The sequence below is a fragment of the Megalops cyprinoides genome, chromosome 22 (genome assembly GCF_013368585.1).
Source record: "Megalops cyprinoides isolate fMegCyp1 chromosome 22, fMegCyp1.pri, whole genome shotgun sequence".
Lineage (NCBI taxonomy): Eukaryota > Metazoa > Chordata > Actinopteri > Elopiformes > Megalopidae > Megalops > Megalops cyprinoides.
The window spans coordinates 5,440,014-5,583,834 of NC_050604.1; the positions used below are offsets into that span (position 1 = coordinate 5,440,014).

Sequence of the window (143,821 nt, forward strand, 5' to 3'; positions counted from 1 at the left end):
GAATTAAGGTATTATGAAAATGCAAATCGTAAAACCCACGCCATGGCTCAATCAGAACTGTAAAAAAAAAAAAGACGGCGACGCTCACAGAATATGAAAGCAGAACGGTCGCCTGAAGCTCATGATCGCCACCTTCTGGATGCGAGGTGGTTGAGAGAAACGCGAAGTGAGCAATCACTTTGGAAGACTCCATCATGCCAAACAATGTACAATACAGTTGTACATAATTACAAATTAGTCTTGCATAATTCCACATTTCACTGTAGGCATATTAGCCGTCGCCATTCTGAAAAAAAAATCACTATACAGATTAGTAGTGACATTTACATTTGGGAACCTGTCAAAATTACATGCACAAATTGGTTGCAGTAATGTTAGGACAAGCCCACAATAATTTCATAGATCACAGTACCCTATAATACATATGTTACTTAAATGCCCACTGTTCTCTCAATATCAACCCTGATTTTTTAAAAATAATACTGGGCATAACTCAGATATTATGAGGTAAAATCTGGTTTTCTGAAGCCTGGATCTAATTCCTCCTTCTCTCCCAGCATTGCTGTTTCGCACAAAAGATGACTCAATGGTGGAAAGAGGCCGCTGGGATCTTTACTGATGGGTGAGAGTGCTGGCCATATGCGTTAATGCTTAAATACATGTACGAGCTGCCTCTAAGCCCGGTAAACAGAGTGCTCTCCGCAGATCAGCGGAACAGACAGCCAGTGTGTGTGACCCGGAGGATCAGTGCAAAGCCTTTGAGTGGGTAGCTAATGCTCTGTTTGGTTGTTTTGGGCCTGCTCCGTGCACTCTGAGGGCAAAACCCGTGACTCAAGGCCAACTGTTCCAGTTGGGCTGGGGGGGAGGCGTAAGAAAAAAGATACGGTAACCTTGAGTAGGTGGATTATCTTCTTTAATCCCTCCATCTTCATGTATTGCTGAACAGCTGAGCTGAAAACACTGCCGCGCTCTGCGAAGCCCTTAAAAACACTAATTGTCTGCTTTTGGTTTTTGGGGGTGGGGTGCGGGCTAAAAAAATCTATGATGAGTGTCCTGCACATCTTGAGGTGTGCAGATGGACCATCTCTGACATAATGCTTCCTTGCGCTTTTGCCATTCTCCAGGGCTGTTTTAAGTGTCAAAGTTGATCTTCCACAATAAGCTCATTTAAATACATGTTTTCAGTGCAGTTGCTCTGAAGGAGGATGAATTGGCTTTTTAAACAGACTCTTATTTTGACAACCCAGCCTTGCCATCATGAGACCCCCCAAATACACAGATTTCATTTGAGGAATATTGTCAGGTTTTGTCGGGGCACAATTGTCCGTGTGCCCACTAGAGATCTAACGCGCCCACCTATTTTGTGCACATAATGATGTAGAGGTCATTTATGATTCACTATGTGTCTCTCACACTGCTTGGCTGGTGCTGCATTACACCCTGTGTCTACATCCACAGAGACATTCTTCTGGTACAGAAAGTAAAGCATAAATGACAATGTATTAGTCCATGCCTGTAGAACAGAAGATTCATCTTCTGTTCTTCATGCCATCTGTAGCAAAACTTTAAACTGTGACACACAGGTATCCCTCCTAAGCTGGAAATATGAATGCTAAGTTGTTTGCCTCCTGATTTATCTTTGTCATCTGCGGATTTAGCCTCAGGCGTCAGTTGTCCGTAAGTGCTGATCTAAAACCAGTATTGGTTAAGCTTATCATGGTTTAGGGAAAATCTGGACCTATATTGGCACTTACGGGCAACTTCTGCCTTAAGTATGAATTTATACACATTTCAAAATCACCTAAAGCAACGAAAAAATTTACACACCTGACTGAAACCCTGCAGATGAAACAGATATCATTTTTTGCCTTAATGTAATGGCAAGTTTTGGACAAGAATTGTCTTGGTGGATTTCTCCATATACACTGAACCATTTCAAGTGTCATCATATTTTTTTACATGCAAAGATACATACAAACACCCAAGTATGCACACACAAACGACCGTGATCAGTTGACATACAATCAGTTATGGAACATTACTGACCTCTAGTGACCGTTTCAGAGCTCAACAGTTTTCCAACGGTAGTGCTGAGTGAAAGTCGCTGATTCCACGGCGATGTCTTTCAGACATGCTGAGGCAAATTGTGAATAAACAGCGCTGAAATGAACAGCAGCAGCAGCAAAAACATCAAATAAAAAATATATAAAAATATATACTTGAGGTCATAAGATAAGCGCGCTACTTTCCTCTGAGAAAATTCAGAGCAGTGAACTGTATGATGCTTTAAATTACAGTTTGTTTCGTTTTAGTGACAGATATTCAGTCTTAGAAGCCGGATATTTTCAGGCATTTTTTCAGAAAAAGAGACATTTTTTTCCAAGCGGCGACAGTGTGCTGTAAACAAATGGACTTCTTACGAGAGTAGGTTGCCGATTTTATCCCCATGGGGAAAACTGCATTTTCACCGTTGAGCAACGTACACGACCACTACATATCCTGCTGAATAAATACATAATATGTCAAAAATTACCCTAGATAAAATATTTTTTTCTGCTTGGAAGTTAATATGCGGGAGAGTGTTTGCTTGCACATTAACGGAGGTGAAACACTGATCTGTTACGGATCTATTGACAGTAGATCTTCAGGTTTTTGTGTAATACCTACTATTTCCCAGCAGGTGGAGGTAATATTTATCACGTTCTCGTGTCTGTTTTCTGTTTTATGCCGTGTATTTGCGTTAAATTTTCTGAAAGAATACATTGTTGTAGTATTAGTATGCTAGTATATCTTAATTGGATTATTAAAAAGTAAAACGTATTTTTTCAATTTGAAAGATGTATATTATCATAGGATATCCTACAAAAAGCGACAATACTACTTTAAATAAAAGCAATTCGACAATAATTAAGTATCGCTCTGTTTGAATTTTTAAAATGGATTTGGTGTGTAACAATGCAAGGACTGATTTTTATAGCCTTCTCTTCGCTTCGCTTCTCTTCGCTTGTGTCACAGTCGAAACTGTGTTTTGAGCATTGGAATGCGAATCCAAATGAATCATTTGGCCTCTCTGGTAGTGTGACACTACGGTCTGTCTGCCTGGCAATTGCTGCCTAGACTGATGTCTGGACCCGGTTACAATAACAGAAGCAGATATCCACAGCCTGAAACAAATCAATTTTTAAATCACATATCTGACTACAGACACTGCAAATGCAGGCCTGTACATTGGTGATCTCTTATATATTTCGAAGCTACTATGCTATTGTTGCATTTCGTTCATCAGGTTCTTCAGGTAAATTCTTACATCAAACCAATGATTGTAAACCCTAAAGGGTTTCAGCCAGGGGCTGACTGCAGCCCTGAAGTTAACCCTGAGCTCAGCTGTTCTAATGTTCTTCATATTGCCATTTGCTCTGGTCCTTCCACTACCACTGAAATTCTCTTTTTCCTGTACAGACTGCGGGAGCTAAGGCCACGCTACACTGTTGCGCTACTATGCTACACTGCACAAACAAGATATTTTCAGCATTGTGCTACTAACCTCTTAAAAGGAGCTCTCTCTTTATGTTTGTAAGGCACAGAGAATAGTGCTCTTTTGAATTTAATTTATTAAAGGTAGCTATCAACAAACTTTTCAAAATAACTATTCAAAATAACTTTTAATGGAATTGCATAAAATAGGGACATATTAATAATATTAATAAAGAATAATGTCATTAATATAACAAGACAAACAAGAAATGTTTTCAATAGCAAAATTTGTTCTAAAACTGTAAGGTTTTATTGTGTGGTAACAAACCAGGGTATGTATGAATGTGACTGATTTTCTACAGCAGTTTAAGAGAGAGTCCCTGAGTTGAGCATTTTTAACATGTCTGATGAAAGCCAGCATTATTGTTGTTTCTAATTATAGTGGTAAGATGTGGAGTGTGTCGTTAGCCCAGGGGATTGAGGACCAGTTTAAAAACGTGATTCTTAAGCTCTGTGAAAGCCTTGCGTGATGTCAAGGGGGTAATCCCATCAGAAAAGGTGAAAATGACAGGGATCACTCCATCCTGACAGGCCTGTGGGTGGGGCATTCCCTGGAGCGCTGAGGGTGAAATCCCAACGCTGAAGACCACCCTCCCCCTTAGATCCTGAAGCTCTGGCTTCAGGTACACCTGACCCAGGATCAGCAACTAACGACAGAGAATGCCTGCACTGACCCCGTCAGATGATACTGGAGTATGCTAAAGCTCTGTGCTAGAGATAATGTCCTATCTTTTTTGGTAACCAATTGCACCGTATCATGACTGAAGATAACTAATGCCTGTTAAACTGACTGACAGCACTGGTGCACTGGTCGAGTCATGTGCTGCACATGCGCTGTGTTAATAACTTAATTTTAATCTCACGGCGTTATGTGGTTGGAGATATACGTGTGTGTGTGCGCGCTGCTCTCTTGTAAAGGTGAATTTCTTAACGTGATACCTGGAGAAAACACTAAAACCTTGCAAGTCTGATTCCCCATCCATGGATTTTCTGGCAAAGGACAGATCTGAATGTGTCTGAATTATTTCAATGAAAGACAATTTTCGGTTTTCTTTTCTTTGGAAAAAAACTTGGTTCACGGCCAATATAATCTAAAAAACTCACTAGCCCTATAACAGAAACGGTCCTTTATAACAGCGGACGGGTTGATGACATGCCGTCCACACCAATGGACAATTTCTGCAGGGTTTTAAAAATGCATTCCATTGTGGTCATCTTCACTGTGGTATTTTCTGCAAGGATGCTGCTAGACCATCCCTTATCCTTGCAGAACAACACATCACATGCTACCTGTAAATCATGGTCTAGGGTCAAATTCTCTAACCCTGGTTCTGATCTTAACCGTAAGACTGAAAAAGATAAACTGATCCTAGACCAGCACACAGGGGCAACGTTTGCCTGGTGCCAGATGAAACCATGGATCTGGCCGACATTGCGTGAGCTTCCCATTTCTGGTGTGTAAGTTCATCATGACAGTAGTGGCTATCACAGACAAATTGAGCGCGCTTCTGATACAGGGATGTGCAATGCACTACCACAGCAAACACACTCATGCTTCTCTCTGCCTTCCATTTAGCCTACACCAACCAACAAACCACAACAGATACCAGAGACAGTCCTGGTTTTTCTTATAGCGGAACACTTAATTATGTAATTGGATCAATTATAAGGCTAAATTCAAGCAGCTGTGTACTCGTAAGGGTTATGATGATATGCCGTTTCTGGATATCGTGCATGACTACATATGGTTGTAGCTTTATTTTTGTTGCATTGCGTGAGGGGTTTTTGGCAAAGATTGTTTTTTTTTTTGTTGCTGTTGTGTGCGCCTTTGCATAACGTAAAACGTATTACTTAAACGTATTAATCTTCCAGAAACTCCTACATTCCTGTACAGGTTTCCGTTGCTCTTGTGTTTGTGTTGTATTTTTACCATTTTTAGTTGCTCTATGTGTGTGATGCATCTGTATTCAGAGACAAAAACTTTCTGTGACAGCATGGAATAAGGGCATTTTACACGTCTGACGTAGTTAGATAGCTGCTATCAAAGGTGGGTACTAGGACATGAGCAGGATTTCACAGCTCTAACAACAATTTTTGTCCCCGCACTTGATCACAAGCAGTCTGCCAGTGGTAAGCACTGTATAATGTACTGCATATTATTCAAAGTCACACATGCACTCACTCGTTCACTCACACATGAACACACATTTAATTTATCTTGAGAGTGTTTCCTTTTCCAAATGCATACAATTATTTCACAGAAAAGCCCTCTTATAAGAACACTTGATTCAGGATATTTGGGAACAGTAAAACCACACAAATATAGAGAAATGCAAAATAAAAGGTGGTTACTTTCTTGTAGTGCGATCCCCAAATGCTGGTGTAGATGTACAGGTAGGCGTGACAGCAAAAATGCAAATCTCTCTTCTCCCCTCCTTCGAAGTCTTTCGGTAGAAGAGGAGACAGGAGAGATTTGCATATTTACAGTCTGGTGGCTGCCATTCACTACTCTGCATATCAACTTCATCAGTAACGTTGAATCGTTTGGACCCATAAAAGGGTATGAAAAACAAGGCTGTAAAAACAAGGGTTTAATGAGCATTATAAATCTGGACATTCTGTGACTCACACGAGCACACACATTCGAGTATGCATGCTAAATGCAGCGTGTGACACAAGCACAACAACAATGACACACATGGGAACCAGGGACATAAACTTACATTGAGATTGCATGCATCTCTTTACAATGTTTGGATTTACAAAATCGAGTTGAATAATTGTCAACTTGGGCTGACCCTACTAGGATTAGAATTATGGCTATACAAAACACAGGTGTTTATCTGGTTCTACATTGTGGATGACCAGCGAACAAAAGCATTTTTAGAAGGCGGGGCATAAACGTTCAGCATAGCATCTGCATCAATACATTACAGCCAAACAACTCAAGTGGCACTTCAATGTTTCAGGTGAACCTGGCGATGAACCACCTTTCAATTCCCCTTAAAAGAGATGAGTTCATTCAATTTTCACAGTTACTCCAGCAGGGCTGAACTCATAATATGTTGTTACCTATTTAATGAAATTATTGTCATGGTTTCTGTTAAGTTTCATCCATGGCAGTCAACTGCATCAAGGAAATCATATCTTATCATGTGACTCTGCTGTTATGTCTGACATATATGTAATGCTGCATTTCAGAACATCAATGTTCACCAGTATACGGAAATGCCCATGTCTGTTTTAAATTAAAAGAAAGTGGCCCTTACCATTTTCCACAATAATCAAACATTTAACAAAACAGATTCAAAATCTGATCAATAATAATAATGATAATCATAATAGAAGATAAGGCAACAATCAACTTGAAGCATAAAAGTGTGTGAAGTTATCAAATTATCATGACCCATACATGATTAGTGTACTGCAGGATAGTCACTTGGACAATCACTGAAAGTGTGACACCTCTTCCTTAAACAGTCCCGAGTGCCTCTCTGTCTCAGAGGCAGCCTGCTAGCACAAATACTCCGATCTGGAGCTGTCACTCTTGTAGGTCATCTGGGAGTCGATACTGGACCTGGAGAACAGCAACATTCTCTCCGACTCCTGGGTCTGTCTCCTGGCCCACAGGTCATTGCCCTGACTACCCATGGTCCTCTGCTTCAGAGACAGCGTCTCGAATTTGACATAGGTATCCTGGTCATGGTCGGCGGAGCTGCCTGCCTTGTGGCGGTACAGGCAGGTGATCTTGTAGATGAGCAGGCCGATGAGCGGCACGGCCACAGTGCATGCCACGCCACTGACGATCAGCAGTGCCAGGCTCAGGCTCTCCTCCCCGGCGACATCCGCCGTGGAGAATGTCACGCACTGGTCCTTCCGCGACTGCCCCCCTTTGGCGATCAGGCACGCCATGTACTTCATCCTGGGCCTTAGCCCCTGCAGGACCAGCCTGCCCACCCCTGTCTCCGTGGTTACCGTCAGCTTCTCTTTCTCCTCGTATGGGGAGTACACAACAGTGAGAGGGGTGTCGCCTGCTAGCCCATCTGCTGTCCACAGGAGCGCCACGCTGTCCGCCACCACCTCTGCCACCCGGATGTCTCGGATGGGGGGTTTCTGAGCGCTGCTACTCCCGGTGGCCTTGCCCCTGGCGTCCGCCGCCGTCCTCTTGCTGCCCTGCCCCTGCTGTTCCCCGATGGGGAGGGCCCTCTGCTGGCCCGTCTTAGTGGACACTGATGGGGGGGTGGAGGCAGGGGGTGTGGTGGTCTGTGCAGGGGGTGGCGCGGGGGGCTTGGCGGTCGCCCCGCCGGTGCCCGTCACCAGGACGGAGTCTGTCGACGCCTGGCTGGCCGCACCTGGCTTGGAGATCCTCCCCTGTGCCGGAGTCGTGGTGACCACGCCCACCACAGACAGGGTGATGTAGGCCTCTGACGTGCCCGCCACGTTTTTGGCCCGGCAGCGGTACTCCCCCGCGTCCTTGTACAGGACCCCGTTCAGGCTCATGATGGACCACCGTGTGCCCTCTCCTGGGGTCTCCTCCACAACTTTTCACAGGGGAAAAACACACACATTCAAAGAAGAAATCAGACTTCCTGCTTTGCTAAATACACTTCAGATTTTTAATCAAAACAGCTGTGATCTGTCCCAGCACAATGACATAAGACATGAACTCAGTCAATTAGTCCAAATTCCCTTGTATGTTTGGACTAAAGTGTAGGAGGACTTTGTTGTTGTTTTTGAGTTCCTTAGACCCAAAGAGATTTTCAAATGGATGGTAATTGATGGTCAGGGTTTGTTGAAATGGTGGCAAAAATAACCACTTTTTTGTAAACCATTCAGCTTAGTGAGCTCTGTAGACTACGGTCACTGATTCACCTGTAACATGTTGGTTTTTCAAGTCAGGTTTGCTTGCGATTATGATTAGGCCCAAAACAGTTCAACAAAATTCTTTCCCCACTTGGTCCCTTGCACAGCTGTTTCTTTGCCATTGCAAAACCCTTACCTTGGAGGTTCTGAAGTGATTTTTTCTTCCACCTTTTCCCCCATATCACCAATAGAAATTACCCAGATCCTTAAACATAACTGTATTCCCCAATTAAGCGTAAGCAATGAATCCACTGAAGCTTGGTTTGAGGTAGGGGATCTGGTAAAAGTTAGAACCTGGTTAAGTGATTCATATTCATGTTTGGTGGGAAACAAAATTCTTAAGACTCAAAAGAACAAAGAAATAATCTGTGAACCCAAATTATTACTCTGAATATGTTCAGGAGGGTTTGCAATTCAAACATAAAATTAGTTGCCTTAGAACCAGCTGCATATCACCGAGTACAAGACCTTAGCATATGATCAGTGTGTGGCAGCAAGAACCAGTCCTCTCTACCTCATGTTCAATTGTTTACCAGGAATATCACTTCATATCAGTAAATATGAAGAAGTCATACAACAGCTCATCTAACATATGAGATACATGCATTAGGGCGACATCTGTACATCTAACAAGCAAAAGTCACATTTTGTAGAGCTACTCTACTGTGGTCCTAAAAGGCCACAGCATCTGCAGGGCTGCTCTGCCCTGGTCCTGGAGGGTCACAGCATCTGCAGGCTTCCAATCCATTTCAACATCTCACCAATTAATGGTCTTGACTGAACCAATTTACCATCCTTCTCCAGTTCTGAGAGTGCTTGCGGTTTCAGTAGAACTGATTAACCTGCTGTGTTGTGGCCCTCTGTTCCCGGCAATGAATAGCCATGATGTAAAGGGTTGTTTCTGGTCATGTGACTTCTGTGGGTGGTCTGTGACTCTCTGAGATCAGGCAGGCCAAAGCCAAAATATTAGCATCAAACTGCCAGCGGAACTACACTAAGACATAGAAAAATGAGCAAGCATTATAATGCTCAATAATCAATGAAGCTTTCTTGATTATTGTCCAGGGTCACTTGAAAGGACATACCACTTCAAAGGATTGGGGGGAATTTCTCAATAAACAAAAAAGTAACATAATTTGAGTTCCATAGCAATCACTGTCCACGGCACTTTGCAGGTTAAAATATAAGGTGACATTTGTAGATATAAATATTTTATGAAACAATCTTGCAGATTGAAATATATGCTCTATGAAACTTTTTTCCAAATGTCTAATGAGACAGTGACCAGGCAGCATCCAAAAATGTTAGAGACAATCAAAGAGGACTAGGGAATGTTCAGAATGGTGAGACCTGAGTTTAAACATCTTACAAGCCCAATCACATTATACCCACATGTTCTAAAACAGTAACAAACTGAATTGATATTGAGAATGAAAAAATACCAATGCTATCAGATACATCCAGTTTGTTCATCTCATTAATCTTACTGTAATGCACTGCATAGGATAAAAATGTATTTCATGATTGCAAGTTAGCTGTTGCTACCTACAGCATAACAATATGTGGTTTCCCTTGCCTGCATGCTTTGGTAGCTAGCTGCATCCAGTGTGATTTCTGTTTGCTTATACTAACTAGCTAATTCAACTAGCTAAATCACCTAGCCGCTATGGACCTGTTGAAGCCTTGCTGTTCCTTCTGCTTCCTGATACATCTGTGTTTTATTGTTAGCTAGGTAGCTAGCTTAAACAGTGTGGTATTGAACATAATTTCCATTTAGTTTAAATAACCTCAGTGACAATAAGAACGCCAATGTAGCTAGTTAGCTGTTTAATAACCGTTATAGCCGAATAGCTAGCTTTCTACAACTCCACCATCGCTGGATGTATGATACAGCAGCTGACTAGCTAGCTTAGTGGCTAGGTAGCAAGGTGCTGAAACAAAGAAACAAAAAAAAAAGTAGTTTTCTAGCCAGGATAGCTGAGGGAGGACTAGTTGTTACATTTTTTTCAGCAGGAAACCATAACTATCATGAAACTAACTTTGTCTTAACCACAGTCTAGAAAATATTTCATCTGCAGGCTATTGTCAACCTCACAGGTTAACACTGTGCAACACCGTATGACACTTTACAAGATGTTTTGTGAAAACACACAAAATATAGATCACAGTAATGTTACAGTTCTCTCTTGCACAAAATATTTCTGAAACACTTTCCCCCCATCAAGGGTTACTAGTATAAAGAGATGATGTCATGGAAATACAAATTAGTAATATCACAGCAGTAAGTGGTATTGTCCCATTATCATGAAGTGATGATGTCACATTTGCATGAAGCAGTGATGTCACAAGAATATCAAGAGAATTCTTGGAAAAGCTTGGAGCAGTTTTGAAAGCCTGTATGCAGCATTAATGTAACAGAACACCACGGGACATTCTGGAATCTTCAGCCAGATCATAGATTTGAGGGTCCTAATCCCCAAATACAATAACTGGAAATGATCGGTCCAAGCAACTGTGGCCTCAGCTGTGTCTGAGAACCAGTGGTGTTCTGGTCATCTCCTTTATATGTGTAGCAGCTTTTTAAAATGCACTTACAGTTGGTTAATCTTCTTGGTAGTTTTTCAGAGTTTGATGACCTATCTAATTGTCGGCAGCACGCTATGGGTCAGACAAATTTTGACAAGATTAAAAGAAAAAGCATGCATGGGAAAATTGCACAGCAAATAATATATATTCCCACATGAGACCATGTCCACATTTAAAATGCCATCCTCATGCATAAGGAAGCATGTTGTGGAAGGCCTGGAGAAAACTGACTACAACTTTTGTGATTCTGTTTTGAAAGAACATGCAAAACCAGGTGGAGCTGAAGTCCAGCAAAACCATTACTTTATCCATAGACATCAAATTAAGTTTAAAAAATGTTTTTTTTCTCTTTACTGAAACTTTTGAATATGTACTACAGCACTGAGCATTGAAACCAAAGGTTGCCAGTATGAATCTCAGGAGGGCCAGTCCTGTTGCACCCTTGGACAATATACTGGATTTGCTTCAGTGAATATCAAGTAGGGATGCAACGGTACACAGAATGTTATTGAACTTTTCGGTACACCCCCTACGTTTCAATACGCACACGTGAACTGCAGTATTACAATATGCCTGTCATTTTCCTATAATTTCCAAAACTTGCTTGTTGCGCTGCAGACTACACACACAGTGTACATTCAGATCCACAGAACATCTGTGGAGCCTATCAGAATTTCCCTGGAGCCTATCAGCGCTCTGTATGCAAATACCAGCTGGAGAGGAGAGGGGAAACTAAAAACAAATATTCTCTCAGCTTCAGCGTAAAAATGGTGAGTGCTAGCGAGACAGAGAGAAGCAAATTTGAAGAGGCACTTCCGTCTTTCAAATCCGCTGTGTGAGAACATTTTGGATTCAGCGTTCAGTATGATGACGAGGGTAAGAAGACCATAAAGAAAAGTACAGTCTGCAAGCATTGCTTTGCCACTGTCAGCTACTCGAGTGGAAACACTTCTAACATGAGGTCTCATTTACGTCGCCATCACCCGACCATATCCCTTGCACTTTGTTATTTTTACATTTAATATTGCCTATACAAGTATGTACCCTGTTTATTTAATATAGCAAAGGCAAAGCACCTACAGGTTGTCAAAGCTAAGAAGCATTTTTAATTTTAATGTTTTTCTCCCCTTGATTTCATATAGTAGAGACAGAAACCAGTCCTAGTCAGTCAAACTGCCATTTTTCTGAATGGGAAGTTTTATTTGTCTATAGGCAAAATAAAGAGTTCATTGTTTAAAGAGTGATGTGTTTTTATTCTTTTCTTTAATACAAAGATACCGAAACCGTACCATTACCGTGGCTCAAAAACCGTGATACATACCGAACCGTGAGCCCATTGTACTGTTGCATCCCTAATATCAAGCTGTATAAATGGATAACAGGTAAAACTCTGGATAAGACTGTCTGCTAACCAAAGCTAATGTAATGCACGACAAAATGAAATCAAGGAGAAATGTTTAGCTTAAGGGATCACTGACACATCGATCAAATAGGCGTTAACAGGCTGGTATGAAAAGGATGGATACTTCCTACAAAGTAGTCTTCTTGGTTCCTATACAATGAATCTTAGGGGCCATCAAAGAAGAAATTACTCGATTTATATGTGAGATATAAGCCCCACCCCCTGTGACAATCACCCCGACCCAATTTTGGTACCTGTGTTGTTGACGGGCGGGCCGTTGGATTTAGTCCAGACGAGGGTGGGGGTGGGGTACCCTGTGGCGTCACAGCGCAGCAGCACATTGCTGCCCAGGGGGGAGGTGATCTTGGTGGCGGAGGTCATGACGGAGGGTTTGAGGCACTGGTCCAGCTCGGCCAGCTGAAAGGGCACCCCCACCAGGTTCTCCGGCCCGCTGCACACCAGGAATGGATCCAGCAGCACCACTGCCGTCTCAGCCATCTTGGACAGCTCCAGCAGTTTGGAGATCCGACAGTCGCAGAACCAGGGGTTATCCTGAAGGCCTAGGGGGAGGTACGAAAGCATGAGCTACGATGGAATCATGAAGACTCACCCAAAGAGCGGGCGTAAAAACAGGCTCTTGCTTCAGTATTGACTTTTCTTGCACCTCCCTCATATTAAAGGACCCCCACAACGGTTCTCTAAAAAAAAATAAAAAATGTGTAACAGATTAAATATGCCTTGAATTAGACACACATGACCAGTGAAAAACAGTTGGTTATTAAAAATTATCTGTGTCAAAACCATGAATGGACTGAATGGAAAAGAGGCATGAAAGAGCAGGACTTAACACACAGGGGGACATACAGGGAGCTTTGCTGATGAGAACATGGACTTCCTCTAGCTGTATTGAAACTATGTACTAAAAAGCCACGGTTTGTGGTCACTTCCAGTAATAATCAGTTTGTAAGGTATCAGTGGCACATTTATGTGGCCTGCGAGCAGTCTAGGACCATCTTCCACACGTCATGCCCTCAAAACATGGACGTTAATCTGGCAGAAATTGAAGAGACAGCAGGGCCCCCAGCTGGACTTTGCTTGGAAGAAGGTGTGTTGGGGACAGCGTATTCCTAGCAAGGTAAATCCGGATAATCTGAGCATGCAACTAGTCACCACCAGAACATGCTTCCATAACAACATACCACAAAATAATAATAAATACAGGGGTGTTGGACAGCTGGGGCTGAGGGAGATATTATGAAGGAACACACAAACAGTGATCATTTCGTGGCTGTTTCTTGACCTAAGGTATTCTGTGGTACAAAGGTCAGTTATAAATTCTTAGGACGGAAGGATGCAGACAATTTTGACAATGATGCGTTAATGTTGGTTAAGGGTTAAAAATCCGCAAAAGTTGCAGGGACAGAAATCCTGAGGCCTTTTTTTTTTAAATGAAAGCCTCGGGATATCTACGCATGAGACATGCAATGTCACCACCCACCAACACAAAATTTCCTCCTAAAGAAATGGGTTCAACCATAAAGAGTGTGACATTGATCTCAATCCACCAAATGAAGCAAACATGGTTTTGCTGCACTGACCTTACGATGCACTCTAACCATGGCCAAATTACTCTCCTGTCCTATCACATAAAATACCCTTATTTTAAAATACTGATCCCCACTACACGACACTGTATAGCCAGCATAAATATCAAACATTCAAATTTAAGAACCAGATACAGTACCACCTATCGTTTATCACTAGAGAGACTACGAATCCTTTCTTATCAAACTCAAAGCTGCAATTGTAATTTTAAAGCATTCAAATAAGGAGCCGTAGTGAGGGAACTTTCTGTTCAACAATGCGAGTCCAGAATTTTGAATGTGAAGTGCAGAGTCTGCTGTCTTGGTCACAGTTAATACAGTATCTTTGATAAAACTGCCTCATATGCACCAACCCTCTTGATATCTGTTAGTAGGAGAGCCGATTACAAAACGATATTATCTAACCAAATACCATTTGTCAGGTCAGGCTAAAGCTTAATGTTTATTCTGGCACAGCTGTGGCTACCTGCACAATGCAAGCATGCAAAATAACCATTTTACACTGGATCCTGTGGCTGCTTTCCTCTGCTTAAGCTGATAATAATGGATAATACTGTTTGAATCTGCTGCAGTTTGCTCAGCTGTGTTATTTACAAAAACAGGTGGTGTGGACTTTCTGTTAAAATTAAAAAATTGCCACTAGGAAACTGCTGGGGAAGTTTACAGTTGTTTCCAGACAAAGGTGTTTTTGTTCTTTTTTTGGTTTTCTCTCCTCCGAAGAGGACATTGTCAATGTATCTCTAAGTAACCATACATACCCTATGTAATCATAAAGTGTTCAGTCAGAGCATCTGTCATCACCTTTGGTTTTATCCAGTATAACTGTACTTTAAACGGTACAGTACTGTACTACTGCTAATACTGTAATTTAAACAGTTTCTAAAAAAGGACTGTGTGAAATATTCAGTAATGTGTTTTGTTGAAGAGACTATATCAAAAAAAATATGACTGGTTGAGCAAGAAGACTCTTTAGGATGACCTTCAACCCAAATCACCAGATTCTTGCTCCTAATGATCAAGATGAAGACTTTCAAACAGGGTCTGAAAAATACTTCACACTTTGCAGCAGTCAACATAAACCTCTCTAATCTGTCCTGCTTTTTATTAGTTTAATCAATTCCCTCAGACATAGCCTGGCACTCTGTTTACCTGATCCTTGACAGTGCTTTAATGTGTTAATCAATTCCTTAATGACTTAATTGACCCCATTCGCTAAAGGCCAATTTAACAGGGCAGGACAAGCTTAAACAAAGATTGCACATTCAGTGAACAACAGTCTGGCTCTACTTTTTTTTCCAAGGGCCAAGGGCTCAGCGGATGTTTTTAATTCAAATGGTTCCTGTGTTGATATTTCCCAAAGTGTACAATACCATGACAAAGTCAATACTTTGATAACACCCGCAATTGTTAGATATGGGGCCAGGATCAAAGACTGGATTAAGGAGTCTGATTATCTAGATAAGGGGTAACTATCGCACTGATGTATTTGTCTACAGTTGGGCACCAAGACTTCCTCCTTCCTCACAAAGGGGTTCACTGGGTTTTCCTCCCTGTGGTGGTCAAAGTTGGACTCCTACCCACTTTTACTATATCTGCGGCAGGTACACCAGACAGGAGAAAATCCCCATTCAAATACATGGTGCCAGACCCATATCATGGACACTGTGTACCTGACTAATACACTTCTCAACAGAAAGCTGTGGCATGGTATTCTCGAAACGCTCCACATCCAAACGCAAGCTCCCTAACCAGATTACCAGGGGGGACCGCTTAACCCAGGAAAGCCACAGGTGCTAAGCCTGCGTCCGGCTTTAGTCCATCAGCGGCTGATGGTCTCTCAGTTACAGCAGAAGCACGGTATGCCCCCCTTCTACTGCCCACACCACTGCCACCTACTGGTGCACCAGAGAAAGGATTCGCCATTCCACTTTTGGATGAATATCACACTATTTTCACATGCCCTGTGGTGTAGACTTGCCCTCAACCGGATCACACAGCTTTCCATCACAGAGCAGCTGCCCTGAGCATTTCTCAAATCTTTCTCCATGACCTGTCACTGGATTGAGAACATCCCTCCAACAGTCAATGATTACATCTTAGCTTTCATGGCTACATAAATTTATTTTGAGCAAAACAAATGTGTATATATGAATTGTTAATTTACTGCCCAACACATCTTGGGAAAATTAATTAAATGTTAATTAAATTAATCCTAACCCTTATTTAAAAAATGCAATTCAATTCACAAAAGTCACTTACATAAATATTAAAATTGTATGTGCTTTCATGGTGCAGAAGAGGGTTGCATTTACACCTACACCTAATATAATTCTTAATATAATTCTTCAAAGTATAATATTACTGAGCTTGGGGATAACAACCCAATTTGTTACAATTGATCAATGACCTATTTCAAATATTTAATGAAGCAATTATAATTCTGTACAAAGAAATTATGAAAAATGAAAAAAAATCCAATCAATCACATCAGCTAATGCACCTTGCTGAAAACTGGATTAGTGATTATTTTGCACCATTCTGCTGTGGCAATTAACAAAGGTAGTGTTTTTTTCTAAACTCTGAGTTTTTGTATCAGAGCAGGTGTCCAAGACAATCTATGCACAGCTACTGTTTATCACCATACTCACGTAGTAACTGAAAGCAATAAATGTATTAAATGGAATATTGGTTGTAATGACAGCACCTACAAGACAGAAAACGCAAGTCTTGACGGAGGTTAGAGGAGCTTGACGGTACGGTGGGGGAAGGGTTTCCCATGATCCTTCGGGTCTCGTGCTAATCTATCACTCTGTGACCCCACCGCTTCTTTTTTAGTTCCAAAATCCCCTGCTAATCTGTTCAGAATGCATTTCACCATCAGGCCACTAGCCATTGACATCATGTTCCCCATGAGAACTTCATCATGGAATGGCCAAGAGTGACATTGATGGGCTGGGAAATCCAACACGGAACTTCCAGAGGAACAGAGGGGCGGATCAGACCCTAAATACCAGTTGGATGGGAGTAAGCTGTGACACCACTGTACCTCAGGAAAAAATAGGGAATAATAATAATTTTAAAAAAACGACTCCTGCCACCATTTAACTGGGCCTCTGCTGCCAGGAAAGGAACAGCCTTTTCATTGGCTTGCTAATTTAAAGCATTCAATTAATGAGGCCCTTCTCAGTTTTATTGCGTAACTTGGTCTTTATCAAAGTCAAAAGGTGCTATTTGAAGAGGTTTTGATGTTTGCAGTGCCAGGCTGAAGACTGAGAGTTTTAAATGCAGTGAGGCCATTACAACACACTCCTGAAGGCTATGGCTGTAGAAACATGCCTTGATTTCACAATTTAATCATTTATACATGCATGAACATTGATACATTCATTAACTATTTTGGACTGACATGTTCAATACAGTTGAGTTAGGAAAGTACTACATCACATCAAACTACACTACATCAAACTTCTCAATATAATCAGCCAACATCACTCAACTTCACAATTCATGTTAAACATGCATATCTAATTGGACTTCATTTGTAATTAGTTTTCTGGAAAAAGTCAATGCACTTTTGAAAAAGAATGCAGAAAAGAGCATTCAGCTGGGATGTGCCAAACTCCCACTAAGTCAACAGGCCTTCAAAAAGGCATGGTGGATCCAACTACATACTTCCCCAGGCTTTTCATTTTTCATAGGACCATCCTCTGTGCCTTTTAAACCAGCTCAGCCAGGGATTGCCTGCCCCATTTTCACTAGATTTTTAAAGCATCTAGTTTGCCTCATAATGTATTGTTGACAGGTTCTATCCTGCCTGAACTCTTATGCTGTTGTGTGCTGTTGGAATGCAACTGACACAAATGAGATCCATTTAGACATTCCATCCATGGCGGTAATCATCCACACATAAGTAAGCTACAGGTGCACTGACCAACATGATAACCTCTGAGATTCTGAAGAACACCCCATCAATTAACTAAGATTAATTCACCTGTAAAAGTTGGTTCCCAATGCTCTCAAGTATCATTTATAGAGAAAATACTGTGTATGCTAGAGGGTGAAAAAATACTCTAATCACAATGCTGTGCATATTTTTAAAAACTAGAGACTAAAAACTAGAGAGAAGCTGTGTTTCTGAATTGGACAACAAAAGCAGAACATCAGAAAGGGTGCCGATGGTGCACTGCCATAAGCTAAATGCATTGCAACGAGTGCCGAGGATGCAATAGGAGTTTACCAACCATCTCCCCCCCCCGGGGCTGTGCCCCCCAGCCTGTCTCCCACACATACCCAGCACCACTTTCTGCGAGCCGTCGCCGCTCCGCACCGGCCCGGAGAAGGGCGGCCAGATGTCCATGAGGTCGGAGGGCAGGGTGGTCAACTTGTTGCTGGAGACATCCAGGTAGGTGACATTGCCGAGGTAGCGGGCGGCCTCGGCGGGGATGCTGGTGAGCCGGTTGTTGTGCAGGTCGAGTGTGCGGAGCGCCGGCGTCTCCCGCAGTGACTCCCAGGGGAAGACGGACAGCAGGTTGCCGTCCAGACGCAGCTCCCGCAGTGCCTTGAGGTTGTAGAAGCTGCCGGCGTCCACAGCGGTCACCGCGTTGTAGGTGACCCACAGGTAGCGCAGCTCTGGCAGGTAGTAGAAGGCCTCCGTCGGGATCCGGCGGACCACTGTCTTCTCCACCCGCAGCTTGACCGTGTCCACTGGGACATTTGTGGGGATGTCAGACATATCCGGGTCATTGCAGAGCACGGATCTGTTAGCAGTGTGTGGGACAAAGTGCATTAGGTAAAGTGTGCTGGACAAAGACTGTGGAACAAATTGCGTGGGACATGCAGACGTCCATTACAGTAAGCAAAGTTACGCATCAGACTGTCCTATAATGGCCGTGTATAAAGTGATTTAAAGAAACATCCCCGGGAAACTTCTAGATGCAAAGACCAAGGTGTTATTGCAGAAGGTAGGAGTAGTTTGCAATGGAAGACGAGCATATGTAGTCAGTTTTAAAAGAAGCTGACAGTAATTTTAACTGAACTAAGTCCATCCAGCAGCTGTATTGAATATCATCGCAATATGCTGCATATACTCAGGATGGAAGGTCTGAATTCCTGGAAAGACCCTTTAAAATCACTGGGCAGATACTTTTCAGTTTATTTGAATGGTCAGTGTCCTGCTCCCTATTACCTGCAAACTGTCTAAAAATCTGTAACACTAGCTAATTACCTTCAAAACACACAGGTTATTAGTTAGTCTTGTTAGTCGATGATGATTTGTAAACTGACTGGAGTATTCGTGGCATCCAGGTCCAGCTAATCTGCAGCATGATGAAAAGTATGGCATTGTAGAGATACATGCCTAAGCATCAGACTCCCAGCTGTTTATTTCTCAAACGATTTATTGTATTTAAGGCTCTGACATGTAAAAAACAAGCATGTAAATATTCCCTCTTGTGGTGTCCTGTAATTCAGTCATGTCAGATTTAAACTTTCACCAAAATGATCTCACCTGAAGTGAATTTTATGTCATCAAAACTGATTTCAACAAGCATTACTTCCAACGAGCGGTTTTGTCTGAGCAACACAACCTTAATTGTTCCTTTACAACATGAACTATGTTAGTAAACACATGACTGTCCATTCTAATTGGGGAAAACGTAAACATTGTCCTGCTGTAACTAGAAAAATTACGGAAAACGCAATGACGATAACTACGATGGTTATCGAATCCATTTTAACCTATACTGTAAACTATCGACTGCTGTGGTCAAAGTGACAATAATTCAGGCAGCCACAATTTAAGAGGACAAGGGTCAACAATCACAAAGCTTTTTAAATGGATGGAGACATTGTAGGGAATAACATACCTGGTTCCAGTTCCATCGCTTCGGCCGTGGTATATGCAGGTGCACAGGGCGGGGCAGAAGCAGTGCACGGCACGAATAGAGCAAAGGAAGATGTGAATGTAAAAAAGACGATGCATCGTTCAGAATACAGGTCAATAACGACCACAGCTCCTTAGGCGCAGATAAAAATTAATTAGAAAAAAATCTGAAGAAAGCGACAGCCCTTGCGGACAGAGTTCCGCCATTGGGACTAGATGATGCGGCGCAGATTAGCCGGGATTAGGGGGTTGAGACAGGCCATACATGCAGTGTTGGGAATTAGCCCTGTGGTTTTCGGTAAGAGGCTAGAGCGGTCCCGCCAGGCTGCTGATCTCCGTCCCACTCCAACGGTCGCTGCACACAATTTCGTTGTACCCCCACCGTGCAATGACAATAAAGTCGATTCTGATTCTGGGCACTCACGTACTGCTCTTTCCACATCCTCCAGCCAACAGTTCGCAGTCTCTGAGGGTTACCTTGGTACACGTTTTTGAGAATGTTACGTGTTCACTGAGGTGAATAGGTGGCGCGTCGTTTTATGGTATACTACTTTTTCACCCAAGTATTACGTCTGATCTGAAGACTTAAACTATACTTTTCGTTCTTGAAACACTTGGGTCATAATTCTCGTAACACATGCAAAAGGTGTTTGCGAATTTGAGATAGTAATGTTATCACTTACACAGACATGTAGCCTATCTGCATCTAAATCTCTGGCAGCTTTCAAGGCCACTCTCATATCGTATGTTTAAAACACCACTTTCAGAACAGCACAGTAGAGACACACACACGTCATCCTCAGTGTTTCTGCTATAGCAGAATATGACCGTTTCTTCTGTCTGTAGAGAAGCAGCCGACACTTCTCAATAAACAAGCCAGAAACAAAAGGTTTAAAAAAAACAATTTATGTTAAAATCCAAACAATGAAACCAGCCTATGCATGCCAACAGCAGGGACAAAGTGAGCCTCCCCTGCCGCCGCCGACGCCCTCCCCCCCGCCGCCGCCGCCGCCGCCTTATGCCAATATCTATGCCGCTGAGGCCTATCTGTCCAGCACCACAGGAAAGGTTTTTTTTTTTTTTTTTAATTTTGTATTCTTCTCTATGAATTTATCAACAGATTCAACAAAAATGTCTGAATTTGTCTGCCTGAAATGAATGAAGAAGGCATCTGGGTGTGGGTGAATGGCACAGTACCAGCCATAAACACAAAGTAAGAGCAGATACAACACTGTAACATTACCCCTACAAATCATAAGACATAACACTGTTGTTACACCCATTACATTTTAGGCTCCATGTCATGAATCCAGCACCCTAACACACACTCCCCACTACTGTAGCACTATTGTTATACTCCTCCTATACAGCCTTCAAGTCCAGCACTCTAACCCATACTCCACACTGTGTACACTCCACTACAGCTGTAACACTATTGAATCTGTTATTCTGTACTGTGCTTCTGTGTGATTCCACTCTGAACAGGTACCCTCTGGGTTCTGTGAATGTGTTTTATTGCACCATGGAGTGATTTTGCCGTATTTTGTTTACACTGTTAATTTCCAATTCTTTATGCTTTCATCTATGCTTTTAATTTCACCACTTTAAGATCCTGCTATCCAGGTGTGAAAACACTCCTGTTGATGGGAATTCTCAAAATAAAACTTAGTAAGATCATGTCATTGTCCAGAAGACAATTTTATACACCTGAAATAATCTTACAAAAGGAAAATATAAAGGTGTAGTCTATTAGAGGTCTCAAAATTGCTCTGTGCCCACTGTGTTCAGCTGCAGCTCCCTGTCGCCCTCTACAGGACAATGGGGTGACTGTGTTGGATCGATGTGAGTACTACACAGCTCAGTGTGTCCCTCAGACCCTCAATTTAACCTTAGTTTCATACTATTTTAGAATAATTTGTGTTATTTTTTCCTGGATATACTTTATTTTTGTTGCTGATTCTTTTTTCCTTGTTGTTTGTTTGCTTTATTGTGTCTAATATGGTAGCATAACTTTACTGAATTTCTTTTCTGAATTTTTATGCTGTGAGAGGTAGACAAATACAAATTTTTCCCCTTTCTGCACCAGGAATGTAAGGCATTTTACCCAGAAATCCCTCGTACTTCCAATGAGGGGTAAAGCAAAACAAACACACCTAATGTCCTATTTGGTAACTATGCCTTCAGCACATCTATAACAAGAGAGCTTTTGGAAATATTTATGATATGAACAAGAGGCTTAGTGTAAGGTATATGTGAACATAATATCCAAGTATCCATATTTCTATTTGTCTATCATATTGGCATCCTTTGTATTATGTTATCATGCACAGAGAATTTTTTATTACTTTCAAGTAATTAGTGAATTAGCCATGATCATTTCATGTCATTAACATAAGACATCACTGGTGCCTGTTCACCTTAGTTCCCAACTGAAAAGAGCCATTTTCTCTCCTGCTTGGCTAAAATCATTTATTTCTGTGTTCAATGTAGATTATCCTTTTTTGTGTTCAAAGGACTTTTCCAAAAGCTGCATGATATTATTGAGGACAGACATTTTTCTCCGTCTTACTTGCAACTAGTAATAAATCTATAATTTAAAAAGTACTGCCTTGTAAGTTGTTCATATTCAGACCTTGTTTAGGATTAAACTGATTTTGGGTAACACTTTATATTTAGTTGACATTATACCAGTGTGACAATATTGTTATTATTTCAGCAGTGTGCAGTAGCATACATAAAGTAACATAACATACATACATACATATGTTATGCAGTAACATACAGCAACAGCATAGTAACAAATGTGGGACAGAGTTTTGTGGGTTGTGCCATTGCATTTTCCCTCTCCCTCTTCTTGACCCCTAAGTCCAACCTCAACTCTACCCCCCAGTCTAAGTTAAACCCTTAACCTTACCCCACCTCAGCTAACCTGACCTCACCCACAAACAACAACAGTGTAAAGGTTATCAACACGCAAAGTAATGTTCATTTGCAGTTACTGTTTTACTTTCTTTTTGCCTTTTCATTTCTGTGCAAGTCAGCTGTCATGCTTTGTTCAGCATGAGCCACACAATTATTACATTAGGATAATCAATAATGCAGATGCCCATGCATTTGTGCATAATAGAGAGGTTTTTTTTCTGGGAAGTGATGTGCTCTGTAGAGGATTCCCTGGTCGGTGTGCTACAGTGGAGAAAATGCCTCCTGACTTGCAAACAGGCACACCCCATAAGACAGCCACTCTGCTAGATGGATCTCTGTAGATGGAAGCCTGAAATGAAAGTACTGGGGTTAAAATAAGATGCAGTCCATTAGAATCCTTGTCCAGTGAACACACTGTCACCTTCTGAGCTCACAATAAGGACTCTTTCATTTTATTTTTATTTATGTAAAATAGAAGCAGAAATTAATGTTCTTTCTTGGTTAAAGTGATTAATTCACATACAAAAAAAAAAAAAAACAAACAAACGCTGGTTTTTATATTCTGAGGATGTCTTTCTAACTGAATTCCCCAGTGCCCTCTTCTCATAAAGCTCAATATGGGAGAGACAAGTGACAGCCACCACCATATACCACACAGGCAATCGCTGAAAGCATGACAGGGCCATAACAGTCTGGCAGTGCACTAAGTACAGTAGAACTGTAAGGATTGGTACTGACATAATTTATTCATTTGATACTAAAAGAAATCAATTACTTAATATAAAAATCCAAAGCAGTTACACACATCCTTCATTGGAACCCCCTCATACTGACCATGTGAGTCTTATTAGTGGAATGTGCAGCCTTAATGCTGTGTGGACGTGATTAATAGCATCACTCAACCTTCTTCCACATCACCTTGAATGCTCATCTGGTAGACCTGAAATTGTCTGTTGATGTTGCCTCCTTATCCTGTGCCTGGTCTTCCTGATCCAGCCTTTAGCAATATGGAGAGCACATGGGCTTCAGGCTTCCACTGCACAAGTAAACTGCCCAGACATGTTGCTTTTAAATCTGAGGGGCAGCATGTCCCATAATTACACTGGACACATTGCAGATTTTTTGCCTCGCTTTGGGGTTAGAGCCATTTAAAACACTACAATATAAACGCAGGTTATAGCATGCCAATTCACTTATCATAAGGTATCATGTATTCTTTTTTTTAATTGTGATGTGCTAAAGCAATGATTGTTGAATAAAATTATACTGTGGTATTGACAGCTGTTTTATTGTCTATTTCAATAAAATTCCAGACTAAGCTCCTTTTGAGCCTCCTTAGCCCATGTCTCCCCACATATCACTCCCTCAACAAGCACATTAGCCCTGCGTTCAGTGTGAATTCTCCATCCGCTTTTCTTTCCCCTCCCCCATGTTCCATCATTCCTCCTGCTTGGAAGAGCTGGACTGGCCATACTGTGGGGAAGCATAGCACACCAGTCCCCAAAGTCTTCACAATGCTGCCCCCATATATATCCTTACATACAATATAAATAGGTAGGTCTGATTTAAGATACAAACAAAATGTGCATGTATCTTGCATTTGTGTCTGGCATTTTTTTTTACCTAAACACTTGGAAAAACATGGAAAAGGAAATCGTTGAGATCCACAAAACTAAAATATAACCTATATTGTATAATTTTATTGACGGAGACGATGGGGACCTTCGGCGTAAAAATGACTATTATGGGGAGACATCCATACGCAATACAATCCCTCAAATATTCTTCAGCCAATATTGTGGTAGTGTTCCGCAACGGAAACCACATAATAATATTATGTGGGGTCTTTAACTTGGTGAATTCCAGTTCTCCAAAGCTGCATCACGATGGAAGATCGTCAACCTATTCAAATGCTGAAAATGTTGTTTCTGCGCATTGATCCCATTCCCCCAGGGGATCGCCTCTAAACAGTAGGCGTTCACCTGTTCTCATTTGGCACTCAGAGGCTATTTTGCTGCCCCGCTGTGACAGTCTAAGCTCCTCCTCCTTTTACGTCAGATCACAGAGTATCACAGAACTAAATCCGCCGCGGGTATGCAGGCAGGAAGCAATACTATCTTTGGGGGTCTTATTTTAAACATCCGAACGACGCCTTGCGAAAAGGACTCTTTAAGACCCGGAACCACTCCGTAAATAAATAAAATGGCTACCATATATCCAGCGGTGAGTGACCCATCGGTATTGCATCGACGTGATTGTAAAGAATTGGAAAACACACGGAGAGGACGCCACTCGCAGTATGCGGCGAAACACACTCCGGGACGCTCAGGGCAGGTACGCTGTGAATTCTGGGTGCCGATCGATGGTGTCATTCACGACATGTCAACAAAGTACCCAGTCTGGTTTCTAGTGTGACACGCCTAGAAGACTTAATAGTAAATGGTAACTTGTCTACAAGAACCAGTCTCGCAAGCATAGCGTCTCATCCTTGTTTACCATAGCTTGCAATTTAGTCATCGCTAGTAATTACCAAGCAATACTCTTTCTTCATGTTGCAGTCATATTGACCCATGCCCGTCACTCACATACATAATAGGGTACACATCGACCACGGTGTTAAGTCTGTGATTAGACGGCGGAGAAAAACTTCATTATTTATTCTAGCTGTTTGAGTGTCCACATGTGATTGTAATCGCTGCATTGGTTAAGTATGTTCACACGTGCGAAACTGTGCCTATTTATACTAGCTCCTGGTGTAAATAAATGAACACATACTATTACATTAAACTGCACGCCGAAAATGTATGGAATGTACAGCGACAGATCCGAGGGGCAGTATTCTAATAAAACCCTTTATTTCGTGGTGCTGTTGTGAATTCAATAGACAGAACATTGCTGAACTTTTGTGGTGGTGTTAACCGGAGCTCAGATTCTTATAATATGAGGGGTTATTACAATGCGCAAAGGTTTAGCAACCTTCGCGCTTCGCAGCAATAGGTGCCCAAAGCTACGTTGGGAACAATGCTGAATAAGCTGTTACACTAGATATGGACCTACTGTCGACAGTGCCTCTGAAACGCTGTAGAGCGTTTTTTTTTTTTTTTTTTTTTTTTATACTGAGCCTCGCATGTAGTGTTGCAACCAGCAAGCTAACATTAATATTTCAATTATGGTCACAGGACGTTTTTAGTTAGTACTCTTAAGACTCAAATCACCGTACTTGCCAACATTTCTATTTTTGTCCATCACGTATGTTTCTGATGAAAATATGATCCAATGAAACGTATATCTTGCAGTCAAAAGGAAAAATACATGCACTTTTCTGGGAGACTTTTCTTCTCGTAACTGCCAAAACATGATGCTGCCATCACTCAAAAGAAACATGTGTGCACACATTGATACCTTCGTAAATAAATTCGTTTTCCTTACACCTCACACTTTTTAAAGTGTTTGTTTCAACACTTTCCGTTGCATATAATAGACAAAAGATCCTCTCACCCATTAGAACAAACCGTTGCTGTTCTTTCAGGATCTCCGCACGAACCCACCTGTGTCGGGCCCGCAGCCGGGCCCGGAGCCGCCCCCGGTGGACGACTGCGAGAGACTGGGGACTCTATTTGGCGAACTGAACAAGTGCCTTCGGAATATCGGCTTCACGCAGATGTACTTCGGGGAGAAGATCGTGGAGCCAGTGGTCGTTGTGTTTTTCTGGGTGATGCTGTGGTTTCTGGGGATTCAGGCCCTGGGCCTGGTGGGCGCGCTCTGCGTCGTTATTATCTACATCCAGAAATGACGCCATGGAGCGAAACGAAGAATGAGAACCGGGGACAAAGGAAAGAGGCACGTCGGTGTCTCGCACCGTGATTCGATATCTGAGATAGAGCTTTTTTCATTTTTTACGGTTTTGACCTTGGAACGCTTCAGGGAGTTGAACTATCAGGTAGTGCGAAGTGCCATGCAGAATGTTCTTTATAATGAAGAAATAACTAAATATATGTGAGCTTTGGGTTTGGTGGTGAGAGTTTGCTGTATAATTTATCATGTTTTTAAATATAAAATTGAAAATGTGCATTTTATAACATATTGAGAGTAATATATCTTTCCAGCTATAAGACAAAGTGCATATATTTGCAAGTTGCATGGAGGGCTTGGTCTTTAAACTGCACTTTTAAAAGCCAGTTGTACTTTTCTACTGCAAGTGTATCAGATCATTTAGTAAAGGAACATGCATGTCTTGTCGTGGACATTTTCCATGAATAGATTTCGAGGACAAGATTCAGTCTAGACTCGTTATCCTGAACTAGCACCCCGTAGTCCAAAATCTGCATCTCCTCCTTTATACACATAAGTTTCCTGCAAGAGCCGTCTTTGATTGAAGGGAAGAGGTTTATTGTGGAGAACGACTAGTTGTCATCCATTACCCTCGTTAAACTACCTGACTACAGTTCTCCAAGCAAATAAAAACATTACTGTGGATCTAGTGGTCGTTCATGTCACATCGTTACAGCAAATCAGTAGCCGGATACACGCATGCTGTGTGTTTTTCGTGTATTTTAGACTTGGAGTTTTTTATCCAGAAGGTATATTAGCAGAGTTCGACCACTTATAAGAACATAGCTGTGGTGCAGGTGACAAAAAAGTGCCATGGTCAGTAAGAACGAGCTAACATGGATACGAAAGCTCTCATGACAAAAAGTGAAACCCGATATTGTGAAAAGCGCGGCTGAGGTTTTGCAACGTCGAAACAGTTTAACGGAAGAATAGGTGCCCAACGCTACTGCTGTAGGTCGAATTGTGTTCCTCACTAGTGCAATGAAGTGTAATTTAAGATGTTTATCATTTCGAGGAGAAATGGTTGCGACAGGATTTGTCTTTCTAGTTATTCTGCATGCTGCAATGCTGAGTGTTTTTAACTACGGGTCTGCAGGTTGCATGAACAGTGTACTCTCTCACCCCCATTTCAGATGTTAGGGGAAACGTGTAAGACTAGTTGTGATGATGTACCTTTCAGTTTGAAATGTCTTGCAATAACATGTCCCCTTAGAGTTACACTGACATTGTGAATCTGTTTGTAGCTCTCTATATGGCTACAATGGCAGAATAAAGGGGGTATTTGTAAGACAACCACTCACATAGGGTTCTTTAAAATATCAGCATTTGAAACATTGCTTGGGTTTAGACCAACATCATTAGATCCAAACCCCCAAGTAAACATACGAAACACCTCAAATCTAGTATGGTTATATGTGTAGTCTGTGTGCCACCATGCAGGAAGAAACAGGCAATTTAACAATGTAGTACATGCTGTGGGTTAGTCTCTGGAGGCCATCCACCCTGTTGAAGCTGTGAAGATGAAGTTTATAGAAAATGAGGGGGGGGGGGGGGGGGGGGGGGGAGTGGTGGAGCACCTAGTCATGAAAAGCATGCTGAAGGACAATCTGCATTTAAGGTCTTAACACAGTAACATGCTTAATACATGTGTGTCATAACACAAAAGTTTGTGTAGCCTAGAGCCTGGGCTAGAGGGCTAGAGCCTGTTGCATCAGGGTTGAAAAAGGTTCCTATTTTCAAAAAAGTTCCACATGATGTTCTTCCGGACCTAAGAAGCCTCCAAGTTTGCAGCAAACAAAGAAGAGAAGTGTTAGTCAGCAAGCAGGCCTTTAGCTTTTAGCATGTGACAACAAACACATAAGTTACACATTCACTCAAATGTGGACATCCATGGAAACTTTGCTACCACTTTGCTATCACTATACAAGGTCTGAAGTAAATTAATTCCTTTGGAGGGCGGGGCTTTTTTTTTTTTTAAGGAAAGTTTTGGCAGAAAGTCATTCCCAGGACTGCTGATCACCTTTTGTGCCATATCATCTGATTGTTTTTCAAAATATGAACCCCTGTGTCATGCTGTATTTTTTGCAATCTTGTGTTCTGTTCAGTTTTGTTGAAGAAATACTAATTTCTCTGCTTGAAAGGGGATCCTGATCATATTTTATATGAAATAAAGACACTATGCATATCAGCAGGAAAACTAAATTTAAACATAGAAAAATCTGAATAAAGGTTTAATAAATCGTTTGAATCCCATTTTCTTGGTTGCTTTGGCTGTATAGTTCATTGTCAGTTTCCAGACAAGTCCAGAATGCACTAAGGAAATGGGTCTTGATGAAACACATAAGCATGAAATCAGCTTACAGCCCAGTTTTTACTTCCTGTCCAGGGCAGAAACTGAACAAAACTAGAGGAACCTGTTTGGAAAATTCCATCAAGCTCAAGCTGTTTCTTTTCCTCTTCCTTTTATTTTGTGGCATAATTCAAAATGTCACAGAACGTTGAACAAAGCACACAGATCAAGTCTCGTTTCATCCTAAAGATTAAGAAAAAAAAGAGTTGTCCTGAAGGAAACTTCAAGTAGAGTACAGGCAAGTATTGTGTCCGTGAGGTTAATAAAAGTTCATAAAAAGAACACACAGGGTGCTGCACTTCTACATCACACACACACAACATCGCTGATCTGCAGAGACGCTCACATCGATCGCCTCAAAAGAGCAGCACCCGCTAAATGTCACTGCTTGGCTATCCACAGCGCTAACACGCTTCTATAAAGCATACGAAATGCAGTCTCGCACCTGTGTCTGTGTTTAGTCTACTCTGTCCCCATGCAAATTGACTGCCGCAGCCACTCTGATACAGGCCCGACTGGCCTGTCTTGAATTGGTCGGCTATTCAAATAGAGGTATTCAAATCAAACTTTCATAAAATGCGTATTGCCTTCTTGCATAAAATCCACTGTACTTTTCAAAAGATCTGGGAACCAATGTGGAGGGTTTATGTACTACAGAAGCAGTAGTACCTAGTTTGTCATCTTTGGTCAACTGGTACATAGTTTGATGCATAGGCCATATTCCAAAGAAAGTGATCCTATTTTGGGATGTGACTGAAAAAAGCAGCATTACAAAAAGAGGCATCCCTCGCTGACTGTCTGACTGACTACCTAGCAGCTCCCGCAATACACTTTTACCACTTCAGGCACTAGAAGGTGAAAAGGCCAGCAAAGTTGGCCTCCCAAAGTTGGGCTCCCGATGTTTTACCACTAGAGGTGCTAGAGTTTGAGAAGGCCAGCAAAGGGGTTTCAGCTGATAAGAAGAGCGCCTATTCAGGTCAAGTTACTGGAGATTCTATATGCGAGCAGTTCTGAAGACCTATGTTTTGCCAGTATGCTCATGTGCTGAAGATGGCTAACAGAGCTGTAGCCCCATCAACACTGCAGGCACAGTTTCCCAGTAACTCAACCATTTACAATCACACTGCATTCGTAGCAAGTACGGAATGATAGTACCACTGGAAAGAATCTCAGAAATGCATCATTCAGTGACAAAATTCAATGTGTTGTAACTTTGGATCACAACAAGAGATTCAGCAAAACAGGTTGGGGGGGGGTGGCGCAGTGTCAGAGTAAGAGCTAAAAAAAAAAAAGTGCAGTGTCCAACGTGAACCAAACAGTGTCTAAAGTAGGCACTGTAGAGAACGCACATTCAGCTCACATAAAGCTACACATTACAATGTGAAGTGAAGGTGTGCAGTTCTCCAGCATGAGAGAACTGCACACATGAATGCGCAACACTAGTTGCGACGTGGCCTTTGATTGGCTGATACTGTGACAGGAAGTGAGGGGTCCAAAAACAGGCCTGTGTTGACCCGGGGGGGGGAAAGAAATGCAATCCTTCAATGGTCATTCACCGAGGCCAACCTCTGCTTAGGAACTGCACTGGACACTCGCTTCCTTTGAGATGTGGACAGAAACTAATGATAGCTGAATTGCAGCCACTCAATCCTGGGTAAATGGTTTTAATAACAGGGGCACCACTCAGGTCCATGGAGGAGTCAAGCACTGTCACAAAGGTTTGCATACCTGCTGTCACTTCAGATATCACCTACATTTGTGCTAATCTACCACTTTAGAAATAACAGTAAAAACGCTTGTTCAAAACTACATCCCTACTTCCCTTAAAGGCTTCTCCAGGAATGTTTAAGTTGTGGCAGAGGACTGTAGAGGCACGCAAAAATTTCCACTAGGTGCCCTAATTGATGGCAAGCATTCTATGACATTCTATGACAGTTGCCTTAGTGGATTAATCTGCTAGCCACTTTGAAGGTGGTAAACCAATACATTCACATGAAATGGCCCACCCAAAAGCTTGCAGAGCCATAGGGATCAAATCACTCACATACTGACATTGATAAACCTACATATGGAAGCCTGGAGGCATCTTTGGGGGACCAGATGTGTTTGATCACACCTCCAGTGTTTAATACATCAAAACCCTGGAATGTTGATATTTAAAAGTAACCTCTCGGCTGATCCAATACTATAGCATAGTGTATGTATCTACTAGGATAAAAACAAAACAAATCCACGATGGACAAATAGAAGAAAGCATTACAACGGTTAAAAAGATCACCAATTGCAGACATACGAAACAGTAAATATCCCTGAATTAACTAAAGTGGAAGTATCAGATCTTCAGCACAGAAAATAAGTGATTTTCTGCTGTGGTTTCTGTACTCTGAGCAGTGTGGTTTAGCTCTTGAAGGAGGGCTCAAGCATGCATATACACACTCACTTATGCACTCTCACTGACATGGGCTTACATACATGCACTCATTCACAGTCAACAATGAAACTGTTTGCAAAAAGACGCACACACTCACATTCCTGCATACAGACATGGCTGAACAGAGCGCCTGTAAATTGCACTTGATTCAGTGATGCCTAGAAAGGAAAGAATTCCCCATGTTAAAACAGCGAAGGCAGCCACATCCATACAACATAAGGCTAAATCCAAAGACAATTTAAAAAGAAGAAAACTCTTTGTGTGGAAGGCCAGTGGTCAAAGGATTGGACAAAATATGAACTCTGACCTTCTGAACCGCCAGTCATTCAAAAAGATACATGTGCAGGTGTTTGCCCCTTGTATTCTAACACAACTATAAATAATGACAGGGCTTGGATTAAATACAATCTGTGATCCCTCCCTCTCCCACCATCCACAAAGAACATATAACTGGCAAAAAGAATGATTTCTTTCTGATTAGAATTTGCAATCAGAATCACCCTCAGAAAAGTACCAAGAACTCAAAAGGCATAACTTCTGATAAGCACATTGGCGAATGTTCAGATTGATCTCCAGACCAGTCTCGTAACTCAGTTTCGGTCCGAATTTGTTCTGACCGCAGCACCCCCTTGCAGGAACTATCTGCCCTGCTCGTCAGAGATGGAGGTTTCCGTGGTGGCCTCAGAGGGTGTGTCCAGGAGGGGGTTGACGAAGCCGCCGTCGACGTCAGAGTCGCCGGTGTCGTCGGCGTGGGCGCTTACGAAGTCGTTCTCCCACTCCAGGGCGTTGGAGTCCTCTGAGGCAGAGGTGGGGCCGCTCTCCGTCCGCCTCCCGGCTGCCGCCCGCAGGATGTCCTCCTCCGTCTTGGACCGCTCCGGCACCAGGACCGCCGCCGTCATTCCTACAGAACCATGGGGGCGAGGACACAGAGGCCCAATCAGAATACAACACAGACCTGACCGGGCGCTCACATGCTGTTTTTGTGAAATACAAGTATGCACGACAGTGTACAATAATTAATGAAAAAATAAAAAATAAAAAATGAGTATGACTGTGCTCCACAACTATGCATGCATGTGTGTGTTAAGGTGCTTACACTGCTCACAGATTTCATCAGTAAAAGAAACACTTTCAAGAAAAACAGTTTCCTTTTCACTTTGAGGAAGTGCAAAATGGTCAGCACTGTCTCCACGCCAAATTCCTCAATCTGTGTGTCTGATTGCAGCGCCACCAGATTTCCTAACGCTATTCATACATACATAACCAGGAAGGAGTCTGAAGTATCATTGGTCAAAGGCTTTAGATTCTGAAAATTGACTTTGTCATTGGTGAAGTGAAGAGAAACTGTCTCATCAAAAGGAAGCTCAACAATTCAAAGCTTATGGGGGGGTACCAACAACCCTTCTTTAAGCCAGAGACTGGGCAAAAAAGCAAAAAAAAAAAAATTGTGGTTCTGACTGTTTCACATCTTCCTTTCATTCACGTGTGCTGTACACTTGCTGTCATCTGGAATTCATCAGGTAAGACAGTCTTGCTGTCTAACGAGCCTTAGTAAAGAGATTTGCACTACATGACATTTAGGAATATAGTATATGCACCATCAGTTAATCTCCAATTGCTTTACTTTTTTGTAGTTTGTAAGTTACCTTAACCCCTGGAACAAAGCCAACTGTGTTCTGCCACGGCAGAAGCCCAGTTATGGCCGGCAAATTTCTCAAACTCAAACTGAGGTCTGAGCTGAAGGCCTTAGCCACTTAGTAGCCAACAGTGTAAGACACTTTTAAATAAACGAAAAAACTTGCTCACCATCTGTAAAAAGGTTGTTACCTACCAAAAACATAATTACATTACTGTGACACTGGTGTTAAGGTCAATTTAATTATAAAAAATGAACAACAATAATGAGGACATCAATAATTATAGAGGAGGAAGACTCACCCTCCTCATCCTCCCACTCCAGGTCGAGCGAGGTCCCATCCTCATTGGTCGAGCGGGTCTTGCTGGTGACGTCGCAGCTGCTCTCCGTGTTGGGTGTGGCGGCCGTGACCTCAGACGGCACCCCTGCCGGGAGAAGGCACAGTTAGCGACCTGCGGCGTGACCTCGCTGCGGATGCACACGGTTCCCCAAAGTCGCCACATCACACAACGAGAGCACCTCGGCGCCTTGCCCATCCCCCCCCCCACGCCCGCTGTGGTTTCCTACAACTGCCTCTCAACGGCATCCAGCCCAGCTGCATGTCATTGTGAAACAGCGCTTGCCATAAAAACCCCGTTCTCTGCAACTGTAATACCTTTGCTTATGAAATGTGTTTTAAATGAAAGGAGCTGAGGAAAGGCCTTTCTTTTGAGTTTCTATTAGAAATATAACGATACCAAAGCAAAGATACAGCTGTGTCAACGTAACATGAGAACAGATTCATACCATTTATTTATTCATTCATTTTTGTTCACATTATTGCAACCATTTGGGTGAAAACTAGAGTGTTTGTGACATTTCTGGTTGTCTTTGAACATTCTGTGTCATTTCAAAGGCATATAATGAACCAACACTTAGATGATCTACATTCTTTAAAAGTACAGCATATTTTTTAACTGCATCAAATTGTGTTGACGGAAATACACAAATTACATCATTGCTTAGGTATCGATACTGTATTTTACCATTGTTCAGTTTATATCCTTCATTTTTATCATGGTTGATAAAGTGAACTCCCATTTCCCTCATCCCTGAGCAATACTGTGCAACGAGCTTTCATGAAAACAGAACATGACTAACTACAGATTTTCTGCTCTGTGTTTTTTTCTCTCTCAGCTCCTCCACAGCAACCAGCCGTGAGCTCTGAACATGCTTTCTTGAGGCGCCATTTGCTTTGGCATTCCGAGGAGAATTTGCATCAGCACGCAGGTGTCCTCGCTTTAGCCAGAGGTTCCACTACCGTGTCCCTGCTGTAATGACCCGGTAGTAGCAAATCACCATGGGAATGCCACATGGGCCGGAATGACATTCATCAGCTTCAAATCTGTTTCTCTTCCCTCCCCTTATGGTCTTAGACTTCAGCTGCAGAAATGCAACTCTTGCTTAAAAGGCTTCCTTCTACGGACAAAAAAGAAACCCAAACAAAGTGTTTATTTGGATGACCCAGCTCTTTATAAATAACAACTGTAGAAGCCGTTGACTTAGTGGGTGCTTGGTACATCCAAACAAACACTTCACCAAGGTTACATTTTCCAGTACTTATTAAATTAAAAATTCATTTTAACCCCTAGCTGGCATATAAATGTGATTTAACAGCTGTGATAAGAAACATCACAAATATCACAGTTCATCAAGGCCGTCTCTCCCCTCACGGCATCATGCTATTCCACAACCCTCCTCGCACCAACTCTCCCTCAGGGCAGCATTTTCCCGACAAAAGAGGGTTTGTGCTTAGAGGAAGTGCTGCCACAGGAAGCGGGGCTGTGGAGAGCTACAGGAAAGGCGCCACGCTTCCTCAAGAAAATGCAGGGTTTCCCGTTCTGCCCACCCACACGGGACATCTGCCGGCTGATGTCAAGAATCCAGAATGGTAATTTGGAAACAGAATTTTTGCACATTAAACCATGACTTCACACCCCCAAAACTGACCAACCCATCCCACAACTATGAGAGACTCACGGCTGCTCCTCGGGGCCGCCCCTGTCTGGGCCGTCACGCTGGGGAGGTGTGTCTCGAAGTCCTCTCCAGCAGCCAGTCTGTGGGAGCACAGGGGTCAGGGGTCAGGAGCGTGGTAAACACGCCTCATCTGAGCTGTGCTTTTAGGCTTCAGGTCTACCAGTGCAAACAACTACAGCAGTCCCAGTACTGGTGTTCAAAAAGGCTTCAGAGCATTGTGTTTTCAAAATGATTTTCCTCCTACTTTCTTGCACTCTAAAGAGCTGTGAATGAAATACAGAAGACTTGTTTTTCAGTATAGAAGTACAAAAATCACTCACGTTTTCTGATGGCCTCCACTGCGTCCAGCTTCTGCCCTGGTCTGTGCTGCCTGCTGTTTTCAGAGAAAACAACCTCTCAGAAAACTTCCACAGAGACCACACTCTCACAGAAAACACACCCCAACATCTAATCCTCTTAGAAAACACACTCAGAGACCACACTCTCACAGAAAACACACATGAAGACAACTCCCTCTCCAAAAACATACAAAGACCACCCGCTCCCAAAAAACACAGGCAGGGACCACAGCCTCACAGACCATACACAGAGACCACATCCTCTCAGAACACAAATCCAGACACGAAACCCTCTCAGGAAACATATCCCAAAACCACACCTTCTCAGAACACACGTGGGGATCACACCCTCTCAGTAGACACACCCAGACACCACACCCTCTCAAAGAACATGCCCACCTTTTACAGAACATATTCTTGAAAACACAATGCAAGCCATTCAAAGACTTAACCCCTCCAAGCAATACTCTCAGAAAACACACTCAGAGTGTGTGTGTCTTTCAGAGGCCACACCTCCTCCGCAACCAACAACCACACCCTCTCAGAAAGCACAGCCAGAGACCACATACTCTCAGAAAATACAGCCGGAGACCACACCCTGCCAGGAAATATGCCTAGTCTTTCAGAGACTACGCCCTCTCAGAAAACATGCCCAGTCTTTCAGAGACCACACCCTTTTTAGAAAACACACCCAGTCTCTCAGAGACCACACCCTTTTTAGAAAACACACCTAGTCTTTCAGAGACCACACCCTTTTTCGAAAACACACCCAGTCTTTCAGACACCACACCCTCTCAGAAAACATGACGTGTTTGGAAGCTGCCACCAGAGCACAGACTATGTGCTTAACACAGTGCAACCTGTACCATAGTTACTATCACTAACAAAAATGTGACAAAGAAAGTTTCTCCACTTTCATTCACTTCAATACTGAGAGATTTACTCCTGACATTCCAACAGAAATGGATACGTGACATCAAGGAGCCAAAATGGGCTAAATGTAAGAGTTAAACGCAGGGAAAAGTAAGGTCAAACAAACACAGAAGTAAAAGAAAAAGTAGAAAAGTTGTGGTCAGCAGAGCAGCAAATGAAAGTGAAACAAGGGAAAAATTTGAAAGGTAAATGGAGGTTTGATAGCATCAGATTACTGTGGTTTAATTGAAGCAAGGCCTTGAAAGGAGGCAAGGCGGGATTAAGAGGATGAGTCAGTCACAGATATGCATCTATGAAATATTCAACATTGCACCTACTGAGTACAGAGGAGCATGCTTCTGCTAGCCCCGTTCAATCAGTCAGCTCTTTAAAGGGCCGCTGCCTCGATTGAATGGGCGGCTTAGCCGAGTGGCCCCATGGGGGAAGACCTGGCATGACAGTGTGCCGAGAAACACAGCAGGGACAGCCACTACAGAGGGTCAGAGCTCTGCTTCAGGTTAAATCAGCTGGACTCAAAGCACCTCAAGTTCGTGACCTCAGTAAACTGGCACACAATTCGGAAAATGCGCCTTTACCCGCGGGGGTGTCAGACTCAATTCCCGTAAAGACGGCATGAACTGTCATTTTTGTTCCAATCGATTGCTTAACTCCAACTAGATATTTAGGTGTGTATATTTATACTGACGCTCTCCCAAAATATACCATTTACATTAGCAATCATCAGCTGCAATGCCTGCAAGTGAACTGCTGGGTTAATGGATTGTGGGGTTAATTAAGTAACAGGAAATTGAGTTTGACAATCCCAGTCTAACAAAAGCAGCCCTCAGATATCCAGCCTATTTAATAGACAGGTTCTCTCTGACTCTGTAGGGGTGGTCCTCGATAGCGGGTGGGCGTGGCCCCGTGGGCTGAAAGGGGTGGGGCAATGCGCTCGGTGCCGCCTCACCTCCGCCCGCATTCGCTCACGGGCCGCCCGGGCGGCCTCGCGCTGGGCGGCGTGCTCCGCCTCCTCTTCCTTCCTCAGCGCCTCCTCTTGAGCCGCCAGCTGGGCGGGAACGACAACGGGGAGAGGGGGTTAGCCCACCCGCCATAAACTCCGGCGGGATGGGGTGGGGTGGGGGGGGGTGGCAAACTGAAAACCGCAAAGACACTGAGAACTGCAGAGAGAAATCAAATCATAAACAAACTATAAAAACATACAGAAATAAAGAGAAACAAAGCTGAAACCGAACATGACTGGAGAAGAAACAAAAAATCCAAATGGTCATGAAGAGAAAGGATTGGTCTACCCAGCATCTCCACTACATCTCCCACCTCACTGGGCACCTCATTCAGCAAAGACCAATTAAAAGCCTGTGTGTAAACTACCTGGAAATCTGTGGCAAGATGGCTTCCACTGCCACAGTTCAGTCCAACTACACTGATGTTTCACTGTCAAACCAAGTTACCAAGCACATAGTTCTCACCTAGGTCTGTGGTAAAGGGATGGCTTATCTGACAGACAAAGTGTAGCAGCAAAGTGAACTTTCACTTCTACAGATTCAGACAGTAAGTATGAACAAGGCCTGCTGGCCAATCAGCACTGCTGTGAAGGACGGCTCCCTTGATGTGGGCTAGGCTCCGCAGTGGCTGGGACAGTGCTGGGGGTACCTCAGCTTGCAGCTTCTCATCGATCAGCGTCTGCTTGTCAGATATGGCGGCGTAGCGCTGCTCCTTCAGGTGGGTGATCTCATCCTCACTGATCGGTCTGTAGATGGGCAACAGTACCCCACCCCCCTCACGGTCAGGTATGACTGATCTCAAACCAGCACAGTGCTCCCAAAAACTGTGGCTGCAATTCAGAGACCTTGATTATCCCTGATCCGAGAATAAGTCAGTCGTTTTGCCAGGGACGGTGTCCCCATCTGTGAGTAAGGTCGGAAGAAGGTCTAAACAGGACCCGTACCCTGATCTGGCCCTGTAAGCCTCATGGGATTTTCCGTTAAGGCTGAGGCCAGCATGCCAGTGTATGGACAAAGGTCAGACCGAAATCCTGTCTGAGACCATCTCCTTTAGTTGCATATAATTGTAGAGCCAGTTTCCTCTGCTTAAAAAAACTATTCTCACTTTAGCAGGACACTCTGAACTGAAGCACCAAAGTTCAATAAATATACATATATACTCTGGTCTCAATTCAAATTCCTGTGGCACATTTAATTGTGTATAATATGAGCAGCCCTCAGCATAATGCTAATATGATTATAGAGGAATCTGACTTATTTAGGCACCTGTTTAGGAATCAGCAGATACTGTATGCATGCTGACTGAATGTGACATGGAACCAAATGGTCCCTGCCTTTATTCCCAACAACCAATCAGCCATCTACTTAGACATATATAATTCAAGTGTTACTCTCAGTTTCACTGTGGCCATGCAAAGGTAGAGTGTACTAAAATGCACTTATTTATATCATGTATTATGCATATGTAAAAGTTCACATGTCTAATCAAACATAAAACGCTGAAGCGATGAGATGCTTCTTTTTCACCAAGTCGAAAGACCACAGTGCATATTGCTCGAGGGCAACCTCTTGTGGCCATTCTGCATACAGTGAATACAAATGAATGTTTTACTTTTTAAAGGGAACAGTAATGGAGAGTTAGCTGAGGCATAACGTTCTTGACAAGAAAATTATGTTTATATTACATTGTTATAATTATGGTAGTGATTATTTCAGTGAAAAGTCACTGATTGTTTCGTTTTACAGAAATTTTCCCACTGCCTTTCTTCCTCAGGTCTTCACAGGTCAGTTTTCAAAAGGTTTTGTGCTTCTAGATGCTGCATACAAAGGGATATCATATGGAGCACAAACCTAGGGCTGCTTCCTGGACTCTCCACCTGAAAATAAAAGGAAGAGAAAGTGTTAATAAAATGTGAACACATAACAGAGCGGATCAAATAACCGTGACTACAACCATGACTGCTGACAGCAGCTTCTCACTGCACGCTCATCGCAGAGACGCTTTAAATAAACCAGCTTGAAAATGCAAAGCTCAATCCCCCTGCCCCTGGACCCACTTACCTCATCACTCTCCACCAGGTTTTCAAACTGGAAGAAGAAAAGAACCATCAGAGTGCAAGCCACTGCTCAGCAATCAACATGTTGTTGGATTCGGTGAAAAACAGCTCAGCAAAGAAGTAAAACCTTTCAGCCTACAACAATCATGCATACTTACTTCCAATTTTTACCTTAACGTAGTGCACTATGAAAAGAGATTTCCAAAAGGTTCACAAAGAAATTTGAAGCCATTGCTGGCATACCTCTATGGTGTAATGCTCTCCGGTGGTACTGCTTCTGAAGTACTTGGACCTGTATGAACAGTGGGGGAAGGGAAGCACAGATAGTGAAAGTCCTTTTTTCCTAGCTGGAAGTGTAGAACTTGATAATATCTCCACTAGATGCCTTTCCCAAACTTAAAATAAGCAAACAGTGCTGTGTTGTACAAAGTAACAGTAGTCTCTGTGCATTAAAGGCAACCACTCCCAAAAGGACTCTTGCTGGGACCTGACATTGCATAAAATTACTGTCATTTAGTAGATGCTCTTATCCAGATATTTGGCCCCAGTGTTATTCTGGCAGAATCACCCCGAAGAAAGTCTTGATATTAGCAGCAATAATGTTTGCCTTTGGCAGCCACACAAAAATGAAAAGAAGCCTCCATGAACTAGTTTTAAAAGTGATTCCTGAATCACCCCATGCCAAATGATCTCAGAAGAGTTTTCACACCAACTACCTCAGATTTTGCCACGCCTTTGGAAGGATCAAACTGTGAAAATGTTAAATGGTTGCATGGATAAAAGTAAATTCATTTTGACCAAGTCAGCCATCTTTGTTTATGGTGTTTCCTGTAAAAATCAATAACTTCAAAACTATGACTAAGATTTGAACTTGTCTCAGTACAGTAATATTTAAGGGTCCAAAGAACGCAAATCAATACTCCCATTCTTTAAAAAAAATCCACGCATTGTAAAAACAGGTTAGTCCGGCAGATGGCGCTATTCAGAGTTGGTTAAAATTAATTTACGTTTATCTATGCAACCATTAAAAATTTTCCGCTAAAAAACCTAATGACATCTCTCTCACCAGTTTGCAAGCCCGACAGAGTGGCAGCACGTACAGAGGTGGTATCGGGCCCAAGTCTTTTCAGAATGAATGACCATCCTACTGTTCGGGAGTGTTCATTTTGTTCATGTTCAGACTCAGTGGAAGAGTGTGTGTCAGAGCTGTGCAGGCAGATGTAAAACAGCAGTCCTGAACGATAATGAAATATTAATTTGTACCGACAAAAGGAACGATGGCTAATTTCGTCAGGAGTCATATGTTTAATGTAGCGGCACTCATATCCTCACCCTCCCTGATTAGCTCTGACCGTGTCAGAATGGGAATCTAAGACCAATCAGACGAGAGTGTGCGTCGGTATGACAAAGGCAACACGCCCTATGCAACAGGGCAACACCTTCTCTGCAGGGGACACACGTGTATTATTCTCGACAAATACTAAACACATTTACATTGTACTGTGTCACTTAGACGCTGTTTTCCAAGGCGACGTGCACAGCAAGGATTCAAAAGTGAATTCGCTAAAGTTGAATGAACAATAGTACGCACGGAACACGGCAGACCGTGTAAGAACACCCACCACACAGTGCAGTTATAACAGTTAATTCTCAAGTTCAACACAAGACACACTACAGCAATACACAGAACACAAATCAGATCGCTCAAAACGCAACCGTGTACATTGTGCTATCAAGCCCTTAAAGTGATGTCACCTGGTTCCAGAGTAGCCTATCGTCGCCAACAATCTACATTCTCTGGGGGAAGGTGGGTTCGGGTGATTGCAGCATAGTGTTGCAATGTTTCTACATTATTGCCACAGTAATGCTGAATGAATCATGAGCTAGTAGGTGCCACCTTGCTGACTAGCTAGCTAACTGTCATGAATTCATGACTTCTTGAATGTTGCACGACACAGCTACAGTACATCTAGCTAGCAGCCAGCTCTAACATATCAGATAACCTAGCTAGCCAGCTAGCAAGTTAGCTAACTCTTATGGACGCTAAAAAAAAAAAAAAAAAGTTAGTTGTTAACATCTAGTTCTTACCTACTGCCAACCAGCTGTGTATGGCAGGATTAAAAAATCAGAGTAGCTGTTTGACGTTAGGTAGCATAAGATGTGGAGGCTCTTCGACTGCACTCCAAGAAGAGTATCAGTTTACTTACCCCCCTCCTCGCTGGATCCTGTTTGCCTCCCGTCTGAACACCCCGCAGCACTGAGCCCAGCAGTTGCCCATTGCATTCTGTTGAAAATCGCACTGCAGACCCCCAACAGTTAGCTAGCTAGCCGTCCAGTTAACCTTAGCAGGGTAACGTGTTGCCACCACCCCTGTCACTCCATACTCATCACACCGTGTTCGTAAACATGAAGGTGACACTGAAACCGGACACTTTTTGGGTAAAATAATTCAGCTCGGCCTGGTATAGATAAATACATTTGCGTCTTAATTATATAGCTAGCCAACTCAGCTATATGGCTGAGTACTTCATTCACTACACAAATCGTCTACCTAGCGGACTAGCCATTTTGTTTCACAGGAAGACCCTCATTGTTTCAAGTTGTTCCTGATACACCCACGTGATTATTGCTGTACTACGGGATGCCATTAGGATCAAATCTACACGCCGCTCAAATAAGAAGTCGTTGAACTCAAACTACTCAGACTTTCAAAACCGCGAGCGCAGGTGTACGTATGATTTGAAAATGGTTAAATGAAGACAGTGTAAATTACCGTCTGTGTTTCTCTAGAAAAATACACAATGAAACATAGGATTAAAGCCTATTACTTATAATTTTAAACGATTTTCTTTCGGTTTATAAATTACCGCGTATGAATCAGTACTTACACAAACTTAAAGATCGTTGGGTAAGTAAATACACATCTAAAAACAGGTTATTCAAAAACGTTTAGATTTTCTTAATGCGATGTTTATGCCTACAGTGTTACCGTTGACCCATTTTGATACCTGGTTATAGCTCCAATGTAGATAACAGTTTCTGTTAATTATTAAGTGGATCATTGTTGCATTATGGGACTTGCGCTTGTCTTACAAAACCGTCATATTCATTCTGTTGATTGAGAAAGAAGGCATGGGGACGCAAGGCAAGGTATTGTACATTTTTTCCTATTGTGGTCAAATGTTTAAAATGGCCCTTGTATATAGGCTATCCTTCAAACCTAAGATGTAAGCAAAAGACAGTGGGAAAATTGATAAAACAACGATTGTACGTGAGAACGTTGCAGTGCATTAGTCGAGGAATAACAGGAGAAAAGCGACTTGCACAAATTAGACAAGGAGGTCAGCCAGTCTTTGCCTTATAATCATAATCAATCTTTTCACCTAAATACAATGTTATACAACACTTCCATGTTGGGAAAAGTAAATAAACCATACCTCTACATTTCCTTCACCGTTCCATACATGTCATGTATACATTTCCCAGCATGCACTGTACCACATGTTTGTTTCTTTAGCACATCCTCAGCTACGCACCGTGTATTACAGATTATCAAGTGCAAGGCAGCAGTGGCGTGGGAGGCGGGGAAACCCCTTTCCGTCGAGGTGGTGGAGGTGGCCCCGCCCCAGGCCCACGAAGTCCGCATCAAGGTACAGTAAATTTGCAGCCATATCATGTATGATGTTAGGCAGCTCATTGCTTACACCGCAGGTAAGCAATGGAACCCAGAGCTGGATCTGTGTTTGGCTTTCTAGAGGATGGTATTTAATTCCAGATTCATTTAGTCCATTGCATGGCAACTTTTGCATGGCATACAATGGCGAATTTGATTTGGAAAGAGATGCTAATATCATTTATTTTGTCAAGTTATTAAATTGGTACAAGTTGACATGACCATAAACGGAAGTGAGCTGGAAAGCGTATGGAATTTTTATATGATTTATGATTTAAAACTGTCCACATTGAATAACATAGCAAAATGCATTTAAAAATAGGTTTTGAGGTTGGTACTGTTTTCCGAACATGATTGGATTCTGCTATTAGAACACGGTACTTTTCTGTGCATGTGCTCTTTTTATAAAAGTTCTTATGCTTTTACTCAATATTATGATGTAGTTAAGTGTAGAATCATTGGGCTGGTGTGGTCAATGGGGGAGGTGTAGTAGTAGGCTGGATGGAGGTGCGTGTGTCAAGCTGTGGTGTTTTTGGACAGATTGTTGCTACCGGAGTATGCCACACTGACCTGACATACCTGAACGAGAGCAAGGAAAAACACCGAAGCTCTTTCCCTATGGTCCTGGGGCATGAGGGTGCTGGCATCGTGGAAAGTGTAGGACCTGAAGTCTCCAAATTCTCCCCAGGTGAATATCAGTAACAGTTCCAAGAGTATGTCATGCCAAAAGTACACAAAATTATGCCCACCATTTGATTTTAGAAAGCAGTTATGCTTTGTCCTACAGCTAAGCTATATGCAGTGCTGATTTTAGCAACATTTTCCTACAGCTTATCTGTACACAAGTCTGTTCTGTGATGTGTGTTTTTCACAGGAGATAAAGTTATTCCTCTGCTTTTGCCTCAGTGTGGAGAATGTGAATACTGCCTGAGTCCAAGGACTAATTTTTGCACCCATAATTGGTATCCATCTTGTCATCCTCTTATATCCTCTCACATCTTCATTACACATTATACATTTTCTTATCCTTTTCATATCCTGTCACATTACTTAATACCTTTTCAGGCAGTCTCACATCATCTCAAGCCCTCTGAAATCCTGTCACATCTTCTCACATGGTCTCAAATCCTCTGACGTTTTCTTAAACTCTCTCATATCCTTTTACATCTCCTCATATCCCCTCACATTATCACATCCTCTGACATCCTTTCGTATTACCTTTTTGCATGAGTATTTCCTTCATAATGCACTGCATGCCACTATATGTGTCACAAGTGACACCGTTTGTCAAGATACACAGCTGCTCACTAGACAGCGACACATTCTGCTGCAGGTTATTGTGTGATGGCCACAAGACTTTCCAAGCCTTTTCCACACATGTAAACCCTCTGTGCTGCCAATAGGGTAGGCATAATGAAGGGAACCATGGCAGATGGCACCAGCCGGATCTCCTGCAAAGGGAAGCAGATCAACCAGTTCATGTGCCTGGCGTCCTTCTCAGAATACACCGTCGTCGCCGATGTTTCGTTGGCCAAGATCCAGGAGGATGCCCCCCTGGAGAAGGTCTGCCTCCTGGGATGTGGGGTGTCCACGGGATACGGAGCCGCCCTCAACTCTGCCAACGTGAGCCTTTCTCTGAGAACAGCCCTCAGCCGTCCACAGCCATCAACTCCCAACACCCTTTGCATGGAAAAGTAGTTCATGATATGTGGCTATAGAGATTCGTTCTCAAAAATATCACAGTGCTGATGTAAATGATTGCAGCTTTCAGCAGTTTTCTTTTAAATATATAGTATTTGCCCATAATGCGTGGGTGGAGTCTTTAGCTGTTTCTCCATCCTCTTCCCCAGGTCCAGCCTGGCTCAACGTGTGCAGTATTTGGTTTGGGGGGTGTGGGTCTGGCGACGGTGATGGGGTGCAAGGCGGCAGGGGCATCCAGGATCATCGCTGTGGACGTCAACAAGGACAAGTTCCCCAAGGCCAAAGTGTTTGGGGCCACCGACTTTGTCAACCCCAAGGACCATGACAAACCCATCAGTCAGGTGCTGGCAGAGATGACCAATGGAGGGGTGGACTTCTCATTTGAGTGTATCGGCAACGTGGAGGTCATGGTGAGTTTGTTTAGTGGACTCTCTCTGTGACTCAGTCAGTGCATTGAATAGCTGAAGCACCTGGCCTGTGCTGTTAATGGGAATGTGTGCCTCTAACTGAAGGCCAACAAGCACTTCTGGCAGATATCTAAGGTTGACAGAGGCCCAGATGTGTTCTGTATATGAACCTTATCAATAAAGGCAGGTAAACTTAAAAGCTTTTACAAGCTTGTTAAGAAATGATGAAATGCTAGTTGTACACAGTGTGTTGTCATTTCTTTATTGTGATGAGGAAGTGATGGATGCAGTTCATGGTGATCAAAGATTGTTGATCATGGTTACAGGGAACTGTTCAATTCTGTTGGTTCAGGGGCGCCTGCAGGATTTCATCTTAGGGTACGCACAGAAACTTGACCACGCACGCACATACACATCGAGAGAGAGCTGAGAGAGAGAAACGACTGATTAATGAATAATTAAATCTGGCCTACCTATTCGAAGTTTACTCTCCTTCTCCCGGTCGCATCGAATTGTTTGAGCACTTCCTCACAGACCTTTGATCACATAGCCTAAAATATTTCGGGACATTTTAAAACATTTAACGTGGCTTAATGTTCCAAAACTGCAATGAAAGATCACCAAATTTCTCTCGGACATCTCTTGTCAGAAACACTTCCTCCTGTCAAAAAATCAAAGCCGAAATCCTAGGAGTATGGTCGTTATCTCACGTTAAGCGTTTTCCTCTCCATTAACGCCCATAGTAAGGAAAAAGCTTAACGTGGCGTAATGTCCCAAAACGGCGATCAATGATCACCAAATTTTTCTGACATCTCACATGTCATAAACACTATCTCCTATCAAAAAAGCAAAACTGAAACCCAATGAAAGGGGTAACTATCTTGCGTTAATCCGTTTCTTCTCCATTGACACCCATTATAAGGAAAAAGCTTAACATAGCATTATGGACCAAAACAGCGACGTATCAGGACTACACTCCTCTAACAGGTTTCTGATCATGACCACATTCAAGAACCAATATGACGACCCCACGGGTTTAATATAAATACTGAAGTCTTCCCCATAGGAACCCATTATAAAGACACTGCTTGAGGCTGGCCTACAGTTGGCCTATTGGGAATAGCTTAACGCAAATTTTCATGTTTAACCTGTTAGGACGTCACTTGAGCTACAGCCTACACTGGGGTGGTGATCAGCAATGTGTAGGCCTACTGTTGCAATAAGGAACATTAAGGCTTTTCTGCCATTATAAGAAACAAGCTTAACGTGGCTTAAAGTACCTATAAACATTGATCAAAGAAGACCAAAATTCTCTCACACATCTCTTGTCATAAACACTTTCACATATCAAAAAAATCAAAACCGAAATCCAAGGAACATGGTCATTATCTTACGTTAAGCCTTTTTCTTATGCCCGGTACTTAATAAAATCGGTCTATGACAGTTTGTTGTTTGTTTTATAGCTAGGCTACTTTTTCAGTGTGCCGCAAGCTAACTTTAGCTTGCAAGCTAGCTAGCTAGTTGATACACCTATCTAGTATCTACCTAGATACACCTAGCAAGCTAATTTCTACTTCGATAGAAATTGAAAAAAGCACAATAAATTCCAAATGTTAATAAATGCTCACGCTATTACGATCATACAATCCAAAAATGGTCTATACTTTAATTCTGTCAGACACAATTGTGTCGTCTTTTACATATAATATATAATACATATATTTTTTTATATTTGGCGGAAAAGTTGGCACAATAATTTGCCGATCTCCATCAGATGCATTATATAGGACATTAGCTTGGTACCTAATATTAAGTAGCCTACTCATTGTGTAGATTTGCCCCGTTTGTGTGCTGCGTAGCTATAATTGTGACAGTAGAGTGGGCTGTGGGCGTTCATTTTTCACCATAAGAATATGATAGGCCTGCCTTTTTCTGGGTTCCGCCTTTACCAACAAAGCGATTGGCCATTTGGTGTAAAAGCGGGACTTCCGTTAATGCAACCGACACACGGACCGTTACGGCCAATGCCATTCATATTTCAAGGAGTGGTCTGTCTTCTCCTTTTTAATGTCTCTGACACACCTCTCTCCCTCAATTTTCAATTTCAAATTTCAGTTCCAAAGAGCTTTATTGGCATGACAAATATACACATAGGTACACATCTCTGTTTGTCGTGGAGCGCTCACAAATCGGAAATCTCATGGTACGCACTGTGCGTACAGCTGTACAGCTGCAGGCTCCCATGTGTTGGATCACAGGGTCAGAGCCTATTCTGGTTTCTGCGATGTGCACCACAAGTCCACCTCCAGGGCAGAATGCTTCTTTAGCAGGGCATTACCCACAATTCATCTCTTTTATTGCTAAGTGCGAAGCAGAATTTGTACCTTTTTTAATCTATAGTATGCGTCTCCCAGTGAATGAGTACACAACATTTTTGGTTTAGGGCTGGGCCACTGCCCACGAAGCCAGCTGAACTGGACTCTCTGATTGCGGTGAATCTGTGTGACTGTGTGTTCTCCTTAAAGAGGGCTGCTCTGGAGTCATGCCGCATGGCATTCGGAACCTGCGTGGTTGTGGGGTACACCGAGGCTCAGGAAATTGCTGTAGCCCCCATCCACCTCCTCATGGGGCGCACCCTGAAGGGTACCTATCTTGGAGGTGAGCACCTCATGCTGGGGGGGTGGTAGAATAGCAGATGAGTGGCTAGCATCATTTACCTATAACTATAGTTCAAAAATGCTGCATCTATGTGTTACATTGTGTTACTGATCTTCACACCAACTGGACATTGCATGAATTTATTTGAATGACATAGGATGTCTGTCACCTATTCAAAACAATCAGTTTGGAGCTAAACTGCTAGTAAACTGCAAGGTGTGTTATGTGAATGACACACAGGTCCAGGTGCAATTAAAGTGCAAGTGACAAAAATGTACTACTTTTTGAAGTTATTTTCACAAATGATGTGGAAGTTTGGACACTTTTGTCTATGTACAGCATTATTTCCACTCTGATTGGATGAGCAGTGTTGTTTTTTCTCACCAAGTTGAGCACCATGGTTTGTGTAATATGCAACTATACTTCAGGCTGGAAGAGTGTTGTTTTTCTCATCGAGCTTGAACACCGTTGTCTGTGTGATGCGTTACTGCCCCTCAGGCTGGAAGAGTGTGGAGAGCGTGCCCAGGTTGGTCAGTGACTACATGAACAAGAAGCTGAAGCTGGACGAATTTGTGACCCACACGCTGCCCCTGGACAAAATCAATGAGGCCTTTGACCTCATGACCAGCGGGAAAAGGTAAGAATATCACGACCAAACACTCTGTGAGCAATGGTGCCATCATACATGTCTTACATCATGGGCATATAGCTACTGAGTAATGGCTGCTTGCTGTGTAACTGTTACTTATGCATTGCCAATAAGATTCTTCAGCAGTCAGACTGAGTATTGGACTGACTGACAGCCTTCAAAGACAGGTGTATTTATCCATTGGTCCACATTTGGAAAGGCGTGGGTGTAGCTTTCTGGACAGTGTTAAATGGTGTCCCACATTGAGCCTACAGTGCTTGTGATTCATGGATGTCTTGTTGTCTTGCACACATGTGAACTCTGGCTGACCCCCCCCCCCCCAAAGGAATTGTAGAATTTATATTGGCACATGACACAAGTAGAATTACTTTTGCCTGTTTATTCTGGAACTGTGCAGCTGCTTGTGGACCACTTCCAAATGAGTGTTTTCTCCTTACAACAATGTGGTATATTCATGAGCTTGTTATGGAAAACTCCTCACTTAGTGTAACAGAACTCATAAAAATTGCTTTAGTTAAGTGGTCATGTTCATCATATCTCGCCATTTATATATTTTTTACGATATAAAATTGTTTTCAAGAAGGTTGACAACAGCTTATATTTTGCCAAAGTGTTTTTATATTCCTTATGACTACAATTTAAATTTGGTCTTCCATAGATCAGACATATAACAGCTGGATATTTCTGTAAATGTATATTTTCACCTGTTTGGTCACATTTTTTCTGACTGACACTCTAAGAGAACTGTGTGGCTGCTTCACTAACAGACACAATAACTGACAAGTTAAGTCCATGCTAAATGTAAACCTCTGTTTTCACTTATCATACTTTAAAAACATAGAATACAGAAAGGCAGTGGCAGTGCTGAAAAAATGTAAAAATTCGCGCTGCTAATAGTGTATATATTTTTGTTTTCAGCATCCGAACTGTCATCAAAATGGCTGAATAAGGGAGGCTGCTGCTGGCTGAAGACTGGCTGAAGAACTTTGTCTCGTACACCTTGTTGCTTCACAGATCTTACACTTATAAAGAAGACAGCAGTTGGATTAAACCAAACTGACACTCCAGCTTTATGACTGCTTGCTGATGAACATCAGTCAGCTTTTAAAAATTTGCATGTTTCCTTGTGTCCAGATTCTGTGATCTGTGTTGTCTCACCTTTATGATTAAATAAATAAATACCTTGTGTCATGACCATAGGGAAGGTGGGCAACGCTTCTCACAAAAAACACAGAAGGGGTAAACTTACCAAAAGTTTTACATTAATAATCAACAGACAAGAAACCAGCCTGAGTGCACAGCCATACAGCTCAAACAATTGCTCAGTCCTACACCTGTGTTTAACAATACCCATTATTAGGCAGATGAGGCTTGCTAACCAATAGCTGGGCTACTACAATTAAATTACACAGGCAATTAGAAACTGACACCAATTCAACAACTGACCTGCTTGAAATGCATTTGGTTGAAATGAGCTTGGTTATTGACAAAGCTGGAAGTTTTAAGACAATTGCGTAATAACATGATAATATAGTGTAATAATATGGTAATATGGTATAATAATATGGTAAAAACTGGATATAATGTGCTCCTCTGTCTTCAGATCAGTGTAGAAAAAAAGCCTTCTGTGTAAGGCTGTTCTCTTAAGTATTGTTGCTCTGGGGAGATGTGTTCCTGGTACTAGTTCTAAAACATAGAGCATCTTTGGGCACAGCTGGTCGGTCCCAGTGAGAGCAACCCCATCTGGCCTCAGTTCTGTGGGTGGCAACTGTAAACCTTGTTTGTTCTCCACAATTAAGATTCAGGTGAAAAGTTGTAGGCTGATATAGTTAGGATTAAACACTGACCTGAAGTGAATTATTAACAGGGCAATGCAGACTTTACACTCTGTCTTGTCAGTTGTTATTTGATCCAGGTTAATTGCTCCCTGCTAAGGAAAGCAAGTTTGAGGAAAAGGAGAGCAGTTTACAAATGTCTCCTGAATTACACTATATGGACAAAAGTACTCAGACGCCTGACCATTACAGCAACACGGACTGTAATGACATTGTATTCAAACACATATACTTTAATATGGAGTTGGTCCCCCTTTTGCAGCTATAACAGCTTCCACTCTTCTTGGAAGGCTTTCCACAAGATTTTGAAGTGTTTCTGTGGGAATTTGTGCCCATTCTTTCTGTAGAGCATTTATGAGGTCAGGCACTGATGTTGAATGAGACGGCCTGGCTCGCAATCTCCGTTCCGGTTCATCCCAAAGGTGCTCGATGGGGTTGAGGTCAGGGCTCTGTGCGGGCCAGTCAAGTTCTTCCACACCCAACTCATCAAACCATGTCTTTATAGTCCTTGCTTTGTGCACTGGGGCGCAGTAAGGTTGGAATAGAAAAGGGCCTCCCCCAAACTGTTGCCACAAAGTTGGAAGCATAGCATTGTCCAAAATGTCTTGGTATGCTGAAGCATTAAGATTGCCCTTCACTGGAGATAAGGGGCCTAGCCCAAACCCTGAAAAACAGGTGTGGCCAAATACTTTTGTCCATATAGTGTATATTTGTAGCCTTTTAGGAGTGTTTTTGAATGTGCAATCAGGTCTCCTTTTTTAAACATCAGTTGTATCTATGGGTCTCATTAAATTTGGTGTGGTTCCAGTTATCAAATATATAAGAAAGAAGAGAAGAGAAGAGAAATCCAAAACACTCGATCTCTTTAGCCTCAGCAAAATGACAGTCGTGTAATTTGTATTTGATTTTTACACATTTAAAAGGGGTTAATAAAACAGACTACACAAGCTGTTTTAAGCACTGGCAACAGAACAAGACCAAACAGGGTAAATTTCACATTGACACTAGAAGGTTTTTTTGCACTCAGAGTTGTAAACACATTAATAGGGTACCATGATTTGTAATGGATTCAATGACCCTTAGAGTGTTCAAGACCAGACTTGCCAAAGTGCTAAATACACTCAAGATATTAAGCAGAATGAGGAGCCAAGATAGGCTGAATGGGTTGTTCTCATCAGCTAGCCTGTCATGTTTTCATGTTCACAGCCCAGCGTACTGATACATCCTATTTTACAAAATGGCTGGTGTAGATGGGGGAGTGCCCCTGCACAAAGTGGTCCAGCGAATGTGAAGGGAGAAGGCGTGGTTAAGGCTCTCTCTTTGTTTCTCTGACCCCCGTCTGACTGATGCAATGGCTGGAGTTGGTCCATGCGACCGCGGGGACATTGACGCTTGAACTTTTAGAAATGGTGTCTCCCAGCACCACGGTGCCCTCTGAGACCAATGCACAGGAGTCCTGTCACTCAGCTTTCTCAATTCTGATATATCCCACCATAAAATTACATTCCCTAATCCCTACTGGTTCATCATGTCAGCCTTAAATCTCCATCCGTGGTATGGCTTGAGGGAGAAGGACTATGCATGAAACTGCCTTTCTTCTCTTTGCAAACCCTTTAACTGTTACTTGACAGTTTGGCAAGAGACCTGCTTTTTGGGAATTGAACTTTGGCAAGAACTACCAAATGTAAACACCCACAAATTCACATTTAGGAGAGAGGGTTTTAAGTTACTGGATAATGTGCCCAGCAATGCAGGGACAGCAACAAAGTTCAAGGTATCAGAAGCTCTCATTTTTATCCGCTAAAGAGAGGGAGACAAAGCTATATGTTTCAAATAACTTTTGTTCTTGCAACCACAAATGGTCTTGATGACCATGACTTTCTTACAAAAGTGGGTGGCGTGGATGCTTAGCGCTCCCCTTAGTGCTCCCCTGATCTCCAGAGTGATGCCAAACAGTAATACAAAGAAAAGCCTGAAATGCAATGTTATCTTATCACAGTTTTGCTGCAGTACAAACAGATGTCTTTGCTGGAAAGGAGGAGTGCAAGCACACTGGTAAATAGTGATATCCTATTTCAGCCCATAATATGCCAGACCCAGCCCACTTTAGCTGCTCCCGTTCCTTCCCATGCAAAGCTGTAGTATTTAGAGGAAACTCAGAGCATCTCTCAGTCTCAGTATTTGCTGACAGGTCTCTTGGAGTCATGGCAACAGCGGGGAAGGTATGTGAATCTACTCCATGTTTATGCTTTTACATTTTGCATTGCAATGCAGAAATTATTCAATAAACCTGCTGGATACAATCATTTTCACTTTAATTAATTAATAGCCCTTTTCATATCATAGGATTAATAGCATTAATAGTTTTTTTCATATCATAATTATGCATAAAATAGTGGTCATTCCAATATTATTTTAAATTTGGCTTCTCTAATTGTATTTCCATCTTAAACTTTAGCAATCAATAAGAGGAAGTCCCTCCCTACAAATATTATTGAGTGCATTGATATTTAATTTTGAAATATAATTTTGCAGACCAAATTTGTGAAGAACTATACTTTTGGTTCAGTAAATGACTGATACCAGGGTTCACATATATTCTGGAGATCTAAAGTGTTGTACTTTATTTGTTATTTGTTTAGTGTTATACTTATTTTGCAAATAGACAAATGGAGGAAAGTCAGTTTGTGAAATGCATCCTCTGTGCTGTTGGAGATACGATTATTACACTTGTATAGTTTCTGCTATAATTTCGGTGAATTGAACAGAAAAGCATGAGTGATTCCTTGACTTTGTAATGGTGTAATTTCCCTTAACATTTTTGAATGTTAGCATATTGTGATTCATGATGTAAAAATTGGCACTACTTAAAATTGGCTCTACTTAATCTGTAGACAATTCTTTTCCATAGTAAGGATTCTGGCAACTGTAGACACTTTATCTACTGTACTGACGAACTGGAATACAGTTTAATCATTCTTGAAACCCATTCCATTCTGGGAAAAATGATCTAACACAGAGCCACGAAACAGAGTTAAACAAAGACAGACATAACTGGCTAAGGAATTGAAGGGGCTAGACAAACACAACCACCCGATTGCAAAAGAGCCAGAGTCGTCTGCCAAACCACATTGTGAAATACAGCACTCCTTCAGTCCTGGCCCCTTAGCTGCTCCAAAAGATATAAAACTCCATGTCAGAGCGACTGTACTTTGAAACCACTGCTGGTCATAACTATAGTAACAGACATAAGAATCCATAAGTGTCCCACTCCTCCCTAACCTTCCTTCTAAGAAACAGTAACACACAGGCCAGAAAACAATAAAATATTATGAAGCAGCCTGGTTTATCTATTCATGCTTTTTTTTCAGAGATCCGACAGTATTCCTGGCAAGATAGCTGAAATACAACAAGGGGGCCACAGATTGTTGAGATGTTGAGAATCGTTTATGTTGGAATGGACTGGTGGATCCAATCCATATTTTTTCTGTTGTATTCTATTTACATTTTTTTAAAATCATAGTTGCCAGACCTATTGCAAAATGCAACCATATGTTTAAAACCATGAATGGTCTGGTTTTAGGGAGACGGCTGTGTAACATTGATGTCCCATCGTACAATACTGACCAGCTGCCTAACTTGTCTCAGACCTGCCTAATAGCTCTACCACATGACAGTACTATATGAATCAAAGAGAACATGTATATTGCATTTGCTTACCCAGAAGAACTTACATAGCTTATGATTTTTAGATGTTTTCCATTTATACAGTTGGATATCTACTGATGGACGTGTACAACAGGAATGGCCCACCAAGGATTTGAACCGGCAACCTCTGAGCCCTAATCCTTACCACTGCACCACACTGCTACCCTAGAATATCAACATGTAAACAGCACCCAGCTCTAAAGATATATTCGACAAAGTGACAAAACAGCAGTGATGTCTGAACCTTTCGCCCACTGGAAATGGTATGGCAAGGCCCACCTTAGCATTATGAAAGCCATCTTTTGTTCATATGTGACAGGTGATCAAGTGCAGGGCGGCGGTGGCCTGGGAGCCCAACAAGCCTTTGGTCATAGAAGAAATTGAGGTGGCCCCGCCTGAGGCTCACGAAATTCGCATCAAGGTGAGGGGCATGGGACGTCCCCTAAGCAGAGCAGCGAAGCTCATTGTGTGCTGGCTCTAATATGTGTGATGTCTCCCCTTCGAGATAGAGTCTGTCTATTCACCCACAGAAGAACTTAGTAATGGGGAAACAGTGGATATTACATATCCACTGCCACATATTGCACATCAACAACCATGGTGAACATTTATACTTACTTTATTGCTTTTTGGACTTTTTAAAATTTCTCACTTTTTTCCCCCTGTATGCAATGCTATTGTGAGAATCACTAGAAACAGCCCCCATGGTCCATTCTAAGACTGGTGTCACGAGGGCTTTTTTGTCCTGTTGAATTCAGGTTGTTGCGACGGGGGTTTGCCACTCAGACCTGTACCACCTGTTTGAGGGGAAGAAGAAGGAGGGGTTCCCTGTGGTGCTTGGGCATGAGGGGGCGGGGATTGTAGAGAGTGTTGGACCAGGAGTGACAAAGTTCAAGCCAGGTCAGAAATGACACCCACAGACACATATGACGATACCTCACCATACACATGATACCCCGTGATACACTGATAACTCAACTCCCCTTGTTACCTCAAATTACATAAATGCTTTAGCATGATTATCTTATCATACACTAGCTAGCCCCCATAGTAGCATAATATAACTGCAGTCTAGGATTGTCTACAATGGTGGAGTCACGTGACATCACTCCTGAGAGACCAAGACATGAAGACCAACTAAGACGAACCCATGTCAGCTGTAACTCTAGATCTTCCCTTTAGGTTCTGTCAGATACAGCATTATGCCAAGGAGCACAAATGATTTTGACCCTGTTTTCTTCGGTCTTGTGTAGGGGACAAGGTAATTCCACTCTTCATCTCTCAGTGTGGGGAGTGCAGGTTTTGCAAGCATCCCAAGACTAACCTGTGTGAAAGAAGCTGGTGAGAGCATTATTTTATATTAGAGCATTCATGTATATTTGATTTATGAAAAACACATAAGTGTGAATCCAAAGATTTGCACTGCAGATGGAAGGAAATGTCATAATGATGTGGGATAAAGAACATAAAGATTATAAAGCTAAATGAATGGCCAAATGAATTGTTCTGTAAGTTTTCCCTCTGTGCTGTGAGTTTTACCTGTGTTCTGTGAGTCTTACCTCTGCTCTACAAGCCTGAATGAATGAACAAATGAATGAGTTAGCTTTGGTCTGTGAGTCTTTCTTCTGTACTGTAAGCCTTCCCTGTGTGTCCTGTCAGTCTTGCCTCTGTTCTCCAAGCCTCCCAGTGGCAGTAAGTCTGGGCCTGTTGTGTTGACAGGTCCAACGAGAGGTATGACATCATGTCGGACACCATCTCCCGTTTCACCTGCAAGGGGAAGACCATCCTGCAGTTCATGGGCACCAGCACCTTCTCCGAGTACACCGTGCTGAACGAGATCGCCGTGGCCAAGATCCATGACTCCGCCCCCCTGGACAAGGTCTGCCTGCTGGGCTGCGGCATCACCACGGGATACGGAGCCGCTGTCAATACTGCCAAGGTAGGTCAGGCCTACGACTTGCACCTATCAGGTTCGTCGGGATACCTGTAAGCCAAGAGAGCACTGAAATGTCCTTGTGACAGGTCTAGAATGTTGCAATGGAGAGTTATTTTGCAGCTTCTGTCATGACAGAGTTAATCATCCCTTAGGATAGCCTGGAAAATCAGACCATGCACATGTGTAATGAATGTGGAAGAGGTTGGCATCTCTACGAGTGAGATCCCAACCCCTGTTCTCATTGCACAGCTAAACTCTAATGGCGTTGTATCCAGTTGAGCTAAAGGCACTTTGCCACTAGCTCTATCAGCAACAACACTAGCAAGCCAAGTCTCAGGGAGTGATGTCACTGCTGCACCACTCTGCTACCTGCTACCACACTGGCTTTACACACACAAGCTCACACAAGCTACTCATTTCAATTCTCCTACACATGGAACCATATATTCTTATTCTTCTACCTGTATAGTCAATAGTAGCACTACAAGGGTGTGGTGTAGCAGTCAGACAACTAACATTTGCAACATAGGGTTTGCAACCAGGTTGTACTCTTAACCTGAGCTGGAAGAGGGCATCCGCTTAATAAATAATTCAATGTGCTCCACCACGCCATAGTGCCATATAATTTTAAGAGTTCTCTCTGACTGCATCGTGTTGGCATGAATGCACTTTTCACCAATGTGCTGTCCACCTCCCCCACCTTCTTCCCCAGGTCGAGCCTGGCTCGACATGTGCAGTGTTCGGTTTGGGGGGTGTGGGTCTGGCAGCAGTGATGGGGTGTAAGGCAGCAGGGGCGTCCAGGATCATCGCTGTGGACGTCAACAAGGACAAGTTCCTAAAGGCCAAAGTGCTTGGTGCTACTGACTTTGTCAACCCCAAAGACCACAGCAAACCCATCAGTCAGGTGCTGGCAGAGATGACCAACGGAGGGGTGGACTTCTCCTTGGAGTGTGTCGGAAATGTGGGCGTGATGGTGGGTGTACCTTGGTTCTACTTACACATTATATATTTTCCAGGGACTTAGCTTTATTCCAATTGGCTTACACTGATAACATTTTTTTTTACAGTTTTTATATTCTGTAACTCATTCATAACTCATTCTGTAGCTCATTAGGCAAGTCATTCAAGGCACAACAGTAATGTCCCACCATGGATCCCAAAACCATGACCCTGAGTTTGCTACTCTCCCCACTGCACCACATGCCACTCTCAATCAAAACTGCCAAGTCATCTTTAGGGAAAGTGCTATTCAATAAAAACCAGCAGGTGAAGTTAAGGGATAGAGCTATTCGACCAAGAGAGAAAAAAGACTCTCTTAATCTGACACTGAATCACAGTAAACTGAGCTCTGCATTTAGTCAAAATCAAAGTAAATAAATCCAAAATTCAACAGAAAAAAGGAAAACTTTTCCAAATTTTCACTTTGTGTGTATCAAGTTATTTTTAGGAAGTTTTTTTTTTTTTAATTGAATAGTGCTTTGCCTTAAGATGATTTGGCAGTTTTGACAATTCATTGCATTTTGGTTTTTTTTGAATGTTTGGAAAGTCTTGGACTTGTTTCCTTCACCCTTCTCAGAGAAGTGCACTGGAGTCTTGTGTGAAAGGCTGGGGGGTCAGTGTCCTGGTGGGGTGGACCGACATGGACGACTTCTCCGCCAGGCCCATACAGCTGATCTCAGGCCGGACCTGGAAGGGCTCCCTCTTCGGAGGTGATTGAGTAGAATGGTCATTTTTCATTAGCAGCAAGCCATAGTTGAAAAATGCCAACCACTTGAGGGGGCTCTATCCACTCATGTGCAGTGTCACTGTATCTAATATAAAACCACAGGAGGGCACCCTAACTATTCACATGCAATGTCATTGCATGTCAAACCACTCTATCCTTTCAAGTACAGTTACACTGCAGGTCGCACCAAACCACTAGATGGCACTCTATCCACACATAAGCAGTGTCACTGAAGGGCATTTGAAACCACGAGGAGGTCACAAGATCTATACACATGCAGTCACACTACATCAAATTTTAGACACTGCATTCTCAACTGACAAAAAATAAGTTACAAGTAAGAGAGGAGGAAAAATGATCACTTATATTACAGTTCATTCAGCTCAAATAATCAGTTCAAATTACTTCTTGTGGGGCATGGCATCAAATTCAAAGCCTCAATCAAGGCAGCACATACAAACAGTCTAGACACTAATATCAAAAAACTCAGATGCACATAGATTCATAGTAAATTAGTATAGAAAGAAGTTAATGTCAAGCATGCAAGGGTGCAGCTAATGGCAATATTAGGCTAGCAAAAACCAGCAGCATTAAAATACAATAGCCAGAAGATAACAGAAATACAGTGAGTTCACATAAACTCTGAATGTGTCTTTAGTCTTTTATAATGTGTCTTAAATGTCTGTGTGTCAGGGTTCAAGAGCAAGGACGGCGTGCCTAAGCTGGTGGAGGACTACATGGCCAAGAAACTGAAGCTGGACGAGTTCATCACCCACACCATGACCCTGGAGCGGGTGAACGATGCCATCGAGCTCATGAAGACTGGCAAATGGTAGCCTTGGTCTCGTCTCCTTCCCCACCCAAAACAGATGCTGCCCCCTTCACCGTTCTTTAACTCATTGCCATCCTGTGCTCTCCTGTGTTGCAGCATCCGCACAGTGCTGAGCGTGTCGCCGCTGTGAGAAGAGACGGGAGCGCCCCCTGCTGTTCCTCTCAAGCATGTGCGCGCGGCACATTAACACCAGCGGCACCTGATATGCACACCAAAAGTCTGTCATGTTAATCAGTCAATATTCTTTTGTAATTACTTCCTGATCACTGCATTTTTAAAGCCATATACACCATTAAAATAACAGTGGTACCAATTCTGTGATTGTATATCTGTGAAGTCCTTTTCCTGTAGCTGGTGTTCCGAGCTAGTGTATTACTGCCACCTACTGTTCAAAAGTGTACAACACAGTCAACATCTGAGAGCTTCAGTCTCTGAAAGATGAGCTACCAGTGAAGGCCTGAAATGAATGTTATCTGTCGCATGCTAAGATCCCAATAGATTATGCAATCAATTCACAATGAATATACCAAAGTGAATATGCCTACACATGGTGTGACAAAGTTAAGAAATGTCAAAGCATGGCCAGTAATAAAGACCCCCCCCCTCACTGAAAGGAGTGTACTGGCTCATATACAATTAAATTAAATAGTAGGAAATTGTTTCATGCATGCATTATTAGTGCTTCATAAATTAGGCCACACCTCTGAAATCCTGATGATGTCTCTTTCAGATTTGTTTCAGCCACCTCTCAATTGCTTTGATTTAGAATCATCAGCCATATTCCAAGCAACAAGCATCAAGTGAACTAAGCAAAACAAAGCTTATTAAATAAGGATCTAACAAAACAGGTAGCAGAAGACATATAATGAGAATGTTAGCAGAAGACACAATGCCAATACCACTGTTCCTATTTGCACAGTGGTATCAGCCAGTCCTGAACATGGGGGTGGTGCCAGTAGCTTTGGGAAACCTCTCACAAAGCCTTGGGGTAAATATGACAGCACAAGTAAAATCCCCTGATCAAACAATCCAGATGCCCTGCGAGGAAAAGGTAATGATTAATGTTTTAAATATTTACGCTGATAATCTGACCATTGCCCCACTGGAAATGAGAGACAGACCCCTGGATTGCACAAAGGTAGCTAGTGCAGTTTGTTACCACCCATACACTGAAGGCCTGCTGACCATGGACACTGTGGGAAAGGTAGGTGCACTAATCAAATGGCTGTACCGTATGTTTCTTATCGATAATTCATGCTGTAGGCTCCTTCATCACATCATATTTTCTAGATTAAATTGAGTTGTTTTACGCATTCTACACAGACTTGGGGTCAGTTCCATTTCAGTTCAGTGAATTCATGAAATGAACTGAAATTTAGTTTGTTAACTGAAATTCCTTAATGGAAAATATTGGGCAGGTTTCAATGCATTCTCTGAACTGACTGAACTGAAATGGAATCAAACCCACCTTTAATTCATTTCTCCACCTTGAGGTTGTAGTCTTTAACTACCATTTTGTTCATATCGCCAAGCACATTATTGTTGGTTTTAGAATTCATACTGTACCACCATTGCTTAACAGTTGCTTCAACAGTTGAAATGCCTCACTTGTTCATTTGTTCTGTGGCAACAATGGCAACAGTAAAATTTATTTTAAAATCTGTATTCATCTTTTGCACCTTTTCCATAATACAGTTTAAAAGCAGCAGTAGGTCAAGACCTATTATAATACCATCCGAACAAACCACATTTTCATACCACCATCTATTCATTAAAAAAGTTACTCATTTGGGATTTTAAATGCCTGACCTCAGCTGTATGGACCAGATAACAGGTAAGTAAATTTGCTCTTTACAAGAGCAAAAGTCAGTGTGTAAAGCTTGCAGCTGTACATAGCCAATGAAACCAGGTGTACTGAGGACTGCTTGTGTGTTGTGGGCAGCAAAGCACCTCAGATGTTTGTGTGGCATTTACTAGTATGTGATAGTGGATGAAATTCACAAACAAGCGATTTTTTTTTCAGGTATAGTGTCACAGTGAACATCTGGCAACTCTTGCCTATGTAATTGTTCATGTGCACAGTTATCACCGGATGGAAGCATTAAAACCAGGAATGCTTTATGGGGTCCAAACAGCATAGTGTTTAATTAACTAAAAGTTAAACTGAATTTCAAAAAAGTATTTTTGGTGCACAACAAAGAGGAAACACCAAACCTGGATCTGAACTGTCCAATGTGGCATTATTATGTGCTAAAGTAGCTTACATTGTAAATCACTCAGGATAAATGTGTCTGCTTTTATTTGCAAAAAAAAAAAAAAAAAACATAAAATCTTGCTAGCATGTACTTTTGATCCCTGGTTTATGTGAAAACAAGCATCCAATTGGTTCAGATCAAACAATTACTGATAGCATTTGATATCTCAATCTATTTTGAAGCCTTCACTAGTTATAACTGTATTAAATGCATAGCTAACTTCTCATATGGCATACACTGCTGGGGCACCTGCCGTTTCTGAACCAGGAGATAGTGAAGTTCTACTGATCCTTCACAGGTGATCAGGTGCAGAGCGGCGGTGGCCTGGGAGCCCTGCAAGCCCTTGGTCATTGAAGAAATCGAAGTGGCCCCACCGGAGGCTCAGGAAGTTCGCATCAAGGTGAGAGAAACTCCAAGGTGGCTTGGCAGGGCAGGGGCTGTCCTTAACTCTCATCAGGATCCAATAGAAAAGGGGATGTGCTGATGTGGGCTTTAGAGACAAGTTTACATTTGCTGTGAAGTGCACCATGAGGATGATGGAAGGAATGCTTCCACTGACCTGCTTTTGAAAATTTCCACCTAGATTGTTGCGACTGCACTGTGTCACACGGACCTGTACTTCCTGTACGAGAGAGGGAGGAGGGAGGGGTTTCCTGCCGTGCTGGGGCACGAGGGGGCGGGGATTGTGGAGAGCGTGGGACCAGGAGTGACAAGGTTCAAACCAGGTCAGCCACTACAAACCATAGAGCCCTCGGCCACAATTGGTTTGAGTCTGTGATGTGTCATATCAAAATGTTGGACAGGCTAAATGATCAATCGCTGTATAAAATTTGAAGTTTTAATCACAGTGGTGGCATGATATTTTGAAGATCATATGTCATGTTGAGTGTATCTTAGCTGGAGAAATGAGGATCAAAGTCACAAAAATATGCTTTAATAATGTTCACATTAACTGATAGCAATGTTCACAAATAGAATGCTACCTAACATTTTATCATTTGCATTTCTGCCCTGATTTCTATGCTAGCAGTCTGTCTGCCAGAGGAGTGTTTTAAATGGGCTGTAGATAGTGCCCACTCACATTTGTTTCAGAGACACTAAACTTGGACCAATCAGGTTTTTGATAGTGTGCACACAATTTATGCATCCTCACAGGAACAGAGTGCATCATGGGATTCTGTCATGCCTGTCTAATGATCCTGCTGAAATGAAGTCAGAATATGCCTGCTTACCCGAAATGTCTAATTTCTTAACATGCTTGTTCAATTCTATGCATAACACAAACATTGCTTATTGGCTGTACAAGTTATTAATAGTGTTTGGTTGTGCCTGGATCTTATACAGTTTATAGTGATGCAAAACAGAACAACACCATACAATAAAGAACACTTGATTATAATCTGAGAGAGATTAAAGTAATTGGTTTATGAGTGGATCTCCCCATTAATGTATATGTAGGAATGTAGGAATTTAGGAACAGGAACAGGTTAATTTGCATTTTCTTCTTTTCCAGGAGATAAGGTCATCCCTCTCTTTGTGTCTCAGTGTGGAGAGTGCCGATTTTGTCTCAATCCCAGCACCAATCAATGTGACAAAAGCTGGTAAATATAAAGGCTCTCTGGCGTCGCAGTCAAAGTCGCATGTTTGGTACCCCGTAGACCTGGGTTCAAGGCTGGGTGGGGCGACTGCTCTCGTCCTTTGCTACAATACCATAAACTTTCTCAGTGCTTTACTCCAGATTTTATATGCTTGTGAATGAACATTGACTAAAGAAAATAATGGGGTATATTGCATTTGTGAATATTTATTAACTTAAATTCTCCATGTTTCGGAAAAAAAGAACATTATTTTAAGAATAACATGTTGAAAATGTTGAAATTGCAATCCAATATTTAAAAAAACAATATTTTTTTCATCTTTACAGGTCAAGCCAAAGGTAACTTCCCACAGTTAATTCCCATCAGTGGCTTCATGCAGGTCCATGTTACCATGAATTGCATGCTCCAAGAAATATGAAATAAGCAACTTTACAGGTCATTTTCGAGAGCATCCCTTCTGTTCTGGAGGAATGTTGTGGTTAGCTGGTCTGTACTCTCTGAGATGTTTTGAGAGTTCCCAGATTTCCTAGAAGAATAACAGACCTCTCCCTGTGACATGTTAGCTCTGCCTAGAAATTCTGTCTGCTACTTGCACTAATTTGAACTCTGATTGTATGGTGGATGGAACAGTGGGTGGACTTCTGGTGTAACAATGGGTGGATATCTAGTCTGAAATACCCTCAACTTAATCATAATTGACAAGGTAAAAAGAACCTAACATTCTGGAAATACAATGGGGACGTGCTTGTATGTGATAGCAGAGCTGATACTTCCTGAAAGTTGTTAGCTGTGTAAACATGTCAACTGATCTCTGCTTAGACCAGGTAAGAGGTATGATGTAAGCTCTGACACCACGTCCAGACTGAAGTGCAGAGGCAAGACCCTCCTGCAGTACTTAGGCACCAGCACCTTTTCAGAGTACACCGTTGTTAATGAGGTCGCCGTGGCCAAGATCCCCGACTCCGCCCCCCTGGACAAGGTCTGCCTGCTGGGCTGCGGCGTCGCCACGGGATACGGAGCCGCTATCAACACCGCAAAGGTGACCTGCTGTGATTCCAGAGTCACATTCCACAGCTGCCCCTTAAGCCCTTTAGCCCTTGTTTTTGGAGGGCTCTTAACGCAGTCAGTGTTTAGGGCTGGTCCACCCTACAGCCATTGAGAAGAAGTGGGTCAAACCAGCCCTAAAATAATACCTCAATGAAGGGTTCATATTGAGCTATTTTTCATGACACCTTTAGTCAGTATTTGTACAGGACCCCTGTACAACACAGTCGTAGAAAGGTGTAGAAAATAATCATCTTGGGACAAAACCTGCACTATTTAGTAAGACCATAGCATTAAAAGGGCATTTTTGTATGTCTGAATTTTGAATTCATAAGCATCTGGACGGTCATCTCCAAAGATACAATTTCCAAACATTAAGTGAGACATGCTATGTAGCTTGACCATTCACTGCTGAAGGTGAGAGTAGTTGTGATTTTAGGGTTCAAAAGGGGTGCTTTTTAAAACTCCCTCACCCCTGATTTCCTCAGGCCCTGGAGTGATTGCTTAATGATATAATGTCACATGATAAAGTGACAACCCAGACCAAGGGCTTGAGGGCTTTAGGGTGACCTTTGAAAGTGGCCCGACATGCTCACCGGTGCCCAGGCATAAAGAGGAAGCTCACATGCCTCAATCCTCAGCTTTGCACTGCTGTGCACCCTTCAAGATAGTTCCACAGGATAATTTCTTGCTGTCTGCATTGTTTGAATATTAAGGGCCAGTGACGTAATGACTTGGGTTGAATGTAGAGCCATCTGTAGTGTTTAAATTGCAGTACGGTGATGTGCAGTAAGGCTACAGTACAGGCTTTGCATTGTTTTTGTCTCTTCCCTGCTTTCTGACTAGACTCTCCCCTCCTCTGTCTTCCCCAGGTCCAGCCTGGCTCGACATGTGCAGTATTCGGTTTGGGGGGTGTGGGCCTGGCGACGGTGATGGGGTGCAAGGCAGCAGGGGCGTCCAGGATCATTGCTGTGGACGTCAACAAGGACAAGTTCCCCAAGGCCAAAGTGTTCGGGGCCACCGACTTTGTCAACCCCAAGGACCATGACAAACCCATCAGTCAGGTGCTGGCAGAGATGACCAATGGAGGGGTGGACTTCTCCTTTGAGTGCGTCGGAAGCGTGGAGGTCATGGTGGGTGTGGTCAAAGTGACAGCCACTGCTCCCTTTCTCTCTGACTCCCTCTGAGTCATGGCTCCTTTCCTCTCTGACCCCCTGTCAGTCACTGCTCTGAATTATAAGTTTTATGCTCTGACTCCCTCTAGGTCACTACTGCTTTAATGTCTCTCTCAGTCACTACTCCTTTCCTCTCTGCCTATGTTTTTGTCACTTCTTTTCCAGAGAGGAGCGCTGGAGTCCTGTATTAAAGGCTGGGGGGTCAGTGTGCTGACTGGGTACAATGACAGTCAGGACATGTCCACTCGCTGCCTGCAGCTTCTCGCTGGACGCACTTGGAAGGGATCTCTGTTTGGCGGTGGGTCCCAGATTCTCTGTAATTTCACTGCAGCAGATGATCTGGACACTGAATGGATCAGCTGTTAATGGGTACAAGCAAGACAAAATAGCATAAATACACAAATGCCAGTGTCTGAGACACTTACGGTATTAAAATATATAAAATATATAAAAAATTACTATCAGTGTCATAGTTAATCAACCACAAGTGTTCTTATTTTCCCTTCATAGATCACAAAGCCCAGGTGGGAGAGTTCTTGCTGACATTTTGCAATGCAAGCTAGCTGTTGGCCAACGATGACCCTCTGATCAACCACATATTTGTCACATTATTTATTATAACTAAATCAAACCACAAAAGTTCCAGCAGACAGTTAATTTGCTCATACACAAGATATGATTTTAAAATGTGGGTATTATCAACCGAGAAACCTTTCTGTCATTTGATGTGTGAGATTTGACAGTATTAGTGGGCTTGAAACGGATAACCAGTTGTTAGCGGTTGGCATTACTGCTGTGTGTCTTACAGGCTATAAGAGTGTGGAGAGCGTGCCCAGGCTGGTGGGGGAGTACATGGAGGGGAAACTGCAGCTGGACGAGTTTGTGACTCACACTCTCCCCTTGGACCGAATCAATGAAGCCTTCGACCTCATGATCAATAGAGAAGGGTAGGGTTTTGTAGCCTGAAGGGGAAAAGAAAAAAAACAAGAATGCTATGTGTGTATGTTTTTGTGTATTCACAAGGAGAGACTTGGAATGATGGAATGTAGTGATGTTTGTTTTTGTCTCCTTTCTATTTCAGCATTAGAACAGTGCTGCATCTGTCCACACATTGAGGTGCAGCGTGAAGAACCTGTTTTGATTGTTTTATGGCTGAGAAAAGCAAGAAAAGCTAAATCACATTCAAATCCTCAAGTTTACATGATGATAATACTCGTCACAAACTTGTCCTTTCTTTTAAGCAAATTAAACTTCGGAGCATTAAAACTACATGGATATAGTTTTTTTTCTACATTAACATGGGGTTTACAGTCCTCTTATCATAGGCGGAGTTTGACATTTGCGCTACAATAATAGAGGAAAATAGTGCCAAGCTTGCACTATAGTGCAAGCCAAACAACACAGCGCATCAAATCAGCGCACACAACTGAAGCGCACAAACCATAAAGTTAAAATCTGTTAAAAGTGAAATATCAATTTGTTTATATTATACTGTTAGGCTTTCATATTCCACGTACCCTTTAAAAACATTTAGTGTACAAGAACTAATTTCGTGTTAAATTTAAAACTATGAAATATGCATACTCACTCATATCCAACGTATAGCGTGCACACACGCACACAAGTACAAAATACTCAGCAACAGTGTCGCCTGTTGTTAGGCTTGTAAAATATATATATACACCTAGTGTAGAAGTAAACGCCTTTTGCGTCCTGCGTATATGTCCACTGTCTTCTCAAGTGATAGGTTTGTTGTTATGTCGTTCTCAATGTGAAGGCTCAAAAATTAATTTATTACAAAACCAAACATAATAGAATTCAGATTTATTTCTTACAATCATTTTATTTTATTGCATTACTGTAGGGTTGTCAAAATAACGCGTTAATTTCGATTACTTATAGAAAAAATAGCGCGTCAAAAAAAATTAACGAAGATTAATCGCACTCTATGATGCCCCTTGAACCCATACGTCAATGTGCATTTAAGCAATATCACACAAGAGGGAGTGCTGTTATAAGCCTACTGAATATCATTACAGCTGTGATTATCTTCAGCACTCGGTTTGCAGCCTCGTACCTACGACCGAATCACAGCCGTGCTGATATTCAGTATAACAGCACGAACTCGAGTGTGATATTGCTTTTATACAGCAGTTCTACAAACAAGGCTGTTCATCAAGTAACGATAATTTGAGACAACAAATTATGTTTTTTGTCGTTTATTCGGCTACGCCGACAAAAATAGTTCCTTGTGGATTACATTTACACCAGAAGAGGCTCGTCCATTGAGGAAAGGGAGGACCATCCTCTGTAAAACTTCAGGAAAAAATAAACTTCCAAAAGAAAAATAAATGCACGTAAATTTAACAGATTAATCTGTTAAAATACTGATAATATTACTATTTTAACACTTCGAAGCCACAAAAATCGTCTCCCCGTGTCAAAATATCGACAGTACCCCCTACCGCAATTGAAAATTACTGTCCGACCTCCCCAAGCCTCTCACTGATGTCCATCACAAACGGTTGATACCCCAGCGGCTCGTGAGTCCTGGCTTTTAACAAGAGGGTGAATGGCAGTAAGGGAGGACGAACCGCCCTTAGGGCGGGTCTAGCCAGAGGCTCTGGATTTAGCGCCTAACATCAGTGAACCAATCAGCGGACCTGACTGCGCTGGTGAATACCTAATCAGAGTTTTGAGGGAGGGCGTTATGGATGATATCGTGCAAGAATCGTGTCTTGTGTCATTAGTCGTACAGCAAGCATAACAATTGTTGTGTTTCGTCGAGAAGTTTTTTTTTTTCTGTTGGACGCTAGCTTTGTTGATTGCTAATAAAGCCCCAATGGAAACAGCGGACGTTGTCCGTGTTTTATTAAATACACCATTTCACTCGTTGGACTACAGTGAGAAGGTTAGGGTCAAAGCAGCAGAGAGACGAATTCCAAAAATGAGATTACCAAACCAAATGGTAAGGTCAGTGTGTTCAACACCACATGGTATGAGAAATAACGATGGCTCACTGGCAGCCTAACGAACAACCATCTATATTGCAGGCCTTGCTGGCTAATGGGGAAAACTCAAACATGGTCTATTCAGGGATATTTGGATAGGGCAACAAAACGTCACGATAGATGTAAAGACCACGTTGGTGCTGCAGTTAGATTGAAATTGCTGGGCAGGATGCCAGTCAGTCAAGTTGTGGATGAGGGTGTACGGTTGCAAACGGCTTAGCACAATGCAAATGTGCGTCGTAATAGAGATACTGTGAAGCGCCTGGTTGATAGCACTGCTTATCTGGGCATGCAAGAATTAGCATTCAGGGGGCATATCGAAGGGGCCAGTTCAGACAAGGGAAACTATAGAGAGTTAACAGAGGTGATTGCACGATATGACGATTTACTTGCATAGCATTTGAAGTCTTCATCGGTGTTTACCGGTATGTCTAAAACCATCCAGAACAATTTGATTTCAGCAATAGCCACCTCAATTAAAGGCGAAATCAAGCAGGAATTAGACGCGGCTCCATTCTTCTCTTGGCAGATTGATGAAACCGCAGACATAAGCTGTTATTCACAGCTCTCAGTTATCGTCAGATATGTAGACCATCAGGGAACTATCCAGCAACGTTTTCTGGGTTTTTTCGATGTTCCGAGGGGGCGAGATGCACAGTCGTTGTTCAAGGTTGTCAACTTCTTTTTCAAATGAATGCCCGTGTACCCTCAGTAATTAGCTTAAACCTGGCACGTCCCGTTCACTCTAAGACTACAATTTATCAGTTTCAATCATTATAACAATCTGTTTTTAAATTCTAGCAATTTGGCTTTAAAACAACAGGACGCAGCAATTTACCACTTTTTAGGTATATTTTTATTGGCAGCTAGTTTTGGTGTCATCTTCAAATTCATTTTTATAGTATATGGTCATGTGAAGGACAGAACACAACTGTCATTCCCACTAGCCTCCCAGGCTATGCACTATGTAGTTCTGTGGTCGACCCCCCTTGAAAATGTAAGAACTGTTTTCACAGCACAACATTGCCAACTATATCCCCAAAAGACACCAATCAGAATGCTAGCAAGCTTTTGTCAGTGCTTACTGTGCTGTTGTTGTATTTTGTGTCTTTTAGGTAGTTAGCTCACCAGTTGTAGACCAAAACTCCTTACTGCTGCTTTAAATGTGTCTGGGTTTTACATGCCTGCATATGCCCTCACCAACCCCACCACCAGCACCACCAAACTTCACCAAGCGCACCTTCCTTCCTCCCCTACTTTTACAAACACCGGCTGCCACTGGAAGAAACCTTGAGCAGAACCCAGCTCAGAGGGGGAGCCTATCTGCTTCTGGCCGGCACTGGGCAGATAGAATTAGAGAGAGTCTTAAAGTTACTTTAAGACATTTGAGTTAGATAGACAACAGTAATTAGTGACATAGTAATTATAAAATCTATCCTATAATGTCCGGTTCTTGGCACGCAGTTGGCTTGATGGGCAGGGCAGCGAGGTAGCAGGACTGTTTGGTTCTTAGCATGCAGTTGGCTTGACGGGCAGGGCAGTGAGGTAGCAGGACTGGAAGTCGGGGTGTGATGCTTGAGCTACAGCTCCAGGCAGGAGCAGTGATTAGTAGAAGTTAAGTGTGGGAATGGAAACAAAAGGCATAAAGGCAAAGGGGGGAACAGGGATGCATGTGCGTAATAGGGAAAAGTCCCAGCAGATAAGGACTATGGCAGCATACCTAGGGGACGAGAGGCAAGGGGCCAGCACAATCATGAGGGTGACCCTAAGGCAGTCAACACCAGACCACAGCCAGATAAGCTGAACAAAGAGTACCCAGGCCATGATATAGTGACAGCAATGACCATTTAGTCCACCAGAGACTCTATGATCAATGTCAGCACTGTGCCGTGTCCCTCAACTAAAGGATTTGAAATAAAGATACGTTTTTAGCTTAGACTTAAAGGCGGAGAGAGAGTCTGCTCCCCGAATCTCAGTGGGTAGATTGTTCCACAAAAGAGGGGCTCAGTACAAAAAGGCTCTACCACCTACAGTACTTTTACCCACTCTTGGAACAATGAGAAGTCCTGCACTTTGGGAACGTAGAGATCGTTTTGGAGTATATGGGCGGAAAAGGTCCTTAAGATAGGGAGGGGCAAGCCCATTTAAAGCTTTAAATGTAAGGAGAAGTATTTTGAAATCAATACGGTATTTGATAGGTAGCCAATGGAAAGAGGCTAATACTGGGGTGATGTGCTCAAAGCGCTTTGTTCTGGTTAGAATACGAGCAGCTGATATCTTTGGTTCATTACACAATATGATCCATATGAGCACGGAGGTGGTAGTAATTATGAAAAACGTAACATTTTCTAATAACACTACTAAATGTTAAGGACAGAGCATATAATGGATACATTGAGTCTGGGTCTTAGCCTCAGTACTCTTGTTACATAATTCACAAATTGTTCCATTATTCACACATTATAATGTATTCCAAAGCACACACAGGTTGCTATTTTGCAGACAAAAATGCAAACAATAAAATTTAGACAGATTCCAAAATCCATGATGCATTATTATTTTTGTGCTATTTTAAAAAGCAACACTGGGCTGTACAACAATTCTCAAGTTTACAGACAGAGTGTACAAAATTTGGCAGATCATCAGGTAGTCATATGATACACATAAGAAAACAGAATATGACAGATAAACAAGTAAATAAAGAGACGAAAGAAATTAAGCAGAAACAGATTATTTTCTATATCCCTGTGATTGTTTGATCATAGTTGACCAACAGAAAGAAATGTCTTAACCTTACACCTCTGCTTTTAGCATTAACTTGCCATTTAGAGACATTGGGCCTGATTGATCAAAATGCTCATCGTACCTTGTTCTTAGGAAAATTTCTGTCCTTGTTGTCTTGTCTAACTAGAAAGTGTGCAGGAGCAGACTTTACAGATGTAAACCAATTAGGGGGTCCTCTCATTGCCTCTTGTTAGTCATTTACAGTATAAATCTACTGATTAGATTAGTGAGTATATTGTTGGTTTATTTCAAACTGAATCCCATTTTAGGCAAAATATTTCAACTGCAAATGGTCATTTAGTTAACATATGAATTTGATACTTGTACACTTATCAGATTGCCAAAAAAAGTCTTGTTGAAATTTCTGTGCTGGGGTATGTGGTACGAGTGGTCTAGAGAAGATATGAAATTTGTTCGTACGTGGGAACAAATTCCAGGTATGAAGAAATTGATGAAAATCCAAAGAATTCCAATGTTGGTTATTTATGCACACTGTCAGGGCTCAGGCACGGACCCAGACGCAGACCACGAGTGCTTCAGATTCCAAGCGGCTTTATTCAGGGTCGATGGACGATATCGCAAACTCAGAACAGGCAGTGTCAAAACCGGACAGGCAGTCAGAAGGCAAACCGGGAGCAAAAACAGGAACAGGCAGGGTCGGAAACCAGACAGGCAGGCAAACCAGGCAATCGGGGCAAGACGGCAGGCAGGAACGAAGTCAAGGCACAGGCAGGGTCGACACAGGGAAACGCTATGGGGCAAAACCGCGACGGGAACAAAACAGGCACGAAACACAGATGGGGAGAACATCAAAACAACAACTAGGGGGCCGGAGTACTGACAGCACACTATACACACAAAAACATGCTTTCTCCCAGAATAGCGATTCTGGTCCACTTGAAGATGATAATCAGTCTTACAGCTGAATCCATTAAAAAACAGTAAAACCAAGCACACAGAATTAGATAATTTGATTGTGATTGATGTCATGGATCCCAATGTCCAAGGAACACATTTTGACATAGAAGTTGCCTTCAGGAAACTATTGCTAAAGTATAGAAAGACAAAAAAGGAAAACACTACATCTGCCCAGCAGATGAGAGTTAGAATAGGCTAGAGGCTAGAATATGAGATGCCACCTCCAAAGAAAGGGGCCCATAATAGATAAAATTACTTTCAGAGAGAGTGGTTACAGACCAGCTCATGGCCATTTGATGACAAACTAAAATCATTCTCATGGAAAAGTAACAGTAGACTAGAGATTAAGAAAGGATGGTGAACAAAAATCTGAAAGTGTGGAGTCTAGAGGTTGCTACTCTAACCCAGGATATATGTGTTACTGGATAAATGTAAACAGGATTTTTGTCAAACCATCATAATTGGTGTAACGTGCGCTGCCACAAAATGTTGGAGAAAATATCTATGTCATTGAGCAAACTTCCTCAGGAAATATTACGTAGCTTTTGGAGGGCACAGACAGGATATCACAGATTTGAAATGAGCACAAAGACCAGGACTGAGATGACTGTGATGCTGGTTCCCTATTAAAGGTAACAGTAGTTAAAGGTAATACTAAGGCATTTATACTGATGTTAATACATTGATGTTTGTACATGATAATGACAAATGGTAGCATTAAATGGTCTATACAATCTATACAGTAAGTACCTAGCTAGCTACCTACCTACTTAATGTCAACTTGCAATTGTTTACTGATATTGCCAACTTGTTATACATGATTGCAGATAAAAACTCGGGACCCCTTCCTGAGGTTGTGCAAAAAAAATTGCATCATTTGACCACTGAGAGGGTGCCACAATAAGTAAAAACACGTTTTGCCCAGTAACTATTGATGTGTTTGCCTTAAAAAAAAGTAATTCTTGTGTCTGGTGATACCGTGGGAGGTCCCAGGACAGAGACAAAAGCATTCGTCCATTACAGTCAATTGAAAATGGCGGTGAAGCGACAAAACAGAAAGTGAGGTCATAACTCGGCAATGCTTTGATATATCGATAACAAACTTGGTACATGGACTCGGGACCCCATTCAGAGGATGTCCAAAAACTTTTTCGTTATTTGACCACTGGGGGTGCTGCAATAAGCAAAAATGTGTTTCGCCTAATAACTGTTGATATGTTTGCCTTAAAAAATGATTCTTGTGTCTGGTGATACTGTGGGAGGTCCCAAGGCCAAGACATGGCAACTTCTCAAGTCAACCTTATTGATGTGGCTGCCCTATTGGATTTCTTCAAAAGGTTTAAAAATATTTCGTAGGCCACAAATTTTGTCGAATCTTTACCATAGTTGGCACAGGTCATCTTCAGACCAACCCTCAAAATGTTCTTTGATGCATTTTTGATTTTCAAAAGCATTTGTTCAGTACAGCCAAATCAAAGGCAAACAACCCAAACAGGATGTGAGCTCATATCTCAGTTACACCCAATCTTTGGTCAATTGACATAAAACTTGCCATCAGTGCTTACAGCCACACTTTTAACATGATCAGATCAAGTTGCCATGGTGACTCTGCTGTGCTGGGCTGCTTGGCCCCCCATCGCTGCTTGCAGCTATATTATTCAACATGTTATTGTCCACTTTTTGAACACATTTATCATTACAGCTTGACATTACCTCCCAAAATGTTATAGAACAGTCTGCCTGTCTGAGAAAAGCATCATGGAGACAGCATGTTGAAGATATCTGATAGCTAGTAAGCTAGCAAGTATATCCCTATTTCAGCCATTACAATGTGTGCTAATCTTAGTTTCATAGCATTGAGTCTGCAACTGCATTTCAGCTATTTCTTGACATGAAGAAAAATATATCATCTAATACATCAATGTTTCCTTTTATGTGCTATATAAAACAAATATATTCACTGACTGACCAGGATCTGGCTTATGTGTACACAATGCAGTAAAATTGGTCCCTTCATGCCTGGATAGTGAGCCAGCCTGATGCCTGTCTCGGTAAAATCCAGTAGTAGAGTGGGAAAGGGGACAGTTGCATTCAGGGTGCAAAATACGGAGGGTCTTAGGGGATCCGAGACCCCTTGATTGACACTTGAGACCCCCTGAAAGCCTCAACAGCAAAATTTTGGGGGTTCTCTGGAATAATCTTTTTAAAAAAACATTTGTCACTTGCAGTTGTCACTAAAAATGTCAACCCTGAAAGCCCAACAGACGCAGCCTGCGTCCAAATTCACATCCTTACTTCTCTGGTGAATTGCTCACGAAGTATTCATCGCTAATGATCCTAGTTGCTTGTCTATGCGATGAAGTGTTGGCGAGAAAAATCATTTTGAATTTACATCAAATTTAATCATAGTTATAAATCTGCATACAGCTCTGCGTCCATCTCCACACCCATTACTCTTGTTTGAATTACTCATGAACTTGTCATTGCATAACTATGCATGGGGTAGCAGTGTAGCATAGTGGTTAAGGAACAGGACTCGTGACCGAAAGGTTGCTGATTTGATTCCCCACTGGGGCACTGCTGCTCCACCCTTGGGCAAGGTACTTAACTCTAAATTGCTTCAGTAAAATATCCAGCTGTATAAATGGATAACATTGTAAGTCACTCTGGATAATAGTGTCTGCTAAATGCCAGTAATGGAAATATGGAACACATATCATGAGAAAGAGCGGAACCGGAGCTTTGTAATGATGCTGCTAGTCACATATTTGTATACACCTTAGTAATCACGTTATGAAGACAGATCAAACTTCTGCAAAGTAATATCTTTACTAATTTCCTCACCCATACAGATCAAACTTCTGCAAAGTAATATCTTTACTAATTTCCTCACCCATTTTCACATTCCCGCTTCTAGGTTGAATAAGTCACTAAGTCCCTATCATATCACAACGTACCGCATATTAGTGCAGACCGATAAATCGCATTTTCATCGTCATCGCGATATGAACATGCACGACAAACACATCCCAAAAGACTGCCTGAAACGCGATGAATAAGAAAAATCATTTTATTTACACGCACCATGCATTCACACTCAGCATGAGAACATTTGACCTATCACAGGGTTGCCCAATTTCGCTCCCTTTGTTTTGGCCAGCCATGAGCTATGCGCTCCCGCCTCCACGTTCTTCCGGGTAAAATGATGCGTCCGTTAAAACTTATGTTCCACCAATGAGCGGAAAAACGCTATAAAACAAAATTACCAAATCGTTCGGAGTGACCCTGTGAATGAGAAGCTCATTTTCGTTTTGATATTGTGGCTTATTAGCTATCATATGGGGGCATTTTGTGATGATGTGTAACTTCAACATTGTCACTATGATGTTTAACTTTATATTTTTGTCAATTTTTCAAGTTGAAGTCAAATTTCCACTCTTGATTACAAAGGTGGACAATACAGATGTCTTCAACTTAATTTTCTAAAGCACCTTGAGTTGCATGCACCTTGTCAGAAAGGTGTCTTTCCTTTTAAATGTGTTTATGCTCCCAAAAAGAAGCATATGGATGTTTTATGTTTTTGACAGTCATCTCTGCAAATGATTAAAATTACTATTAAGATTAAAGAGTAATGTTATAATTTTATTATTTTCAAATTTTATTTTAGATTTAGAATGCTAATTTTCTATAAAATATAATACATTTTAATGTAATGTAATTTCACATCACATCAACATTTATTTTTGGCCCGCGGCCCTCCATCCAGATTCATTTTTGGCCCTTCATAGGAAAGAATTTGGGCACCTCTGGTTTAGAAGAAAATATTTCAAAGGGAGCAGGGGAAATGAAACTTTCATTTCTTATAGTTATAATGTCTTATTTAAATTAATGTTCTGTTTAATTGGTTGGGTATTCATGTGCAATTTGTTCAATAAAAGCATGTTCGAAATAATTTATTTCACTTCTTTATTCAATGGGCATAGGCTATTCAATGTTTGGGGTCTATGTACTTAGCAGTGTACCTATTAAAGCAGAAAGACATAGGAATTGTATAGCTAATATGCACACTTCAATACTTGTCATATCGTCATTGCAATATTGAACAATGTTATTGCACATCGCAGATTTTCCTTATATCGTGCAGGCCTACCGCACATCCAAAATAAACAGCAGAACTTACCCTTTCAGATAATACTAGATGTTCTCTGTGCGACAAAGCGCTGTCGAGTAATCCGGTTTTGAAATCACAGCAAATTTATGCATTGTTTCCAACATAAGGCTGACATTACATCCCACTTTGTATGAAAAATAAACACAAAATAATGCATTTGCTCTTCATTGCAATGATTCAAAAGTTTTGGTCAGAGAATGTGCACAGGTACAGCAAGTGTAATGGATTTACTACAAGTTCACAGCAACATTTGCAACATCTGCACACAAAAGCCTCAATGTCTGAACAATATTTGTCTTGTTTCAAATATGTGAAATGCAAAAATGACCAGACTGATTTAATTAAAATTTTCCAAAAAAAGTTACTTCACAAAATTGGCTGAACATAAGACATTCTATGACCACACAAACTTTTTGTTATGCCAACTGCTGGTAGAATTACATTGATCCAACACAATATTTTAAGTATAATGAATTAGCTTTTCGGCCACAATAAAAAGCATTTCTAAGTAACATGAACTTAATATCTGTCAACATGAACACAAGTATTTAAGTTAATCCAACACAATGTTTTAAGTATGGTGAATTAGCTTTTTGGCCACAATAAAAAGCATTTCTAAGTAACATGAACTTAATAACTGTCAACATGAAGTGTTTTTACGTTGACTGCATATAAAAATCAAGTTGTCCATACTAGTTTTTTCAATATTTGAAAGCGAAGAAAAGCAAAGAAAACTGTATAGTCTCTAGATTAATTTAAATGTTTATATTGACTAGCTTCTAGCATTGCATTGTTTTTAACAAAGATATTTTCTCACCCCAACTCATGTTTAAAATTTTTTCTGAGCAATGCCTATCTTTCTGAATGAAGCCAAACAAAGTAAATGTTAGACAATAAGGCTAACTTTATTTTGCACTGCGATTTCACACAACACAACATCACATTATACTCAAAGCACAAAAAAGTTTTAGCCACAAATATCTATAGTGACTCTGGTCTTTGGAACTTAAGTATTTGGCCTACTGTTCACCATTACAGGGCAAAATTTTGAGTCTCTGTTTGAACCACAGTGTGAAACAACAAAGCAAGCATGCCAAATGTACTATGAGAACATGAATTATTATCAGGACTGGATGATTAACAGCTCATTCACTATAAAATAGTCATAGAAAGCATCTACTTTAACATTTTGAGTTGACAATAACTGCAACAACAAATTAGTGGACTTAGACCAAAAAAAAGGCAGCCCTAAATATTACAAATAGCACGAAATTTTAACTCTCACATTTCTCCAAAGAACTGCAGTTATTTGTACATAAATAATATGAATTCCATTTTATAAGAAATATCTTCAACACTAGTTTCAAAAAGCCACTAAGAGCAGTAATTGATGATTTCTACATCAGACAACTGTTTATTGCTCAGAACAGGTTGAAAATTTTAAAATCTGGATAAACAAAGAGAGCCTGAACGTTTGAATGCATTTGTGCAGACTTGATGGATAAGTGGTGTACTCCGCTAGTTTTCCAAGAATGTCTGGGAGTAGTGGGATGAGGTCTGTAGCACTGAAAAGAGTCCCATCCTTATTGGTGCATTCATTGGCTGACTGAAGTTGAATCTCTGTATTGGAAGCAAAGCGGGGAATTATAAATTCAGAGGGCCAACGCTGGGAACGGTGGCCTGGGCTATCTTCAGCTGATGAGAGAAGCAGTGTATCATTGGTTGACCCAGATGAGGAGGTGTCTTCAGGAGATTGCTCAAAAGGCTGAACACAGTCATCAGTCACGTTGGTCACATCAGTTAAGGTCAAACTTACTGTATGGGGCTCCAGGATATACACAACCTTGATTGTGTCCTTATCCTTAATGTCAGTTGTTGAACACAGGGAGAAATACTCATTAGCAAAATCAACATCTTCATAGTGCAGACTGAAGTCTCCAGCAATCCCAAATGTATCACGAATGACTGAGTGAAGGCCATCCACCGTCCCAGGGATTCCAGATGGTAATGCCAGTTTACGGATATCATGATCTGCAAGGATCACTCAGAGATGGGCCGGTTGTGACATTAGGGAAACTGTGAGAGAAATATGTTTGACATGTTTCAGTAATTTAATGAAAAGTTTCAGTGAATAACGTTAAATGAGCACTATATGTGATTTTATTTGACTACTAGAGGTATGGAGAATAACAACAAATTTATATGTAAAGTCTTGGCAAAGCCACTCCTCCCCCTTCCTTCCTCAAAAAGTACATATCACCACAGTGTGGAGGCCAGCGAAGGACAAACTTTGCTAAGCTCTGTGCCTGCAGGCTAATGGCTAAGCTAAGTAACCATGGCGTGTTTTATTATGTTTCATATCAGGTTCTCTTTCTGACTTAGAATGTGGCCTTTTTGGCTCAGTGCCACCACTTGCCTGGGTTGTTGGATTCTGGTATTGAGAATTGTCAGGGATGGGAGAGGGGATTGCTTCTTTTATACAACAGGGGGAAGCAGTGGGAGGAGCTTGATTAGGCACAGATTTTGGCAAACTTTGGAGTGGAGAAAAGGGCTGAAAACAGTAGCAAGACTGTCCCATGCCAGTTTATACCATTACATCTCACAAGGTTCTGAAATGACATAGTGCAGGTTTACGCTACAATGACTCATATAACACAACTATGGTAGCCATCTATGGCACATAAATGTAGTGCTTAAGAGTCATAATGCTTTTTCCACCAAACATGTAAGATATTAAAGGGAACATGTCTGATAGCTCAGCTGGCTCTAGGACTTTCACAGTACCTGTTTTCTCAAGCACATAGCTCCTCAGGTGCTCAACTGACCAAGCACTTAAGCATTTCACAATAAATCCAATGGTACCCTTCACAACCACAACTTGGATCAACTCCCCAAAATCTGGCAACCACCCGTGGAACCATTAGCCAAGATCATTCCACTGGTGTACTTGGTGCCCCTGTAACGCACACTATTAGCTATTTGGAGACGTGTCTCACTAGGAAACCTAGCCTGCAGTGCTTCTTGGATATCCTCTCTCAGCACACTAAAATCCACTGTAGACAGTGTTGTAGCCTGTAGTAGAGGTCTGACAACACTGGAATCATGTTGGTTATAAGCACCCATCAACTGATGCTTGACAGAGAGTGACAGCAGAATATTTTGAAAGCTATGAGTATGCCTGACAACACGCTTAAAAAAGCTGTGTTTCACCTTAAACCGCATAGTCCACAATGACACCAGAGGGCCATAAGCCCTGGTCAGCTCTGGATAATGTTCCAGAAAATGATGTTCTGGGATGAGTTTTTCCTGTGGGAAAACCTGGAGAAAACTGTGTTTGTGCTCAGATATCTTACTATCTAAGTAGCAAATAGTCTCCTCTGTGTGGACTTGATTTACAATAAGCTCAACAATGTCTTTGAGCACAAGAAGCACTTCCCATGCCGGGTCACCCTCAGGGATTTTTGATCCAACCATGAGCGGCAGGAGTCGCAGCAAAGTCCAGTTCTCATGGGCATTCCCGCCCACACTTTTCCGTGCAGCAAAGATCACAGGGACAAGCTGTGGTGCGTCTGTCTTGTCTGACCATTTATAAGGGAACTCTTTGATGCATTTGTTCAGCTGTTCAAAAGTGAATGTTCAAAACTGAATCAACACTCTGAGGCACAGTGCCATTTCAAGGGACACTATACCTTCAAAGAGATCATGCAACACATCAGGTGGATAGCCAGACAAAACATCAAAATATTTCAGTTTTCCTGTCAGTGCACACTGCCTCTTCACTCCACACACATGAGCCAAACTGGCATTCTCCTGTACAGCCTGAATATACAGTGTGTGTTGTTCTTTAGTTCTGGGTGGGAATGCCCCTGTTCTCACTTCTCCTATTTGAAACTTTGACTGCTTACCTAGACAAAATCTGCAGACATATGAACAGGAAAAGCTCTCAACAAATCCCTGCATAGAATGGGCCCCAAGATTGTCTGCAACAACACTAAACACTGGGCCTTTGACTCTTCTGCCCAATACTGGAACATATAGTCCTTCCTCCTCTAAGACCACAAGATCTTTGAGCAATGGCTCCAACACAGCACTGTAACCAAATCTCTTCACATCCCCAGCCTTGCACAGAATTGCTAAGAAGACTGAGTTTAGTGCAGATCGGAGCAACGAGGGGACATCAGCTAACATCCAATACACAGCTGTGATTTTGCGCTTTTTCCTGGATGTACCAAGAGGATTGCATATCTCAAAGTCATCCACATAGAGAATGAGAGCAATGGTAAGGTCACCCCCTGAAAACAGCTCATTGGTTTTGTAATAAGTGCCATCATAAAATGATTTATACAGAGTGCTCTGAGTTTCTCCCTCATGCAAGATCAAGTCCTGTATATCCTTCCTGCACAAAACCTGAAGTAATGACTTCAAAATGGGGACATACTGGAAGCTGTTCTCCCTACTGAGAACATACTCAATGGGTTCAACCACAGAAAAGTGCTCTTTAAAATACTCTCTCCTTTTGTAGGCAGAGGAAAGACAACCACCACTACCCAGGGAAGAGCTAATGGGGTTAGCATCACAAAGGTCCTTCACCATTTCTGACACAATGCCCTCATCAATTTCACGGTTATGTCTCCTCAAGCAAGACTGTAAAATATCTTTCATGATGGGAGCTGAGGCTGAATGAGAAATAGAATGAAACTCCTCTACAACCTCATCAATGCATCTGTTGGGTACATTAAGTATGCTCTCAAGTTTCAACATCAAGTGAGCCAAGCTTTTTTCAATCAACTTTGGCAATTCTCTCACATCACCATCATCCCCTCCAATGTCATCAGTTGGTGACTGCTCACCCTCCTGATTAACTCGATCACTACAATCATCTGTATTTGAAGGGTTTACATACCTCTTTAGCAAGTCTTCTTTGAACTCATCCAATGAGCGGGGAGTATGCTTGCGACTTCTGAGGGAAGCAAACGTTCCATAGATGTTAGTTTTGAAATTGCAATTTTTGAAAACACAGGTGACAGTTTCTTGCTTTTGCAAATGCTGACCAAGATGTTCAAAATACTCTCTTTTGGTGGAGATTGTGCCTACATTGCAGCACTGGCAACAGAAACTGAGTATTTCAGAAGATCTCACTCTTTCTTGAGTTGAGTGTTTTCTTGACAGATGTGATCTGAGGCTACCCTATGTTTTAAAGGAACAAAAACAATCCAGGTGAGGACATGGCAGAGGTTGCCCACTGTGGCTGTGACGTAACCTATAATCTTTCAACAACTCTGCTTTGGTAGAGATCTCAAATGTACAAATTTTGCAAGCCCAATGCATTGTGTTAGATTCTTAAACACACCACTTTTTTGTTATATATGCCAAAATGCTTAACAAAACAATGTATTTGCAATGCAATTACAGTGAAGTGGTGGCTAAGTCACGACAGGCTTGTCAGGCATACATTTTATGCAAGCTCACCATGAAATGATTTTTATCAAGCATTAAGGTCAAAGTGAAACAGGAGTAGTGTGATTTTAAACAAGACCATGTTGCTTCAAAACACATTGCAAAATGTAACCACTTAACTTGTAATTCCGATTTAAGATTCAGAATCAAATCTATCACATATTAGGCTATTAAGTATCATGTCAAAACATGTTTGGTGTGGAGTAATTTCAAGCTGTAAATATGTCCGATTATAATATTTAAGGCTACATGAACGCAGAACTCAAAATGGCGCGAAGACTGCTTGATACACTGAACCTTGCACTTAGCCGAAAGATATAGCCTATGCCCCAAACGTAAATCTGACAAATTATATGCTTTGCAGTAAAAGACTAACGTTTACTTTCATAATACAGCACTCAATGGATTTCTATTCTGATATGTTTAAATTAATGCTTGTTTCATCCTCTCCAATATGCTTCCGTAACATTAAGTTGGTGGCTGTCTTGTTCTCCTTTTTAGCTACAGTAACATTTCAGGGTGGACTTGCCAGAATTCAGTGTTGTATTAGCTCACCAACAGAATTCTGAGTCAATGCAAATAATTTTAAGCATAAAAGTACACCCTTTTCACTCTACGTCAGATTGAGAGCACCTGCTGGGCTGTCGGACTATACCAGAAGCTATAGCTAGCTGGCACAGAGTGTCTACATTCAACACATGTCAGGGTCGGAGATCGGGATACAAACGCGGACCACAGGGTATACGGTTCCAAGCGTTTAATCGTAATCGGTAGGCAGTTCGTGGTACAGGGACAGGCAGGGTTCGAAAACACAGATCCAGAATCGGTAGTCGAGGCAGGCAGAGTCAGGAACCAGGCAGGCGAGTGGCGTCAAACAAATTCGAATCGGCAGGCAGAAAACGAAGTCAGGAATCAGGCAGGAACGGCGACAGCAAGCAAATCACAGGAACTAATGCGGGGACGAGACAGGAAAAATCACTGAAACGAACTAGCAACAAGACAGACACACGCAGGGAAGATATAGGGCTGGGGTGACGAGGCAATGGGATGCAGGTGAGCAGGCAGGCAGGTGCAGGTAATGAGGAGATCAGGTGGGCGTAGACCAGGCAGGGAGCGGGGTGGGGCTGGAACACAAGGGACGAAAGCACAGGGACGGGAAAAAACAAAAACACCGCGGCTTAAGGGGGCGGAGCACTGACAACACAACCGCTAAACGGGCAGAGTAGCCTATGTTATCATATCACCATTGAAAGGAAAAATACCCAAGTCGTTTTGGGTCACACAGAAAATATGTTTGTAACTGTAATAACACTCACCTTATGTGAAAAATGTGCTTTGCCTTTCTGCACTTCGTCCTCAGTCAGTTGGTTTGAGCCAGACGAATTAGAACACAACCAGGCATGCACGGAAAAATTCAAACGAATGTGTTGAGAAAATAAGTCGTCAAACAAATTTAATTAAGTTACCAGGACTTGAATTTAGTTCATTATTGATGAATCAAAGATTTTAAGTTTGGGTTAGTCATGATAGTATGCTGAAACAATAGGTGTAATTTGTGTGTCATCAGAGCTCAAGAAAATAACAATTACAAACAAAAAGTCTAACAGTATCAAAGAACTTGATTTTTTATGTCACAACAATATATATATATATATATATATATATATATATATATATATATATATATGTATACATATTTAAGTAATGACTAAAGGTCCTCTGAATTAGTTTTTAGAGAGTATCTGAAAAGGACAAAGACAGGTGAATACATACTAATATCTGAAATCAGTTAGTAGAAAGAGTAGTGTATATCAAAATAATACATTAGGGAAAACAAAGCTTGTTTTCTCGAGATAACGAGTTAATTTATCTCATTATCTTGAAATAACAGCTTGTTTACTTGTGATAACGAGTTAATTTTTTTGTTATCATGAGAAAACAAAAGGCTGATTTCTCAAGATAACGAAAATTTTGCATGGGAAAACGACTTTTGTTTTCTCGAGATCACGGGATAAGTATGGAGAACTCGAAAATGAGTGTCTGGTTCATTTGATCAGCGTTTCCCAAATCTCTCCTGGAGGATCCCTGGTCCTGCATGCTTTAGATCTCTCTCTGCTCCAACACAGCTGATTTAAATGATCAGTTTGTTATTAAGCAGCTTCAGGAGTTCATAACGAGCTGATCATTTGAATCAGCTGTGTTGGAGCAGGGAGAGATCTAAAACATGCAGGACAAGGGGTCCTCCAGGAGAGGTTTGGGAAACGCTGCATTTGATCACACCTGATTTTAGCCTTCAAGATCGCTGTCATGACTGTCGGGGAGGATCTGAATGTTATCTCTTAACAGAAAGACAGAATGCAATTTCTGCCTGTGTTAGACCTTGACTGACAACAGTCAGATGCGTAGATCAATAATGGGTACTCCTGACATTTTCAGCTTAAATCAGTTGCTACATTTGTCAAGATGCCATCTATGCATGTTGGAGTGGCACTCATGATCTCTGATAAACATTGTAATAAGTAATAAGAGAAAACGACCTAATTAACTAATTTTCTCGAGATAACAAGTTAATTTATGTCATTATCTCGAGAAAATGAGCTTTGTTTTCTCAAGATAATGAAATAATCAACTTGTGATCTCGAGAGAACGGCATTAAAAAAAATAATTGCAGCACAGCTGTTCTCTGCTTCCTTACAACTTAGCATAACATCCTCCCTTATATCTCCTCTTGTGTGGGACCATCCTTTTTGTATATTTTGGCCAACCTGTTTACCGTAATGTACTAAATTAAATTTCTGCTTAAAAAACAACATTTAGCATTATAACACACTATTCTTTATATGACACACACCCTCACCCAAGGTGGTATACAAAGAAAGGTTACATCATGTCCTTACATCATTTTACACTCTGTAGAAGTCGGCCAAAAATGTCTAAAATAAAAAACAGTAGTAAGTAATGCAATAAAGAATGGTTAGGGAAAGGGAACTGTTCAATATCCATAAACACCATTTAAATATGTTAATATAAATCCTACAGCAGACTCACAAATTTGAAGACCTGAAGAATCATAAACATTAAAGCCCTCTTATGATGCTCACATTGGTGTGTGCAGGTGCCTCTATTTATAGACGTGGTCTGAAGACACACCTCTTCAGACTCTACCTGGACTGACACCCTTGCCATTTTGACCTTGTAGATCTAAGATTCTTGGCATGTACTTGTAGCTCTATCCCTTACCTTGTATTAGCAGTATTTTTGCCTAGGTAGCATAGTGGTACTTTATTGTCCCAATGATTGTATTTGATATACAGTATGTACCCTTAGATCAGATTAGCTCTGTCTTGCCACACTGACCTTGTGCTCAGCTGCTTTGTATGACATGTACACATCTTGCCCTTGTGCCTGTGCCTGTTTGCCCACTATATGCACTTTTGTACATCGCTTTGGATAAAAGCGTCTGCTAAATGAATAAATGTAAATGTTATGTGTTCTTATACTGTTTCATTTTCAGTTGACATTTATCACCTCTTTTACTTCCTCTGAAACTATGAAAGCAGAAATATGGACATGGTTGACTTGCTTTGAGCAAATCCAGAGAATCTTAACCACTGCAGACAGGATATATAATCCACACAGACTGCTCTTCCTTAAGCAACTGAAGCCTCCATCTTTTCTTTATTTCCTTTTTCTTCCAATTTAGAATGTCAAATTGTGTCATGAATGCAGCCCATTTCTGCAAACCCCACTTACATATACATTCTTTCTTCCTAAACACGTAATGTCACCACTGCTTCTTCACACACCACAGTCCCCATGCCAAACGTGGAAGAAGAAACTTCATGTGCAGCTTTATACAGGCAGATCTGCAGATGCACAACTGACCAGCGGGAGTCACTGGTGAGCAATGGGATGGACAAACCCCTGGTCGACTAACCCACCTCTATATTCCTGATGGAACAAAGCAAATTTTTTCTGACACTCAGGGCTCACAGTTATCATTGGCTGATTACATGGCTGGGATCAAACTCAGAACATAGGGCTCAGCCTTGCAACAAGAGCTTTTATTGACTGAGCCACTAGGGAGCCCCAGAATAGTAAGAAAGAATACAATAATTAAAAAAATAAAATAAAAATGTAAACAATACTCATACTCTTTTGTAAGTGGCTTTGTTTTATGCTCAGCACAGATTCATTGATTTTTACCATGAAACAAAACTTCCCGTGTTCCTTGAGTTAGCTCTGCATCTGGCTCCCTCCTGCTCACCGTTAGAGTTTATCTATTTAGCTATATCTTGGGCAAGGTTGACTGTGTAGGGCAGGGGTGGCCAACCCTCTCCTGGAGAGCCACATGTCCTGCATGTTTTAGATCTCTCCCTGCTCCAACACAGCTGATTCAAATGATCAACTCCTTATGAACTCCTGAAGCTGCTTAATAACAAACTGGTCATTTGAATCAGCTGTGTTGGAGCAGGGAGAGATCTAAAACATGCAGGACATATGGCTCTCCAGGAGAAGGTTGGCCACCCCTGGTGTAGGGCAGGGTTGACTGTGACTGTATAATGAATAGGACATTCCATATAATCTTTTTTTTTAATAAATATATATACAAACATGTTTTACAGTGTTTCACTGGCATACAGCATAGCATGGCATCCTCAATGCCAGCAGCATTAGAAAAGTTTTAAAACCATTTTTTCCATTTGCAGGCTAAATAAGCAGACTGTACTAACATCCAAGTTAGGAAAGTGAGGTAAACCTGTGATATAGATGTTGTGGAAAATACTAGGCCCCTTAGCAGAAAAAGTTTCACATCTTGGCCCTCTGAGTTTGAAAAAGAGGAAGGGAAAGATGAAACTAGTTTGGGCTCCATTTAATGTCACCTAAAGGGAAACAGTTACTGTTGCTGTGGTCGTTGAGCTTATCCTTCACATTGAAATATCTTTTTTTTTCTTTTGTGTCAGCAACTCATAAAATGTTACACTGTATAAACTGAAACAACTGCCAGCTTGATTTGTATGTGGTAGTATGATTGCCAATTTCCACATGAGGACAGTAATACAATATTTCTATGTGAAAAAAGAAGTATACTATTTTATGAATGATTCATGTGAACTCTTCAAGAGATAGATGTGCTTAACTGTGAACATATTCCCTTCGACACAATGGTCTTAGCTGTTTTTCGTCGCATGATACTGAGCTAGCATTCCCAAAGCAATTTAGTTTGGAATTTGTTTTTGCAGTAGCATGATTCAGTTCATATATATATACAGTGCTGTGCTAAAGTTTTTGCCCCCTTACTGATTTTTTACCTTTTTGCACCTTTGTCCCACTTAACCTTCTCAGATCATCAAACAAATTCAAACATTACACAAAGATAACCCAAGTATTAAAAAAATTCAGTTGTCCTGTTGTGATTTTATCCAAACCTACATGATCCTCTGTGAAAAAGTATTTGCCCCCTTGTTAAAAGGTGAGGCAATTGTGGTAAATCCTATTATTGGGGAATGCTGAGTTCAATTTCATGGCCACATCCAGGCCTGATTGCTGCCAGACATTTCCAATCAGGAGACCACTAACATAAAACCTGTCTGACAAGGTGAGGTAGGCCATACTGAACACACATCATCATGCCGCATTCCAGTGAGCTTCAAGAGCAAACAAGAAAGAAGATTATAGAGATGTCTCGGTCTGGGAAAGGATACAAAGCCATTGGTAAATGTTTGGGACTCCAGCGGAGCACTGTCAGAGCCATTATGTCAGGACTGCGGCTCCCTAGCCGGGTTTGTTTTGGTTTTTGTTGTCTTCCCTGTCCATGTGCTTTTGTTTTTCCCTGTGTTCCAGCCCTGCCCTGCTCTCCGCCCACCTGGTCATCTGACTGGCTCCACCCGCCTACCTGCACACCTGAACCCCATCTTGTTATCTGCCTTGCCCTATATATTCCTCGTTTGTTTCTGTCTCATCGCGAGTTCGTCTCAGTTCGTCTGTGTCGCTACGAGCCGTTTGTTCCTGTTCTGCCTGCCTGCCTGCTTACTGTTTTTCTGAACCCTTGCCCGTTTTCTTGACTACGTTTTTGGATCTGACTTTTGGTACTGTTGCCGTGTTTCTCTGGTTTGCTGACTTCGCCTGTTTTGACTACGTCTTCTGGATTCCCCGTCTTGCCTTTATTAAACATCGCGTTGTGCACCCCATTCCGCTGTCTGCGCTTGAGTCCCTGCCTGAGCCCTGACAGTACGAACTCGCCAGTATGGACTCAGCGGACAGTAACCTGCTGCGATCGGTGCTGGAACGACAGGGAGCTCTCCTCGGCCGACATCAGAACCAGCTCGAGTCGGTTGGCAAAACCCTGGAGAGCTTTGCGGTTAGCCTGCACAACCTCTCCGCTCAACTGCAGCAGCTCCATCTCGCACAAGACGCCCCAGCAGATTCCCCTGCACCTCCTCCACAGCCTCTTGCCCTCCTGCCTGAACGGGAGCCCCGTCTGCCGCCTCCTGAGCCGTATGCCGGTGAGCCTGGAACCTGCCGCTCCTTTTTGTCCCAGTGTTCGTTGGTGTTCGAGCTCCAGTCGTCGACCTTCCCCACTGATCGGGCAAGGATCGCCTACATTATCACCCTGTTGACCGGACGTGCCAGGGAGTGGGGAACGGCAATTTGGGATGCCCGCTCACCTGTGTGTTCCTCCTACTCCACCTTCTGTGAGGAGATGAGGCGCGTGTTCGACCGTTCCAAACACGGTCGTGAGGCTGCTCGGGAGATGTTACAGAGCCGTCAGAGAGGGGACTCGGTCTCCGATTACGCCATAGACTTTCGGACCCTCGCTGTGACCTGTAGCTGGAATCAGGAAGCTCTTTACGACACGTTCCTCCATGGATTGTCTGAGGAGATCAAAGACGAGCTGGTCACCCGGGAGCTGCCTGCTGATTTCGATGCCTTAGTTGACCTCGCCATCCGTGTAGACCACCGCCTGTCCGCACGTCGAAGGGAGCGAGCAGAGTCCCGGAGATCAGCGGAGGAGTTTCGGAGAACCCCTGCGCCCTCAGCAGCAACACCCTCAGTCCCTGCTGCCCAAGGTCTGTCAACCGAACCGATTTCGATCGACCGCACGCACCTGTCTCCAGCTGAGCGCCAGAGACGGATCCGGACCCGATCCTGCCTGTACTGTGGCAACCCCGGGCACTTCGTCGCCAACTGCCTGATTAAGAGCCAGCGCTCACCCGCAGTCGGGGAGATACAGGTGAGCGTAACCCCTCTGTCTGACTCCCCGGTTACTCGCCCACTGTTGTCTGCCTCTCTCCTTGTGAACGGTCAACCTCGGGTGGTAGCAGTTCTTATCAACTCCGGAGCAGACGGCAACTTCATTGATGCTGACCTTGTGCAGCAGCTCGGGTTGCCTCAGGTCCCGCTCCAGACTCCCCTTGAAGCCGTTGCCATCACCGGGAGGCCCCTTGGCAGGATCACCCACATCACTTCCCCGCTGAGTCTACTGCTGTCCGGCAACCACCGTGAGGACATCGTACTGCATATCATTGATACGCCGCAAGCACCGCTGGTACTGGGACACCCCTGGCTCTGCAAGCACAACCCCTGGATAAACTGGGTTGAGAATAAGGTGCTGGAGTGGAGCTCCTTCTGCGCATCTCACTGCCTCAAAGATGCCCTGGTTCCTGTTTCTTCTGTTCCCTTCACTGCAGAGGAGTTCCCCGACCTGTCTGGGGTGCCCCCCGAGTACCTGGATATGAAGGGGGTGTTTAGCAAATCCCGCGCCACCTCCTTGCCTCCTCACAGACCCTATGACTGCACCATCGATCTCTTGCCCAGCACCACTCCACCCCGGGGCCGCCTGTATTCCCTGTCGCCACCGGAGACGGAGGCCATGAATAAGTACATCCGGGAGTCCCTGGCTGCCGGCATTATTCGCCCTTCGTCCTCTCCAGCGGGAGCGGGTTTCTTCTTCGTGGGAAAGAAGGACGGCTCGCTCCGCCCCTGCATTGACTACCGAGGGCTAAACGGCATCACGGTGAAGAACCGTTACCCCCTTCCTCTGATGTCCGTTGCATTCGATTCCCTGCAGGGAGCGAGGATTTTCACAAAGCTCGACCTCCGCAACGCCTACCACCTGGTCCGCATCAGAGAGGGGGATGAATGGAAGACCGCATTCAACACTCCGACGGGGCACTACGAATATCTGGTCATGCCCTTCGGTCTAACTAATGCCCCATCTGTCTTTCAGACCCTGGTTAACGATGTTCTTCGGGACATGCTTGGGCGGTTCGTGTTTGTCTACTTGGACGACATTCTAATCTTCTCCCGGTCGCCTGCCGAACACTCACGCCATGTCCGCCAAGTCCTGCAGAGACTATTGGAGAACCACCTGTTCGTTAAGGCCGAGAAGTGTGAGTTTCACCGGAACTCCGTTTCTTTCTTGGGGTGTGTCGTCTCCGAGGAAGGGGTCCTGATGGACCGTCGCAAGGTTCAGGCAGTTGAGGAGTGGCCACCGCCGACCTCCCGTCGTGAGCTCCAGAAGTTCCTGGGGTTTGCAAATTTTTATCGGCGGTTCATTCGCAATTACAGCTCCGTCGCCGCTCCTCTCACCTCCCTGACTTCACCCGCCAGACGCTTCTCCTGGACTCCGGATGTTGCCGAAGCATTCCAGGAGCTCAAGAAGCGTTTCACCACTGCGCCTGTGCTCATCCAGCCTGATCCTGCCCGACAATTCGTGGTGGAGGTGGACGCCTCTGAGTTGGGAGTGGGGGCTGTACTCTCTCAGGTGTCGGCGCAGGATAACAAGCTTCATCCCTGCGCCTTCTTTTCCCGTCGGCTCTCCGCGTCCGAGCGCAATTATGACATCGGCGATCGAGAGCTGCTGGCGGTCAAGCTGGCATTGGAGGAGTGGAGGCACTGGCTGGAGGGCGCTAGTACCCCGTTTCTGGTGTGGACGGATCATAAGAACCTGGAGTATCTCCGTACTGCCAAGCGTCTTAACCCCCGTCAGGCTCGCTGGTCTCTGTTCTTCGCCAGGTTTGACTTCGTCCTTTCCTACCGCCCAGGTTCTAAGAATGGCAAGCCTGATGCTCTCTCTCGCCAGTCCTCTTCACCTGAGGAGCCACCTGAACCCAGCACCATACTGCCTGCTCGTTGCTTGCTAGCCGCGGCAACATGGGAAATCGAGTCCCTGGTGCGCTCAGCCCAGCGGGGTGAGGCCGGTCCCAGCGCATGTCCTGATAACCGCCTGTTTGTTCCCGAGTCTGTTCGTTCGCAGGTTCTGCAGTGGGGACACTCCTCCAGGCTGGCCTGTCACCCAGGGGTCAGACGCACCGCTGCCCTTATCGAGCAACGCTTCTGGTGGCCGACTATGGAGGAGGATGTACGCAGCTTTGTCTCCGCCTGCTCGGTCTGTGCCCAGAACAAGCCCTCCAATCGCCCTCCTGCAGGATTGCTGCGTCCGCTGCCGGTGCCCAAGAGACCCTGGTCCCACATCGCCTTGGACTTCGTCACTGGTCTGCCCCCATCAGACGGTAACACTGTCATACTCACGGTTGTTGATCGATTCTCTAAGTCCGTGCACTTCGTAGCATTGCTGAAGCTGCCCACAGCCAAAGAGACTGCCGAGCTCATGATCACCCATGTGTTCAGGCTGCACGGGCTGCCAAGTGATGTGGTGTCAGACCGGGGGTCCCAGTTCACTTCGCACTTTTGGAGGGCATTCTGTAAACTGTTAGGGGCATCTGTGAGTCTGTCCTCAGGCTTCCACCCACAGACCAACGGCCAGACCGAGCGGGCTAACCAGCAATTGGAGACGGTGTTGCGTTGCCTGACCTCGCAAGACCCCAGCTCCTGGAGTCGGCTGCTGTCCTGGGTGGAATACTCCATCAACTCCCTGCCGTCTTCTTCCACCGGCATGTCCCCTTTCCAGTGCTGCCTTGGCTATCAGCCCCCCCTGTTCCCGGCTCAGGAGGAAGAGGTTGGCGTGCCTTCAGCGGAGGCATTCGTTAGCCGATGTCGGCGGACCTGGAAGCGCGCCCGGACCGCGCTTCTGCGTGCCACTGCCCGAATCAAGCGGGCAGCTGATCGGCATCGGTCCAAGGCTCCCCGCTACGTCCAGGGGCAGCGGGTGTGGCTTTCCACACGAGACCTTCCCCTCCGAGTGGAGTCTCGCAAGCTGGCTCCGCGTTTTATCGGTCCCTTCCCCATCGCCAAGATCATCAGCACCGCCGCGGTCCGGCTCAAACTGCCGCTCTCTCTCCGCCGCATCCACCCAACCTTCCACGTCTCCAGGGTCAAGCCTGTCGTCCGCAGCCCTCTTTGCCCGGCTCCGCGGGCTCCTCCGCCTCCCCGCCTGATCGATGGATCCGAGGCGTACACGGTACGTCGCCTGCTGGGAGTTCGGCGTCGGGGCCGCGGACTGCAATACCTGGTGGACTGGGAGGGTTACGGCCCAGAGGAACGGTGCTGGGTCCCGGCCCGTGACATCCTCGACCTTTCCCTCATCGCGGACTTCCGTCGGCGTCATCCTGGACTGCCTGCTGGGACGCCTGGTGGCGTCCGTGGGGGGGGGGGTACTGTCAGGACTGCGGCTCCCTAGCCGGGTTTGTTTTGGTTTTTGTTGTCTTCCCTGTCCATGTGCTTTTGTTTTTCCCTGTGTTCCAGCCCTGCCCTGCTCTCCGCCCACCTGGTCATCTGACTGGCTCCACCCGCCTACCTGCACACCTGAACCCCATCTTGTTATCTGCCTTGCCCTATATATTCCTCGTTTGTTTCTGTCTCATCGCGAGTTCGTCTCAGTTCGTCTGTGTCGCTACGAGCCGTTTGTTCCTGTTCTGCCTGCCTGCCTGCTTACTGTTTTTCTGAACCCTTGCCCGTTTTCTTGACTACGTTTTTGGATCTGACTTTTGGTACTGTTGCCGTGTTTCTCTGGTTTGCTGACTTCGCCTGTTTTGACTACGTCTTCTGGATTCCCCGTCTTGCCTTTATTAAACATCGCGTTGTGCACCCCATTCCGCTGTCTGCGCTTGAGTCCCTGCCTGAGCCCTGACACATTATCCATAAATGGAGAAGGCATGGCACAGTGGTGACCCTTCCCAGGAGTGGCCGACCTAGCAAAATTACTCCAAGAGCACGGTGCAGACTAGCTGCAGAAGTCCAAAAGGATCCAAGAACCACATCTAAACAACTGCAAGACTCACTTGCCACAGTTAATGTCAATGTTCATGACTCCACCATCAGAAAGACACTAGGCAAAAATGGCATCCATGGAAGAGTTCTGAGGCGAAAGCCACTGTTGACCAAAAAGAATATCAAGGCCCGACTCACTTTTGCCAAGAAGCCTCTTGATCATCCCCAAAGCTTTTGGGAAAATGTCCACTGGACTGACGAAACTAAAGTTGAACTTTTTGGGAGAAATGCATCCCGTTACATCTGGCGCAAAAAGAACACTGCATTTGATAAAAAGAACATTGTGCCAACAGTGAAATATGGTGGTGGAAGTGTGATGATCTGGGCTTGCTTTGCTGCTTCAGGACCTGGGCGACTTGCCATTATCGATGGAACCATGAATTCTGCTCACTACCAAGAAATCCTGGCAAAGAATGTTCGGCCATCAGTTCGAGACCTCAAGCTAAAGCGCACCTGGGTTCTGCAGCAAGAAAACGATCCGAAGCACACCAGCAAGTCCACTTCTGAATGGCTAAAAAAGAACAAAATGAGGGTTTTGGAGTGGCCTAGTCAAAGTCCCGACCTGAACCCTGTTGAGATGCTGTGGCATGACCTTAAAAAGGCTGTTCATGCCCAAAAACCATCCAATCTGGTTGATCTTAAACAATTTTGCACAGAAGAGTGGGCCAAAATCCCATCACAGCGATGTGAAAGACTCATCACCTCTTATCGCAAACGCTTGACTGCAGTTATTGCTGCAAAAGGCGGTTCAACCAGCTATTAGGTTTAGGGGGGCAATTACTTATTCACATGGGCCTATGTAGGTTCAGATGTTTTTTTTTCCTTTAATAAATGACATTGGCACTGAAAACTGCATTTTGTGTTTACTTGTGTTTTATCTTTGTATAATATTCAGGTTTGCTTGATCTGAAATGGATGAGCGTGACAAACGTGCAAGAAATGTCAGAAATTGGTCAGGGGGCAAATACTTTTGCACAGCACTGTATATATATATATAAATATATATATATATATATACACATAGCTACGACCATGGTCGTTTGTGTTTGTGTAGTCATTTGTTTTCCCAATGTATGTGTTTTTGCTCCGGCTGCATGCGTTGCATCGTTTTACGTTTTCCCCAGGTCCGTCTCATCCCCTCCCCGAGGTGTGTCCTTCGTTGAGTGTCTCCTCCCCTCGCCCGTGATTGGAGCCTGCCATCATTTCCTGGCCGGCCTGCTCCCTTCAAAGAGGCTCAGTCCGCGCAAGGAAAGAGACCACTTGCCGTTTGCTATCCGATTTGTTTATGTATTTGTGATTGTTAGTTGTACATCGTTGTGTGTATGCTTAGGTCCTCGTCCATGTGTATTCGTGAGTATTGCTTTTGGTCTTTGTGACACTGTGGTTTGGTGTGGGAAGTAGGGAGTCGATGCCATTTTCTTTTCCATCTCTTTTTTCACGTTGGTTTTGTTAGGAAGGGAGAAAGGGAAGTTTTACTGTATCCTTTATTTTGAGTTTTATTTTGCGTTAGGTCAGTTTCCCTCTCTCGTTAGTTAGTGTGTTTTGTTTGTCATTTTGGCTTGTCGACTCCTGAGTTTGTGTTCCCTGTAACCCACTTTATTTATGTTTTTTTTGTCGTTATTGTTAGTGTAATAAATTCTGTTACATGTTTCCCAATGTTCGCGACTGTGGTCTCCCCTTTTTTCCCTGTTACGGTCTGACCCTAGACCGGGCCATAACAGATTTGGGGGCTCGTCCACTTTTTTATCCGAGCTTGTTCTTGTGGTGGGGGGTGTTGGTGCTTGTATTTGTTGTACTGTGGCTTACAGTTGGCTTGTGGTCATGGCCTTAAGATTTAACTTTGAACAGCTTACTCTTTGTCCTTCCCTGGAACAATTTGAACTGTGCCGTAAAGAGGATTTGCTCCTAGTAGTGGACTTCTTTGATATTTCGGTGCCTCGTACTGCGAGGAAGCGGGAGATTAAGGAGATTGTACGCGGAGCTGGTGTTGCAACAGATCCTCCCTGAGGGAGATGAGGTCTCGGGTGTTGTTTCTCAGGCCCGGACGCTACAGGCTGCGGCAACAGCTGAAGCCAAAGCGCCCGCCCGCATAGATCCCGGTGATCCGCACTCGCCTCGGGGTGATCAAATGCTTGCGCTGCGCATGAAGGAGCTCGAATTGGAGTTGTGTAGGCAGGAGTACCAGAACCGGCTTCTGCAACTTCAGGCATTTGAGCTTGAAACTGACCGGGAAATCAAGCTTAAAGAGCTGGAGTTGGCTATCGAGGACAGACCTCGTCCCGCTCCTACTCTTTTGCTGCGACGGTCAAAGACTGGCACATCTCCGTCGGCAGCTGCCCCTGCAGTGTCTGCACCCTCTCCGATACCTGCCTCTCCCGCTGCACCTGTGCCCATCGGCGCCTCTTCTCCTGTGCCTGTGTTCGGTGGTGCTTCCTACTGACCCCCCGGACTTTGACATGACTAAACACATTCGACTGGTACCTCTGTTCCGGGAAAGTGAGGTGGATACCTACTTCTCGGTGTTTGAACGAATCGCCACAACTTTACGTTGGCCAAAAGCTGTATGGTCTTTACTCCTTTGGAGTAAACTCACTGGGAAAGCGCAGGAAGTGTGCTCTGCTTTGTCCCTGGAGCAAAGCTTAGAGTACAATGTTGTGAAAGCTACTGTATTACAAGCTTACGAACTAGTCCCAGAAGCATACCGGCAAAAATTCAGGAACACTTCTAAAGCTGCTAATCAGACATTTGTTGAATTTGCTTGTGTGAAAGCTAACTTGTTTGATAAGTGGTGCTCTGCCAGCAAATTGTCAAATTTTGAGCAGTTGAAGGAATTGTTGTTAGAAGAGTTTAAAAGTTGTCTTCCCGAAAAGATCGTTCTATACCTAAATGAGCAAAAGGTCCCTTCGCTATCTGAAGCAGCTGTAATGACGGATGAGTTTGTGCTCAACCGTAAGGGTACGTTCTCGTCTCTGAGGCGAGATGCTACGGAGTGTAATATCGGTTCAAAAGCATCACCTAGGGTACCCAAGTCTTACAAGTCCCCTGATCCCTCTGGTGAAACCCGTGAATGTTTTTATTGCCATGAAGTTGGACATCTCATTGCTGTTTGCCCAGCTTTAAAACATAAAACTCACCTACAGAAAGCACAAGGCCCTGCGAAGAGTGTAGGTCTTATTCACACTCCGTCTCTGCCTGTTGACAGCCAGTTAGTTATGTCATCTGTTGACCCCTCATTTGAACCGTTTCTTTTAGATGGGTTTGTATATATATATATATTAGTGCTGTCAAAATTAACACTTAAAATTTGCGATTAATTCAAAATATTTAACGCATTTTAAAAAATTTACACAATTAACACAGCTGCGTTTTGTTTACTTCCTGTGGCGGCTGACCTATGACGATGTGCGGCTCCAAACCGAACCATCCTGGCTAAAGATGGATAAGAACTAGTGACGTGCGATACCACTTATTTCCTTTCCGATCCAATACCAAGTAAAACCCAGGCTAGTATTGTCAATACCGATACCAATACTGATACTTTACATAAAAAAATGAAGTTAGGTGGGCCTATACAACACTGACTAATAGAAAAAAAATAACTACACCTACACATAGCACATTCAACAACAAATGGTGCCACCTTTCCACACTACCATGAAAGGATTTTTATGCTGCCCAGATACTGAACTGGCTGTGGGACTACTTCCATACTACATATCTAGGGAGTTTTCACATGCAATCGTGGCAACCATGCACAGCATCATCCACTATGTAACCCCAAGATTCCAGACTACATGCACTCCAGTGCTTTGTTATAGCATTTCTTGTGATATTGTTTTACAACTTCCACCATCTTGAGCAACTGCTGTATTCCCCTGTTGAGATCAGTGAAGTTCTTAATCTGATTTTGTATTAAGAAAAGGTAAATAAAATGTAACCTAAGCTGTACTCATTTCAAATCATGGCTATATAAGGCACTTCTATGGACTTCTCAGTGACAAGTAAAATCAAAGAGTAAGATCAGTAATGTAAATTACCCAATTTAAATTTGTTTAAGTTTGATTATAAAGGAAGAACAGCTCTCTGAATTGTATGTATTATCAGTTACCTTACTATTACTACATTTCTCATGTTGTGGACTTTTATTTTGAAATGTGAGCACACCTCTAGTTCATGGCTCCCCCGAGTTGTGTGGCAGTACAAAAACAAAGGAAAAAGAGAGCATGTGAAGTTTAGCACCCCTAGAGAGGGCATAAGCTCTTACGGTGAATTTTGTTGATTTACGATTTTTGATACGTTGAGTTTAGAATAAAGGTGAGGAAATCATCAGTGCAAGGCTTGACCATTCTTCCGTGGGAAGTAATATCACAGCTATTCCAACATCAGAGTTTTGAAAATTAGACATACACAATCAGACATTTTTAATGAATTGATGTGAGGTGGCACAGAGATGAACTCAAACATTGCAACTTTAAGTCCAAGAGGCGAAATTCTGGTAGTTTTTGGGCCTCTTGGGCTTCTAACGTTAGCCCATTCTTTGCCTTACTACTACGGGTAGGCTAAATTACCCCTAACCCCCTGTCCATTTAAGGCATTTAATTATTTCATTTAATAATTTAAATTGCTTAGCCTAAATTATGTATTTATACGTGAATAAGCATGAATAAAATGACATTCTGTAGTTCGGGGAGATCCCGCTGATTCAACACTGAGCAGATATATAAATAACTTTCTCATGGTTAATCATGCAACCACACACTCTCTCTGTACCTGGATATTGCCTGCCACTGTTAAAGGACTCCATAATGGAGCTCTGTCTTGCCTTACAGCACCTTCCTTCATCACGTTCTCGACCTCCTCCTGCTCTGACCGCCGCGTCATAACCACCTCATACTCTGTGCTATGAAGCCTCAGGTGTTTCAGCAGGTTTGTGGTGTTGCCACAATACTTAATCGTCTTCGCACACACACGCAAACCGCCTCCTTGCTATTTTCAACGCTAAAATACTGCCAGACATAACTACGCTTTCAACTGGCCATCACGTTTATCAAACTGCACACCGCACTGAACTTTGGGATCGGAAGTATCGATATTTCAGGATTGATCCGCACATCACGAATAAGAACAAGGATGGATCTTTAGGCGGAAACTTTCATGTTAGAAAGCTTTCAATCAATAAATACAGGCACCACTCGCAGCTTTCCTTCGGTCGAAATTGCATGAAGTTACACCATTTTCACCATTTGCACAATTTCCATGAACAAGTCTCACAAAATGCACTCGGGAATGAGCAGCATCAACGTGCAGGTTGAAATAATTACGTTTTAACTTATGTTTGGTTTTGCATTTTGTGAGTTGAATGTGTTACAAAGCACACACAAGAAATCCAATAGATATTACAAAGGCATGCGGTTTAGATACTGTCCAAACATGAAGCTGATGCGTTTTCTCTCTTTACGGACAGTAGCAGAATTGTGCATTTTTGTTTAGAATATCCACACACAGAATGCTCTACTGCAAGAGCAGTAAAGTATTTTTGCATATTTTATAGTACATTTCAAATAAAATGTCATGCACACAAAAAAACACATTTCGGGCCAGGTTCCTCACACCTAGTTGGAAAGATTTCTCAAACAATGTGTCATTACTGGGGAGAGATGCTAGTAAACAATAGTATTTGAATTTAAATATACTTCCTTTGTGTTGATTCTACATTAATTCCGTGATCTTACATTTAAGTAAATGTCCATTATTAGAAGCTCCAGTCTTAAGAAAGGGAAAAAAAGCGTGATTAATCACAACAAATATATATATTAGGGCTGTCGATCAATTAGAAAATTAATCGATTATATATATATATATATACACACACACACACACATAATTAATTAAATTAATTTATATATATATATATATATATATATATATATATATATATATATATATATATATATATATATATATATAGTGAATTTTAAAACATTTGTTGTTTTAAACAAAATAGTTTGGCTCACATATGTCATTAGATTGTGTGCTGTGTGGTTAGGTGGTTTCTCCTTAGGTCAGCATGTCAAATGTCACCTTGCTTGAATAAAATAAATTCCCTCTTCATCAGAGAACTCAAATTTTTTTCAGCACTCTTTGCTGATGTAATGATCTCAATTGCTGCTGCTTGTTGTTTAAATGAGGTGTGCGTTATTCTTCCCTTGAGGTCTGGAACTAGAGGGATTTACATATGGATGACTTAAGACACTCTTTGGACAAATGTTTTCAATCTTTGGACCAATGATTTTTATGTCAGTTATAGTTATAGACGTTTTATTTGGACCTCTGAGGTTCTGGAGTTAGTTATCTAGCCAATTACTTTATTAAAAATAACTATCTAGTCCGTTTAATATGTAGTATAGTTACATGAAAAGTTACAATAAAGCTTTACACTAGGCAACCATTTATATAGCATTAGTTGGATCTGGCACTTTGTTCAGTTTTATGTCAAATTTGAAATTTCAGAGCAGGCAGATAACCCAAGGAAGCTGCAAATTAGCTGTATGTTTGTGAAGTTATATACATAACAGTGCACTTAGTCATGCGCCTGGAAAATCAAGAATAATTGAATTTGATCAGAGAAAACATAATTTAATATTGTTAATGATAACGGATAATTTATAATGGCTGTTCTGCACACACACACACACACAAGCTACCCAGCTGTTTAGAAAACAGACCTGCAGACTTAAGAAAGGAGATTTAATGTACTGAAAAGATTTAATGGACTGTTTGAAATGTTTAAAATGATAACATACATTAATGTGCTTTAAAATGTATTGTTTATTTGTTAGGTCAGTTTGTTTTTCAACAGAAGACACCCACATCACACACATGCAATTTTCTGCAGAAACCCCCTAACCCCCTAAATAACACAATTCATAAACACCTGTAGCCAATAATAAATATTTATCATAAATAATTTCCCATCCATTTAACATTACGATTTGCTGGGTAGAATAGAACATCTAATCTGAAACATAAAGAAACACCCACTCGGTTTGTTCATTTATTCATGCATTGATTCAATCATTCACCAGGGTCTGAAATTGAAATTTTGGTTTTCTAGGTGAGGTTGCTGGAACATGAAAAAACTCACTGGCCAGTGGATTTTTCTCAAACCAAAATTATTTACTGTATTTTTAATAAATACTAGAATTGTACAGAGCTCTTGTGCAACACTGCAACTGTTTTATTTTCAGTTTATCCTAAATCACATCTCTCACACTGGACTCTGCACAGCAAGTGAGAATACTGAGGGTGAGAATATACATACAGAACCTGAATGTCTGTACTACGCTATGGGAGATGTGAAACAGGTGCAATTTCTACTTTCAGTTTTCAGTGCACACCTGACGTGTTACACTATACGCCTTCAAGTCTTTGCCTGTCAACCACAAATACATGAACACAGTCCAGGTGATAACAAATTTAATTCAAAATTAGCACTTCTATTAGAACTTCATCTGACAACTTGGCACTACAGTAAAATAAAGAAAACCACAGATGTATGAATAAGTTAGGGTATTACTGTGGATAATCTGTCCATGAAATTCTACTGACTTCTGTCTTCCTCAATGACACATGCTTTTCATTCCAGCAAGTGTCCCAAGGTAACATGCCTTTTCATGCAATCTACAAAGATCAGGCTACGTTAAATCTTGCAGTTACTAGTCATCAATTTTGTTTCTAACCCTCTAGTCTTTCTTTGTGTGGTAGGTAAATAGTTTCCTAACAATCGTAATTAATCAGAGGCAATACGTTATAAAGAGAAGCAAGCTACGTTTGGATCCTGCGAGGAATACATCTGAAGGACAATGTTAGCAACAATTAATTTAATTAATTTATATTATCAGCTACGAGCCTTAGCTAGCAAGATAACATTACAAGCTAGCTGGCAGCTAAAACACAGTAGCGCTTGCTACTACTATGTGCTAGTTAGTCTATTTAGCTGGCCAGAGAAGACATTATTTGAGGAGGCTACTCTCACTCACTCAGTACACTTCTCTAGAAACCTTCGCTGCTCCTTTCGTTTGATGTCCCTGTCATGTTGCTGTTTGTCAGGTGTCTGCTCGTCAGTTTCACGCTTCTTGGAGGCTTGACGCTCGGAATGTGTCTCCACATTTTTAAATGGATAGTATAGCCAGCTATCGAAATATTCCATGTGGCAGACACGGTAAAAGGTAGCCAACTATCTCAAACTAAAAGCCTCTCAGATACATTACGGAGATTTGCAACAGGAGATTTCACAAGCGGAAAACAGCAGAAGGGTCCTGCCATTGACTTAGCTTAATTTACATTGCTTATTTACAATACGTAGGCCTAAGTAAGTAAATGAATGAATGAACGAATGGGAACCCGACTGAAAGGGGTGTACATTTGGATATCATGCGGGCTAAAAAGCATCCCCCACAATGGCTAGTGACCCTTCAATTTAACCCACCAAAGACAAAATCTAGTCGCATAGGCGGTCTGGCAGGTGTTACTTTCTGAACCTGATTTATTGAGAGACAGTAAGGGTGAAATTAACACATGATTATTCTTTGCTGTCTCTGCAATAGACTACAATGTTCTATTTAAACCGATTATTCAGTGCTAAAACATATATAATATGCACCCACCAACTGGTATCTAACTAAACTTCGTAAAACACAACGCGTTATTATACAGTAATCTAGCGTTACAGTTAATGTTTTACATTGTTTACTATGAACGACAGTACAAATATATGTGGGAAACTAATTATCTGTAGTATTTGTAGTGTCATGCATGTGATCAAAGAATGTTTTTTTTTTTTTTTTTTCATTTTTGGACGCTCTTCTTCTTCCTTAATTCAAGCAAGGTCGCCATGACATAGAAAGTAAAACTTAAACAGTGAAGTAGGGAACGTCCGAGGAGCGTTATTCGCATTCGTTTTAGCTTTTATTTGTCTATTTTATTTTCTCACAGAAGTCCGTCTCCGCGTGTGAAGAGAATCTCGCCCATATTTAAGGTCCAGACACAAAAACGCTGAACGAAGACTGACGGCAGGTAACAGTGCGATACCGGGCGTAGTCTAGGAAGTTCTTCCTATATAATAAATCAAGAAGTATACTATGCACTATAAAGCGTATCTTCTAGTCCATTCTAGTGGCCTACAGCCAGTGTTGCTTATTTTCTTGTGACCTCACCTTAACCTTATGCTCCTACGTGGATACATAGACTATGTATGTGCACTGTATGTGTGTGTGTGGACAAATGCGGGATGAATACATTTTTGGATGCTGTCTGCTTCATAAATATGTATGATTATACAAGTGTAAAGAATAATTTATCACTCATTCCTCTCAGTCTTATTGGTCACTTTCACATGCACGTTAATAACATTATTTAAATGTGATTAAGAAAGTACTCTGAGTTAGGCAGAGGAAATGTAAACCTTCCTTTGATTTTTTTTAAAGGTGATTAAGCTCTTCGTCACAGTAAACATACCTGTAACAAGAAATGGTGACTAGGTTTACTGCAATCTTATTCGCATTATTATTGGACAGTTAGCATAAACACCATCGCACTTCTCGGGTTGCTTTAAAACTGCGCATGTCTAAGAGAAGAAAAAAAAGGACGATGCTGAAGATAGCGAGCTAGTCCGTGTTGTCTTTGAGAAACAGCTGAATGAGAAAAAACACATGTTTTGGAGTTAACAAGTGATGGATTTTATTATACATGTCGTGAAGAACATAGGCATTATGAGATATTTACATAGGTGTAAGCACCGCAATGGCGACATTTTAAAGAGTTTCCAATAAAATTAAAGAGGGGGATCCTTCAGAACAAATGAACAAGTTTGCTATCATTGCCAAACGCGGAAGTCTTCTTTCCTTAAAGTAAAAGGGAAAACAAAATGCTGAATTTCCCCTTTTTAATCGAATGACCCATCATTAACATGGAGTGCCATATTTGGGAAATAGACTAGGCTACCTACGTTTGCAGATACATGTAAACAGATTAATCGAATCTATCTTAAACAGACTAACACTAATTGCGTTGTGTGCGTGCGCGAGCCTTGATAGCTACTTAGCTAGCAAGATAACATTACAAGCTAGCTGGCAGCTAAAACACAGTAGCGCTTGCTACTACTATGTGCTAGTTAGTCTATTTAGCTGGCCAGAGAAGACATTATTTGAGGAGGCTACTCTCACTCACTCAGTACACTTCTCTAGAAACCTTCGCTGCTCCTTTCGTTTGATGTCCCTGTCATGTTGCTGTTTGTCAGGTGTCTGCTCGTCAGTTTCACGCTTCTTGGAGGCTTGACGCTCGGAATGTGTCTCCACATTTTTAAATGGATAGTATAGCCAGCTATCGAAATATTCCATGTGGCAGACACGGTAAACGGTAGCCAACTATCTCAAACTAAAAGCCTCTCAGATACATTACGGAGATTTGCAACAGGAGATTTCACAAGCGGAAAACAGCAGAAGGGTCCTGCCATTGACTTAGCTTAATTTACATTGCTTATTTACAATACGTAGGCCTAAGTAAGTAAATGAATGAATGAACGAATGGGAACCCGACTGAAAGGGGTGTACATTTGGATATCATGCGGGCTAAAAAGCATCCCCCACAATGGCTAGTGACCCTTCAATTTAACCCACCAAAGACAAAATCTAGTCGCATAGGCGGTCTGGCAGGTGTTACTTTCTGAACCTGATTTATTGAGAGACAGTAAGGGTGAAATTAACACATGATTATTCTTTGCTGTCTCTGCAATAGACTACAATGTTCTATTTAAACCGATTATTCAGTGCTAAAACATATATAATATGCACCCACCAACTGGTGTCTAACTAAACTTCGTAAAACACAACGCGTTATTATACAGTAGCCTAGCGTTACAGTTAATGTTTTACATTGTTTACTATGAACGACAGTACAAATATATGTGGGAAACTAATTATCTGTAGTGTCATGCATGTGATCAAAGAGTGTTTTTTTTTTTTTTTTTTTCATTTTGGACGCTCTTCTTCCTTAATTCAAGCAAGGTCGCCATGACATAGAAATAGAAAGTAAAACTTAAACAGTGACGTAGGGAACGTCCGAGGAGCGTTATTCGCATTCGTTTTAGCCTTTATTTGTCTATTTTATTTTCTCACAGAAGTCCGTCTCCGCGTGTGTAGAGAGTCTCGCCCTTATTTAAGGTCCAGACACAAAAACGCTGAACGAAGACTGACGGCAGGTAACAGTGCGATACCGGGCGTAGTCTAGGAAGTTTTTCCTAGATAATGAATCAAGAAGTATAGGCCTACTATGCATTATAAAGCGTATCTTTAAATAGTGCTTTCTAGTGGCCTACAGCCAATGTTGCATTTTTTCTTGTGACCTTAACCTTATGCTCCTACGTGGATACATAGACTTTGTATGTGCACTGTATGTGTGTGTGGACAAATGCGGGATGAATACATTTTTGGATGCTTTCTGCTACTACTGAAACTCAGTGTTGTATCTGCTTCTGTCCCAGCAAGGTTTCAGGTGTACCTGATCTCAGATGTTTTCTCTCACACTGGACTCTGCACAGCAAGTGAGAATACTGAGGGTGAGAATACACATACAGAACCTGAATGTCTGTACTACGCTATGGGAGATGTGAAACAGATGCAATTTCTACTTTCAGTTTTCAGTGCACACCTGACCTGTTACACTATATGCCATCAAGTCTTTGCCTGTCAATCACAGTGAGTAATCACTAACCTCTTGCCGTAATGTGAGGGAATATGAATGCATTCGTGAAGTAAATCCCTTCTTTTCTCATTTGTCACACTGTCCTCTGGCGCTATGTCCTGTCATTCAAACAGATAAGGCCATATCTGAAATATCTCCTGATAGAAAGTCAGCAAAAAGAATGTTTATCACACAAATTCCACAGAGCGACAAGTAAGGGCAGAGGTCAATCAGCGTCTCTGAGTCTACAAGAATGAACTTACTTAATCACTCCACAAGTCAGACTGTATTTGTATTTTGCATCGTCTATTTGTGTTCTTGCTCTGTGGAGACTATGGTTCTAGCATTCATATTCATCTCAACCAACATGTTCTGCGATTGCCATGTTCATGCCTGCTGAGTCAACTCACCCTACTGCACCTGGAAAATGAAAGCCAGCTCTTACTGGTAATATCAGACAGAAGCTTAGCTGGATTAGGTAGAATTTATTCTATTGAAGCAAATGAGGATTCTGAAGTGTGTTGCAGTAGTAAACTGTCTGATATGGTTAGGGTGTATTGCCTAATTAGTATGTAGGTGCCAGCTACACAGAAAGCATGTGATGTTCAAGTGAATATGTAAAAGAAATTCTGCAAGGAACCATGTGGACAATGTCTCATCACAAACTCATGTACAAAACTATTACAACTAAGTTTTGATAGAGTTGATCTGTCATGTTACTGACTACATTTACAGGCATACAATAATGCAATTAGTGTCAATACTGTGTTTAAGATAGATTTGATTAATCTGTTTACATGTATCTACAAAAACAGGTAGTGTATAATAACGCGTTAATGTTAAACATTAATGATGATGGCAGCCCCCTTGACCCATTTGACAAAAAGCCACGAAACTTGGTATACAGGTTCCCCTCATCACAAGGAACAACTTTGCCTCTTGAACCTTTCATGTCCGCCATATTGGATTTTGAGCTAATTTGCATAATTATGATTTCAGCAAAAATGACATCATCTCTTGAACGGTTGGGCCAATTTGCACAAAATTTGAAACCCGTCATCTTTAACCAAATCCCAACTTAAACTGCAAAGAAGAAGCTGCTACATCAAAAAACATGGCTGCCACAAGCCAATCAAGTTGCTTAATTTCCTAATCAATATGCAAATTAGCCAATACCATTCACCATTGCATCAATCATTCTGAAATTTCTTGAGCACAATGAAAAGGCCTCACTGACAGAATATTCCAAATTTGAAAGAAACCCGTCAAAAAACACAGACTCCAAAAGAGCTTGAGCGATGGTGTCTATGATAATTGTCCAATAATAATGCGAATAAGATTGCAGTAAACCTAGTCCACATTTTTTGCTACAGGTGTGTTTACTGTGACGAAGAGCTTAATCACCTTTAAAAAAATCAAAGGAAGGTTTACATTTCCTCTGCCTAACTCAGAGTACTTTCTTAATCACATTTAAATAATGTTATTAACATGCATGTGAAAGTGACCAATAAGACTGAGGGGAATGAGTGATAAATTATTCTTCACATTTGTGTAATCATACATATTAAGCACTACAGACAAAAACAGAGCAGCTATATCTGAATATAGCTATATCTGAGCTATATTCCTGTATACCCCTAGTGAGGAATGTTTCACCATTAAGAATGGTCAGAAATTTTAACAATCGCACACACACACACACACACACACACACACACACACACATACATACACTATATGGACAAAAGTATTCGGACGCCTGACCATTACATTGTAATGACATTGTATTCAAATACATATACTTTAATATGGAGTTGGTCCCCCTTTTGCAGCTATAACAGCTTCTGCTCTTCTTGGAAGGCTTTCCGCAAGATTTTGGAGTTTATGAGGCGAGGCACTGATATTGGAAAGCCTGTCTTGCAATCTCCGTTCCAGTTCATCCCAGAGGTGCTCGATGGGGTTGAGGTCAGGGCTCTGTGCGGGCCAGTCAAGTTCTTCCACACCCAACTCATCAAACCATGTCTTTATAGTCCTTGCTTTGTGCACTGGGGCACAGCCATGTTGGAATAGAAAAGGGCCTACCCCAAACTGTTGCCACAAAGTTGGAAGCATAGCATTGTCCAAAATGTCTTTGGTATGCTGAAGCATTAAGATTGCCCTACACTGGAGATATGGGGCCTAGCCCAAACCCTGAAAAACAGGTGTGGCCAAATACTTTTGTCCATATAGTGTATATTCAATTCAATTTTATTTGTGTACTGCTTTTTACAACACAAGTTGTCACAAAGCAGCTTTACACTGATACCAGGCCTGAGACCCCCTGAGAGCAAGCCAAAGGCAACAGTGGCAAGAAAAAACTCCTAACTAACTGACAGGAAGAAACCTTGAGTAGAAGGGGGGGGGCTAAGAGGGGGAGCCAGCTTCTGGCCGGCAGTGGGCAGATAGAATTACACAGAATACGAAAATAGTAGAACATACTTAAGACAGTTGAATTATATAGACAATAGTAATTACACACCAGAGTAATTATAAAATATAATTCTGGAATGTCTGGTTCTTGGCACACAGTTTGTTTGATAGGCAGGGCAGCGAGGTAGCTGAACTGGAAATCAGGATGTGGCCCTTGAGTTACAGCTCCAGGCAGGAGCCCGGAGCAGGGACAGGAAGCAAAATGAAAACACTAATTAGTGGGTGTTAATTGCAGGTATGAAAAACATAAAGGCAAGGGAGGAGCAGAGGGGGGAAAAGAGATGCCTGTGTGCAATAAGGAAAAATCCCGGCAGATAAGCACTATGGCAGCATACCTATGGGTTGAGAGGCAAGGGGCAGGCACGATCATGAGGGCGACCCTAGCGCAGTCAACACCAGACCACAGCCGGATCAGCTGAACACAGAATCACCAGGCCATAATGTAGAGATAACAATGGGTATAACTTGAAAAAGAAAGGTTAATTTCAAAGTGTTACATACATACACACACACAGACACACACACATATATATACATATGTGTGTGTGTGCATGTATGTAACATTTTTTCTTTTTCAAGTGATAGCTTATTTTTTTTAAATTAGGACTCTGTTTTACCGTTAAATCAAGATCCTTGACAGAGGAATAACAGTACAAAATGTGAAACCTTTCATAGAAAATGCGATTAGGGTAATTTTGTAATTTGCTGTTAAATATGAAACAGTAATGAAGACTTGAATTGAAATTTGAGTTATTAACGTAATTTACATACCTTGACACCTAATAGCAGCAGAATAGGGGAGGTTGTTAAATGGGCTCTAGGGAATACCTGAGCTCTGGATTAAGTACCTTATCAGTTAAGAAACTTTATCAAGACTCCAAAAGGTCTTCCAATCAAGACCTGTCCGATGTAGCTGTCTGCTTAAAGATAATGGTATATTTTATGTTCAAATGAAGAGTTGAATACTGTGTTATTGTACTCTGTTGTCCTCAGGGGAAGCGTGTTTTTCTTTGTCACAGTCACCCTGGTCTTAATTGCATACATGTAAAGATTTGCAAGCTGTATGTTTTGGCAAATTATATTTGATTTGACAGGCCTCTGAAGTAGCGCCTCTTGGACCATCCATGACTGTTTTACATGCTGTTCTGTTTTTCAGAGATGAAGGGTGATGAATCAGTGTGTCTGCATTTAATTCTCCTGCTCCTTCACCAGACCTCTGTCTCCAGTCCAGGTATAGCACATATTTACCTGCACTCTAACTGGCTGCAATACTGACATCTCATGTCTGTACTGTTGGTCCAGATGCAGTCTGTGTCTGTGTTGTTCTCTCCAGAGAAGTTCCAGGTTCTTGCTCCAGCTGATCCTGTTGTTGCTGATGTTGGTGAAGATGTTGTTCTGCCCTGTTACCTTAAACCCAACATCAGTGCTAAGGATATGGAGATCAGGTGGTTCAGGCATCATTCCACTGAAGCCGTTGTGCATCTCTATAATGGGCAAGAGAATGGACATGAGAAGCAAATGGAATTGTATAAAGGAAGAACAGAGCTGTTTCCAGAGGGACTGAAGAAAGGCAATGCTTCACTAAGGCTGAAAGGAGTACGTGGCTCTGATGATGGACACTATAAATGTTTAATTCAGTCTGAGCTGTGGTATGATGATACCTCTGTTTCACTGAGAATAAGAGGTCAGTGTTCTTTTCATTTTATTCATGTTTCATTTAAAAATAATGTTATTATATTGCTCACTGTATCTGGATTTTGAAAAGCCGTTCATGTAAAGATAATTAAATGACAACATATAGCAATCAATTAGGTGCTGTTATCTCTAAATCCATACAGCTGTAGGAACCAATCCAATGGTCTCTATAGAGGGATACAAGGAAGGGGGGATTGGCCTGCTGTGTGAATCTAAAGGCTGGCATCCTGAGCCTGAACTCACATGGCTGGACAGTGAGGGAGAAAGTCTCCCAGCTGGACCAACAAAGGTGCTCAGAGACAGTAAGGACCTCTTCACTGTGAGACAAAATGTCATCATTCAGGAGGGAGATACCAACAGCTTCACATGTCAAGTTCTACAGCAGCAGCTCAGACTGGAAAAGGAGACAGTGATTCAGATCCATGGTAACATTTTAAATAAGCAGATTTTTGCAATCCCATCAAACACAATGTAAAGCAGGGGGCCACGTTTGAGGATGTGTCCTCTATTACTTAGAATTAGAAAGACGATGTAGAAGTAGAACCGATTAAAAGCAATTACAAAACAACACAGTACTTAGCTACCTTGCGGGTAAGAAATTATTGTACAACATCATATGTTTGCTGCTTCAAACACCTAAAATGTGGGAGAATATTACAAACAACCCAAAATGAAGCCTTTAACAAATCTTAATCAGTCAATCCCCTGACCTGGCGAAATGCCACTCCCAAAGAAGGGTGACCAGTCTAATCTTCACAGGATTCAACATCCTGGGAAAAGAGCATTTAGATGAAAATGAATGAAAAAATAACTGTAAATTAATTGATGATAAAACAAATTAACAATATTAAGATGCATTCTCTTTATAAAACTATTGAGAATTAAGATTTGAGAATTAAGAATTGAGATTTGAGGAATCTCACAGTCTCCTATTTAAAACTCTTGACAGGAATCAGTAGTATGTACAATATTGTAGGTCCTATTTTAAAACATTTGTATTGAACCTCACAAACATTAATCCTATTTCTGGCTCCCACATAACTGTGTCATTGCAGCAAACATCAATCAGCATACAGAATTCTAGCAATCTTTCTCTTTTTATCATGCTAGAAATGACAGCACCATTTTCAATGCTAAATATTATCCCAGCTAGATGGGATACACCGACCCTCCTTATCATAAGAAAAGTGCCTTTTAACTAATGAATTAATTAATAATTAAAAGTGAGTGAGTGAGTGAGTGAAAAGTATAATTTAATTGATTTTTCTGTTTCAGCTGAAATGTTCTGTCATGAGTATTCCTGGAAGGTGGCCTTTGCTGTGTTTTTCACTCTGGCTGCTCTCAGTGGATCTGCTGTTCTAATTTGTCGCCATTTAAAATTGTGCAAAAGGAAAGGTGAGATGGTGATTAATGTCTTTTATGTGATGATGAGTGGACATGCTGGTTTATGAAATAAATTTGTATTGAACAGAAGATGTTTTTGATCAGGGTATAGTTAGAAGATTACTTTTCAGGATAAATGCCTGGAGTGTAACAAACTCTGGTGGGTTGCTTTTCTACTGCTTAAACTGGTTGATTTGGTCTCTAAAGAGTCATTAGATATCATCTGTCTGAAACAGACTCTCTGTATGGATCATAATACAGAAATGTTTCTAATTGGAGTTCAACATTTTTTGAGTTTTAGGACATTTTTTTCACAGAATATAATTAACGCTTCAAACACAATGTAATTGTAAGGACTCAGGCAGGGACTCAGTCGCAGACCAAGAGAGCTTCAGGTTGCAGGCGGGTTTATAAATGACGGCAGGAAAGTAGCGAAACCAAAAGCAGGCAGGGTCGAAAACCGGAAGGCAGTCCGTGGACAAAAACAGGGTCAGTAACAGAAGCAGGCAGGATCAGGAACCGGGCAGGCAAACGATCAGGCAAAGGGCCAAAACGGCAGGCAGGAAACGAAGACGAAGGGCAGGCAGAGTCAGGCACGGAGAATACAGAAATCCAAAAAACGCAGGAACGAAACAGGTATGAAAACGCTGAGACGAACTGGCAAACAAGACAGGAACAAGCAGGGTAGAAAATAGGGCTGGGCTGATGAGGAGATGGGATGCAGGTGGGCAGGCAGGCAGGTGAAGGTAATGGGGCAATCAGGAGGGCGGGGACCAGGCGGGGAGCGGGGCGGGGCTGGAACACAAGGAAAAACAAAAAGCACATGGACAGGGAAAAAACAAAAACACCACAGCTAGGGGGGCGGAGCCCTGACAGTACCCCCCCCCCCCCCCCCCCTACGGACGCCCCCAGGCGTCACAGCGGGTTTGCCAGGGTGCTGGCGGTGGAAGTCCCGGATGAGGGCGGGGTCCAAGATGTCCCTGGCAGGGACCCAGCACCTCTCTTCAGGACTGTAGCCCTCCCAGTCAACCAGGTACTGGAGTCCGCGCCCCCGTCGCCGAACCTTAAGCAGGCGGCGGAAGACGGGCTTGATTCTGGAGACGTGGAAGGTGGGATGTATGCGGCGGAGCGAGACCGGCAGCTTCAACCGGACCGCTGCGGGACTGATCACCTTAGCAATGGGGAATGGCCCGATGAAGCGGGGGGCGAGCTTGCGGGAGTCCGTTCTGAGGGGAAGGTCTCTGGTGGAGAGCCACACTCGCTGACCCTGGCGATAACACGGCGATCGGCGAAGCGCTTGGCCTGGGCTGAGGCTCGCAGTAGGGCGAGCCGTGCACGCCTCCAGGTGCGGCGACATCGCCGGATGAACGCAGCTGCCGAGGGGACGCCGACCTCCTCCTCCTGGGCAGGAAACAGAGGGGGCCGGTAGCCCAGGCAACAATGGAAAGGGGACAGCCCCGACGAAGAAGATGGCAGGGAATTGACGGCATACTCCACCCAGGGCAGGTGCTGGCTCCATGCCGATGGCTCCTGGGAAGTCAGACATCGCAGCACCGTCTCCAGTTGCTGGTTCGCCCGCTCGGTCTGGCCGTTGGACTGGGGGTGGAACCCCGATGACAAGCTGACTGTAGCGCCCAGCAATCTGCAAAACGCCCTCCAGAAGTGGGAGGTGAACTGGGGGCCCCGGTCAGACACCACGTCGGAGGGCAGGCCGTGCAGCCGGAAAACGTGATGTATCAACAGCTGCGCAGTTTCTTTGGCGGAGGGAAGTTTGGGCAACGGAATGAAGTGGACAGACTTGGAAAAACGGTCAACGACAGTGAGAATAGTGGTGTTACCATCTGATGGGGGCAAGCCGGTGACGAAGTCCAACGCGATGTGGGACCAGGGGCGTCGGGGAACCGGAAGGGGGTTGCAGCAGACCAGCAGGCGGCTGGTTGGACGTCTTATTCCGGGCGCAGACAGAGCAGGCGGAAATGAAGCTGGAGATGTCCTCCCTCATGGTGGGCCACCAGAACCGCTGACCAATGAATGCCGCAGTACGTCGGGTGCCAGGGTGGCAGGCAAGTCTGGACGAGTGCCCCCACTGCAGGACCTGGGATCGGACAGACTGAGGTACAAAGAGGCGGTTAAGGGGACAGGAGCTAGGACCCGGCTCGGTCCGGAGGGCGGCGCGGACGGTGGTCTCGATGTCCCACTGCGCCGCCGCAACCACGCACCGGGTAGGCAGGATGGTGCTGGGTTCCGGGGTCTCGTCTGCTGGTGCAAACTGGCGAGAGAGGGCGTCAGGTTTCCCGTTCTTGGTTCCTGGTCGGTAGGACAGGGCAAAGTCGAAACGGGAAAAGAACAGGGACCAGCGGGCCTGTCGGGGGTTCAAACGCTTAGCCGACCTGATGTATTCCAGGTTTTTATGGTCGGTCCACACCAGGAACGGCGTCTTTGCCCCCTCCAGCCAATGCCTCCACTCCTCCAATGCCAGCTTCACCGCTAGCAACTCCCGGTCGCCGATGTCGTAATTGCGCTCGGTGGGCGTGAGGCGGTGAGAGTAGAATGCACAGGGATGGAGTTTGTTATCGGCAGCCGATCGTTGCGACAGGACGGCCCCCACTCCTATGTCCGAAGCGTCCACTTCCACGATGAACTGACGGGCAGGATCAGGCTGTGTCAGGATGGGCGCAGAAGTGAAGCGGCCTTTCAGGTTGCGAAATGCTGCCTCGGCTGCCGGGGTCCAGGAGAATGCCCTGTTGGTAGATGTCAGGGCCGTGAGGGGAGCTGCTACAGTGCCGTAGTCTCGGATGAAGCGGCGGTAAAAATTGGCAAACCCAAGGAAGCGCTGCAGCTCCCGACGGGAGGTGGGGCGGGGCCACTCCTCCACTGCACGGACCTTCCGCCGGTCCATTTGTATGCTGCCCGCTGTGATAACAAAACCCAGGAAGGAGATGGTGTCTCGGTGGAACTCGCTCTTCTCAGCCTTGACGTAGAGGTGATTCTCCAGCAGGCGCTGGAGAACGCAACGGACATGCCGGACGTGTTCGGACAGGGAGCGAGAAAAAATGAGTATGTCGTCGAGGTAGACGAAAACAAACCGGTTCAGCATATCCCGTAGGACATCGTTCACCAGTGACTGAAACACAGCAGGGGCATTAGTTAACCCGAATGGCATAACCAAATATTCATAGTGACCGGTGGAGGTGTTGAAGGCTGTCTTCCACTCATCTCCCTCCCGGATACGGACCAAGTGGTAGGCGTTGCGGAGGTCGAGTTTGGTGAAGATGGTGGCCCCCTGCAGCGACTCAAAAGCAGAGGACAGGAGCGGAAGGGGGTAGCGGTTTTTCACAGTAATGGCATTGAGATCCCGGTAATCAGTGCACGGACGAAGAGAGCCGTCCTTCTTCCCAACAAAGAAGAAGCCGGCCCCGGCAGGTGAGGAAGACGGGCGAATAATTCCAGCTGCTAGGGACTCCTGGATGTAGCGATTCATGGCCTCAGTCTCCGGCGGGGATAGGGAGTACAGACGCCCCCTAGGTGGTGAGGAGCCAGGCAGGAGGTCGATCGCACAATCATAAGGACGATGCGGGGGAAGCGAGGCTGCACGGGACTTGCTGAACACGGGCTTCATATCCAGATACTCCGCCGGCACTGCCGAGAGGTCCGGAAACTCCTCTGGTGCGCAAGCGACAGGTGACACAGGAGCTAGGGCCTCATGCAGACAGTGGGAGTGGCAGAACGGACTCCAGCCCAGGATCTTGTTGCCCTGCCAGTCGATGTGGGGGTTATGCCGCGCTAGCCAGGGATGACCCAGGACTATGGAAGCTTGCGGGGTGTCTAACATGTGAAAAACGATCTCCTCGTGATGGTTGCCGGAGATGAGGAAGCTCACAGGGGGAGTGGCGTGGGTTATACGGACCAGCGGGGCCCCGGTGATTGCATGGGCCTCCAGAGGTGAGTGCAGCGGGACACGGGGAAGATGCAGGCGGGCCGCCAGGTCAGCGTTGATGAAGCTCCCATCGGCCCCCGAGTCAATCAGGACGGAGACCGCGTGAGGCTGATCCTCGACGAGCAAGGTGGCAGAAAATAGAGGACGGACTTCAGGGGACTGGCTTAAGGGGGTGATGCTCACCTGTAATCCCCTAGCTACGGGTGAGCGCTGGCCTTTTGCTGGGCAGGTTGCCACGAAATGCCCAGGCTTACCACAGTACAGGCACGCCCCGGCGCTGATCCTCCTCTGACGCTCAGCCGGGGACAGACGAGTCAGGCGAGTGCGGTCGACTTGCATCGACTCCGGTGAAAGAGGCGGCGGTGTAGCAGGGCTATGCGTCGCTGGCGTGGGCAGGGGTTCACGGGAGGGGATCCGCGGTTCACTGACTCCTCTCTCCCGGTGCCGCTGTGACAGGCGCTGGTCAACGCGGATGGCCAGATCCACCAAGGCGTCAAAGCTGACCGGCAACTCCCGAGTGGACAGCTCGTCCTTGATGGTCTCCGAAAGGCCGTGGAGAAAGGTGTCGTACTGCGCCTCCGTACTGTCGTACTGTTCCATCCGCTGGAGGCTGCGAGGGTGCGAGGGTGCGGAAGTCAATGGCATAATCAGACACCGACTGACGCCCCTGATGGATCCGGAGCATCTCCCTCGCGGCTTCGCGACCGTGTTTGGAGCGGTCGAAGATCTTCCTCATCTCCTCAGCGAAGGCGGCGAAGGAGTGGCAGAAAGAGGCGTCGGCATCCCAGACCGCAGTGCCCCACTCCCTGGCACGTCCCGTCAACAGGGTAATCACGTAGGCGATCCTCGCCCGGTCCGTGGGAAACGTGGTGGGTTGGAGTTCGAAAACCAGGGAGCACTGGGAGAGGAACGACCGACAGGTTCCCGGATTCCCCGCGTAACATTCGGGAGGTGGCAATCGGGGTTCCCGACTCGGGAGAGGTGGTGGGGCAGATGGGGGAGCTGCCGCAGGCGGTGCGGGGCGGTTCTCCTGGCTCGGCTGCTGCAACTGCAGCAGCAGGGACGTGACGCCGGCAAGGTTGGTGGCGAAACTCTCCAAGGACCGGCCTATGGCTTCCAGCTGGCTTTGATGGTCCCCCAGCAATGCGCCTTGCAGCTCCAGTGCAGTCCTCAGATGGGGCAGGTCTGCTGAGTCCATTGTGGCCAGTTCGTACTGTAAGGACTCAGGCAGGGACTCAGTCGCAGACCAAGAGAGCTTCAGGTTGCAGGCGGGTTTATAAATGATGGCAGGAAAGTAGCGAAACCAAAAGCAGGCAGGGTCGAAAACCGGAAGGCAGTCCGTGGACAAAAACAGGGTCAGTAACAGGAGCAGGCAGGATCAGGAACCGGGCAGGCAAACGATCAGGCAAAGGGCCAAAACGGCAGGCAGGAAACGAAGACGAAGGGCAGGCAGAGTCAGGCACGGAGAATACAGAAATCCAAAAAACGCGGGAACGAAACAGGTATGAAAACGCTGAGACGAACTGGCAAACAAGACAGGAACAAGCAGGGTAGAAATAGGGCTGGGCTGATGAGGAGATGGGATGCAGGTGGGCAGGCAGGCAGGTGAAGGTAATAGGGCAATCAGGAGGGCGGGGACCAGGCGGGGAGCGGGGCGGGGCTGGAACACAAGGAAAAACAAAAAGCACATGGACAGGGAAAAAACAAAAACACCACAGCTAGGGGGGCGGAGCCCTGACAGTAATATCATTACATTACATTACATACACACAACACAATATTTTTAATGAACAAATAGCACACAACATTTACAGATGTACATTTACATATGTACATACATATGTATGCACATAATACGTTTCAGTATTATCTACTACCTGGAGTTTTACATTTAGTTTTATGTCAACATATCATTTTATATATAATTTTCAAGTTTGGATTTCATGCATATTACAATAATAAAACATGAATTATATTATCGTACAAGCCCCATTTATATATGACCATTTTTACATTTTAAATGGTGATTTTGTGTGAAAGGTTGTGATGACTATATCTGTACTACTGTCTAAATTAGATGATGCATTTGAACAAAGAATATCTTCAAAAAAAGGACTAAATCATAATGGCAAATTTTCTATGTGTTACTACATCCTGCTGTTAATACTTTTACCACAGTATTGCTCCCAGTTACAGTGTAACACCATCCTTACCTGTATATAAATCAAATGAAATAAAACAAGGCATATAAACTTCTTTTTCTTAGGATTTTTAATATTTCATCAGTTTTCTCAATGCATTAAATCTGTTTTCTTAAATCTGCAGATCTGCTTACCCAACAGATGGGTATGTATGTATGATTAAATTAATTTATCTAATACTTTTCAGTATTTCAATCAATTCTATTCATACTTTTAATGGAAAGTAAATGTAAGTGCCAGATATTAATAAACAAGTATATATTTAAATGTATGGGGAATTACATGTGATTACTGTTATATTATGAGCTATTATAAATATTTATGAACCGTGTAAGTTAAAAAAAAAAAGATTGTATATTCCTGGTGTAGCACTCCTGTGTATTCAGTTATACCTTAATTTTCCCAAAACAGTTTAACACATTTTCTCATTATTAATTTTTCATACTTTTACTGTACCACCTTGATTCATACAGAAAAAGAAAATCACATAATAGTTTCAATAACAGTGTTTCAGCATTTTTTTTTTTTCATGCACAATCACACTCAGTTGTGGGCCATGTTTCTTGAAGCAATCTTGACTAAGTTATGCTTATTCATAGTTAGGTATTCCAGCTAAATGACTTGTGGTTATTTCGCTTTCATGAAGGTAAATTCTAGGGAAAATGGTCTTGTTAACTGAAGTCAGATCTGAATGATCAAGCTAATTGTATGTGCGCATTTGACATTAAAAGTTCGACTAGTCTACTAGTTCTGCTAGTCAAATCCTCCACCTGCAACTATGACTTCTTGTCATAGAGCCTCATATTTTGTTGAAGATGAACAGAAAATTAATTGAGTGTTACAAAGAGTATAAATGCACCATAAATACAAGAAATTAATACAGCAGTTGCTGCTTGAGTCAAGGGGGGGGTTCTGGAAAAAATCCCAGACAGACAAAGTGTGCAAATTCTTTATAATTATGTAAGCAATTGCAGTGAAAGGCTGCAATAACTGCCCGTCCACAGTAAATAGATATATGGTATATTTTGTATTGTATGTATTCAAATGTATCTTCAATTTTAAGTGGGCTATTAGGCTGTTTAACTGTGAATATTACACAGATAGTCTGAAAGAAATATTGGTTCATGGGCCAAAATGATAAAAGATGATATGGCACAAGAACCTGTGGTACATTATAAGTATAGGCATGGTTATGAGTTGTTGCATGACTTTAAGTGGAGTGCCCGCAAATCCCTAGCTGTGAGCAGGTTGAATATAGATAGGACAGGATATGTAATAGAGGCCTGGTGACAGAGTGACTGGGTTATGGGTTGATAGAAGGAACTTCAGATGTTGGCAACATTCTGCTCACAATAGATGGCAAAGTCATCAGCAGCGAGAGGAAGAAAGAGGAGGGGGAGAGGGTGGAGAGAGCAGGGAAGAAGGGAAGGTGGAGGATAGTTTGGGGAGATTAGTGGATGACTCCTGAATTTTTTTGTGAAAGTAAGATGCCTTAGTAGATGACAACATAAGTGAGAAGGCAGAGTCTCGCAGGCTGAGAGTTTGGCTGGGTTGTGTTTCTATTTTTGTTCCACAGCCTATATGTTGACTCTGTTAAACATGGAGTGTGTCAGAAAGCTACAGCCTTGGGAGAGATTGTCTCAAAGGTCTGAAAACAAGAACAAAAAGTATCAAGAACAGATGATAGGAAGGAAAAAAGACTGCTCTACACTCTTAATGTCATTCATGGACATTGTTTGCTTGTGGTTTTAACTGTTTCCCAGTTATTTGTTTGAAGGTTGTAATTCTTAAAATTCTGCAAAGATTTTTGTGTGTCTTTGTCTTCGTGTTCAAGAGGAATTTTCCTTATGTCTAGTCTAGCTGTATGATTATGATTACCTTGGAAGTGTTTGCTGTTCATTTAGCAAATGCTAACTGAAAGCTATGAGAAGCTTAATAACACTAATGAAAACATGACGAACCATGTGCGCTACATAACATAAAAAAATATGTCACGTGCGAAAGGGTTAAAGATTCAGTCCGCGATTCTGACAACCCGAATTGTGACAACATGTTATAAACACGTTTATGAAACGTTTTTAACATGTTGGTATTCTGTCTAAAATCACACCACATAAGCACCAATGTTAAACATTAGAAATAGGTTTCAGATACGTTCATTATTTAACGTTGTGTTTAACACTTATTCAGAACGTGTCAGTCACGTTGGTTTTTGGGCTTCCACGTTTGCTGTGAGTTGACACCAAATCGTTGATTTGTTAAACATTGGAATCGGTGTCTGTCAGATGCTTTCATTTTTAAACGTTGTGTTTAACACCAGATTAGAACGTTTGAGAAACACTTCTTAGGCTATTGGGTTCCTTCCATTTGGTGTCAATAAACACGTTTGATGGACATAGTTTACACGTCGGGTTTTAGTTTTCCGGTTGAAAATTGTGAATATAGGGCCCCGGGAGGTATGTTAGCCCTGGGCCCTGGGGAGGCTTAATGCGGCCCTGTCTGTAAAGGATACTTGAAATTCCCGGTGGTATTTTCTCCAGAAATCAGAATTTTTGGTTTTATGTATGCTACGTCATACATTGTCACCTTCTTTAGATGAGATTTCAGTTTTTGGAGTCTAATAAAAAAAAAAAATTTTGAATTTTCAAAAAAATCTCTATGGCTTCTAAGCCATGTTTGTAGTATTTTGTGTGTGTGCGTGTGTGTGTGTTTTTTTTGAAGGCCTCCATTCCCTTATCGTTCATCTGTTAATAATATACGTTTAGACCATTAACTGACCAAGTGGTAAAAGTACTGTCTATTGTAGATCCTGAGTAGACAGGTAGTTAAGGCACTTGTGTTAGGCACAACTTAAGCTCTGCGGCAAGGAATAGATCTCACCTGTAGCATCAGCCATAGATGACCGGGAGCCCACAGCAGCGGAGTGAGTCAGTCACTATAGTGTGCTGTGTGTCTTGAATTATGATATCATGTAATAATACTTTATGAATTAATGATAAATATGCTCCATTTTCATACAGAGCCATAATTCAAACATATCATCAGTCTCACGGCATAGGTCTCAAGCATATAAACTTCATTTTTTTCATATTTAATTTGTTTTTCAATGTATTAACGGTGCTTTTTCAGAGCATTAAATCTGCTTCCTTAAATCTGCAGAGATGATTGCAGAACAGCTGGGTGAGTACTGTGTGTGTATATGTGTGTCTTTGTATGTGTTTTTTACCTTACTTTTCTCTAAACATAGCGCATTTGGTCAATAAGACCCAAAATAACCAGAAAAGCTGGATCTTCACTATGCCAGCTGATTGGACTGCACAATACTCTAACAAACAATTTTATGACACAATTACATGAATTGGCTAAAAATATTGAAAATGTAAGTAGTGCTTTTCTGTAATGAAAACATAATTAATGAGATATGTGTTAATTATTACTTAGCACAGCTGTTTTTGAATTGTGCTTTTTTAAAAAAAAAAAAAAAAAAACATCCTTGTCATTGCTATGTTATTTATTGACAGGAATTATTTTGGCTGAAAAGGGTAAGCATGAGTTGTTTGATATGGTGAAGGTGTAACATGTCTTTAATTAAACTGCCAAAGAAACCAATTATAAAAACCTACCCCAAATATAGGTAAGGTGTGTATGTGTGTGTGTCTTTGTACATGGAACATCCTGGTGCAGTAATAATTGCATAGATAACTACATGATCTTTCTCCAATTTTTACTCACTCATATACTGAATAACTGCTAGGAGGACTGACTTTGAAATATGAAATGAATAACATGTAATTGTGCCCTATATGTGGTTTATCTTTAGATATTGAGAACATGTGCAGGAGTAAAGGTAAGTTGAAAGTGAGCAGAACTCAGAAGATACTTTATTAATTATTATAAGTGATAAGAGGCAAAATGGTGTTGTGAGGAGCAAAGTACCAAGGATATAAACAGTCATCCTAAACCATGCAGAAGAAAGAGCAAAGTCAGAGAAAGCAGGTGATTTAAAACAGGGAGGGGTTCTGTTTGTATGTGTAAAGAAAGTGCTGACACACTCTCTTCATTACTTCACTAGTAAAGAGGTTACACATATGACTACAGTAATTACCATACTCAGAAAGTACTAGGCTACATTGAGTTAAGGGCCACCAAAGTAGGAAAACAAAATGACAAAATATTGAGAATTGACAAGTTATAAGGTACAGATGCAATGTCTGTTAAATGAGAAAATCAAGATTCAATGGACCTGCATTTAGAATTGTGACATGTTTTGATCCCCACTTTATTCAGTGCATTCTTGAAAGGAGCAGTTAAGGGCAAGTGAAAGTTGCTTTTGTAGAATGGGAGTTCCTGAACCATGTGGCGTCAATTTGAGGAGAAGTAAAAATTGGGATTGGGATGTAGCCTATATCTCTGCCCACCAATCCAGCTCTTGAAGTCCAAGGGTTTGCAACACAGCAATTGACCTGTGTCCAGTGTTTTTTAAAAGTGACATTACTTAAGTCCCCCAATTCGTTTGAAGCAAGTATTCAAATTCAAATGCACATACACAGGAGACTTTCACCCCAATGTTACACAAACATTACACATACATACCATCTAATCTCCTGTTTTTCTGCTTGCAGAGATTGAAAGAGCTCGTACATACGCAGGTGAGTGTGTATTTCCTTCCCAGTGAGGCTTTTCTCATGGATTTGTCTGTCAGGAGGGGTAGAGGGGTCTGGGGAGCTGGCCCAGAAATTTGCAAGCCGTCATAATGGCATGCCGTGCTTGCCAGCTGTAATTTCGTCAGTTGCTTTATGTATATTAAGCCGAAGCTTACCATGGCTGGCTAATTTGCTAGTTTTCTTGGGTTGGCTGATGGCCAGGAAAGTTGAAACATGGGGGAAAAACAATTTACATATAATGTTATCTAAACGTTTACCCACTGTACCACATCTTACGTAGTCCAGATATTAATTAATAGTTATTTTAATAAAGTAGTTAGCTAGATAACTAACAGTAGAACCTCAGAGATGGAGGAGCATGGAAAAAGTGTAAAACTATTATAGTAAAATTATTTTAAAGATTGACAGACTTACTTAAGTAGATTGTGTTTAAAGTTGTCCTCATGCATCCCCTCTTCTCTGCCACAACTGTAGGGCCCCAGAAATAAGGCATGCAGGGTGGCTGTTAATTAAACATTATAATTTTGGCAATATTGCACTTTCCAGCAGGGGCATAGTCCTCATCTGGAAGGAGCAGGATTTTAGGCGGTTAATTTATGTATTGTAACATCATTCCTTGCACTTGCACAGTCATACTATACTACAAATCACATATGAAATTAAGGTATAAAAGCAGGAATTTTCACCTCACTGCCATTGGCATCTGCTCATGCTGTAATATATTGATATTTTTATTTAATTACAATATTAACACTAGTACCGTTAACACTGCAAATTATATTTAAAATGACGTCTGATTAGTTGACTTTAAGTATTATTGGTCTGGTGCTTTAATTGCTTAATGATTGCTTACTAATAATATTGTACAATATTGTTCTTGTTGCGGGGCAGCGAGACCTACGCAGTTAGCTGGCCGGGCGGTGCCCTGCTAATATCAGCAGTACTTTCAGTGACTGAAAATAGTTTTCAGGTCAGCAACAGGCTACATGCAGCTTCAAGAGATGTTCAGGATGTTATTTCTAAAGTCATTTTAGACATTACAATGTAGTGTCATGTAGAAAAGGTAAACATTTATTCATGCATACCTCAATTCTTATTTAAAGGAATGATTTAACTGAATATAGACATATATGAGGCATTCCATGTGGAAAAACATGGAATTCAGTTTGCTGTTCATAGAAGGCTGGCAGTCATTTCTTGAAGAGGAAATTTCACTTTCCATGCTGTTAGACTGCTGACCCAAGCTTACATACACCAAAAGTATTTGCAACCCGCTCCAAAGTACTATTATAAGGGGAAGTACCTGAAAGATAAGGAAATATAAGGAAAAGAAACACAAATGCAACACAGAGCTTAGGCTCATACCTTCTTTTTGGAGGTAGTGAGAGAATCGGGGAAGAGAGCTTAAAATTTCCAAAAGCAATCACTATGGACCCATAGAATTAAAAATGTGAAAACGCAGTATAATGGTCCCCTGTGAAATTTTGTATTTTTATTAAGGTGTACAGTTTTAAAGGATCATTACTTGCACATAAGATCCCAGAATGTTGCATCTTTAACGTGTTATCCCCCACAGTGGATGTGAGTCTGGATCCTGACACTGCAAACCAGTGGCTCATCCTATCTGAAGATGGGAAACAAGTAAGAATAGGAGACACATGGCAGAATCTCCCTGACACCCAAGAGAGGTTCACTTCTGTTCTATGTGTCCTGGGAAAGGAGAGTGTTTCCTCAGGGAGAATTTACTATGAGGTACAGGTTGGGGACAACACCGGGTGGACTATAGGAGTGGCCAAAGAGTCCATCAACAGAAAAGAATCAGAAGAAGTTGCAGTGAGCCCTGAGAATGGTTACTGGACTGTGGGGCTGACAAATGAAATTGAGTACAGAGCTCTGACTGACTCCCCAGTTCCCCTCCCCCTGACACTGAAGCCCCAGTGTATAGGGGTATATGTGGATTATGAAGGGGGTCAGGTCTCCTTCTACAGTGTGCAGCCCAGGTCTCATATCTTCTCCTTCATTGGTTACACATTCACTGACAAACTGTACCCCCTCTTCATCCTTGGTGGTAATAATGGTGCAAACTCAGACCCTCTAATAATCTCTCTTGTCAGTGACACAGCCTGAATGATGAATTTAAATCCCTTGTGCATGATAGAGCATGCTGCTTTTCAGCCTGCTTTACCCCACTTTTGAGCCAATGTCACTTCAGTGTTAATGTGAACCTTCACAATTCCATAGCTCCATACCACCTTTTCAAGGCAACTTTCACACTGCTTCATGGCTGACTTGTACTGGGCATTAAGATGAACGGTGTGTGATGTGAATAGAGCAGGCATATGGCTGAAGTGGTGTATGTCCTGGACACATACTTTTATATCATGCATTAGGTATACTTAGAGATCTAGTGGATCTTACAAATCTGAAAGAAAAGCATTATGACTGCAGAAATGAAACAAATAAATGAACACACTCTGACAGACTTTAATCTTTACTGGAGATTAATACAGTTAACAAGCTCCATCAAACTTGCCACAAAACTGTTTGTAATCCACTCCTCATCCCTTTCCTTGACAAACTCTTGGAAGCAGCAGACAAAAAAACAGCCAACTTCTAAGATCTACCATGAATTTAATTCAGTAGATCTATCTTTTTCTTTCCCCACCAACAAATTCAAAGAGGACATGAAGTTGGGTAGCATATGCCACAACATCTTCTTTTTCAATGTCAACAGCAGACTCCAACTCATCCAGTTTAAAACATCTGCACACTTACATGCACTCTTTCTGCCACTGTCTCCCTGTCCTTTTGGAAGCAGGTTGCTTCCACCATGTCTCAGGTCCTTGGCTTATGGTATCCATGGTATGAATGTTACTGTTATCTTTGAACATAAGACTTTAAGCTCATACAGTAAGATTGTGATTAGATTGTCAGTAGATAGAAGGCAACATATTAACAATAGATATATTATTTGTATTCGTGTGTCGCCATAAAAACGTGCACTGGCATAAAACTGCATTTTCACCAAAAGGATCTTACTGGATAATTCCTTTCTTATTTTTTCTCAGTGTACATTACCTGAATTTTCCTATTTATTTCAAATAGGCACAGAGACAGAGCCCTGTCTTTGCTGAAAAGATGCTGAAACCTTTCCCTCTTTGCGATGTCCTTTTTACAAAGGATGCAGTTAAAATGTCCTTGATAGCAAGTAAACAGTCAGCAGCTGAATATAATTAATTGACTGGAATCAACACCAGGCTTTAATGTTACATTGATACATTTGTCTAACATCAATTTAACATTGATTCAATGTCCTTTTGCTATCTGGGATTTTTTTTACTAACAAAATTATTCTGTGAAAAGTTTAGAAGATCAGTGGAGTGGGTTGGTGAAGTGATGAGTGACAAAGCATTCTCATGTATTCTCATTCTGATGTAATTGTGTCTTGATCCAATTGTATTGATACAATACTAGTACTCAGGAATGAAATTTGCATGCTGGTGGTTAGAATATGTGAGGCATTGTATTTACAGTGTTTCTTATTACACATATTTCATTTATTTTCTGCAACCAAAGAAACATGGATTCCTTTTGCTCATGTAGTGTACTGGTTTAAATGATGACATACACAACATATACTATATCTTTACCATCATCTTTAAATCGGGAAGTTGATGTAAACACTTCTATGCTGCACACTCCACTGATACTGAGAAAAAGTTCTGAAGAGTTAAGATACTGAAACAGTGTCAGCATACAGGGCAGTAGCTAGTTAGATCAGCAGCAGTCTCAGTGTATCAGTCATATTTCTGTTTGTATTAATTATTCATGTGTTGTCTGTAAAAAAATACTTTTTATTTGCAATATTTGCTCATAAACTAGAAAAACTGAGGAAAAAACTGAAAAAACTCCTAAAAAGGCTGTTAGACAAAATTGGGAGAAATTTGGAATGAAGAGACTGAGCATAACTGGGATGTGTGTATTACTGGATCGATGTGACCAGGGGTGAGGGGAAGTCGATCATGCCCTTAAGGATGCAGGAGGAGCCGGCGTACCTGGGTAAGATGAAGGTGATTGATTCGATCAGGGTGTGTTGACTATAAAGCACCCTTGTGCCCAGAATGATGGGGCTGAATGACAGCGAGAAGAGAGAGTGGAGGCTGTGGAAAATGCAAAGGAACGTACAATGTACGCAACCCTGAAAAGCGACAGTGCTCCTGTTATTTTTCTTCTTGTGCTTCTTTTTTTTTTATTTGCCTTTGTTTTAGTTTTAGTCTAGTTGGTTTTAATAGACCAAACACATAGAGACTAATTAAAAACGTAAAAAAATAATCTAGGAAGATTAGGCACACACAGTACAGGCACAAACAGGAAGACAGTCCCTCTGGTGGAAGCTCGGGGAAGCTGCACGCAGCAGGGCTAGACAGGCTGTCACAAGGACGCCTGCTGGTTGTTACAGTCTCTGAAACCTTGACATTCTTTATTTTTGTTGGCAGACTTGTGAAGGCAAGCCAATGAAAAGTTTTTGTATATTGCTCGCCAGTCCTCTTGGATAAGAATAAAAGCTGGGCCACAGACTGGAAAGCTCAGATTCAGATCTCTGCCTGACAGACTCACTGATGTTCAGGTTCTTAGGTGCAGTTTGTTTCATGTAGTGAATAGTGAAAGAGATTGGTAATTAGATTAATTTAAAAAAGATGATACTCTGATATACTCTGATACTGATATTCTTCTTCTATGTGGCACTAAATTTTTTTTTGTTGTATAATTCATTAAAAATATCACAATACTGTCATTGCATGAGTAAAAGAATGTGTTGACTAAGACTTTTTTCTGTGGATTCCTAAAATGAAGTGGGAAGAATTTCCTGTTTTATTGAGGTGTGAAATGCAGAGCAGTGAGTGAGGTATTGTCATCAACTGGGTGGTTTTACATGCTGAACAGAGTCTTTTCTTGCTTGGGGAATTGAGATTTAGCTAGTCATCCTAGCTAGTCTACCATATATACTGTAGCTGGTGAGCCTAGCCCAAGGAGACATATTAAGTCATATGGTGATATGGCCCATTGGGTCAGGGTCCATGGTTAAGTGGTACTTGAGAGAATGCTTGGGATGGAGTCTAACTGTAGGCTTCCTCAGAAAAAGTGGTGGTGTGGGCATCCAGTTAGTTTTATTACTCTAAGTAACATATATAGCTATATTTGTTCCATTCAAGCATTTAAGGTTTTTTTTTATTCTATTTAATGTGTATCTCATGTAAGTAGCAACAGAAATATATAGAAAAAAACATGGGAAATCATTTTTTAAAAAAACTGATAAAAAAAATAAAACCATTATTTTACCCTGTTGTACCACTTAATAACTGATGAAGATGCCTGGGACATAAGGAACAGGAATGATGACATGATGAAAATTGAAGGTTCTTTTTGAGATTAACAAATGGTGAAAAAGTCTAATCTAGTTTTCCATACAAATTAATTTCCAAATTACTTCATACACTATAGGAAAGGAATAATGTTTTAGATTAGGTTTGAATGGATATATTTTTTTAAAGATTCATTCTTAACTGTGACTTTGCAACTTGCACTTTCTCTCCCTGAATGCACCAATTCAAAACAAGATGCTGGGGTTCTTTTGTTAACAGAATCACAGCAACAGGAAAGTATGAATGTTATAACACAGAACAAAAGTGCTTTTTGAAAGAGGAACTGTTATCACAGAAACTTCAGAGGCAGTCATTTTCAAAGGTGGAACTTCTCTATTCATGGCAAGTTGCTGACCTTTAATGCATTTGACAATTTCTCACACACTGAACATTCCATAAGTCTTTACTGAAGACTCACAGTCATTTGCTAACAATGAGGGGAGAAAACCAATACCTTACAGCTAAGTCTAGAGGGAAAATATGCAAACAGAGGGAAATATGCAACAATGTGATCCATTCATGAGAGAGAAATCACAAGAACCCAAAATAAGGGAAAGAAGTAAGTCTTTCTGGTTTCATGTTTGCACAACTAAGCAACTGCTTTGAGAGACATTTATCCTTAGATGCAAAACACACAAAGAAAACACAAACCAAAAACAAGGAAGCAGAGAGGAAAATGTTACATGAAAAAAAGACAAAACAAGACAAATACAAAACAAAACAAAAACTCAAATAAGATTACACAATCAAAGGCAAAAACAAACACAAAAATGAGAGTATATTTACAAAAAAATACTTTAATTACACAAGAGCTTTCTCCTAGTACCATCAAAATATTGAGAAAAGTTGTTTATTTTCTGTTTTGTCCTATTTTCTCACATTGTAAAATTACCATGCATCTACTGACATGCATTTAAGTGTAGTCTGCTAATAGGTAGATCACTTTACTTTCAAGTGATTTCCATACTTTCCACATAGAGGTTGTAATTTTAATATTAATATCCCAGGTTGTAATTTTCTAGTTATGTAGTTGTGGAACAGACTAGATGTCTAATACGTTTGACTGTTTACTACTGCTAGTTAAATTACTAGATATATGGCTAGTCCCCAGAGAAATCTAAATTGAATGAATCTCTTACAAAGTGTGGTTTGCATATGCAGTCAGGTGAATATGTCACTACATATCCATCAGTTTAAACAACAAACTCATACTTATGTATCCCACACCTCTACTTTCAGTATTGATTTGGCTTGGGGAGACATTGTAGCCTTAACAGTCAGATTGTCTGCCACATACTCCACTGAATTCCCTGTTCCTCTTCTGCAGATGAAATTGTTGCTGTCATTATAGTACATTTTTTTGTACAAGGACTCATCACACGCAAATGAGGTATCAAACTTGCCAATAGCAAACATGTTCTTGAAAAAGTCGTAATTAAATGGAACAGAGAACATCACAGCGAGGCGGCCATCAGCCTGATCCCCCTCTGCCCTCCAGATGTCATAGGTCAGGACTCCAACACTGCCACATGCTGTTCCACCGGTCTTACTGAAGGAACATGCTTCCATTGTCCGAGGCTTGATGGTTGGTTGAGGAGGATCATGGTTGTAACCACTGTAGGTGTAAACTCTGTAAGGAGAAACAATCACAAGTATGTAACTCAGTCAGGTATGTTCTTTAATAACCACATGACTTATTCTGAGCTGGGTTATATCTTCACTTGGTAAAAAGGTTTTTTTTTTTTTTGAATAATTTTTTTGAATTTTTGAATAATTGAATAATTGCAGCTTGTATAGCATGATGCAAAAGTCTGCATCATTCAGTGTAGCCCCTAAAAAAGGTGAAATAATATTTCATTGAAAATGTACTTCCTGTACATTTTTATATAGCTAATACATGCAGTAAAGCATGTCATCATAAAACATCATAATCTAACGTCCATTACTGGTGACACCAATATGTCAAACACCTTACGTCCTTAAGAGGGTTTTGCCATGTACATAAAGTATCATGAATATGTGCGTGTGTGTGTGAATGTGTGTGTGTAAAGTAAAAATGACCCGAGGGTCTGAGGGACCTGAGGGAACGAAAGTTAAAAAAAACATGCAAATGAAACATTAAATAATTTCAGGGATGTGCTCATGGCATGACTGTTAGAAGGAGGCAACCTCCAGACTTACAAAAATGGTTAAAATTAGATTTATCTTGTGTTAGATTCCATTTCACATGGGGTTTTGAAATGTGGGATACTCACTTTGGATCTCTTAGGTAGGTTCCTTGGGTGTAGTTGAATATTACAATCGTCACATTCCTGATGGTGGATATAGATTTGGACATTTCCAGGAAGCTGGTGCCTGTCAGAGAAGGCCCAGGAAGAAGTGTGTTCTACAAGAATAATAGAGAAAATAATGTAAAATATTCTCAATATCTTGACATAGGATATTAATATTCATAATAACTAGACTCCATTAGTACGCATAGGGACAAAACATAAGGAAAATATTAAAATAGATTGCGAATAATGCAACTTACATTCTTTTAGCCATATGCTGATACACTTTTTGTGCATTCTTGAACAATAGTTTTTGTTACTTACTTGTGCTGGATCAAGATCCATGGTATCTACATTTACATACAAAAGGACAAAAAGAGAGGTGAAGACATACTAACAAATAAATTCAGTTAATGGTATATATTAAGCAAAATGCATCAGTGATGAAAAACTGGGTTTAATTCCATCAGAAATATTTCTTAAATAGAAATCTTTCTCTGGGTGGAAAAAAAAATCTTAATCACAGTGTTAAAAATCCTGTAGCTATAAAATTCTAAAACTACCAGACATAGAAATTATCCACTAGCACTGGCACCTCAACATCTTCAAGTAGTGTGTATTGTCACAATTAATGCATTCTTATGCTTAATTATCTCCTCTTATTTCAAGTATATCCAGCCGTAGCACTGACTATATATATGAACAAGGAAAATATATAAATCATTCTGTAAATACAGAAATTGCAAAAAAAAAAAAAAAAAACATCCACACTAAATTTCTCAGAATATGTATGCAAATTATCATAACACACTCCCTTCTTTGTGGTCTTACCTAGGACCATACCTTGTAGCTGTCTATTGACTGACTAGTTTTAGTGTAATTTATTTCTAAATAAAGTCTCCATTTAAATTCCCTCATTTAGGATGATATACAAAGCAAGGGTACATTTTGCACGTACACTGTGTGCTTACATCTTTGTACATCATTATAAGATCTATACAATCTGGCCCTAAAAGCAAAAAAAAGCCTATGTTGGCAATGCAATCAGAGACCATTTCAATAAAGTGATATAATTCCTACCAGGGACTTACAACTCTGAATCTGAAGAATGTTTATTGTTGCCTGATGATGAATGCCACCATGTACACCTCCTCAGAAACTGTAAAGCCCTTTTATGATGCCCACGGGTGCAGGCGCCTCTATTTATGTGTTGTCATACTGTTTCATTTTCACCATTCATTCTGTTTTTCTGCAAGCCTTGCTGAAATGCTCAAAGTTGGCATTTAGCTCCTGTTTTTACTTCCTCTGAAACTGTGAAAGCACTGTGTAATGCAGAAATACCGACACACAATGACTTGGTTTCACCCAAGTACCCCTCACTATTAAACAGCTCTGGTTGGCTGGCCAGATGTTCCATGCAATTTCTTTCAGCAGCTGAGGCCTCTAACTCTTCTGACTGATCTTCACTTCAATACCTACCCATGGGGCTTATCGGGTAATCATTATGTCGGGCGGTGGTTTTGGCAGCCCGGGAAGCTGCATGTGGGCGCGGCACAGCGATGTGTGTGTGTGTGTGTGTGTGTGTGTGAGTGACCAGGGGTGGCTCCGCTGGCTTCTCAGTTCCCTCTTCGCGTTCGTAGGGATTGCAGAGCGTGGTGAGGGATCGGTCTGGAGAGGCAGCGCAATTCCACCTGGCTGCACGACTATGTGGAGCCTGGCCTCCGGACAGCAAAGTCCTCTTTATGGACACGAGGGTGTTTTTGGGGGATTTTTTTTGTCCCATGTCGGGACTGGCTCACCCCGGCCAGAGGGAGGCGCCAACTGCAGCTTGTGAGGAGTTGCAGTGTTTTGCTTACTGCCTGAGTGTGAAGGTGTGAGGGATCACTGTGTGCTGTGGAATTGGTGTGTACTTATCTGTGGGGGGCGCTACCCTTTGAGGGGAGGGGTTATGGTTCTGCTGGGGCTTACAGTGGGAAGAGTAGGTAAAGGGGGTGACTCGGTGTGCTGTAAATGAATTGATTTTTATTGTAAATTTTAACCCCAATCTGTTAAAATAAAGTTTCTTGGCTGCCTACCTGGTCTCTCGTTGTGGTGGGCTGACAGTGGTCGGGGCGGTTTAGTGTTTGGGTCAGCTAACCCTTGACAAATACCAATTCTCATTGCACATGTATGTTCTGGGGCTTTTTTTTTGTTCTCCCAATGTAAAACTATCCACATAATTATCAAACATTTTGTGTTACTGTTCAATAAAAAAACATGAATTAGATTACCCTTTTAGAAGTCTTTACAACAAATTAAACTTTTACTAAGCTAACTGGTTTTATTGATCTAATCATCTCTTCTTTGACCATATAGTTTATGAACTTTGATCTTTCTCTTTTTATTTTGTAATGAATCTGTTCCCTTCAATTGCTACTTGTAACGTTGCATCCCATTTGTACATCATTTAATAGAGTTTCTGAAAGGTATTGTTTTTTGATAATGTACATCCCAGGCTAATTCAAATAAGGTGGGAGGGTTAAGATATTTAAAGCCTTGAAAAAGAGATTTTTTTTTTTTATACTTTCATAAAGCTGGCCAGTGTGGGGGGAAGACCAAGTATGTGTAGGAAGTGTTTCCACAGTGTGGGGGCTACATAGCTAAAGCCGTGGCCACCAATGGTGGAGAGGCTAGGTGGTGTGCTTAGGAGACCAACAGTGGAGAAGCAAAGCGTCCGAGCAGGACTATAGGTTTATATTACATTATTGTCATTTAGCATATACTTCTATCCAGAGTGAGTTATAAAGGTTACAGTTTTTTACATGTTATCCATTTATACAGCTGGATACTTAGAGGCAATTTTGGATTAGGTACCTTGCCCAAGGGTACAGTAGCAGCACACTGGAGGGGAATAGAATCAGCAACCTTTCAGTTACAATCCCTGTTCCTTACCATTATGCTACACTACCACCCATGGTTGAAGGTTGAAGGAGGTCAGTGAGGTAAGATGGAGCTAAAGTGTTAAGGCACTTGTAGGTGAACAGGCCTGTTTTGAATTGAAGGGAGCCAGTGGGACTTTAAGAATATTGGTGTAATGTGGTCAGAGTGTTTAGACTAAGTGAGGAGTCCTGCAGCAGCATTCTGAAAGATCAGTGGTCTATCAAGTATCCAGAATGAAATTACAGGCATTACAGCAGTCCAGGTGGGATGTAACAAAGTGATGAACCACTGTTTCTGCATCAGAGGGGGAGAGGGAGGGTCTGATTTTGGCTATATTCCACAGATGTAAAACAGGCAACTTTGGGGGTGTTGTGGATTTGCAGTTCAAAGGACAGGGTTAAATTTAGGATGATACTTAATTTTGACAGAAGAAATGGTGCCTGACAACCCTTTAACTGGTATGATTCAGCTGAGGACTTTAGCCAGAGTGGAAAAATTTAACGGTGACTGAGAGAGGTGAGAGGAAGTCCTCAATGAATGAAGATCCTTCAGGCAGCTGGTGAGTGCAGGTGGTGGAAATGCCAAGCTGAGTTTCAAGGTTATATTCAACTTTGTGTTCCCTGCATAGCAGTAGAAAGACAAGCTATGTTGTCACAAAGTAAAACCCAGGGTTTAACCCTTTCACATGTGACTTATTTTATGCTATGTAGTGCACGTTTTACATTTCATGGTTATGTTTTCATTAGCGTTATTAAGCTTCTCATAGTTTTCACCACCGGATCTGCTATACTTTGTAATGTTAAATCACTGTTTCCTCAAAGCTATCGTTAGCTAAAATTTGTCCAATGTAGTGTTCTAATCACAACGGTGTGACCGCATGCGCGAAAGGGTTAATAGAAAATAGAAACAGATCCTTGAGGGAGTCCATGTTTGACAGGAGAAAGATCACACTGGGTGTTGAGGGAAATGTAGTGCTGCTTGTTTGCCAAGTCGGACTCAGACCAGGACACAGCAGTTCCAGTGATGCTAAAAGTGACTAACCACTGTAAGAGAGTCATACAGCTGATGGTGTAAAAGGTAATGCTCTGAACTATTTGTACCAGGCTGCTCAGTATTTCAGTGTTAAATGCTCGCAGGAGGCAAGTGCTGAACGAGCACCTGAATGAGTACTGTCTCTGTGCTGTGTATCTGTCTGAATCCAGACCAACAGGTTGTAGGATGGAAGGTAGGAATTGAGCTGAAATGCAGCAACGCTTTTGAGAATCTTGGAGATGAAGGGCAAATTACAAATGGGTATTTATTTAAATTTTGGGTAGAGGCAGTATTAAGTATTAAGGAAATTAAGTATGTATTCAACAGTCCTTCAAAAATGGTTCTTTCCCTTTTCTGTGCTGCATTTAAGGATATTTTCTTGTATTTCAGGAATCAAAGTTGACATCAAAATATTTAAACAATATCCAAATGTCCACACACAATTTTCAAGTGACAAATTTTGTGTTATGCTCAGTAGTTTCTTTGATTTTTACCAGGTAAGGTAAAAATTAAGGTCATTTTTCATCAGGTAAGGAAATGGAGAACAAGAGGCATTTAAAGGAGTAATCATTCATATTTATAAAAAGGTTGGTTCCATTTCACGGTGACTACAGCTAAATTTGCATTCTACCTGTGATTCGCTTTAATAGCTAGTACTTTGTTAGTTAGCTATTTAGTTAGCTAGCTAGCTATATAAAGTAAGAGGAGACACCAGATTTAGTCTTCCAAGTTTTATTGATTACATGAAACATCAGATAATGTGTTTCTAGCTAGGTATGCCAATATTCATGATCTACCACAGGTTTTCATGCTATAGCACTTTATTATGTCTTTCCTCAATATTGTAATATGTTTATCTGTTGAGCTCTTTGTGAAATTGGAAAAGGCATGGTTAATATCATAAGTGAACAAGAAATCATGAACAAGAAATGACATATTTTAAAACTTGTATTATTTGCATTAAATAGGAAATTACTCACGACTGACATTCCACTTATATCTTGCATTAATCAAAGCAATCAACATTGTTATAATTTCATAAAATATCATTATTTTTTCTATTAATTATCCATATTTTAGAGGGAAACCGATTTTTGTGTGATTTTTATTTAAATATACTAAACTTCATGTTTACTTAAATGGATGTAATGGTACAATGGTACACACTCCTGCAATACTTTTATAATCTTAATCTATTTTCTGAAAAATAATCACCTTTATGATCTGTGTCATTTGAATGTTTTACAGACAGTACGTTTAGTTAAGGTTCATTATTGGTCTGTCCAAGTAATGATCAGAACCATATAAATGATGTGTTTTGTTTCATTTAAACTTGTTAATGTTTAATGTGTAATTTTATTTATTTCCCATGCCTATATAAACAATACATATAAAACAAAAACAGAAACATCAAAAATCAGATGAACCAAATAGGTAAAATTCAGCTTATTTATTTATAAATGAATTTCCACTGACTATAAGAAAACAGTGGTGCTTTAGGGTAGTTTAAAGAGGATGTTTTAAAACATTCATTATGGCATCACCTGAGACATATATAATGGAATGGCTTTATACATTTATAGTGAAGTGCAAAAAGAAAACCCAAACTGAAAAGTGAGCAATACAAAAGACAAAACAAAAAACAATTCAAACAAGGAAACACAAATATAAATACTGATTTGCAAATGAATGCATTTACAAAACACAATCACCATAAGTGAACCCAAACTGGAGAATAGAAATACATTGTTGATACTGGTGAAGACAAAAGGTAACACACATATAAATTGTGGATACAATGACAAAAGGAAAAACACAAACACAAAAATATGAGTATGTACTTCTACGGAAAATATTTTCTTACACAAGAAAGCCTTCTCCTGTTACCATCAAACTATTGCATAAAGTTTTTGAAATATGTTTTTTTGGCCTGTTTTGTCCTATTTGCTAACTTGTACAATTACCATTCAGTATCTACTTTTCACATTGTACTACCAGCTACAATACAATATAGCTTGCATTGCGAGCAAACTGAAATATATTCTTGATAAAACAGTTAGCTTGATGTTGTTTGACGTCATTGCTTATTTTCATTATTTAGGCTGTAACGGGCTAATTATATAGTTATAAAACAGACTAGATGTCTGACACTAGCCAGCTAGCTAAATTATGTGTTCCACTGCTATGTTCACTAACTATGTGTCTACTCCCCAGAGAAATTTAAATTGTAAATGAATGTCTGAAAGAGCCTAGTTTGTACTTACAGTCAGACAAATATGTCTCTTGAATTCCATCAACGTAACCAACAAACACAAACTTATGTATCCCACACTTCTACTTTCAGTATGGATTTGGCTTGGGGAGACATTGTAGCCTTAACTGTCAGAGTATTTGTGTGATACTCCACTGAATTCCCTGTTGCTACTTTGCGGATGAAATTGTTGTTATCCATATGGTACATTGTTTTGTACAGGAACTCATCACATGCCATTGAGGTATCAAACTTGCCAATAGCAAACGTGTTCTTGAAAAAGTCGTAATTAAATGGAACAGAGAACATCACAGCGAGGCGGCCATCAGCCTGATCTTCCTCTGCCCTCCAGATGTCATAGGTCAGGACACCAACACTGCCAAATGTTATAACCTTGGTCTTACTGAAGGAACAGGCTTCCATTGTCCGAGGCTTGATGGTTGGTTGAGGAGGATCATGGTTGTAACCGCTGTAGGTGTAAACTCTATAAGAAGAGATGATCACAAGTATGTAACTAAGTCAAGTCAGGTAAGTTGTTTAGAAACTTTGAGAATTTCAGGTTTTTTTTTTTTTTTTTTTTTGCAAAATGTGTTGTAGTTTCACTTGCTAAAAAGTTTCTGTTTTTTCCTTAAATTTTGAATATTTTTTTCCTCTCTAGCTGTCATTCAGTGTAACCCCTAACAAACAGTGAAATAGTAAAATATAGATTAATTATATACATTACATTTTATACACTTAATATATGCTCAAACTCTTTGTCTAACTAAAAGAAAGTAACGCGTGTCATCGTAAAACATCAAAGTGTAACTACCATCACTTCTTACACCAAACCCACACACCCATGTCACCTTGGTTATGAGAAACTGCAAGCAACACCATAAAGCATACATATTTAGTTGTACATGTCTATGACACTGCAAAGGCAATATATCTGCAAATTTGATTAAAAATGTCTTTCTCATCAACCAGTTAAGTATCATAGATAATTACAAAAAGTAATGATGCTTTTTTCCAGTGTGTGTAATGTAGGTAGAGGGATTGTAATGAAACTACAAAAAATCTTTCACTGCCAAACATCTCTGTAGTGTAATCAGTATTAAATAATTTCAGGGATGTGCTCATGGCATGACTGTCAGAAGGAGGCAACCTCCAGACTTACAAAAATGGTTAAAATTTGATTTATCTTGTGTTAGATTCCATTTCACATGGGGTTTTGAAATGTGGGATACTCACTTTGGATCTCTTAGGTAGGTTCTTTGGGTGTAGTTGAATATTACAATCGTCACACTCCTCTTGGCGTGTATGGATTTGGACATCTCCAGGAAGCTGGTGCCTGTTAGTGAAGGCCCAGGAAGAAGTGTGTTCTACAGGAGGAGAAGAAAAAAAATACTCTCCATTATTGCATTTAGGCACACTGGGACCAAACGTAGGGGAAATGTAGTATTCCTTCTAATAGTCTTCCTTATTGGTTTGCTTTTTTGCTGTTGTTTTGTTTCCCTGCTCTTGAAGTTGCCCTGTACAGTGACCCTTTTACTGTTTTCATATCTATTACAATATTCATTGTATACTTACGGGTGCTTGATCGTATTCCATGGCACCTAGAGTCATAGGTGAAAGAAAAGATGAGAAAATGATATATTTATATTAGGGTTGCGAGTGGACATTCAAATCACTATTTGGTTTGAGGTATTGAAAAAGTGCACTTCCCATGACCTTTGTTAACATAATGTCTTCAAGAAAAACAACTGCTCCGCTCCCAAGAGCCAGTGCAAGTTCCCGTGTTGGATGTGTTAGTAGATGGAATCAATCCACATGGGAATTGAGCTAGTAATCATTGTCTTCTGTTCTGTTCTGCCATTCCACACCCTTGTGTGAAAGTGCCTGCAAAGAAACGCGAGGAGGGAGTTCTGTGCTTGTGAATTTTTGTGTTCGAAAAGACTTGTTAGTAACCTGTTTTTCCTGAGAACCAAATCTGGAATCCAGACTTGTGCATGATTGGAGACCTGGCTGAACTTTGGAACCGGAATAACAACCACAAATAAGCCTCTGCCCTTTCTATTTGCCCTTGGTAAGTCACTTAGCAGGCATACAGAGAAAAATCAACAACAGACCTGGTGCAATTTAGACTCCCAAAATGGAATTATGTTTTTTCTTTGTTTTGTGATTCTTTTCACAAATATAACATTTAAAGTTACAGTGAATTACAGCATTTAACCCATTTTGGGGTCACTGTGTCCCACCCTGCCTCCCATCACATGTAAATATATATTTTTTTCACTGAGGTCTTTATTATATAGAGTGACAAACAAGTAAAGCAGTTTCTCCAATCATCTCATTCTTCCTACTTTTCAGAGCAAAAAAAGTCTATTTCATTTCATGTACATGTGCTATTATTTGTGTTTAATCTTCATCAAAGTTGGTATATGCTCTGCATCAAAAATGTTATCTTTTATTGCCAAATGAATGATTTATATTTGCTGTGATGTACACTGTGCTGAAACTGTGGTATTAATTTCAGGTACTGTATATTTTGATATGCTTGGCATATTTTAATGAACACAGTATTTTATTGTAAACAAATATTTTTATAAAGACACTATCCTGTGACTCACCTGCCGTATTGTTTTGTTTGTCCCTTGGATGAAGAGCGTCAGGTATACTTTCTTTGCTTGATGGAGGGTTTTAAATATCGTAGACAAGTAGCCACAGATATGGTTCTTGTTAGCAGGTAAGCAGAAATGAATGACTTGCTTTCAGTTTAACCCCATGTGTAACGTGACCTTACAGAAACCTGTTTCTGTTGCAAATCAAAAGGTCTTGATAATGATCTCTAACTGCCAATGGACATGTACTGCATTTGTATGTATAAATGTAAGAGGAAAACCAGCAGTTTTCATGGCAGTGTCACTTGCTAAACAATTTTATAAATAGTTTGGCATATAAATTATAAATTGTCTTTGCACATGCAAATAATTATTGGCATGGTAAATGTTTACTGCTTTCTTTTAAAGTAAGAGTTTAAGGATCATACAATAAAATTATTCATTACTATTATTGGTACATAGACAAAATATTTACAGTCAGGCAGTACTAACATATAGGTGCAATAATTCACTATTTCAAGAAATATATTCTATACTAAAAGTATGTACTATGGAAATACTGTACCATGGAAAAGCTCTCTGACTTTCTAACATAATACACTATATGGACAAAAGTATTTGGCCACACCTGTTTTTCAGGGTTTGGGCTAGGCCCTTTATCTCCAGTGAAGGGCAATCTTAATGCTTCAGCATACCAAGACCTTTTGGACAATGCTATGCTTCCCACTTTTTGGCAAAACAGTTTGGGGAAGGCCCTTTTCTATTCCAACATGACTGTGCCCCAGTGCACAAAGCAAGGACTATAAAGACATGGTTTGATGAGTTGGGTGTGGAAGAACTTGACTGGCCCGCACAGAGCCCTGACCTCAACCCCATCCAGCACCTTTGGGATGAACTGGAACAGAGATTGCGAGCCAGGCCTTCTCTTCCAACATCAGTGTCTGACCTCATAAATGCTCTACAGAATGAATGGGCACAAATTCCCACAGAAACACTCGAAACACACCACACGAAATCATGTGGAAGGCCTTCCAAGAAGAGTAGAAGCTGTTATAGCTGCAAAAGGGGGACCAACTCCATATTAAAGTATATGCATTTGAATGCAATGTCATTACAATGTAATGGTCAGGCGTCCAAACTTTTGTCCATATAGTGTAATTGAGCACTTGTCACCATGATGAATATGCCCTGGAATAAAATGTTATCCTTTTCCTTTATCCTTTACAAAAATCATTCAATTGTACAGGGTAATTCCTTTCCATGTTTTTTCCTCTCTAAACATCATCTATTTCCATTTACACAAATGCAATGATTAGCAGAGAATTTGAACTTGATGTTGCCAAAATAAATGTGCACTGGAATAAAGCAGTACTTTCACATAAAAAACCTGACATCTTACTGGGTACTTCCTTTGTAATTCATTTGGGTTTCATTTAATTCATGAAAATACATATTTGTGTGCGCGCGCGCGTGTGTGTGTGTGCACACGTGCGTGCGCTCGTGTGGGCGTGTATGTATATGTGACAAAACAAACATAACATTGTTTTCATGCTTGGAGACAGTTTCAGTTTTAGATTAGATCTTAGCCATACAATTAGCGGCACCCACATTTTCTTTTTTTTTCTATGTTAGAAATGTGTGCAATTTGCTCAACCACTGTTCTACCAACCTCTCACACAATTCATGTTTCTCCCACTGTCATGCCACACATGTAGGGACAAATACCTGAATGTATTACAACTGCATACTATTTAGCTTTGTGTAAATTGCAACATTACTCATCACCAGATATTTCCTATAAAAAGAAAACAATTTAGAATCTGCAGGAGTTATCTAAATGAATATTGCTAGAACTGTGTTTTTTATTGTAATTGGTTTTGTTTAATTAATCAAATGAGACCCATTTCTGTGAAAGGATATCCTGCTTCATCTAATAGTGTACTTGTAATTAATTAGCCAAAGGTGAGAGTAAAAATTGAGTATGAAACATATGCAGCCAGGTGATTCCACTGCAGATGAGGAGAAGATGACACATGAGGGGACAGAACACAAAACAGAGTGGGGCATTATGTATTGACAAAGGAAGACAAAAATGGAAGATATAGAAAAACTTTGCAATGACCACTGAGAGGAGACACCCTGCATCCAAGACAACACATACAATTTATGGGTTTTTTCTTTGAACAGCCTTCTCATAGCATGTAGGTTGATATTTATTTATTTACTGAGCTAGCCAGCTAGATACAATATTAACTTTGCTTACTATTTTAAAATGACAAAATCTTGATAGAATAGCTGAAAGCCACTATTAACTAGCAAGCTAAATGGCTGGCAAGCCAGTGCAAGACATATAGCTGTGTCTGTAAGGGACTGAGGAGGATCAAAATGCAGTTGAAACACATAGTTTATGAGCTACACATATTTCTGGTTACCTCAAGGTGTTAACCTCATTATCAGAAACAAGCAAGTAGCTGGCTAGCTAGTCTTTAAAACACTAAAGCTTTCCTTGTGACATGCTGGGCAGATAATGTTACTTCTTCTGGTGCAATTGGGAGGATGCACATAGTATTCTGAGAAATCAAATGCAACTGCATCCAGCAACAATCTACTGGTCTGAACAGGGTTCAAGTTTTTTTTATGTGTACTATAAACAGAGACAGACTCCAGCAGAGCGACTGCATATTTTATGACAATGCCATTGACTCAGAACAGGTCTGTCAAGGGAAAAAAAGTGGAGCAGGCGGGGACTTGCACATTGAACAAATGGATAAATGATCTTAGAGGAAAGATCTGTCAGAAGCTAAATCAACTAATCAATGATATACAGAATAAAAACATTCATGCATGTCTAAAAGAATTTAGAACCTTCAGGTTTATCAGTAGTATTACTCTAAATGCATATGTAAATGTTTTCCACCATGACTGATAAAACTGGACTAGGCACATATATACATATACACATACATTATATAGACAAAAGTATTTGGCCACACCTGTTTTTCAGGGTTTGGGCTTGGCCCCTTATCTCCAGTGAAGGGCAATCTTAATGCTTCAGCATACCAAGACATTTTGGACAATGCTATGCTTCCAACTTTGTGGCAACAGTTTGGGGAAGGCCTTTTTCTATTCCAACATGACTGTGCCCCAGTGCACAAAGCAAGGACTATAAAGACATGGTTTGATGAGTTGGGTGTGGAAGAACTTGACTGGCCCACACAGAGCCCTGACCTCAATCCCATCCAGCACCTTTGGGATGAACTGGAATGGAGATTGCGAGCCAGGCCTTCTCGTCCAACATCAGTGCCTGACCTCATAAATGCTCTACAGAATGAATGGGTACAAATTCCCACAGAAACACTCCAAAATCATGTGGAAAGCCTTCCAAGAAGAGTGGAAGCTATTATAGCTGCAAAAGGGGGATGAACTCCATATTAACATTTTTGTGCTGAGCTTAGGTATCTTAATGCATCCCCTACAAAGAACTGCAAATTTGCACCTAATTTGATGCTAACTCTGTGTGCAGATTGGATTCTCATATGGGGCACTGCTGTTGTTCCTTTGGGCAAGGTACTTAACCTTGAATATTCAGTTTGATATAAATATTCAACTGTATAAATGGAACATATATTAAATGTAAACTGTGTAAGTCACCTTATTTATTTGTTGTGCAATAACTCTAGTCCAGGGTAACACGTAGCCACTTCCCCACAGCTAAAAGGGTTAACAGCCAGGTTTTTGTTCCCTCATGTGTCTCATGCAGTGGTAGTAGTCATATGAGAAATGCAGTTTAGAATGATATGTTATAAACGGCAAATACAAGAATTTTCTCATGGCTGCTTGTCCTTTTCTGTCACCCACATTACTTTTAAATTTTGCAAAGTGAGATATTATATAGCATTGCTTTTATATGTGAATATGAATATGCTAGAGGCCGGTTCATATTGTGTATGCTAAAACTGAGTTCATTAAGATGAAAGCTGATTACATTTTTTAGAGATCCAGAGTAGAATTGTTTACATTTACATTTATTCATTTAGCAGACGCTTTTATCCAAAGCGACTTACATAGGTTACAGTTCTTTACAATGTTATCCATTTATACAGCTGGATATTTACTGAGGCAATTGTGGGTTAAGTCCTTGCCCAAGGGTACAGCAGCAGTGTCCCAGTGGGGATCGAACCGGCAACCTTTCGGTTACGAGTCCTGCTACTTAACCACTATGCTACACTGCCACCCCCCCAGTAAACAAATCAGTAAACAAATCAGTTAGTTCCATGACCTTCAAATTTAAATATAGAATTCTACCTTTCTCATCCTACCTCTTTCCTGTAAGGTCTAAGTTTTGATATTTATGGAAACACAATTCCTTTAATATATGTCTAATTAATCTAACACATCAAATACAATTTATTGCTTTGTTGTAAGTATTATGTAAATTATAAAATCTTAGAAATCTGAGAAATTAGACTGTAACTTACCTTGTGTATGTATTGGCTGTTGTGGCAGTTAATTGCCTGACAGTGTGTGGGCTCTACTGGTTTGTAGACTGCAGGTATGTAGACCTTAAAGTTATAGCTGTTGCAGCAGGGCTGTATTTACACACCTGTAACTTCCGGGACACTCCCACTGATGCAGCATCACTGACACCCTGGGGTGCATTGTGAAGCAGAATGTTAAGGGCCCTAATTAGACAAAGTTACCAGATGACTAAGCACTATGTGTGCAACCAGGTGAAAAATGGTTACATGTGGTAATTTGATAGGACTAGCATTATTACTGCACAAAACTGGTTGGATTGCTAGGTAGGGTAGGGTCACATGAAATTACATGAATGCTGGGCATGACCAATTATCTCTTGCATAGTTTCCCCCTTTGCGGTTTGCAGGAAAAGGTACTGTTTGACCTCTGTTAACTTTTATACTAGGAGCAGATGGAACAGAATTGTTTGTGAAAGAGAGGTCCAGGCACAGGACAATGATTACATTTACATGCACATAGCATTCCAGGTAGTGGTCCTTATTTTGGTTGTGTTCATATTTTAAAAAAAAACTGCTTACATGTACAATGAAATATAACCAGTGCTAATATTCTTGTATACATGGTATGCAGAGTATCCCAAATAAATGATGTACAGCAGTGTTTGTCAAGTCCCAGTCTATGTCAGGAAGCTCAGGCTTGGACTCAATCGCAGACCCAAAAGTGTGTCGGTTTCCGGGCAGATTAACGAAATCGCAAGGCAGATCGAAAACCAGTTCACAGGCAGGGTCTAAACCAGAGAGGCAGTCCAAGGGAAAATCCAGGTACAGGAAAGTCGGAACAGGCAGGGTCGGACAACGGGCAGGCACAATCGGGCGAACAAGACAGAGCGGCAGGCAAAAACAGATCGAAAACAGGCAGGTCGATATCGGGAAACAGCAATAGACGAAAAACGGCGGGGACGAAACAGTAGGAAAATACTGCTACAAACTAGCAACAACTACACAACAAACAGGGTATATATAGGGAGAGTCTGATGAGGGGATGAGAAGCAGGTGTGCAGGTAATCAGGCGGAGACAGGGCGGAGAGCAGGGCAGGGCTGAAACACAAGGGGAAAAAACAAAAGCACAACGGCTAGGGGGCGGGAGCACTGACAGTCTACTGACTGGCCCCCATTAGTAGGAAGCTGCTGACTGGTCCTTTTGGTGCCCCTTTCTAAGCATCTCCCTAGATAGCAAAGAAGCTGATTATAGCTAGCTATATGGTCCTTTTACTGGCTTTCTGTCTGTATTTAACAAACAGCCTCACAGACAGTGGTACACTTGCTGTAATGGGAATAAAAGCATGTGCAAGATGCTTAATTCATATGGGAGACAAAGCACAGTCACATCAGAAGGAATTTAACAGCTAGCTAGGTAGCTAGCCAGTTAGCTAACTTCATGCCCCTTCCCAAACATCAACTACCAAACAGCGCAAAAGCTATGATTTTGGGGAAAGCGAGTGAAAGTGTATAGCACAGGCAAACAAGCACAGGTAATTTCTGACTGACTGTAAAACTGATTTGCTTGAATATAAAAGGTAATAAATCATTTATTTTCTGACTGTAAACCATATGAAATTATTTAAAGTGGATGTGACAAACCCCTGTAATCAATGTTTATTATGTTAGTTAATAATTACATAAAAGATGAATATGCACATGCTCTTTGGCACTTAATTGCCAATATTTCTATTTATCATTTCTAAAATTGAACTAAAATATAATCAAAGTGTATAGTTCAATGCTTGATGTTGTTTTGGTATGTTTTTAATGTTGTATAAAAATTTCCTCAGATAGCCAAGTAACCTTTTCAATTCAATGCTGAAATCTGATCGATTGTACACTGTAAGCTATATTTATGTTACATTTAGCATCCTGAAGATGACCATTATTGACAGTATTTTTAATATATAAAATGAAAATATTAATGACTCTCTGCAGTTGTATTATTTTCTTTTGACATGAAGGTAATCATAAGTATGAGTTTACTGTTGCTGACACTTCTGTCTGACTGTAAACCACGTGATATCAAATGAATTATATAACAAAGTCCCATGAATGAGTTCAGGAATGCATCATAACATTATCTTTATAATGGGTCAATGAATAAGCTTGGATAGAAAAGGTAATTACTTTCTTCTCTAACTGTAAAACTATGTGGTATCAAAGTGGGTGAAAGTGGGTGTGGCAAATTCTTGGAAACAATGTTCCTTCTGTGGGTCTACAGTTATATATAAGATCAACACATATGGAGTATTGCAAGTAATTGCAAGTAATTAAATATACCACTTTAAATATATCCTTACTTTGCATTCATTTCCGTTTGTGTCCCCTGGTTGGCTCACAGAAGATAACCTTGAATAGCCTCTATTATTAATCCCTGTTGAAATGTGACAATGAATTCAGATTACCCCTGACCTTCTTTGGACTTGGGCTAAACACCTTAAGGATTCAGATGAGAAACTAGCATTTTCTGCTAGATTTCATTTTATATTTGGAAATCAGCACCAATCAGTTTAGAGTAGACTGTGTCTACATTAGGGCCAAGAGACACCTAAAGGTCTTGAGCATTTTTGGCACACTTCACTTATGTGTTTTTCAGTTGCCAGTTGTCTAGCTA

The 143,821-nt window shown here is 41.9% G+C and overlaps 8 protein-coding genes across 11 annotated transcripts; 5 read left to right on the forward strand and 3 right to left on the reverse strand.

Annotated features, from left to right (window-relative positions):
• Positions 1–7,047: 7,047 nt before the first annotated feature.
• Positions 7,048–19,969, reverse strand: lrit3b (leucine-rich repeat, immunoglobulin-like and transmembrane domains 3b). Its single transcript, XM_036516402.1, has 4 exons — positions 19,854–19,969; positions 18,280–18,746; positions 12,640–12,945; positions 7,048–8,075 (listed from the first exon to the last, which is right to left on the reverse strand). The coding sequence occupies exons 1-4, from the start codon at positions 19,967–19,969 to the stop codon at positions 7,048–7,050; spliced, it is 1,917 nt and encodes a 638-aa protein (XP_036372295.1).
• A 4,913-nt stretch (positions 19,970–24,882) lies between these two features.
• fam241a (family with sequence similarity 241 member A) lies at positions 24,883–26,787 on the forward strand. The gene is made up of 2 exons (XM_036517416.1): positions 24,883–25,126; positions 26,322–26,787. Exons 1-2 carry the CDS (start codon positions 24,995–24,997, stop codon positions 26,583–26,585), a joined length of 396 nt encoding a protein of 131 aa, XP_036373309.1. The 5' UTR covers positions 24,883–24,994; the 3' UTR covers positions 26,586–26,787.
• Positions 26,788–30,280: 3,493 nt separating this feature from the next.
• LOC118769470 (AP-1 complex-associated regulatory protein-like) lies at positions 30,281–42,042 on the reverse strand. Of its 2 annotated transcripts, none has more exons than XM_036516581.1 (10): positions 41,593–42,042; positions 39,629–39,677; positions 39,390–39,416; positions 39,180–39,205; positions 37,978–38,074; positions 37,274–37,372; positions 35,377–35,429; positions 35,060–35,136; positions 33,343–33,465; positions 30,281–32,305 (listed from the first exon to the last, which is right to left on the reverse strand). In XM_036516581.1, exons 1-10 carry the CDS (start codon positions 41,661–41,663, stop codon positions 32,043–32,045), a joined length of 885 nt encoding a protein of 294 aa, XP_036372474.1. In that variant the 5' UTR covers positions 41,664–42,042; the 3' UTR covers positions 30,281–32,042. The 2 variants fall into 2 exon arrangements, with proteins under 2 accessions (XP_036372474.1, XP_036372473.1); XM_036516580.1 differs by lacking the exon at positions 41,593–42,042 and adding an exon at positions 40,452–40,837.
• A 187-nt stretch (positions 42,043–42,229) lies between these two features.
• On the forward strand, positions 42,230–49,623 carry LOC118769469 (alcohol dehydrogenase class-3-like). 2 transcript variants are annotated; one of them, XM_036516577.1, is made up of 9 exons: positions 42,230–42,293; positions 42,934–43,035; positions 43,599–43,746; positions 43,933–44,020; positions 44,462–44,681; positions 44,909–45,169; positions 47,692–47,824; positions 48,323–48,461; positions 49,392–49,623. In XM_036516577.1, exons 1-9 carry the CDS (start codon positions 42,258–42,260, stop codon positions 49,420–49,422), a joined length of 1,158 nt encoding a protein of 385 aa, XP_036372470.1. In that variant the 5' UTR covers positions 42,230–42,257; the 3' UTR covers positions 49,423–49,623. The 2 variants fall into 2 exon arrangements, with proteins under 2 accessions (XP_036372470.1, XP_036372471.1); XM_036516578.1 differs by lacking the exon at positions 42,230–42,293 and adding an exon at positions 42,465–42,535.
• Positions 49,624–52,437: 2,814 nt separating this feature from the next.
• On the forward strand, positions 52,438–58,826 carry LOC118769584 (alcohol dehydrogenase 1-like). Its single transcript, XM_036516746.1, has 9 exons — positions 52,438–52,530; positions 54,336–54,437; positions 54,775–54,916; positions 55,270–55,357; positions 55,736–55,955; positions 56,665–56,925; positions 57,529–57,661; positions 58,372–58,510; positions 58,607–58,826. The coding sequence occupies exons 1-9, from the start codon at positions 52,513–52,515 to the stop codon at positions 58,638–58,640; spliced, it is 1,137 nt and encodes a 378-aa protein (XP_036372639.1). The 5' UTR covers positions 52,438–52,512; the 3' UTR covers positions 58,641–58,826.
• An 835-nt stretch (positions 58,827–59,661) lies between these two features.
• Positions 59,662–65,833, forward strand: LOC118769555 (alcohol dehydrogenase 1-like). The gene is made up of 10 exons (XM_036516684.1): positions 59,662–59,714; positions 61,064–61,165; positions 61,349–61,490; positions 62,279–62,366; positions 62,690–62,701; positions 63,183–63,402; positions 64,280–64,540; positions 64,748–64,880; positions 65,391–65,529; positions 65,664–65,833. The coding sequence occupies exons 1-10, from the start codon at positions 59,697–59,699 to the stop codon at positions 65,695–65,697; spliced, it is 1,149 nt and encodes a 382-aa protein (XP_036372577.1). The 5' UTR covers positions 59,662–59,696; the 3' UTR covers positions 65,698–65,833.
• A 41,628-nt stretch (positions 65,834–107,461) lies between these two features.
• On the forward strand, positions 107,462–122,310 carry LOC118769351 (butyrophilin subfamily 1 member A1-like). Its single transcript, XM_036516383.1, has 7 exons — positions 107,462–107,528; positions 107,637–107,987; positions 108,142–108,423; positions 112,034–112,143; positions 112,314–112,451; positions 113,334–113,445; positions 121,760–122,310. Exons 1-7 carry the CDS (start codon positions 107,462–107,464, stop codon positions 122,308–122,310), a joined length of 1,611 nt encoding a protein of 536 aa, XP_036372276.1.
• A 4,227-nt stretch (positions 122,311–126,537) lies between these two features.
• LOC118769389 (DELTA-sagatoxin-Srs1a-like) lies at positions 126,538–129,046 on the reverse strand. 2 transcript variants are annotated; one of them, XM_036516423.1, is made up of 4 exons: positions 128,971–129,046; positions 128,204–128,229; positions 127,862–127,992; positions 126,538–127,236 (listed from the first exon to the last, which is right to left on the reverse strand). In XM_036516423.1, the coding sequence occupies exons 2-4, from the start codon at positions 128,222–128,224 to the stop codon at positions 126,819–126,821; spliced, it is 570 nt and encodes a 189-aa protein (XP_036372316.1). In that variant the 5' UTR covers positions 128,225–128,229; positions 128,971–129,046; the 3' UTR covers positions 126,538–126,818. The 2 variants fall into 2 exon arrangements, with proteins under 2 accessions (XP_036372316.1, XP_036372317.1); XM_036516424.1 differs by having other exon boundaries at positions 128,960–129,025.
• Positions 129,047–143,821: the final 14,775 nt, after the last annotated feature.

What these genes read in the sequence shown, in the direction of transcription:
- lrit3b (XM_036516402.1), bottom strand. Translation starts at nt 19,969, where the DNA reads ATGCATCGTCTTTTTTACATTCACATCTTCCTTTGCTCTATTCGTGCC. An exon ending in AGCGATGGAACTGGAACCAG is followed by an intron (nt 18,747 to 19,853) that starts GTATGTTATTCC and finishes CACTGCTAACAG; the next exon opens with ATCCGTGCTCTGCAATGACC. An exon ending in CTCGCAGAAAGTGGTGCTGG is followed by an intron (nt 12,946 to 18,279) that starts GTATGTGTGGGA and finishes ACCTCCCCCTAG; the next exon opens with GCCTTCAGGATAACCCCTGG.
- fam241a (XM_036517416.1), top strand. Translation starts at nt 24,995, where the DNA reads ATGGCTACCATATATCCAGCGGTGAGTGACCCATCGGTATTGCATCGA. An exon ending in CTCCGGGACGCTCAGGGCAG is followed by an intron (nt 25,127 to 26,321) that starts GTACGCTGTGAA and finishes CTGTTCTTTCAG; the next exon opens with GATCTCCGCACGAACCCACC.
- LOC118769470 (XM_036516580.1), bottom strand. Translation starts at nt 40,528, where the DNA reads ATGGTCATTCATTCTGAAAAGACTTGGGCCCGATACCACCTCTGTACG. An exon ending in AGTCCAGGAAGCAGCCCTAG is followed by an intron (nt 38,075 to 39,179) that starts GTTTGTGCTCCA and finishes GCCCATCTACAG; the next exon opens with ACCGATCAGTGAGGATGAGA. An exon ending in AGTGGAGGCCATCAGAAAAC is followed by an intron (nt 35,137 to 35,376) that starts GTGAGTGATTTT and finishes GTGCTCCCACAG; the next exon opens with ACTGGCTGCTGGAGAGGACT.
- LOC118769469 (XM_036516577.1), top strand. Translation starts at nt 42,258, where the DNA reads ATGAATCAGTACTTACACAAACTTAAAGATCGTTGG. An exon ending in GAAGGGTACCTATCTTGGAG is followed by an intron (nt 47,825 to 48,322) that starts GTGAGCACCTCA and finishes ACTGCCCCTCAG; the next exon opens with GCTGGAAGAGTGTGGAGAGC. An exon ending in CTCATGACCAGCGGGAAAAG is followed by an intron (nt 48,462 to 49,391) that starts GTAAGAATATCA and finishes TTTTGTTTTCAG; the next exon opens with CATCCGAACTGTCATCAAAA.
- LOC118769584 (XM_036516746.1), top strand. An exon ending in AACCTGTGTGAAAGAAGCTG is followed by an intron (nt 55,358 to 55,735) that starts GTGAGAGCATTA and finishes TTGTGTTGACAG; the next exon opens with GTCCAACGAGAGGTATGACA. An exon ending in GAAGGGCTCCCTCTTCGGAG is followed by an intron (nt 57,662 to 58,371) that starts GTGATTGAGTAG and finishes TCTGTGTGTCAG; the next exon opens with GGTTCAAGAGCAAGGACGGC.
- LOC118769555 (XM_036516684.1), top strand. An exon ending in AGTGACAAGGTTCAAACCAG is followed by an intron (nt 61,491 to 62,278) that starts GTCAGCCACTAC and finishes CTTCTTTTCCAG; the next exon opens with GAGATAAGGTCATCCCTCTC. An exon ending in CCGCTATCAACACCGCAAAG is followed by an intron (nt 63,403 to 64,279) that starts GTGACCTGCTGT and finishes TGTCTTCCCCAG; the next exon opens with GTCCAGCCTGGCTCGACATG.
- LOC118769351 (XM_036516383.1), top strand. Translation starts at nt 107,462, where the DNA reads ATGAAGGGTGATGAATCAGTGTGTCTGCATTTAATTCTCCTGCTCCTT. An exon ending in TGTTGGTAGATGTCAGGGCC is followed by an intron (nt 112,144 to 112,313) that starts GTGAGGGGAGCT and finishes AACAAAACCCAG; the next exon opens with GAAGGAGATGGTGTCTCGGT. An exon ending in AAAATGAGTATGTCGTCGAG is followed by an intron (nt 112,452 to 113,333) that starts GTAGACGAAAAC and finishes AGGTGAGTGCAG; the next exon opens with CGGGACACGGGGAAGATGCA.
- LOC118769389 (XM_036516423.1), bottom strand. Translation starts at nt 128,224, where the DNA reads ATGGATCTTGATCCAGCACAA. An exon ending in TGGATCTTGATCCAGCACAA is followed by an intron (nt 127,993 to 128,203) that starts GTAAGTAACAAA and finishes TTATTCTTGTAG; the next exon opens with AACACACTTCTTCCTGGGCC. An exon ending in ACCTACCTAAGAGATCCAAA is followed by an intron (nt 127,237 to 127,861) that starts GTGAGTATCCCA and finishes TTCTCCTTACAG; the next exon opens with AGTTTACACCTACAGTGGTT.